The sequence below is a fragment of the Malus domestica genome, chromosome 03 (genome assembly GCF_042453785.1).
Source record: "Malus domestica chromosome 03, GDT2T_hap1".
In the NCBI taxonomy this organism is placed as follows: Eukaryota; Viridiplantae; Streptophyta; class Magnoliopsida; order Rosales; family Rosaceae; genus Malus; species Malus domestica.
In genome coordinates, this window is record NC_091663.1 from 9,365,591 (window position 1) to 9,507,789 (window position 142,199).

General features: G+C 37.9%; 10 protein-coding genes, 2 long non-coding RNA genes and 1 pseudogene across 36 annotated transcripts; 6 read left to right on the forward strand and 7 right to left on the reverse strand.

Moving 5' to 3' along the window:
* LOC103422603 (L-ascorbate peroxidase 1, cytosolic-like) overlaps positions 1-2,819 on the forward strand; it is a 7,042-nt pseudogene extending 4,223 nt beyond the window's left edge.
* A 9,003-nt stretch (positions 2,820-11,822) lies between these two features.
* LOC103421892 (mitogen-activated protein kinase 3-like) lies at positions 11,823-14,616 on the forward strand. Its single transcript, XM_008359942.4, has 6 exons — positions 11,823-12,324; positions 12,413-12,542; positions 12,788-12,925; positions 13,039-13,371; positions 13,740-13,923; positions 14,039-14,616. Exons 1-6 carry the CDS (start codon positions 12,167-12,169, stop codon positions 14,206-14,208), a joined length of 1,113 nt encoding a protein of 370 aa, XP_008358164.1. The 5' UTR covers positions 11,823-12,166; the 3' UTR covers positions 14,209-14,616.
* A 10,786-nt stretch (positions 14,617-25,402) lies between these two features.
* Positions 25,403-25,666, reverse strand: LOC103421903 (large ribosomal subunit protein eL38z/eL38y-like). The gene has a single exon (XM_070818572.1). It carries the CDS (start codon positions 25,628-25,630, stop codon positions 25,421-25,423), a length of 210 nt encoding a protein of 69 aa, XP_070674673.1. The 5' UTR covers positions 25,631-25,666; the 3' UTR covers positions 25,403-25,420.
* A 12,470-nt stretch (positions 25,667-38,136) lies between these two features.
* LOC103421914 (protein NRT1/ PTR FAMILY 2.7-like) lies at positions 38,137-41,629 on the forward strand. Its single transcript, XM_070818910.1, has 4 exons — positions 38,137-38,369; positions 38,734-38,951; positions 39,219-39,760; positions 40,594-41,629. The coding sequence occupies exons 1-4, from the start codon at positions 38,285-38,287 to the stop codon at positions 41,429-41,431; spliced, it is 1,683 nt and encodes a 560-aa protein (XP_070675011.1). The 5' UTR covers positions 38,137-38,284; the 3' UTR covers positions 41,432-41,629.
* A 20,759-nt stretch (positions 41,630-62,388) lies between these two features.
* LOC114824113 (uncharacterized) lies at positions 62,389-64,572 on the reverse strand. Its single transcript, XR_003772357.2, has 5 exons — positions 64,040-64,572; positions 63,818-63,939; positions 63,657-63,741; positions 63,463-63,529; positions 62,389-62,414 (listed from the first exon to the last, which is right to left on the reverse strand). It is a non-coding gene; the product is annotated as an uncharacterized lncRNA (long non-coding RNA).
* A 2,838-nt stretch (positions 64,573-67,410) lies between these two features.
* On the forward strand, positions 67,411-70,827 carry LOC103421935 (protein NRT1/ PTR FAMILY 2.6). The gene is made up of 4 exons (XM_008359979.4): positions 67,411-67,662; positions 68,039-68,256; positions 68,532-69,073; positions 69,792-70,827. Exons 1-4 carry the CDS (start codon positions 67,578-67,580, stop codon positions 70,627-70,629), a joined length of 1,683 nt encoding a protein of 560 aa, XP_008358201.2. The 5' UTR covers positions 67,411-67,577; the 3' UTR covers positions 70,630-70,827.
* Positions 70,828-78,560: 7,733 nt separating this feature from the next.
* Positions 78,561-79,954, reverse strand: LOC103427204 (uncharacterized). Its single transcript, XM_008365275.3, has 2 exons — positions 79,236-79,954; positions 78,561-78,894 (listed from the first exon to the last, which is right to left on the reverse strand). Exons 1-2 carry the CDS (start codon positions 79,952-79,954, stop codon positions 78,561-78,563), a joined length of 1,053 nt encoding a protein of 350 aa, XP_008363497.3.
* A 4,694-nt stretch (positions 79,955-84,648) lies between these two features.
* On the forward strand, positions 84,649-88,301 carry LOC103427181 (protein NRT1/ PTR FAMILY 2.7-like). Its single transcript, XM_070818911.1, has 4 exons — positions 84,649-84,760; positions 85,202-85,419; positions 85,696-86,222; positions 87,239-88,301. Exons 1-4 carry the CDS (start codon positions 84,670-84,672, stop codon positions 88,074-88,076), a joined length of 1,674 nt encoding a protein of 557 aa, XP_070675012.1. The 5' UTR covers positions 84,649-84,669; the 3' UTR covers positions 88,077-88,301.
* A 52-nt stretch (positions 88,302-88,353) lies between these two features.
* Positions 88,354-97,681, reverse strand: LOC103427178 (long chain base biosynthesis protein 1-like). Of its 20 annotated transcripts, XM_070818922.1 has the most exons (16): positions 96,988-97,681; positions 96,721-96,783; positions 96,506-96,590; positions 96,296-96,379; positions 95,516-95,630; positions 95,309-95,404; positions 94,961-95,102; positions 94,634-94,758; positions 94,413-94,539; positions 93,989-94,066; positions 92,025-92,175; positions 90,346-90,397; positions 89,704-89,953; positions 89,358-89,474; positions 88,667-89,087; positions 88,354-88,549 (listed from the first exon to the last, which is right to left on the reverse strand). In XM_070818922.1, exons 5-8 carry the CDS (start codon positions 95,567-95,569, stop codon positions 94,709-94,711), a joined length of 342 nt encoding a protein of 113 aa, XP_070675023.1. In that variant the 5' UTR covers positions 95,570-95,630; positions 96,296-96,379; positions 96,506-96,590; positions 96,721-96,783; positions 96,988-97,681; the 3' UTR covers positions 88,354-88,549; positions 88,667-89,087; positions 89,358-89,474; positions 89,704-89,953; positions 90,346-90,397; positions 92,025-92,175; positions 93,989-94,066; positions 94,413-94,539; positions 94,634-94,708. The 20 variants fall into 20 exon arrangements, with proteins under 20 accessions (XP_070675023.1, XP_070675027.1, XP_070675034.1 ...); XM_070818926.1 differs by lacking the exon at positions 96,296-96,379 and having other exon boundaries at positions 92,036-92,175; XM_070818933.1 differs by lacking the exons at positions 89,704-89,953; positions 96,296-96,379 and having other exon boundaries at positions 88,667-88,714; positions 88,996-89,087.
* A 3,785-nt stretch (positions 97,682-101,466) lies between these two features.
* Positions 101,467-107,770, reverse strand: LOC103427183 (uncharacterized). Of its 3 annotated transcripts, none has more exons than XM_070818935.1 (11): positions 107,425-107,770; positions 106,971-107,180; positions 106,634-106,875; positions 106,444-106,529; positions 106,184-106,347; positions 105,860-105,963; positions 105,296-105,709; positions 102,569-105,195; positions 102,313-102,421; positions 101,822-101,902; positions 101,467-101,733 (listed from the first exon to the last, which is right to left on the reverse strand). In XM_070818935.1, exons 1-11 carry the CDS (start codon positions 107,585-107,587, stop codon positions 101,653-101,655), a joined length of 4,281 nt encoding a protein of 1,426 aa, XP_070675036.1. In that variant the 5' UTR covers positions 107,588-107,770; the 3' UTR covers positions 101,467-101,652. The 3 variants fall into 3 exon arrangements, with proteins under 3 accessions (XP_070675036.1, XP_070675035.1, XP_008363476.3); XM_070818934.1 differs by having other exon boundaries at positions 105,860-105,966; XM_008365254.4 differs by having other exon boundaries at positions 105,860-105,966; positions 106,444-106,491; positions 106,629-106,875.
* A 779-nt stretch (positions 107,771-108,549) lies between these two features.
* Positions 108,550-119,934, reverse strand: LOC103421945 (V-type proton ATPase subunit a1). Its single transcript, XM_008359988.4, has 18 exons — positions 119,567-119,934; positions 117,240-117,284; positions 116,229-116,351; positions 115,973-116,080; positions 115,481-115,594; positions 115,214-115,387; positions 114,943-115,080; positions 114,559-114,666; positions 114,312-114,419; positions 114,054-114,202; positions 112,665-112,818; positions 111,729-111,889; positions 110,783-110,989; positions 110,483-110,666; positions 110,312-110,395; positions 109,850-110,043; positions 109,701-109,760; positions 108,550-109,285 (listed from the first exon to the last, which is right to left on the reverse strand). The coding sequence occupies exons 1-18, from the start codon at positions 119,708-119,710 to the stop codon at positions 109,081-109,083; spliced, it is 2,460 nt and encodes an 819-aa protein (XP_008358210.3). The 5' UTR covers positions 119,711-119,934; the 3' UTR covers positions 108,550-109,080.
* An 8,581-nt stretch (positions 119,935-128,515) lies between these two features.
* Positions 128,516-133,102, reverse strand: LOC103422621 (arogenate dehydratase/prephenate dehydratase 2, chloroplastic-like). 3 transcript variants are annotated; one of them, XM_029099771.2, is made up of 12 exons: positions 132,761-133,102; positions 132,593-132,660; positions 131,706-131,798; positions 130,819-131,019; positions 130,658-130,738; positions 130,362-130,457; positions 130,210-130,287; positions 129,999-130,088; positions 129,834-129,901; positions 129,541-129,622; positions 129,352-129,430; positions 128,516-128,770 (listed from the first exon to the last, which is right to left on the reverse strand). In XM_029099771.2, the coding sequence occupies exons 1-11, from the start codon at positions 133,044-133,046 to the stop codon at positions 129,371-129,373; spliced, it is 1,203 nt and encodes a 400-aa protein (XP_028955604.2). In that variant the 5' UTR covers positions 133,047-133,102; the 3' UTR covers positions 128,516-128,770; positions 129,352-129,370. The 3 variants fall into 3 exon arrangements, with proteins under 3 accessions (XP_028955604.2, XP_028955606.2, XP_028955603.2); XM_029099773.2 differs by lacking the exon at positions 128,516-128,770 and adding an exon at positions 128,842-129,162; XM_029099770.2 differs by lacking the exon at positions 128,516-128,770 and having other exon boundaries at positions 129,169-129,430.
* Positions 133,103-134,109: 1,007 nt separating this feature from the next.
* On the forward strand, positions 134,110-136,204 carry LOC108173006 (uncharacterized). Of its 2 annotated transcripts, none has more exons than XR_011579241.1 (3): positions 134,110-134,586; positions 134,715-134,911; positions 135,852-136,204. It is a non-coding gene; the product is annotated as an uncharacterized lncRNA (long non-coding RNA). The 2 variants fall into 2 exon arrangements; XR_011579242.1 differs by lacking the exon at positions 135,852-136,204 and adding an exon at positions 135,104-135,841 and having other exon boundaries at positions 134,170-134,586.
* The last annotated feature ends 5,995 nt before the right edge of the window (positions 136,205-142,199 follow it).

The window sequence follows — 142,199 nt, forward strand, 5'->3', positions numbered from 1 at the left end:
TGGATATGTCATATATCAAATCTTGCTTTGCATTTGAATTCTTGTTTGTGATATTTAGGCCATCTCCAATCGAATAAGGACCAGAGGGCTAGTTTTATCCTATAGCCTTTCAAGAAATTAATATTTTAATGAACAATGCAGGACCATATTTCTTACCATCTCCAATTGAGGGGCCAGAGGGCCATAGGCCAAATATAGCTCTGCGACAAAAAATCATACTTCAACCGAGGGGTCAAACGGCCATAGGCCAAACATAGCTCTGCGACAAAAAATCATCTCCAACCGAGAGTGCCAAAGCGCCAAAAATAATTTATTATTTAAATTTAAAAACTACAACTTATATATTTCAAATCAAATGTGAGAGGTTTTATTTAGAGTATAAAAACAAAATGGAGGTGAAGAAATGAGCTTTGGAAACAGGCCTATAATAGTGGGTGCGAGAGTACCACATGGCCACGGAAGAGAATTGAGCAAGCAAACATGCTTATAAAAGGAACACTCTAACATTGAACTAACCATACATTTTTGGGCCTATAATTAAATATTTTATAAAAAAATTTGGCCCCAAAAAAAAAAGAAAGAATTCAAATCATTTTAACTAATGTCAGCATGACGTCAGTTAGCCGTTGGTTTCAAATTTATGGCCCAGCCTGGGGCTAGCTGGCTGGCTCCTTTGGGCTAGATGGTTGGTCCTTTGGCCCTTTTTTGTCCCGTGGGGCCCACGAGCCCGTTGGCCTAGCACTTGGTTGGAGACAGTTTTCAGGCTATTTTTGGCTCTCTGGACCATTCAGTTGGAGATTACCTTAGATCTTTGATGTGTTTTTGTTTGGTCACTTGAAAATCTTGTTATCTTTTTGCTTCTGGTGTATTCATTTATTCAAATGTGTTCGAGGTAGAAAGTTGTATTGCATTTGACAGTTATCTCTTTTCAATGATTTCGTTAAAAGAGATTGCAATTTGTCTTCTTAGTCGGATTAATCATGTTTGCCTGAATGCGCCTCCATGATTCAATCGGTCAGTCCAGGTTATCCTCATTTCCAGAAACTGAGCTCATTAATCATTGGTCTCGGGCTTTCCGATGGACATTATGTATTCTGTTTTGCTTATTTGTGAATGTTTTGGATTTTATTTTCTTTTTCAAATTGATGCGTTTGTTTTGTAACTTTTGTTTGTGACATTTTTCAGTTTGTAACTTAAGCATGGACTAGTTGTATTGATATTCTTGTTGTTGTGCCAGGATGCCCCCGAGCCACCACCAGAGGGCCTTCTTCCTGATGCTACCAAGGGTAAATATATATTGTTGAAAACACTGCACAAAAATAAAGGACCAGGAACGAGATTACCAGGAAACTTGAACAACCAAAAGAAACACAGAAATATCTTGGGTTGAGTCGCGGACAATGTCGCTTTCTTTAAGACGTTTCGCGGCTCTGCCCAAGGTGTGCAAGCAGTCTCAAATGCCACGCCGTCCCCAAGATAAAACAGCCCAGAGTCACAACTGAACAGATCTTTCTTTGCACTGAGAAAGATCTAATGCTTTCACCCACTCTACTGCTCAGTGTTCACAAAGTATTTTTTGTTGGTCATCTACTCAAAACTAGAACCCTAGCACTTTAAATACTACTTAGAGATATTAACGTTGAGATAGTTGAGAAAAAAATGCTCACAAAATCCGGCCAAGAAAACAGGGAAACAATATCAGATTGTTGAGATAGACTAGGTCTTCAAAACTTTCTGTTGAGAAAAGATTCTCCTTAAAACTAGGAAACCAACGTTAACCTAATTGACTAATTCCAAGTTTTAAATAAACATGCAAACCCTAACATATATTTTGACATGATCTTATCTCAATTGTTTTAGTTTATGCTTCTCTTGGATTGTAGGCGAGGATGTTTTGTCTAGACTGAGTTAAAAATTACTGTTGAATTGCTGTAGGTAATGACCATTTGAGGGATGTCTTCTGCAAAACCATGGGCCTCAGCGACAAGGATATTGTTGCTCTCTCCGGTGGTCACACCCTGGTACGTTAACTTTTATTCTCTTGATTTCTTTTCTGAAAACTGTGCCAGGTTATGTAGTCGGTCGGAAATCCGTTGTTATTTGGTCAATGACAATACTGATTTCTATTTGTGCAATGGCAATATGGTATGTTGCAGGGAAGGTGCCACAAGGAGCGATCTGGATTTGAAGGACCTTGGACTCCCAACCCCCTTATCTTTGACAACTCCTACTTCAAGTAAGTCCCGTTTCCCTGCTATGTTTACTCAATATGTCTAGTTGCATTGTGAATTTGAGCTACACAAATAATATCTAATGGTATTCGAATATGTAGGGTGCTTCTTGGTGGAGACCAGGAAGGTCTTCTAATGCTTCCAAACTGACAAGGCTCTTCTGGATGACCCTGTCTTCCGCCCTCTTGTGGAAAAATATGCTGCGGTGCGTGTCTTCAGTAGACTTTTTCTTCCGTGTGCTTATTCATCACCTACGTGCAATTACTCATTGTTAAATTTATCCTTTTGTCTTTCAGGATGAAGATGCTTTCTTTGATGACTATGCTGAATCTCACATGAAGCTCTCTGAGCTTGGGTAATTTTTGAATTACAATATTTTTCACGAGCAGTTCTGGTTTCTTCAATGTTGTAGTCAGCGTGGAATTGGTTTTGAATACGATTTGTTGCTCTAAGTTTTTAGGTTTGCTGAGGCCTAAGCAGAGCCGGAGAACTACAAGGGATGATGTCGATGCCTGTGCGCCTTGCTTTTGTATTTTTGGATGCCTCTTAGTTGTTGTTGTGAGGTTTTAGGCAGTTGGTTTTTTTTTTTTTTTTTTTCTATCAAGTTTTGGCGAGAATCAAATCTAAAACTTCATACTTATAAGTGAAAAGAAATATCACTAGATTGTAGTACTAATTGAAACATTGTACCCGGTATTACTACTATGTTTCAATCGACTTTGAAAGAAAGGCACCGGAAGGGCTTTCATAATTTGGAACCAATTAGACCATAACAAGTAAATAGATAGCCTTGTCGAACAGAAAACTCCTAAAATGTTCTCGTGTCAACATATAATTGTAGTGTTATCTTCTCTACTTCATTGAAAGAAAGAAAAAAGTACTGGAAGTTGCATTTTCCACGTACTTTGCCAACTTCTTGGTCTAGTTGATGAGAAAAATTTAGGGTAAATTACATAAAACTACCTCAATTATCGGTGTCATGACACTTTCATACCTCATCTTTTAAAATTGACAATGTCATACCTCATCTTACGAATTTGTGAAAATGTTAGACCTCCGTTAGTTTTTTCTGTTAATTTATGTGTTAAGTGTTGACTTGGCTAGAATAGGGGGCCACTCACTAATACAACTGGATTAAAATATAATTAAATATTCAAAAAATAAAAATAAATTATTATTTTTATATAAAATTGTGGGCTCCACCTCTACAATCCTTCCCCACCCGTCCCCCTAACCTATCTCCACCACTCTCTCCCTCTCTCTCTCGCCTATCTCTCTTCTCTCCCTGCAACCTGCATCCCTAAAATCCAAAAACCCAGAAACCCTTCCCACCCGTCCCCCCTAACCTTCCTCCACCACCCACCCTCTCTTTCTCCTCTCACTCTCTTGCCTTTCTTCTCTTTCTATGGGCAACATGCATCCCCAAAACCCATTACAAATCTAAAAACCCAAAATGTCATCAAACCTCCCAAATCTCGAGAAGGTGGCCTTGTTCGACTTCAACCTCACCTTTCCTATCCAGATGGTGCAGGGATTAAAGAGAGATGAAGTGTCTATGATTTGGGGTTAGGGATTAGAGAGAGAGAAGGAGTTTCTCTAATTTGGGGGTGGGCTCGAGTGGGGAGAAGGGGTGTGTCTGATTTGGGAATGAGCTCAGGTGGGGAAGACGAACTGGGTTTTTTTTTTTTTTTTTTTTTTTTTTTTGTACATGAACAGGGACCAGCTCGAAAAGCTGCGGGGGAAGCCATCATCGGCCTCCTTGCCATCAAAGAGGCTGGGTGGTGGAGGAAGGTTGGGGGGTGGGGACAGGTGGGAATGGTTCCTGGGTTTTGGGATTTTAGGGATGTAGGTTGCAGGGAGAGAAAAGAGATAGAGGTGAGAGAGAGAGAGAAAGAGAGGAGAGAGAGAGAGAGGGTGGTGGAGGTAGGTTGGAGGGGGAACGGATGGGAAAGGATTTGTAGAGGTGGAAGTTGCCGGAGCTCCACACTGGAAGCTGAGTTGGAGTTCGAGAGAGCTCAATCCCTCGACATTAATGGCAAAGCATACGGGGTGCCTCGATGCAACGTGCAATGCCACATGTGAGTTCCCTATGTCCCAAAAGTTCAACATTCAGACTTTTGGAAGTTGGTTCGGTCGAATTAGAGAGGAAATGAGGTGGTTTACTTCTTGGAGCTTGATAGAGAGAGAGTCGAGAGCTTAGAGAGAGAGAAAGGTTGCAGAAAATGAAAGAAGAGAGAGAGAGAGAGTTTTGGAGTGTTCACGGGGGAAAAGGAAAAAAAGAAAGAAAAGGGGAAGAAAAGAGAATGGGCCGGGTTTCAACACAATATACACTTGTCCCACAATTTTATATAAAAAAATAATTTATTTTTAATTTTTGAATATTTAATTATTAAAAATATATTTAATTATATTTTAATCCAGTTGGATTAGTGAGTGGACCCCGCCTCTAACCACGTTAGTACTTAACAGATAAATTAACAGAAAAACTGACGAATGTTTGACATTGGCACAAATTCATAAGATGAGGTATGACATTGTCAATTTTAAAAGATGAGGTATGAAAGTGTCGTGACATCAATAGTTGAGGTAGTGTTTTGTCATTTACCCAAAAATTTATGTAGCACAAGTACATCGCAACGGGGTGTTTCTTGTCAATGAAACAAAAAAATGTCGATAAAAACTACACAAATTACATGTGTTTATTTTGTTGGCACAAGCTGTTATTGTACCATTTTATTTGTGTCATGTAAGTATTTTTCATTCGTTATTGTATTATTGTAGTACTGTTGTACATGTAAGCTCTCTTAGTTGATTAGTGTGGCTTGAACTTCAAGCTTTTTTTTTTGGGTAGCTAGGGGGTGGTTTTCAATGAATTTGAATTCTCACAATGAGGATCTCGGAGATTCGTGAATCATATTCTTTCATCATACATCGTACGATCAGTAATCATTTTAAATATTTTTATTTAAAATTAAATACAAACAGTACCTGATAAAAATTGATCGCATGATGTTCGTTTAGAAATTCAAGAACCTCATCAAAAGATCTGGAGAGGATCGTGTTGGTTTTCAACAATGTCAAGCTGACTGGATAATGATACAGTTAAAAGTAGCTTGAGGCTGCCAAGGTTGACCAATGGACGGTCTCGTACAATCACTACTGCTTCTTGTTGGAGTGAACACTTTCTGGTTTGGGTCGGGCTGTACGTCTTCATACTTTTAATTTGGGCTGCAAAGTCAAACCTTTTCGGCAAGGAAGATCTCAACATCACATGATCGACAGGACTCGGCGGGTTGATAGGCCTTAGCATATGGCCTCGGCAAATCTCGACATTTCCACCATGTGCTTGACAAAATGCCTTATTGACAGACATAGCAGACACTGTATGAACTCGAAAAAATTTTGCACGTTGCCAACATTGTTTTTTTTTTTCAAAGAAAAGTTTTGAACTTTTATACTAAAAACCCATGTTGTATGATTCATGAATCTACCGTCGGAAGAGAAAGTTTGACATAACATTGTATTAATAACTTTAAGCGCCATGGTGACATCTTGAAAAGTGCATGTAAATATTTCCCCTTGTAAATGTTGTGTGACTGCTTCCTGTATCGAGTAGCGTAATACAAAACGCACACAGATTGGTAAGATTAAATCAAACTTATCCGATAGTGTAATGCGGTGACAATTTGGTCAAGGAATTTATTTTCCACATTACTATGGTAAAAGATAGAGAATTAGAATGTAAACCTTATGAATATTAATTAGAATGACAATTTTAAGTATAATTTTATTGATAATTTTTTTTTCAATATGATACATTCCTCATTGAATTTCATCCATAACTAGTAAAGTGTCCACCATCATACTATAATGTTTCCAAGACATGATACTTCACCAAACCATTGTGTTTACATGCACAAAGTATTCATACATATATGATTGGAGGTCACCAATCATAGAAAAGGAATCTCTTAGGATAATAAACAATGACTAATCTATTAATTTAATTAAGAGAACTTTAACAAAAAAACAATATTTTTACATTAAAAAGTCAATCATGATACTATTCACTTTACCCTTTAGTCATTTTCGTTAAAACTCAAAGTTTTCAAGCCATTTTCATTAGTTTTCATTTGAACTCAAGACTTCACTTACAAGTGAAAAGAAATATTACTAAATCGTAGTATTAAGTGATAAAGTTATAGTCTCATTGGTATACCTAAATAGTAAAGTTGGTGAATCAGGGAATATTGAATATATAAGAGAAGAATTAATACATATTCATTCTTGGATATATCAAGGAATTGCATATATTTTTTAGTAATGCTATTTTTATACCACATTTGTACAACCTTTCTAATAAAAGTAGAGTCAACAAACACATGTCAATTTCATTTATATTCGAGGGATGATACAAATACGGTAAGAATAGTATTGTCGTATATTTTGATCTCTTAACACCATTCATAGTAACTAGTAATTATCCTAAAAATTTAACTGTTCAAAAGTCCAGAGTATCCGAACACCATAAAAAGTTGTGTGTGTATGGAGGGGAGTCGCAATCGTTGATCGATACAAACTCCATGCATGCTTGCTTGGATCCATCTCAGAAAATACCTCATCGACTTGCATGCATAAATGTCAAGGTCAACTTTCCCCGTTTTCTGCGTTTATTTCAATCTTGACTGAAGAAAGATTTCTGAGGCTACGTGCCACTTTTAAGCATCGATCTCAACCTAACTAGGAGTCAAATAAAGCCCTAAATTATCCAGAGGATCCTCGTTGGATTCTCTTTGTGAAGATTATGGGGATCCTTCAATCACATCCGTTCATCGTACATTGTGCGGATATAAATTATTGTAAATTTTTTTTTATCTAAAATTGAATATAAACCGTACCTGATAAAAACTGGTAGCACGATATATAATGAACGAATGTGATTAAAGGATCCTCAGAATCCTCACAAAGAGAATCTGGCAAAGATGATCTCTTCTAAATTATAAGAGCAAAACAGTTTCAAGTTTTCTTCATATGTGGTGTAAAACTTTGTTTTCACTCTAGGTAATGGTTACATGAGCATATTGATAATACCATGTGATATGCTGATGTAAAGTTACGAATTCACTTAAATTATTACATACGAAATTGTAATTTAGAGTTCAGGATTCTATATTAGTAATTGTAAATGTACTGTAATTTTAGTTAATTTTAACTCCATGTTAATATACCACGTGATGAAAAATTCTTGTTATGTGGAGCAACCGACATGGCTAGCTGATTCTAGCCTTCAGTTATTTTAGAGTATTGTTTAGATTGATGGACTAACAGGAAGAGAAGCCCAACAAGAACAAAGAAGGAGGTTTTGCCCGAAGCCCATTACCTAAGCCCAAATATTCATTTCAACATTTATGAAGTACTCATCCATTTAATTAATGCAAAGGCTAGTGGCTTGAAAGAAGTGACACTTGATGGAAATCAACATACTCTCAGCCCAAAATCACTTTTTGGATGGCAGAGTATGTAAATTATTGATAAGTCACTACCCCTCAGTTGCTTTCGGGCAGGAACCAAGCTGCAAGCAGTTAGGCTATTTCACCTATAAAAGGAGGAAGAGGGTCCAGAGACAAAGACACTCAATCAATCAAACAAACAAATACACAAACTTTGCTCAAGCTAGATTTGCATACGAAGCTATAGTCAGCCCCCCATCTCAATCATTTTTCAAGATCAGCCCTCACAAAAGCCATATTTTATCTAGTTTAATAGTTCACCTGCTCACCAAGTAGTATCAATTTCTCTTGTAACTTTATTTGTCATCTATTCTCCCTTGAAACCCTCAGACCCTGTAGTGGCCAAGAAAAGAAACTGCGAAAGGTCCAGCCTTACCCGACAAGGTTTAATCTTGCCCGACAAGGTTTAATCTTGCCCGATTCCTTTAATTTTGTTTTCTACTTAATAGATCTAGTGTTGTAATGAATTCCCTAGTATGTATTCAAATCATTTTAGGTCTTTTAATGACTGCCCTCCCACTTCCGATGCCCTCTCATGCCCTCCTGTTTGTATGGTCACAGTTAAGCCACATCAACATTTTATATTAGTATTCATTTTTGTCTTATTATCTTTATAAAAAAAACAATATAAAATGTTGACGTGGCTTAACCATGATCACACAAAACAGAAGGGCACGGGAGGACACCGGAAGTGAGAGGGCAGACAATCTTTGTCCAGAGAATACCATCATTAGACCAAGTCTAGCTAGCTAGCTTGAGTCTTCAATATAGACTATAATTGATTGAGACTTTTTAAATCAAATAGAAGGGAATATCACAATGACCTCTTTGTTCAAATGGTCAAGTTTTTTAAAATGGATTTAGAAAGAGAGTTTGAAAACACTTTGACTTTTATGCTTGGAAAAGTGCCAATGCTTGCCTAATTCCTACCATTTGCCTTATCTAAAGATAGAACCCCAAGGATTTGGATCATCTCTTGAGCCCAAGGAGAGGATCCTCCTGATCAAGGATTGTGGGCTGTTGGATTTTTATCCAACGGCTACAAATAGATTCCTTTAAAGTTATATTAATTATTGGATTTTCATCTAACGGCCCACAGTTCTTGGTCAGGAGGATCTTCTCCTTGGGCTCAGGAGAGGATCCAAATCCAAACCCCAACCCCTAAAAATATAATTAAAGTACCTCTTAGTACTATGGTCTAGTAGTATTTATTTCCACATGTAAGTGAGAGTCTTAGATCTCATAGATGGCGAATTCGATACCAAATTAGGTTGTCCATTGTGGATTTAGCCGAACTCCCCCTCTCTTTAGTGTAAAATATATCGTTGTACTAAAAAAAAATCTAATTAAAGTACAAATCAAGCCAAAGTAAATTACTCACCATGAATTTAAGCATGTAGCTTCATGATCTGCATATCTTCCCCCCAAAAAAAACAAAAAAATAAGAAAAAAAAAATGATGCTACATGCTTGGTATGAATCTGATAATTGATTTTTTTTTTAAATAAAATAAAGGGAAAAGAAAAAATAAATTCATTCCTCCTTTTCCATTCCTTTTTATACCAGATAATATAAAAAAAAAAAAAAACCAAATTACTTTGACCAAATCTGTTTGCTTACACTTCTTCTAACCTAATTTTCTATGTGATTAGTAGTAGTGACATGGGAATATGGGTAAGAAGTTTCCTCATGAAATCAACTTCCTTGAATGAAGAATTCTGCAAACCCTAGTCCAACAAGTTTACCAAAACCAAAATCCTAAAATCTTCCAAGAAAGTCGGTTTTTATAAATGATAAACTTTTAAGTTCAGAATAGTTCACCATCACTATTTCTGTTGTCTAAAAATTAATTAAAATGAGATTTATCATAAAAGGGTACAATAAGCTATCCTCTAATAATAAATCACATACGTCCAATGAGCTATCCTCTAATAATAAATCTCACTTGTGGTACGTGGAATGGAGGGACTTGGATTCTCTGCCCTCCAATTTTGGTACCCTCCCTGTGCCCTCCTGTTTTTGTGGTCACGGTTAAGCCACGTCAACATTTTATATTAATATTTCTTTTTATTTTATTATTTTTATAAAAAAATAATATAAAATATTAACGTGGCTTAACCGTGACCACATAAAACAGGAGGGCACGGGGAGGGCACCGAAATGGGAGGGCAGAGAATCCAAGTCCGGAATGGAGAGGGGGGGGGGCCTTCGGGAATAATTGGCTGAAAAACGTGTTCTTAAAAGTTGACTTTCTTGTGAGAGATTGTTTTCCTTACGCACAACACGCAAATTCTTTCGTTGTCATCTTTCGAATCTTGTCCTTGTGTGGTTACACGTGGCTTGGCTCATTTCAGTAAAACTCTTATCCTGTTCTTGTCAATGCCAATGGACAAGTAAGCAAGTGATTTGTTTATCTTTCTTTCCTCTTCTTAAAAGTTGACTTGTTTTTTTAGGAGATATTATTTTATAAATTAATCAAAATAAAGACAGAAGAAATGCACCAACGTCTTCAATCTCTCTCTCCCAACATACAAAAATTCTTCAAAAACTAAACATTCTTTAAAATAGTTCTAAAACATCAAGCTACACATAAAACGCTGTTGCAGTGAGTCTCGGTAAAAATACTTTTTTAAGAAAAATTACTTGGAGTAGGATAAAAATAACGCCATCTACTAAACTCTTCAAATTTTGAATCTAAATTTAAAGACTGTTGATGCAAAAATTTCCACAAATTAATATATTTTGAGCATCATTGTAGTCCTGTAGATGCCTCAAATTTCCATAAATATATTTTGATAATTCAACGATTTTAATCTAAGTGATTTTTTTTTTTTTTTGTAAAGACTATCTTAATTTGAACGATCATGATCTAAAAGATGATGAATAGTTAGAATTATGAGGTACGTACGTTTGTAGTTGACCCAAATAAGTGGTTAATGCTTGAATGTTGAATGCTAAAAGTTTAAAACCGTGTAAAGGTAATTATTTATACTAATTTTTCTTTACTAGGCTTCTAAATTCTAACTAATTATTATGTTATTTCTAAACTTTAAGTAATGAACCCTAGACCACGCATCTCTATTTTTAAGTTTAAGAAAATTTGTGGTTATCTAACATAATGGAGAGAGTATGTAAAACTTTACTATTAGACATTGTTCTAAAAATTTCCGACTAGCGCCGCCTTTGCCTGCCTAGGCGCTAGGTGACTGGCTACCGTCTTTATGAGTCTCTGGGCATTTGAAAATTTAGATAATGCGCCTAGACCTGCTTAGGTGGACACTAGGTTGTCTCGGCGCCCGCCTAGACCCGCTTAGGTGGACGCTAGCTTGTCTCGGCGCCCGCCTAAACCCGCCTAGGCATCCGTTTAAGTCGCAACCTTCACTTTGGTAGAAAATTGATAACTTTCATAGTGCATTTTATTTTGTCAATAAAATGTAAGAGACTTGTTGAATACTTGGACGAATACTCATTATATGCTTGTTCCCTATGTTTTAACATGTTCTAATACTTTATAATCTATATGTCTTTTTCTTTTGCAATTTATGTATTTAATACAATTATGTGTTTTTTAAAGTATAAATGGACATCCAACATATAATAAATTTATTTAAGTCTGCCTAATCCGCCTAGCTGCCTAGGCACTATCTAGCCGCCTAGCATTAGGTCCTAGCCTGCCAACCGACTAGTGTCTAGCGTTTTTTAGAACCTTGCTATTAAAAAAACATAATCACACATTGGGGTCGTAAGGCTTCACTAAAAGGAACTGAACTATAAAGCCCCCAAGAAAAATTGAGAGTTGAGATTCTATTTCATGCTTTCTACTCATATTAATTGTTCTCTAATTTTTGTTTCTCCATCATACATGTATACTACACAATTCTCGGATTTACTCATGAAAATTTTCTTTTTGAGATCAATTGTGAACCAATTACTTTGTTTGGATCAAAACGGTTAATTAACGTCTTCTTTAACCCATGCATCCTGAGTTCAAACATTTCTTCACTTGACGTAAGCTGTAAAAGAAATAATAACATCTCTTGCATTAAAAAAGAAATTCAAACAACTATTTCTCTGTACTTGAAAAAAAAAACACAAACCCAAATCCACAAACGCAGACGGTCCCTTGAAATACTCCAAAATGATGGCAGTTGAAAACTTTGAACGATTCTCATCCGTCCATCAGAGGCGGCCGAAATCCTAGCCCTCCGATCCTTTCCCCCAAACGCGTCCTCACAATTCTCTCTGGCGCGCATTCACGTCGCCTTCTTCTTCTTCTTCCTTCAACCAGCTTTAAATAGCGCTCCTCTCTCTTCTTCGTCAACTCCTCCACCGCCGAATCAACACATCAGCAGAAAATTTGTAGAGGGAGAAACTGAAGACTGCTGGAGAGAGAAAGTCGTGTCTGGGACTCCCAGAGTATTTCGAAATGGCAGACCTCGTTCCCACTAACGGCGATTTCGCGGCGGTCCCGTCCCACGGCGGCCAGTACATCCAGTACAACATCTTCGGCAATCTCTTCGAGATCACCAACAAGTACCGCCCTCCGATCATGCCGATCGGCCGCGGCGCATACGGCATCCTCTGGTACGTCGTTTTTTCCCGGAATCGATTTCTTCTTCTCGTTTTATTTTTTTTGCGATTTATGTTTTTGATCATCGGAGTTTCTTTCCAGCTCGGTTTTGAATTCGGAGACGAAGGAGATGGTGGCGATCAAGAAAATCGCCAACGCTTTCGACAATCACATGGACGCCAAGCGCACGCTCCGCGAGATTAAGCTGCTTCGCCATTTGGATCACGAAAATGTGAGATTAAATTGCTTTATAATTAATGCTAATTGATTGGATTTACTTCTAATTTCTTGTATTAATAAGAAAGTTGCCTTCTTTAGATTTTTATTATTTCTAGTTTTACATTTGTTGGTTAGAGATTCTAAATAGGGAGAATTACTGTATTTAATTCATTAGCTGAAGTAGAAGGTCTTGTAAAGATTTGGAGAATTTTGTAAGAATTACTTGCTAAAAGTAGAAACTTTACGATTGTCAAACAGGTCATAGCTATCAAGGATGTGATTCCTCCACCTCTAAGGAGAGAATTTTCAGATGTGTACATTGCCATGGAACTCATGGATACCGACCTGCATCAAATTATTCGCTCAAATCAGGGTTTATCGGAGGAGCATTGTCAGGTACTTGCTAGTGTTTACTTTTTGATTTCATCAACCAAGTTCCATTGGTAGTGAGTGAAATAAATGGTTGTATTATTTGAGGACTGATTGGTGTATGCTGGAATGCTTTGCAGTACTTCTTGTATCAGATTCTGCGAGGGCTGAAATACATACACTCGGCGAATGTTATTCACAGAGACTTGAAGCCTAGCAACCTCGTGTTGAATGCCAATTGCGATCTTAAGATATGTGATTTTGGCCTTGCTCGTCCGACTGCAGAAAACGAGTTATTGACAGAGTATGTTGTCACCAGATGGTACAGGGCACCTGAGCTTCTGTTGAGCTCTTCAGACTATACTGCTGCAATCGACGTGTGGTCTGTGGGTTGCATCTTTATGGAGCTTATGAATAGGAAGCCTTTGTTTCCAGGCAAAGATCATGTGCATCAGATGCGCCTATTGACAGAGGTAAGGTGAATTACAGACAATTAGAAATAAAATTTGAATTCGACATGACCCGACTTTGAGTCTTTGACTGCATTATTTAACAATCACAGTTTAGAAGAAATGAAATGTCACTTAAAGTACTCATTCGACATTTGTCACAATGAAGTTTTTAGAGTGGCTGCCGCACGTGCATTAAGTACATAGCAATAAAACCCATGATGTTGCAGTATTGAATGCTTCATTGAAATCATCTACGTATCTATAGTAGTTAGTTGAGTTCTACTTTCCGCTTTCATCCATGTTCGTACATGACTAAATTATTTAGCTATTTTTGGAAAGCAATATCTGCTGGATGAATACTAATACATACTTTTTATTTTCTATTATAGCTTCTTGGAACACCAACTGAGTCTGATCTTGGGTTCGTTCGGAATGAGGATGCTAGAAGATATATAAGGCAGCTCGCCCCGCTTCCCCGTCAGCCATTGGAGAGGCTTTTCCCACATGTTAATCCCATGGCCATTAATCTCATTGACAGAATGTTGACGTTTGATCCTACTAAAAGGATAACTGGTAATTTCTATTCCCATGTCAATGTTTTGGTGGTTCCGACAAAAATATATATAGAATGTTTGCTGCATTGAGGTCCTGAATGTGAGTTTTAATTGTGCAACTTGTGCTTCTGCAGTAGAACAAGCATTAGCCCATCCTTACCTGGAAAGACTACATGACATAGCTGATGAACCAATCTGCACTAAGCCGTTCTCCTTTGATTTCGAGCAACAACCCTTGGGAGAAGAGCAAATGAAAGATATGATTTACAGAGAGGCTATAGCACTCAATCCAGAGTATGCTTGATATGAAAAGCAGCATTAGCAGTTGGTTTATACATCTATAAAGTAGAAAGAGTTGCACTTCCATTGGTCTTTGATAAAAAAGGTTATTGTGACCCAAATGTTGCAATCATCAGTAGGCTGCTGATCAAGTAACCGCGATCGTCCTATTTCGTCCACATCGTTACTAAGGTGGGTTTGCTGTTCAACAATGATCGCACTTCGATTTTAATAGACCTCTATGTTATTTTTGAGGTCAGTTCCTCTTTGTTCTTTTCTTTTTGGCGGTTGAACTTGTATTCTATTTATCTTGTTTGTGTCTTTATTTTTTTGTTTGTTTTTTGCTGTACCAAACATGTATCATGTATAGCACGATTGTATTGATGGACCTAACTACGCTTCAATAAAATACCTTTATTCCTTGTGAGGCTAATTTGGGAGTTATCGATCTTTTCTTTGATGGATCAATTTTATGATTGCGACGTTCTACTGCTATTCAGTTCTTTTCTAGTTTGTTGTTCACCAAAAGGATAATTCTGTATCATTGATTAATATAGAGATTTTATATCACAATCTATGTTGTAACTTGTGGATTAATAATATCACCACGTGAAATTGTGACCGTCACACCCACAATTTACCCTCCCTCAAAATGTAGTAGTTGATCACTCATGGCTCATATCCATGGATTAGAGTTAAGAGTGGAGCAATGAGTTTCATACAAGATATTCTTTTAGAATTTTTTCTTTGATGGAAGATCCTCTCCTTGGTATTAATATGAATAATTAATTAATCAAAACTCATTTCATTTCAGTCATCCTTGCCGGCTTAATTTGTTCATCTTGTCACTACATTATCATTTCCAGCATTATTGTTATACCTACTTCTGCAAACTGTTAGCCAACGATAATAAGCCAATTCTTTCTTATGGGATGTCGTTCTCTTCAGGTAGTGATTTTCGCGCTCTTCTTTTAGCCATATGTACTCTAAATTGTATATCTTAAATTTCCTTCTGCACTCGCACTACATTGCAGGAGGTAGAAATAAAGTGTGATGGTCTAGTAAAATTAATTACATGAACCCTCTCTCTCTCTCTCTCTCTCTCTCTCTCATGCACTTGTGTTGTTGACTTATGACTACAAGGAAGTCAAAAAGAAAACTTCTTTCTTAGCAAACCATGTGATCTTATTTTGTTTTGAGTAGGAACTTTGATGTGCTTGACCCTTGCTGCTGGAGGATGGCAAGCATAGTTGTGATAGTTCTGTGAATCGGTTGATTTAGGGCAATACACTTGCGATTTGCAACAAAAGTTTGGGTTTAATAGGAAAAAAGATGTAGTCTTCATTTTTTTGTAACACATTGGTAGTGATACGTAGCAAAAGAAGATGCAGTATTCTCTGCTTAATGGATGAAGCATCTGAGTCCTTAAATAGTTAGCGCTAGAGACACAGTAGCTTAAAATGTCACATCTAACCAATATTAGGTTTTAAGCTTAAAATGTTCATTGGTTAAGCAGCAACGTTGAATTCCATATAATATATATATATATAGGAATCATTTAACAAGAGGAATCCCCATTTTTCAAAAAAAAAAATGGGGACACATTCTTAACCGTTAGATTTGGCTTTAATGAAATTCTGTGGTTGAGGTTAAATCACAGGCCACACAATCTCAACCACAGAATTTCATTAAAGCCAAATCTGTGGTGAGCCGAGGCGGTTTTTTTTTAATGAAATTAAAAAATAAAATAAAAAATCCTATCTAAGTCTAAGTGGTTTAAAATTGTGAACTTGTTGTACATTTGTCATCTTACAATACTCATCACTATGGTTATATGGCATATATGCTTAATGTGTTTTTAAATTTTGGACTTGTTGGATACTCTTTTTGCATTTTATCATTTTTTTATTATCTTATCCATGGATTTTATACAAGTATAATTTTTTGTAAGTGTCAATATGCACTTATTTACAAGATATACAAGAAAATTATCTAAATCCGCCTAGGCGCCCGCCTAGACCCCGCCTAGCCGCCTAGGCACTAGGCGCCAGCCCGCCGCCTGACTAGTGCCTAGCGTTTTTTAAAACCTTGTGTGTGTGTGTGTGTATTAGATCTGGCATTCGTATCGTGTTTTCCGTGTTCGTGTCATACCCGATATCTTAACGGGTCGTGTCATGTAACACCCGTTAGAATAAACGAGTAAAATGATCCGACCCGAAATTGACCCGATAATATTAATAGGTAATATGACCCAACCTGTTACCCGTTAAGGAAAATATATTTTAAACCAATAAATAATAAAATGAAAAACATAATACTAAATAAGTATATACATACCATACTGTCACATCCAAAACATAAAAACGCAATTTTCTTTTAAGTATATTTTTGCTTACCTAAATTGATCAAATGGTAAATTTGGAAAATATTGGAATAGAGAAGGGGTTTTTTCGTCCAAAAAAGTTCTAATAATATAAGTGAAATAGAATCCAACGGTACATATTTACTCTCATTTATCTTCCGACTGTTATTTAAGTAAAGTCTTTAATAGTTTTTTAATTAATGTAGAAGTGTAAAAAATATATAAACACTCGTAATGACAAGCTTTATAACTTTCATGACGAGCTTAACTTCGAAATTCACTAGTATAATCATATAAATCATAGATCAAAATTTAATCGTTGATTATTGTTTACATTTACGCTTCATTGTTCTCATCAATTTATTTTATTTTTTATTTTATTTTATTTTATTTTTTAGATTTTATTTTTTGAAAACATGATCTATTAGATGATGTAGGAAGATGAACGGTTTGGATCGTTGATATTATATTTAGAGTTTTACGGTTAGTGAAAATATTGCTTGATGTTTATAAAGTTTCTACAAACTATATGACATCGACTCATATTTTAGTTAACGGTAAATATCGAAACATGATATCAAAGATCTGAACCGTTTATCTTCTTACATTCGCCAGATGATCATGTTTTCAAAAAAGAAAATTTAAAAAATGAAATTCAGTAAGAAGAATAAAGCATAAATGACAATCGACGGTTAAATATAAATTTAAGGTTTATGGATTATAGTGTTGGATTTCAAAGCTGACCCCTTCATGAAAGTTATAAAGTTTGTCACTATGAGTGATTGTATATATATATTTTTTTACATTTTTTACACTTCTACAATAATTATTATTAATTTTATTAATTTTGCCCTCAAATAAAAAACATAATTCTTGAGGGTTTGGAGGATTTTAAAAATCTAAACAATAATGTAAGTGTAACCATTATCTACTCGTGGAGGAATAATGATGAATCATGAGTGTTTATATATTCTTTCACATTTTTTATGCTTGTATGTATGTCTTCTTAGTTCTTATACAATTACTATTCTAGTTTATTTTAATTTTGGACAACAACATGTTAAGTAAAATTTATCCTAGTAATGATAATAAGGAACTCTCATAATAAAAACTAGCAGTACTCCCTGCATGCGTTTTCAATCCCTCTACCCTGTTCTTGGATTGTTGTGTGGACCATAATTGGGAGAGGTAGTAATGGGTATCATTCACTCCTAAATTGAGTAAGAAAAGAACCTGAATTGATGGAAAACTTTGTAGAACGTGGCGGTAGTTTTGGATTTGAATCCCACGATCGGCAGTTATCACTTTTTTGCAAAACTCCTTCCCTTTACACGCTTAACCCACATGGCTTTAATCCATTTTATTTAGTCCTTTTAAAAAAAATTGTTTTATTTTTATTTTTTATGATAAAATTACCCATGAGAATTTGGTTCTATTATTTTTCAGCCAGTTTTGGGTTTTTTTGTTTAAGGGGCTTTTTAATCCAATTATTTTTGGTGAAGCCTTGAGACATCAAACTTGATTTCTGGCTTTCTAATATTAGAGATAAATAATGCCATAATGATCACGTGAAGGTTAGTGCTATGCGTGGTCACCTACGAGTCGGAGTCGCCTAATGCGACCTGTACGACAGGGCTAGCACCTACTTGGATCCAAGGCGAGTGTGTGGTGCAAGGTGAACATCACGTGAAGGACTGTATGAGCGAACTATATGAGTATATACATGCCATAATGATGCAATAATTCCCATACTATATGAGTATAAGCATGCCATAATGATGCAATAATTCCCATCAACATAATAAACTTACCTGAACTTACCTATGTATCCCCTAGGATCATCTTGGTATTTCACAACAGTGCAACATTTCTCATAACATAATTTAATCATGGCATGAGTGCATGAATCAATTCAAAAGCATTTGTGGAAACTATCAATCATATATATATATATATATATGCTATAAAAAGGAAAAGACCCACTCACCCTTGTTTTTCGCATTTTCAAGTTTTAGCCGCTGAATGCTTGTATCGACGAGGATTCTTGGTGAATCTTAGTATAGGTGGTTACCTCTGAGGGTATAATCCTTATCCACTATACTGTTCTTTACTTATGCTCTGACATTACGTGTGAAATGGGTTCATTCCTGCTCACCAGCGCACTCCTAAATATATTTAGGCACTTTTAGGTTTAAATGTATTCACATGTTCCACATCACTACACTATATGGCTTCGTCACCTTTCAAGTGTCGGCCATCACAACTCGATTCGGAGTCCTAGTGGACATACCGGGTCGGGATATGTCAGTTTGGTATCAGAGCCACTCCTCAGCCGGAAGTGTGTCAACGAGGGCGTTGAGCCCCTAAGGGGGGTGGATTGTAAGATCCCACATCGCCCGGGGGAGAGGAGGTGATGTGCCTTATATCATGCCCACCTCCTTATAGTGAGACGTGTTTTGAGTGGAAGCCCAAGAACAAATCCATAAGGACGTGACCCAAAGCGAACAATATCTGACTATGCAGACTGGGATGTGACACATATTGAGTGAACTCAATGAAGCACTGCATGGTATGTCAAAATGCCTCTTCACTTGCATCATCCCCTTTTGTAATTACTTGCATTTTTACAGGGAACAACTTATAAATAGTCTTAATTCTGGTATTAAAATAAAGCTAGTAACACGCTTACTAATAATTTTTCTCTCTTTAACTTATCTCTAACAAATTTCTAGTCACTTTTAACAAGTCAGAGTATCCAAAAGGGATGTGCAGTTCACACAATTGCCTCTGAATCTGACTGTTTAAAGTTGTGGCAAACATTTTGAGTGATGTTTTAACAAATATCGGTTTCTTCAGTTGCGTATGAGTCTGCCTTTAGCACTAGAAGGCGTCGACTTGATACATTTAGGAGTTCACTTGTGAAATCCCGTTCCTGAATTTCATTGTTATAATCTACGTATTTGTATTATATGGATAGGGACAGGGAAGCGAACCCAAGATGTACGTGGTTCACCCAGATTGGCTATGTCCACGGAGTAGAGGAGTTTTCATTAATTGTGAAGGGTTTACACAAGTACATAGGTTCAACCTCTCATTTAGTGAGTACTAGTGAATGATTTAGTACAAATGACATTCGGAAATATTGTGAAAGAATGATCTCTATTTATAGAAAAGAGTTTCTAGTTTCATTCTGACATTGACACGTATCGTGTTGTGATTGGCATCTGATGTCGACACATGTCGCGTTATGATTGGCCTCTGATGTTGACATGTGTCGTGTTGTGATTGGCCTCCTGGTTGGAGGGAGACTCTTGTGGGTCCTTGGCGGTATAATGTTGACCGATGCTTAGTAGTTTCGCGGTTGGTCAAGTATGGTATAAACAGTGCTCCCCTAAGTTCCCGAGTGAGGGAAGCTTCTCGGTTGGGGACTTGCAAGATCCAAGCCATTGAGTAATCACGAAATTTCTAAGTACTGAAGTATGGTATCGTTTTTACTTGCCTTATCTGTCTCATAGGTAGATGTGACATCTTCTCTTGAAGTACTTTTCCTCCATCCAGGAATGGTATCTCTAACCGGTGGAGATGCACAAGGTAATGTATCAATTTCACTTGAAGCTTACTTGTAGTTTCGGGCTTGGTTAAGCGCAATACAAACCCTATAGTGGAAGTCCCTCAAGTCTCTGAGTGAGAAGGTCTGCCGCAGAAGGTAACAGACAAGGTAAGCAATTAGACTTCCAAGCAAGCAACCTGGATCGGAGGTTCGACTTCGGCATCCGCTTGATTGTTCTCCTTCTCTTTGTGTCGTAAACAACAACAAGGATAAGGAGAAGCAAATGGGGAAGAAATGATATGAGATACTTTTGCTTTTGAAGAAGCAACTTTCCATAGGCTTATTCTTGAACTGGGCTTGAGGGTTTTCTGGTTTCCTCCAGAGTATAAGGCCGATTCAAGAATTTAAGGGTCAAAATAAGTCCCTCAAATCTAGAGTACGTTCGACCCTAATGATATGGGATACTTTTGTTGTTGACAAAGTAGTAGGTGTGGTATGGCGAGGCTTTGCTCTTTGGCGATGGTGTCAGCGAAAGGTTGTTGAAGCTTCTCGAGTTCTTCGGTAGGGCAGCGATGCTGGGTTTGGATTTAATTTAGACTCATCTGTCTGGGTTGTAGGGTTCTGCAGGAAGGGCATCGTTCTGTAGTGATCTGTTCCAACTCATCATTGATCCTTCTGCTTCAATCTTTTACAACATTTGTCCCTGATGCAGGAGTGGAATGCAACCTTTGCATTTAAATGGTTATTCAGAGCACTACTTCTCAGCGACTCATCCATGCGTGGCAGCTTCAGTGTAAAGCGTCAATATCATATCAACTGTTCTGAGGTATTTGCCGAAGGACTTTATGACCTTAACAACAGTTGAGGATGAGTACTCGAGAGCAATGTTAGGCAAACAACCATGCAAAGATTTCGGGCAATCAGTTCCATATCGAAAGTTTGATTTCAGGTTTCGACTGATTGCATTTTTTCTCCTTGTCCTACAGGTAAGAGCAAGGGCAAAGGAAAAGACAGGGAAAAATCATGATATGGGATACTTTCTCTTTTAACCCTGATGATATGAGATACTCTTGCTCTGGTGTAGCTTGTTTGCATAGGTATTATCGGGAGGGGGGGAGGGAAGAAGCTAAGTATTTCAAGAGACTCTGCTGGGAATGCCTTCTCGGACGTGAATAAAAGTTGAGCATTTTTTTTTTATTTGTAGGTATGCCTGGTTGTGGAGGATGAAGGTCGACATATAGGAATTGTTTCAACAACGGGTAGTAATGCTGTTCCTCTACCCTTCTCGATCATAACAATGTAGTCGGAGCTGTAACATTCACGTGTTTTAACTTTGTCAGAGCACTTTGAAAAAGTGGTTTGTGGTATCTGGAAAGCTGATGTTGCGTGTGAAGATTGCATACAAGCTTTATTCAAGGAAATCTGGCTCTCAAAGTTTAGAAAGCGATGCCTCTTCGATTTTCGAACAAGCAATCCTGTTGGGGATTTGGCTATCAAGATTCGGAGAGCGTTGCCTCTTCGATTTTTGAGAAAGCAATCCTGGTAGGAGTTTGGCTCTCGAGATTCGGAGAGTGGTGCCTCTTCGATTTTGAGAAAGCAATCCTGGTAGGAGTCTGGCTCTCGAGATTCGGAGAGCGGTGTCTCTTCGGTTTTTGAGAAAGCGATCCTGGTGGGAGTCTGGCTCTCGAGATTCAAAGAGTGGTGCCTCTTCAATTTTTGAGCAAGTAATCATGTTAGGAGTGTTTTCTTGATATGAGTAAAGGTTAGGCATTTTTGCCAGTTCTGCCTTGCCACGGAGCACAAAAGCTGACACACATAAGGACTTTCCAGATACCAAGCAGTGGTGCTGTTCCTTTACCCTTGTGGGTAATGGTAGGGTAGCTGAACTTTCAAAATTTATGTGTCTACATTTTGTCAGAGATCTTTGGCAAAGTTATTTGTGGTGCCCGATGAACTGATGTTGCGTGTGGGGATTGTCGACATATTTTACTCAGGAAAATCTACTTCTCGAAATCCAGAGAGTGGTGCCTCTTCGATTTTTGAACCAACGACCCTATTGCCATTTCTTTTATAGGGGCACCAATTATGTGCAAGAAGTACGTTCAGAGAGTTATTGCTTGCAGGAATTTTCCCCTTATTTTTGTACTTCAGAGATTTATTGCACCTCATTTCTTCTTCATAATTTATGAGAATGTCTGGCCAATCATACCGTTGTTTTGACTTGAACTTTGGTGAAGAGGCAGCCATGCATTCTCAAGACAACATATGGCACCCATCCTTCTTATCCCCTATTGGTCCTCTTACCGTTGGAGACTCTGTGATGAAGAATGATATGACCACTGCGGTGGTGGCCATGAACCTTCTCACTCCTAAAGATAACAGACTACTTTCCAAACGGTCTGATGAGTTGGCTGTTAAGGATTCTCTGGCTCTCAGTGTTCAGTGTGCAGGTTTTGTGTCTAATATGGCTCAACGCCTATTTGCTCAAACCCGCCAAGTTGAATCATTGGTGGTTGAAGTGATAAGTCTTAAACATGAGATCAGAGGGCTCAAGCATGAGAATAAACAGCTGCACAGGCTTGCACATGACTATGCTACAAACATGAAGAGGAAGCTCGACCAGCTGCAGGAATCTGATGGTCAGATTTTACTTGATCATTAGAGGTTTGTGGGTTTGTTCCAAAGACATTTATTTCCTTCGTCTTCTGGGGCTGTACCGCGTACTGGAAGCTCTAAATGATCAACCTTTTGTGCCTTCTTCTTCTGGGGTTCTGCCCAGTACTGAGGCTCCGAATGATTACCCTCCGGTGCCTCCTCTTCCTGGGGCTCTGCCGACTGTTGAGACTTCTCCTGAGCAACCTTTGTGAATGCTCCTTCTTGTTTGTTTATTTTGATTCATGTACATGTACATATTTGTAACTTATCAGAGATATTAATAAATAATATTTACTTCATTTCAACGTATTGTGTTAAATATACCAAGGTTTCCTTCACTAAGTTGTTTGAATTTTTTTTCTTTTGTTGAAGCTTGTATTTTGAAGCTTTGTGAGTGAAGCATGTAGGTTGAGGTAATGCTCCCTTAATTTCCCGAGTAAGGAAAACTTCTCAGTTGGAGACTTGAAAAATCCAAGTCACTAAGTGGTCGTGAGACTTCCGAGTATCAAGGTGCAGTAGCATATGGTAAGATTCCCCCAAGTCTTCGGTCGAGGGAGTTGACGAATGAGGTGTCTTGCTAGTAGCCAAGTTTCCAATGTAACAAAACTTCACCATTTTCCTTTCTAAGTGGTAGCCCAAAACTCATCCTTCATATACCTGCATTGAATAATGATTTTTGTTCCTTGGTATGTATAAGGAACAACTCAAGGAGGTCGGGGGACCTTCAATACCCAATTGGAAGGAACATCGTTGTTCCTTTGATGCTTCTGGGAAATGCATTATTGAAAATTCTAGTGCATTTTCAAAGCATGTAGCGGCAGAAGTTAGAGATTGTAGAAATATGCCATTAATGCTTGATTACAAAAAAAGCCAAGTCCAAATATCATTGAAAAAAATATAATTGTCATGCATGTCGGATTACAAAAAAAGCCAAGTCTATCAAAAACTATATTTATTCATAGGTGCTGCACATCAGCTGTGCTTGACCAAAAGTTAAAAGCAACAACATGCTTGAATAATGGTACAACTATCTACAGAAAAGTATACCCCTGTCTCCCATCTTGGAAGGATTTGATTTGTCATGAATCCACTGTACGAGCCTAAGAGAGGACTAATCACTAGTCTTTTGCATGAATTTGGATGCATGTGTGGAACAAAATAATAATAATAATAAAATAAATAAAGATGCATAAAGCTGCACATCAAAACTAAAGGGATAAAAAAATCCCACCATTTTGTACGAAGATATCAGGCAAGCTTCCAAAGCAAAGAGTTTCCACCAAAAGACACCTACAACAAATCAAGAATAAAAAATATACATCGAATGAAGTTGCGGAATGAGCATTCAAAATACAAGCAGAATGAAAAAGTATGAAGCCTTACTAACCGTTCTGTTCTTCTCTCCAAAAAAATAACGAATAGTAAAAGATTGCACGAAGAAGCTCGTGGGGAAAAACTGATCAAAAGAAGTTCAAAAAGGGTTTGGAACTTATCTAAAACCACTAAAATGGGGGAATTCGAATTCTTTTCTCTGTTAGCCACCTAGCATGAGATAAACCCCTAAATAAAAAAATAATAAAATAAAATAAAATAAAGAGAAGTTTGCAACCAACAAACTTCTGAAAAGAAAAGATGCTGCCCACGTAAAGAGTTTAGACTTGGAAATCCAAGTTATACAAGGCATGCATATAATGTCCCCCATCAAATTAAATTCTTTTGCAAACAATTTGCCATGCCAAGACGAGACGACTTCACTTTCGGTCAGAGAGAAGTAACGTGGAACAAGGACTTCCTATTTTTTTTGCAAAACGTGGATGGTTTCCTGCAAGACGTGGGAGGTTACACGGTTAGTGGGAGAAGGTGGCGAAAGTTATGGCCTCTATCTCCCCCAAGTAAAAGCTCATGAGGCTTCCTATGATGCCTATAAATAGGCATCAGTCGCAGTAGAAAAGGGAAAAAAACAAAAGAAAAAGGAGGATGAGATTCTGCAGAAATTAAAAGAGAAATCAAAGGAGTGAAGTGTTGCGGAAGTTCAAGGAGACATTGAGAGAAGAAGACAACGAAGAAAAAAATAGAGAAACGGAACAAAGAAAGCAACAAGCATTCAAAGCACTCAAAGGTATAAAATCATTTGTTTTTTTTTCTGTTATTTTTCTTGGTTGTTCCTCTCCACTTTGCAGAAAAAGGGGAAGCATTGTGCTTCTTCAAATCTCTCCCATTCCCTGAAGCACAAATAGAGGTAGGGGTTCTAAAGAAAGCTAGCCCAAATCCTTTCCCAATCTCCCGCTCTCCTGCAAGAGATTGCCGAACACCATCGCTTCAACAACACCAACGGTCGTAGCAGCCATGCCGTCCTCCAGCCTAGCGTTACAACGTGCTCCATTTTTCTCACCGACGGCGTAAAAAAAAAGGTCATAAACAAAGTCCTCCGCCGTGAGAACAACAGCCACGAGAGCTGCCGAAGTTGAAACAGTTGTTGCTGCCCTGTTTTAGGAGCTCAGTTCGAAGTTAAAATGGTTACTGCTGCAGTGGCGGATCCAGGAAATAATGTTAGGGGGTCAATAAGGATAGCGCGCAGCGCGCAATTTTTTTTTAATAGAAACGGCATGCATATCGTCATTTCATCGAGTCTTGGTAGGATAGCGCAACCAGCTACTCCAAAATCCTTGTTCAAAGGTCCTGAACGTTCAAACCTGGAGGAAGAGATTGCTTCAACTTGTCGGCCTTCTCGAAATCAAACACACAAAGTGTGTAAAGGTACTTGGAGCACCGAACCTTGAACTTGACAGCATCCTTGGTCCTCTTGATTTTGACATTGCGGGCATCATTCCTTTTTGCAGTTAGAAGGAAATCCTTGATCTCATGGATCTGCTTCGGCATTTTGCTTGTTGCTTGGTCAAGACCGAAGGCTGCGAGTTCTCTTTCAAAGTTTGAGGAGGCTATCAACGCGCCAGCAGCCTCCTTCTTCTTTAACCTGCAAGCGAACTCTTTCTTCTTCTTTCAGACATTTCGTCGACCACGTGGTGTGCAGCTCCAAGAGGTCGCACCAGCAGCTCCAAGGTTATTTTCATGGCTTCCAAGGGGTCGTGTGACCCCATTGACCCCACTGTGGATCCACCCCTCATGCTGCTCCGTTTTAGGAGCTTAGTTAGAAGAATTTGGCGGTTGCTGCTGCTCCGTTTTAGGAGCTCATTTCAAAGGATTTAGCATACTGCTTCATTTTAGAAGCTCATTTGGAAAATTCGAATGCTGCTCCATTTTAAGAGCTCATTGGGAAACTTCAAATCAAAAGCAGAGGAATACGACTCGAAGAATTTGGCACAAAGTTAGAAGAAAGTCACACCAAAAAAAGAGAAGGATGCTTCCAGCCAAAAGAAAAACAACAAAGAAACCGTCGCAGCCGTCGAGTGAAGAAGAAAAAAAAGGTTGCTGACGAAAGAAGAAGAAGAAGAATTGCACTAAAGCCTTGCACCAGAAACAAGAAAGAAAGATCTCCAGGTCAGTCGACGGGTCGTGGTCGTCTCCAAAAGCCCCTGGTGTTCTTCCTAGAAATGGAAACGCGAAGAAAGCATAACGGAATGGGCGATGGTTGTCACTAACCAAGTTTCATCCAAATTCTTAAAAATAATCTTTAGCAAGAAAGAAGGATTCGTGACTTTAATTGAAGATTAGTTTGCCCCTGCGAAGACAAATCCATGCAGGATGCAGTAAAACTCAAAAAAAGGGGAAAAAGTACTTGTTTTTTTTAAAAAAAAAAAAAATAGCTTAGTGCATGGCACCTCAAAAATAAACAAGCAACGGCAGTTAAAAAAAAGCTTAGTGCATGGCACCTTATACCTCAAAAATAAACAAGCAACGGCAGTTAAAAAAAGCTTAGTGCATGGCACCTCAAAAATAAACAAGCAACCACAGATGAATATATGTCATTATCTTCAGTCTTCAGTGTACCGTTTATTTGAAATAAGAGTTAAAACTCTCAAAAAAGAGCAGGCTCAAGATGCCTCAGAAGTGTTCAACCAACCAAAAATAAAAGGCTGTCTAAATGCCTTTTTAGTCCATAAGGTATGAATCCCACCTTCTACTCAAGGAAAGGACAAAGTCCTATTTACTTTGTACTGCGCATCCCACGTGGGTTACTACTTGAAGAAAAAAGTGAAGTCCCATTTCACAAAGATCTATTGGATATTACCAAAGGTCATGTATGGGTTTCAAACAAATCCAATTGACTACTCATTTTGCCAAGACTGAACACAATTAGGCAAATCCAAATAAAAAATTACGAACTATGCCGGTTTGATTCCCTTAAGGATACGTAGGCAGTCTGATATTAAATTTTAGACGCAACCAAGAAATCAAGGCGAATCCCTGGTTTATTTAAACTAAATTCACTTCTGCTGCTTTGAACAGAACCCTTGTAGGATAAATCCCGTGAAGGAACAGAGGAAATATTTTTTTATTCCAAGCATGATTCTCTACAAATTTGTTGGAAGAAAGAAGTTGCAAAGGAAAAGTAAAATTAAACATGGAGTAAGAAATGGTACCAAGCTAGAGTCAAATGCCAAAATATTAGTGGGTTTATTAGAAATAAATCCGTTAATTTTACTCTACAGTTAAACGGCACAAAACCACTTTAAATAGGACAAAGCTGTCTCAAATGGCTAAAAGCCGATTCAATGGCATGAAGCCGTATTAAAATCTGATGGCACGAAGCTGCGACAAAACCCAATGGCCCGAAGTCGTATCAAATATCAAATGGCATGAAGCCACAACAAAATCTCAAGTGGCATGAAGCTATGTTAACTGGCACAAAGCCGTATCAAATTTCAGAATGGCATAAAACCATATCAAACTTATAAATCACTCCAATGGGTTAAAGTCCTCACCTGCACGAGTTTAAAATGCACAAGGCATCAATCACTCCAATGGCTTAAAGTCCTTGCCTGTACGAGTTTAAACTGCACAAGGCACAAGTTTAAACTGCACAATGCATCAATCGCTCCAATGGCTTAAAGTCCTCGCCTGCAAGAGCCTAAACTGCACAAGGCATTAAACGCTTCAATGGCGCAAAGTCCTCACCCGCATGAGCTAAAACTGTACAAGGCATCAAATCCAAACAAGTATCAATCATACAAGGAACTACGAGTGACTTGATCCCTCAACAAGGGTACGTAAGCAATCTAGGGTTCTACCTAGATGCAGTCACAAAATCAAATAAACACCCAAATCCTCAAGTTACGATTTATTCATATTAGAATCAAAGGGTATTCCTTTCCCAAAAGAAAGGTTGTAATTAATAGGCGTGTAGCCTAGAATGGGTCGAATTCAAACTAATAAAACCCTCTTCGAAAAAATGAATGAGGGTGAGATTGTGTCGGGGGAATATTTTGTTTACATATTATGTACAATTTTTGCTCAACAACTAGTGATTGGTGAGTGATTGGCGTAAGATCAAAGAAGATGGCAAGGAAGCTTTTTGGAAAAGAATAAAGGTATAAATTTTTTTTGTTACTTGAAGAGTGTAAAATAAGTCAATATTTATAGTAATTGTTAATTTGTTTGAATTTTATGATGAGTGTAGGAAACTATTATTTTTTAAGAAGAAGATATTCCAAAAATGCCAATGATCCGTCATATGACACTTCATATTGCAGAGCATGCACATAAAGAATATAGAAATAAATTAAAAAAAAAATTTATACTGATAAACCAGTTGAGGAGCAACGGAAGACTCCTTCTAATGTGGATCCACAACAATGGGTTGAATTGGTGACACATTGGAATAAGGAAAAAACAAAGGTAAATGTTTTAAAATTTTTTTTCAAGAGATTGCTTCAAAGAATTTGGTGGCACAAAAATTTGTTTAATAAATTTGTTTTTTTTCTTCAGGAGATTGCCTAAAAAAATAAGCATAATCGACGACTGAAAACAATGAATCACACAACGGGTGCAAAATCTTATGCAAGAATACGGGCAGACCTTGTAAGGTTTGTACATTTCGAAGAATTATAGATAATTTTAAATTTAGTATATAATTGGTAGAAATTTATTTTTAATTTGATGGTTGCTGAAAATTGGTTTTTTTTTTTATTGACTTGTAATTATAGCGGAAAAAGCATGGGAGGGAGGTGGATCCTGTTTCGTTTTTTCGTTACTGTCATACTCGAAAGGATAACTCTTGGATTGATAAAACATTTGAGTTTACTGGGGTAATTGTTTTTTTTTTTGTGGCAGTATATTATTGTTATTATCTGTAGTTGAATTTTTATTTTTAAAATTTTAATGCAAGGCAACTATGGAGGAGCATATTCAAACTATGATTGAGTCTGGGCAAGAGAATAATGATGTCCTTAAGACCCGGGTTTATGTAGAGACTATGGGTTTTGATCGTCACAATAGAGTACGAGGGTATGGACATGGTGTGACTCCGGATATGGTGTCGTATGCATCTTATTCAGCTTCTAGTTCTAATTCTTCTAGAAGATCATCCAGGAGTTCAGTGGTAGTGTTGTTGATTGAGAATAATGAATTGAGAAGGAAGGAAGAAGTTAATGCTAAACGAGTGGCAAAGCTAGAGCTTAAGATTGAAGAAACACGCAGCCAGCAACTAGTAAACAATCAGTTGTTTGTGGCGTTTTTGCAAAAATTTCAGCCGCCACCACCCTATAGCCTGGGAACCCATCAGTCAGGCCAAAGTCAGCCTCCTCCATATTCATGCCCACAATGAACCTAACAGTTAGCTCAAAGTCAGCCTCTTGTTGCACCTGTATATCCGTATACATGCTATTATCAGCAACCTCCTTCACATTCGATGTATCTGACATAGCCCATGCCATATATGCAGTAGCCACCCATGCCATACATGCAGCAGCCACCCATGCCATACATGCAGCAGCCGCCATATGAAATGCCTGCATATCGACTTAAGATGCCTTTTTCTGATGATGTTCCAATTGGAGGGTTTTCTGGAATGCTCGCATGTGCTCCTTTAGATGTTGGCATGGGGAGGGTTTTTGGATCATAAGGAGGATCTGAAGAAGGATCCAGGCAAGGAACTGGGTCACATTCGGGCTCTGCTTCTGCTGAGTAGTTTATGTGATTCGCTTTCTTGTCGAATATGTATGACAATTGTGCTAGCATTTGTAGTTTTTTTTTTTTTTTTTTTGTATGTTGAATTTGTAATGTCAGATTTATTGTTTGTTATGACGGATAAGTTTTTGTACGTTATGTGCAATATAAAATATTTTTTATAGTTTTGGTTAATCGTAGCCTTGATTTATAAATGAAATATAGTTGAAATTATTTTCTTATAGTTTGGTGTATTTGTTAATAACTGAAAATTGAGGGAGAGCGGTAATTTTTATTATTTTTAATATATGTGGGTGGTGTCGCTTTATGGACGACAGTACCTAGAGTATTTTATTTATTTACCTTACATAATGTCGGTTTAGACCGACACTAAGTGTGATTTTTAATTATTTATTTATTAGGTAATGTCGGTTTTAACCGACATAATGTTCCATGTTAATGTCGCTTTTAGCGACGCTGCAGTTTATTTTAATTTTATATTACCTGTCTTCTTGGTGGCGGAATAAGGGGGTCTAAGCGACGTCATTACCCTTTTGTGACGGTAGTATTGGTGTCGGTTTCTATATCCAACATTGCACGATTTAATGTCGGATTTTTGCCATATATCCGACATTAACTGGTGTTTCTTGTCAGTTTTAAAGCACCAGTGATGTCCCCTTTTGCAGTAGTGATCGTGCAGTCATAAATCATTGTAAATTTTTTTATTTAAAATTGAATATAAATAGGATCTAACGAAAACTGACCGCACGATGACTGAACGTGATTGGAGAATCCCCAAGATCCTCACAAAGAGGATCCGGAGAGGATCTGGAGAGGATCCTCATTCTTTTATAATAGTCCTACCAAACAAGAATTCAAAGTTTAAGACTAGAAAATTGTTTTTGAGTTTAAAAAGTTGAATTTAAGTTAAATATCAAACAGCCCTAAGTTTTTTTCATAACACCTTTAGATTCAATTTACATCTTTCCATATAGACATATAGAGGATCCCCATTTTTTTTTTAATAGGGATTAGTTGTGGGGCCATCACCACATTGAATTTCAATAATTTGAGCTGTCTATTTTTCAAGTTGCACTTCTTACATCATTCTTGCAAAATATTAACCAAATCGGAAATATTTGAAACATCTAATTGGGTTCACTGAAATTAATGAACACTTTATTCTATAAGAAACAATGAAATTTCAAAGAGATCCTCTCCTGATCTCTCCCACCAAATCCTAGGTATCCAAAGATCTGGGTCCTTGAAATTTGATCCAACGGTTACAAACAGGGGGTCTCTTTAAAAGTTATAATAATTGTAGCCGTTGGATCAAATTTCAAGGGTCCGGATCTCTGGATCCCTAAGATTTGGAGGGAGAGATCATGAGGGATTTCTTCCCAGCTTTTCATTTTTTTGGTCTGAGTACGAGTGAGAGCTTTAGAGAGGAGAAGAAATCTTTTAGTGTTCCTGGAACACGGACACATACGCTATATATTATTATACAATTGGAGAGATACTTGAAAAATAAAATATCTCCACTTATATAATGGCATATGACATACTATCTCGTACTCAAGGCACATTGAAAAATCTCTTGGAGAGGTCATCAATGTAGTCAGTAGGTTCATTCAATAAAATATTTAATATAATTAGGTAGCTAATTACATCGGTATCATAGTTAATGATAAAATTGAATTGTCAATATAATCCGAGATTGATCATGTTGATTGTTAAGCGGATCTATCTATGATGTGAATTGTTACTTCATCATGTGATGTTAAATATGTCAAATATCATAAAACGATACAAATACAACACGATCTGTTAAGATATCGGGTATGTCACAAAAATAACACAAACACTCAAACACGACGTGATCGCCGAGTCTAATTTCGGGCTCATGCTTATTTCCATTGTTAATTACCTACCCAATAGATAGTTTTATTTTCATGGTCAATATTTATTTGGATAGTTTTATTGTCATCAAGAATTCCAAATTTCAAATTCATAAAACAAACATAAACTTAGGAATTTTCAATTAAATTACAAATTTAATCAAAGATAAAATAGTCATGCAAATAAGAAATAAATGCAAATTTAGGGTTTAAATCAAAACCACTTAAATGTTGGATTAAATAAAAAAATAACCATGTTAACTGGGTCCAAATTAAAAGAGTTGGAGCACTTTCCGTCTTTAATTAATTTTAAAATAAACTTTTAAACATCCTTCAAATTATAATACTCCCTCTTTGAACACCTATCTTGCAAAATATGCTTCATCATTTTCTAAACACAATTACGAGATGAGACTTGAGGACTCTTTGAATCTCTATCTTTCCATGAAATAAATAAATCATATTTCCAGTATGTTAGGCATGGCATCCTTTATTTATTTGCAAATTGCATTACTTATTTAAGACTTCATCTTAGTTTAAGCATTTACATTGCGTAGGTTAGGCATTTCATCCTTTATTTATTTGCAAATTGCATTACTTGTTTAAGACTTCATCTTAGTTTAAGCATATACTTACCCTTCTAGTAAAAGATAAGTATATGCATACACCCAAATATATAGGTCCCAAGCCAAAAAGCAAAGAAAACAAGACCAAAAAAGAAAACAAAAAGGTGAGCCGTTAGCATCGCGACCGATAAAATAAACCAATATCAAGGAATATTGCCATCTTCTTTTTATATATAAATATTATTATTAAGGGGTAGAGAGGGTTCGAAATTATCATAATAATTTAAAAGACGGGTAGTTTTGAACGCGAAATACATGGGTGAAAACACTCACTAAAATAATGAACCACATGCAATATTGCCATCTTCTTCCATAGGCAATATTCTTCATGTATGTATAGGCGGAGCCACCTATACATAGCCACCCTCGGCTGACTGGAGGCGGACTCGCCCACTGACATTGGTTCTTAAACAAAAAAGAGTACATGTAGTATCAACTTTCAAGCTAAAACCTCACTTAATAACCACTCTATTGAAATAGAACTTACATTTTGCCAACAACACCCCCACCCATAATTTTATGCCATATACAATAGAAAAGAAGCATAATGGACCTGATTGTAGGCATTGGCTACAATACTTACATGTATTACAATAATCATTTGACAATTAGTATAATTCATGTAATTAAATATATTTAATAGAATCACTATCTGACCAAGGTAGGTGATTTGTATTAAATATATGTAATTATATTGTAATTTTATTATAATCCGGAGTTTTTCGTTCAAATTGATTTATGTTATCATTTTTGTTTACTTGCTCTGTTTGTTGTGTTTCTTCTTCTTGTTTGTGCATATTATTTACTGGATTTTAAAATGATTTTGATTTATGAATGTTGGTTGTTTTTGATAAATAACAGTGATTTCCTCAAACATAAAACGTTATGACTTAACATATAAGTGGTTCGTTTGTATATTTGGTTGAACTTTTTAATTTTACTTTGTTGTTTTAGGATGCCCCTATTACTAAATCAAAAGTTAGTTGGCGAACGAGGAAAATTTGAATTTAAAACATCTTTTAACAATATTCTGTTAGTTTTCTAAAAAGGATACTTCGGATGCAGTCCCTAATTCTTAACATTATTTGACTAAAACCTTAATGGTATTCAAAGTTTGATCAAAGTCCCTTGACTTTGTACACCTCATTATATTACAATTAATATTAATATTTTTATAGTTTTGACATTAATTGTTTGATATTTTATGAGATTTATAATCCTATAAATTTAAAATTGCTCATTATAATACTATTAGAAACGGTTACAATAAAAAAATTCAAACATTTTGGTTGAATAAATGGATAAAAGCTAAGTAAAAATAATAAATAATAAATGGCAAAAGAATGTATCCATAGTGTTAAAAATATTGGTACATTTCACATATAACAAAGTGGTACATTAATAAAGAAGAATGGGTACATTATAAATAAATTAGGGTACATATAAAAGATTAAAAAATTATGAGTACAAATGAATTTTTTTAAAATATAGGCGCTAAAAGAAATTAATACATGGGTACAAAATAAAACTAAAAAGAAAATACTACAAATTTAAAAAAACGTTGCAAATTAAAAGTGGGTACAAACTAAAAATATAAATATATGATACAAAGTTTAGGCATAAAAAATAAATATACCATATCTAATTTTTCTATAATTGATTAAATATACAATGTTACGTGACGGTATACACATTGGTACAAACACAAATAAAACTTTAAAAAATATGGGCACAAAAAGAAACTAATATATGTGTACAAATTAAAAATGAAAAGAAAATTGGTACAAATTAAAAAGAGGTACAAACTAAAAATAAAAATATATGATAAAAACAATTTAGTCATAAATATAAATATTCTAATTTTAACATTTTTAACACTAAAGGAATATATTTAAAAATAAAAATATTTTATTATTCAAATAATTAATGATGTTATTAATACCAAGGACCTTGATCAAAAATAAAAAATGAATATGATTTTAATCAATGGAGTAGCAAAAAGAAAAATGTGAACCTAATTTCTCATTTCTAAAATCTCCATTAACAACAACGGCTTCAATGAAGGGCCTTACTGAGCATCTTTTTGTCGGTGGGGATTAGGGATGGACAAATACCCATTGGTTATGGGTAACCGCGGTTACCCGCCCATTTAAATTAAATGGTTACGGTTATGGGTAACCATTTAGATAAATAAACGGTTATGGGTATAACCGTTTACCCGTGAAATTTAAATGGGCGGTTATGGGTATTAACCGCGGTTACAAACGGGTAACCGTTTACCCATTTATTTTATATATGTAAAACTAACACAAACCATATTCTCGATCCAATAATACTTAGCACCCAATAAATTAGCAAGGAATTCATCGATCCTTCTCTCAATAACACTATTACAGGAATGATGATTCTCATCATCAAGGAATTGGCCAAATTAATTTAAATTCCTTGCGGGTAACTGTGAAATTGAAAGAAATGCTTTGACATAAATGTCTTCTAAACAATTTTTGTAACCCAATAATACTTAGAAAATATTATATTTACCTTCATTGGTAACAGTTAAAAATATCGTCCGTAAACTATTATTTCAATTATTGGAATGGTATAAGGACTTAAAAAATTAAAATATGGAAATGTATGATGAATGTACCTATAACTGTGTTTAATTGTCAAAAAAAAAATTATGACAATTTTTTTTTTAATTTTCAAGTTGTTAAAAAACATGTAGACGGGTGAAAAAGGGTAATGGTAAAAAAAAAAAAGATAAACGGGTTAAAAAGGATAAATGGGTAAAAAGATATTAAATAGTTACGGTTAAATGGGTATGCGGTTATGGGTATGGTTAACCGTTTATAAACGGTCATGGGTATGGGTATAACCGTTTAGGCAATTACCCAACGGGTAAACGGTTATGCGGGTATGAGCATAAACGGTTATGGGTAAATTAACCGAGGTTACCCACCCACCATAACCATTGCCCATCCCTAGTGGGGATGATGGCCTCTAACATTGATTTGAAACTAACTTGAATGAAATGAATCATAGACTTGCAAATAAAAATGATTTAGAAGTAAAGAATATGAAACTGTTTCAGTCCCAGCTGAATTTTAGAGAAAAGACAGAGTTTTGCAATTCACATAACTATTTTTTTACTTCTCACACATTTTTTATTTATTTTTGACCTCCGAATCAAATGAATTGAAGAAGATCAATGACTAAAAATTAACAAGAGTATGTGAATAGCACTATCCAAAAACAAAAGATATTGGGTTGTTTTTCCGCTATTTCTTGATAGTGGAGCAGATTGCCAAAGGATTTGCAAACTTATCTACATTATATCTCTATTAATTAATGAAACCCTCTTTGTCAACCAAAAGAGGGTGAAAAGACTACTTAGTCTTCTATCACACACAAAAAATGATGGGCAATAATGTAATTTCACAAGTCTAAATTTTACTGTTTTTTATTGAAGCCTCACCTATAGGTGATGTTAAAATACCTCCAATATTAACAAAAAAAAAAAAAAACCAAAAACCAAAAACAAAAACCTCACTCCCCCCATGTTCTGTCTCTCCTCTCTCCCTCTCTCCTTCTCATTTTCTAAAAAAATGTGTTCATACACACAAAGTGTGTATGCAAATGCTAGTACTATTATTAAGAAAACCCTCATTGTTAACTTTTTTTTCTATTTTACCCTCAATTTTGATACAAACTATTGACAAAGGGAGGGCAAAATAGTAATTTTGTACATTTTGACAAAATGACAATCATATCCCTATTTTTCCTATTTTACCCTCTTTTTTATATTTATTTTTTCAATTTTACCCTCACTTTTGATACACAATATTTACATAAGGAGGACAAAACAGTAATAATGTAATATTATATATGCACTTATTAAGAGAAATTGTTCACACACACAAAGTGTATGCTCTCTGCTAGTTTTTTATTATGCACATGTGGAAAAAATCTTGAATCTGCCACTAATTTCTAATGTTGATATTAATTAACTTTCAACTTATCATAGAATAGGCTTCTCCGCTTATCAAATGACCAAGTTTTAAGATTCATTTAAACGTTTAGAAGAGATCTCAACTTCAAATCTTTCGTACCCCTATGGTGTTTGACAATAGTAAATCCATTAGGCTAGAAATTATATTGCTAGTGTTACACAGTAGTAAATCCTTTAAGCTGAAAGTAATAGAGAATTAGCATGCAAATATTTCAGATAAAAATGCTACAAGAAGTAAATGCTTTTCAAGTTTTGGACAAAATGAAGTGGAAGTAGGGCTGGGTTTGGTTGGTAAATCGTGCCAAATTCCTTATGCCACATACCAACCACATATACATAATTACCGAAAATCAGTTACCGCTAGCCAACTGTCTTCTTGCGGTTGCCAAAAATCGGTTGAACCAAAATTATTGGCTGGTTCGGTTGGTAAATGGTACAACCGATGGTTTGCAAATAAGCTACAAAAACAACAGCTCAAGACCATGCACCAACCTGTAAACAACAAACCAGAAAAGAGAAAAAGAAGTTGCTGCTGCAATTTTTCAATTGATGATAAGTCAACATAATCATGACTTAACAAATTAAAATGAAAATCAAATCAAAACTTAATAAGCCAATAACAATGTCAGCAAACATAATCCAAATAGTTATAAGTTCACAAACTCAAAAGTCTAACTAATATAATTGTCTAAGTTCAATTGTAGCAACTAATGCATAAACAAAAAATTCAAAACTTAAAAGTATGGTTATGGTTATAAGATCCCCTTCTTATAATCCCAAAACAAATAACTTGTTGTTTTGATAATGCAACATCACCGAATTAGCATCAACCAATGCATGCGAAATGTTCCATGAATCAATTCTTCGAAGCACTTGGAATTGATGTTCTTGCTTGAGATGTAGAACCATCAACTATTTCAATTCAAATGTTACATAAAAAAAAGTATAATTAGAATAAGAAGTAATACTGAATAATAAATTAAAAATATCAATAAATATTGGATTGAAGTACTATAATTAGAATTAGAAAAAAAATAAAGCAATACCTACATTTTTCCAGTTCTTCACATGTCAAGCATGTAAAAAATACCTAAAATATCTAAATAGAATATATATATATATATATATATATATTGGTAGGTATGGCATACTGCCGGTTTACAAAATCCGATACCAAAGCCATACCATTAATTGTTAGTTCGGTATAATGCCAACCGATTATGAAAAAATGCCAAAACTATACCATACCAGTATGAACCAACATATATGATTCGGTTGGTAAATTGGTTTATGGCAAAATTTCCCACCCCTAAATGGAAGTATTTTAGTTAACAAAAGTAAATAAGATGAAAAGCAAGGTCCAAATACGAACAAATAAATTTATTAGCCACATCAGTTGGTGTCTAAAAATCTAGGATTTGTTTTGATGCTTATGATATTTACTCAATATTTTATACCAGTCCCTAACACAAGCACATTGTTTTCATTTGCAACGATCTTTTTTCCTTCAAGGGGGGTTAGTGCCTCGCATGCGACTGTTAAAGAAGAGCTAATCTTGTCTAATCATTCTCTGAAAAAAAAAAAAAAAAGCATCTAAAGTTTAAGGGGAAAAAATGGATGAAGACATGGATAATATTGAACTGTTTGTGACATATTAGAAGACAATAATTGAGTGGGTAGTAAGTACCTGTTTTAATGGAAAAAAAAAAGTGTTAACTGACAAAAATGTCTTAATCAATGAAAGTATGATAATATGTATAAGAGTATATGTTCAAATACAAAAATACTAATTAAAATTTCTCCACTAATGGAGAATTGAAGAATGGCAAACGTGCGTGCTTTGTGGTGGCATTGGATTGAAGGATTATATTAACCGATGCAGTGGCTTCATGTTGAATATCACACTTTGAGCTAGCTTGGTACTTGACCCACCGCCATGGATGAGTCCCTCTCCCACGCCGATATCTCATCAGATTCTGGTAGAAGACGCGGTGGTTGGATCACTTTCCCGTTCATCATTGGTCTCTCTCTCTCTCTCTCTCTCATGTCCTATTCACTAATCAATTAATTTGTATGGTCCATTTGCTATAGTATTGGCTACAAATTTCTCATTCTTTACGTGCAGGGATGAGACAGCACATATATAGAAATAAGACAGGTTGTTTGTGATTATTTTTAGAATAACGAAAAGTTAGTTTAACAGTGTTTGACAGAAATTTTGAGAAACGTTTTCTAGAGAAGTACCTGTTCAGATAACACTCAAAAGTGACACTTGAATTTTAATCAAAATTTTAACTTTTTCTAATATAACTGTTTCTAGGAAAAACACTTCTTAGTAATTGCTCCCTTCATAAAGCAGTCTCAAATAGTCGGTTTATTGAGCAGGGGCTTTGGGAGGCTTGACACTTGCAGCTGGGGGATGGATCTCAAATTTGATTGTGTTTCTGATTGAAGAGTTCAATGTAAACAGCATTGATGCTGCCCAGATCTCAAACGTAGTTTACGGTTCTGTCTGTTTTTTCCCCATCATTGGAGCAATCATAGCTGACTCATTCTTTGGCTCATTCTACGTTATCTCAATATCCTCATGCATTTCCTTGCTGGTAACAAAAAATTCAATTTCTTTACTACATGCTTTCACCACATGATTTCTGTGGTTATGGATAATACAATTTCTTGTCAATTTGATCTGAGATCATGTAGATTGTTCATCCTCATCCACTGACATCTGAACTGTCATTTCAATATTAGATTGGCAATCCAACATTATAACATGCAAGCTGATATAAGATATACGAATGTGTACTAGATAATCTCCATAAATATATGAACTAGGGTAGCATTCTAAATAATTGATAAATTCGTTGCAGGGCATCGTTCTCCTAGTTTTAACCGCAACGCTAAATTCGTTGAAGCCTCAACCTTGTGCTACCGGCTCAAAGTTATGCCAACCGACCTCGGCATTACAGTATGCAGTCTTCTACACCGGCATAACTCTCGCATCTCTTGGCTTGGGAGGTACCCGCTATACCTTGGCAACACTTGGGGCCAATCAATTTGACAAGCCTAAGCATCAAGCAAGTTTCTTCAACTGGTTCTTCTTTACTCTGTACTCTAGTATAGTGGTAGCCCTAACAGTCATTGTCTACGTTGAAGATAACCTCAGTTTTAAATGGGGGTTTGGTCTATGTGTCATCGCCAACCTAATCGGCATGGCCATTTTCTTCTCTGGAAGCCGTTTCTATAAATTCGATAAACCACAAGGGAGTCCATTTGTTGGTTTCGGTCGTGTTATTGTTGCCTCTGTTCGGAAAACAAGTCTCCAGCTATCAACTGAAAGAAAGAATTATTATTATGGACATGATGGAGTGACAAACAAGGTGGCTGCAGCAACACTTAGCAAGAGTTTCAGGTACAAACAGTATGGGTTAATTATATACGCAAGGTAGAGATAGAGAAATTAATATGCTCGACTTTAAAACCAAATTATATACGTTAGGTAGTGTTTTCTTGTCAAACAATTAGTTATGAGCATATACCTCTATGCAAGGAGAAATTTTGGGTTCCAACAACTGAATCATGTGTCCGCACGGACCTAGACACAACACCACGTACCTCAACCATCTTGATTCGTTCCTCAAAAAGGAAAAAAAAAAAAAAAAAGCTCCGCCTTTGTCAATATGGTATGATAGTAGAGATGTCATTGAAATACACGTTGAATATAATGTGATGTTTTCTACCACCAATATCTATTGATTTCAAATTAAATGTTCAAATTCAATCTTGTTCATATAGTCAAGCTATCCATGTGTCAAACCAAACGGACACATGTTAGGGACTTACATGTGAAGGGTGTGATGAGATTATTATGTCACGCTATAGAGATGAAGTCTAACTTAGTATATGTGATAATGAGTCTCTCTACCCACTTCCAGTTCGTTTAGAGGTTGGAATGTTCAATCAAATTTTACGAAATTTGACATTTTTTCAACCTATTTTTGGTTCAATTTGGTAATTATTTTTTCTGCTATTTGCTTCCTTTCTAAAGTAAAATTGAATTCTGGAAGAGACTAGTTGAGTAGGCTAAAACCATTTACCAATGAACTTGATGTTCTTATTACCATTCCCCTTCCCTCACCATCGCTATGATACAAAAAAATAAAATAAAGTACAAAAAATAAAATAAAAAAGTAAAGTTGAGTTCTATTTAAAAACGACATTAAAAGACTTCATATTTTCATGCAGATTCCTTAACCGTGCAGCACAGAAAATTGAAGGAGACGTGAAATCAGATGGCTCAATTGCGAAACCATGGAGCTTATGCACAACGCAACAAGTGGAAGATTTCAAGACCGTTCTAAGAATTTTTCCACTATGGTCTACAGCTTTATTCTTAGCTACCCCAATAGCAATCCAATCCAGCATGTCAGTCCTGCAGGCTCTAACCATGGACCGTCACATTGGCCCCCATTTTAAATTGCCATCTAGTTCTGTTATAGTCATTGTTCTATTCTCAACATCCATGTTTCTAACCCTAATTGATAGATTCTTATGCCCCATGTGGCAGAAGATCACTGGTGAGTTACCGTCTCCCCTCCAGCGTGTAGGAGTAGGACACGTGTTAACCATTCTCAGCATGGCTGTTTCAGCAGTGATGGAGTCCAAAAGGCTCAAAATAGTGCAAGAACACCACCTCCAAGACCAGCCTGGTACTATTGTTCCAATGTCGATCTTTTGGCTTTTCCCACAGTTAGTTTTGGTAGGCATTGGAGATGCATTTCATTTTCCAGGACAGGTTGCATTGTTTTATCAAGAATTTCCCATGTCACTGCGAAGCACATCGACGGCCATGATCTCATTGATTATTGGGTTTGCATATTATGTAAGCACAGGTGTGGTTAATATGGTCCAAAGGGTTACTGGATGGTTACCAAACAATCTAAATAATGGGAAGCTGGACAATGTTTATTGGATGCTAGCTGTGCTGGGGGTGATAAACTTCGGCTATTATTTGTTGTGTGCTAAGTTGTACAGGTATCAAAATGTAAAGGGTGCAGATGGTAGTCCTGACCCAGATAGCTAGTGATAAGTGATTAGTGTTGGTTGGTGATTAAAGAAATTATCTGGGTCATAAGACTTGGCACAAACCAAGAACAGTGGCGTTGTCAACCCCACTTAATTAGTAGAATAAGATTTTGTTGTTGTTGTTATTGTATAAGTTGTCTCATATGTCCCAGCTTTTACAAATATTCATAATGCAATAAACATAATTTGAACCAAAGAGTGTCTTATATGCATTTAGACTAGAAATTTTTAAAACAACTGAAGTCAAAAGATTTTAAAACATCTAGTGCGTCTTTTGTTTCATGTGTGGGTAGCTGTCATAGACAGAAAGAGTGGCTGGCTATGTCGTTTGAAGTTGATGTAAACAATTTGAATCCAAATGTTCTATCATTTGGAGGAAAAAAAAATCAAAGAGTGTCTTATATGCGATTAAACTAAATCGTTGTATTAAAAAAAGTCACATTACATATAAATCTGATAGTATACACTATTTACCAAAAAAAAAAATAATAATAATAAGACATATACAACCAACCTGCCTTTGTTTGTCTAACCAAAAACTTCATCTAGTCTATACAACAAGCTAATTTTGACCGTGGATGCGTGATGAATTGTGATCTATTTTTCTTCAGATTAAAACAATAAAAGTAATTTTTTTCTCTCATAAAATTGCTCTCTGTAATTTTTTTCGCCCATGAGCGATAGGTCTCGAGTTCGAGACTTGGGAGCAACCTTTCCATAAATGGGGATAAGGCTAGCCGACATTCACCTCTCCCAGACCCTGCGTAAAGCGGGAGCCTTGTGCACTGGGGACGACCTTTATAAAATTGCTCTCTGTACTGGGCAAATCTTGTGTGCAATTGCTCTATCTTGTCTAGCCGTTCCGGGCTGTTTTGTAGGGTGGCTGCTAGAGCCGTTTGAGTCTTGTGACTGGTTCCGTCCCTGCTTATTCTGACATGGCTTATAACGCTTGGCTTTAACATCTTTCCCATTAACTGAGAATTTGCCTTTGCTCTCATGGTCTGGTTTATCAAGAATTCTTGTAGCGTCTGACGCAGACTTAGCAACAACTTGAGCAAACAGTGATTTGTCATTTGGATGAACAGGCTTCTTCATAAAGACTGACTATACAATCTCCAAATTTCCTGCATATACATGATGAGTTAAAACAGTTAATCCAGATATTGTTGAAGCTGATAATAATAGGTCTATATAAATATATAAATATATATGTATATATATTACACTTTACCAGCTTAGATTTGAGGTCTATTGCAATCTCATACAACATTTTTTAAAAATTTCACTCTCATACTCATGTACTATTTTATTTCAATATAATATATCCGTTACATTTTTCATTCATTAGTCCATTAAGAGCTGACGTGACTGCTATATTTATGCTAACGTGGCTACAAAATTTGTGCCACATGGCAAAAAATAATAATTTTTTATGCATTTAAAATATTATAATAATTTGCCCTATTAAAATATTCCGGCGTGAGGGATGGCACGACCAGCTGCATATTCGTTTGATGGCGGAGCTCATCGAGATCGGAGGGAACAGAGGGAAAGGGGGAACTGTACAAGATGTTAGGTGGAAGAGTAGGCTGAAGTCTGTAATTGAAGATTTGCAATTACAGATCTACCTTTTGCTTTTTACATATTTTTCTTTCATTTTCAAACTTTTAATTTGGTTTATTGATTATTTCCAGTATTGAAAACTGGAAACGAGAGAGCTCTGCGGTTGTGATGGGGAGGGGGTGGCTAGGTAGGAAGATATGGGTTTTCTTTTTTCTTTTTTCTTTTCTTTAGTTAATTGTGGTGGGTAGGAAGTTTGTGGTGCGTTTTTTGGATGGGATGGGAGGTGAGCAGCTGGGTTTTTAGGGGTTTTGGGTGGGGTGGGGGGTTGCGGGGGAGGTGGGGTGGGGTGGGATAAGAGGTTTGGGTTGCAGAGAAGGGGAAGGGGTTGGGGAAGGAAGATGGTTTTTTTTTTTTTTTTTCTTTCTAAGGGTAAATTATTATATTTTAATTGCATAAAAAAGTATTTTATTTTTTTGCCATGTGGTACAAATTTGGCAGTCACATCAGCACAAATATGGATCCAATATTTGTCACGTCACCACCTACAAAAGTAGAGATAAAAACACTAAAAAAATACTTGCAAGAGAACAAGGTAGTTGTAGTATAACGACTCACGCAAAGTCATTTTCCGTAGGGATTGTTTGAATAATTTGTGCAAAACCAAAATCTTAGTTAATTATTTAAAAACAAGAATTGGAAAAAGTTGATTTTGAATTTAAAAATAATAAAAACGAATTTAATTAAAATGATTAAGGAAATTAGCAAAGTAAAGAAAACAAAAGAAAACATTTTGTAAACCAAATTGTAAAAGTCTAGGGTTCCGCTGTCCCCTTAACAATCCTATGTAGATTTACTAATTACTTATGAATTACCCATGCAACTTTGAAGGTTAGGTTTTCCTAATGCATATTCTACTTGTGGTATTCAAGCTAGAACGTATATCAAACATGCAATCTGTCTATGGTATTCAGATCAAATATAAACATGCATGACTCATTACACTTTGTGAAAACCCTTCAAAAAAACCATGCAACCCCTAAGACGTGGTATTCATCCTAGGTGAAATTACAACTATCAATCACAACAAGCAATACTCAATTCCCCGTTGGTATTCCGACCGAATTGCATCCAATTACTTATCTAAACATCCTAATGATAGCTAAGCATTAAGATATAGAGACAGTTTAAGCACAGTGATTAATAATTCAAAGTATGCATGCATAATATCATAAGCAATTAAATAAAGACTACATATTCATGCTAAGGCTCAAGGCATCGCCCTAGCAAACTGAAATTAGTTACGAACAACCATAAAACAAAAGAAATTTTATTGAAATAGAAAAAGGATAGAAAACACCTTGAAATACAAATCGTCAAAGCCTAACTAAGTTCTCCAAATTGATCCCTCCCTTCTCTAATGGCTAAAACACCTTGAAAACACCATGATTTCCGAGGTTATGGATAATACAATTTCTTGTCAATTTGATCTGAGATCATGTAGATTGTTCATCCACTGATCATGTGAACTTTCATTTCAATATTAGATTGGCAATCCAACAATATAACATGCAAGCTTATATAACATGTACGAATGTGTACTAGATAATATTGAATAAGTATATAGGTTGTGTCATTACCACTACACGTGCAAAACATGTGCACATATGGCTTACTGGATAGAATAGTATAAATAGCTTTTCCTTTCCTTTATTTTGGTAATCGATTGTAATACCTGAAACAGTTAGAGAAATACATTGTGATATTCTTTTGGCTTCTCCTCTAAGCTTTCTTCTTCAATGTATTTCTTGATTTCTACGGAATTCATCCCTACTACTAAGATGGTATCAAGAGCCAATCTTGCTTGCGCAATGGTACTAGTTCATCATTTCCGCTGCTTCGACTTGTAATAAGGTGATATTGCTTATGTGGTTTGTCTCTGGAAATTTGTTCTTTGCGTCGAAAACCCTAAAGAATTTAGTGTTCTTCTTCTGAAATTTTGTTTGAATTGAAGTGTAATTGAAGGCCGATGCCATAGTTTCTAGTTAATTGAATAGTTATATGTTGATTTGATGAAAGGCCGATGCCAAAATTTGTTGTGATTTTTTCAATTTCCTGAAGTGATTAAATTGATTGAAGGCCGATGCTATAGTTTTCTGGTTAATTGAAGAGTTATATGTTGGTTTGATGAAAGGATGATGCCAATTTGTTGCGAATTTTAGTTTCTTGAAGTAATTGAATTGATTCAAGGCCGATTGCCATTGTTGAAGTTTATTTGTGATTCTTACTTCTTTGCGATTATATAGTGATTGTATTCGTAGTTAGAAATCAGATATGCAATTCTTTTTCATCTGGAGTTATCCACCGACTCATCTTGCTTCTGGGTTTTTCTGGGTATTTTCACACCGACATAGTTTTGATTGTTTCTCTTTGTTTTTCATATCATGGAAAATCAAGTGAGGATTGAAAGTTTGTTGGGTATGCTCACTATTAAACTGAATGATGATAATTTCATTAAATGGAGTTACCAATTTGGCTCGGTTCTTCGTGGCTATGATTTCTTTGATCATTTTACTGGTGATTCTGTTTGCCCTCCCAAGTTTGTTATCACTTTTGAATTAGGGGTTACCAATGAGATAAATGCAGCTTATAAAGAATGGGTTAAGATTGATATGGCGTTGTTAAGCTTGTTAATTGCTACACTCAGTGATGATGCTATAGAACATATAGTAGGATGTAAGACCTCTCATGAGGTATGGACTGCTTTACAGGATAGATATATGTATGTGTCTAAAGCTAGTGTCAATCATCTCAAAGCAAAACTACATACTATGCAGAAAGGGGGGGACATTATTGATAAATATCTACTGAGGTTAAAGACTATTAAAGATCAATTATAGGCTGCTGGATAGAAAGTATTAGACAATGATCTCATCATTGCTGCACTAAATGGCTTACCTTTTAATTACGATTTGATTCAAACCGTTATATTGGCTAGAGAGTCACTGATTACACTTAAAGAATTTCAGGCTCAATTAATTGGTGCAGAGAAGACAATTGAAACTAGAATGCAGTCTTTGGTTCAGAGTATGTCTGCCATGTATGTCAATGCTAATGCTTCCAATGATCATACTGGGAAATCTTCCTCTCAGTTCCCTGCATCTTCAGGTTCATCAGGCAATTCTTCTAATGCACAGTTTTCTCCGACTGTTGGTTCTGGATTTTCTAAAAGTTCATCATCTGTTACAAGTTATCCTGGTAATTAATTTCAGTCCAATGGCTACTCAGGAAATAATATGACTGGCAGATCATTCAATGGAAGTAGTTCACAAACACCACGTCGTCCCCAGGATAAAACAGCCCAGAACCTTCTTCTGATAAGATTCTTCCTTTGCACACCGGAAGAACCTTCGAACTTACACATTTCCGATATGTTGCTTTTTAAATCAATATATGTAAAACTTTTTTTCCTGCTTTCACTTTCTGCAATTCGCCTAACTAATATGTGTGTGTGTGTGTCTATATATATATATATATATATATATATAGACATTGGAAGGTGTGAAACCGTAAGAAATCAAGGAAGTTTATGGGGATGCAAAACCGTAGGAAATCAAGAGAGTTTATGGGGGTGTAAAACGGTCTGCAATCAAAAAAGTTATTAGTGGTGCAATGTTGTAGGAAATCAAAACAAACAAAAGATAAAAACCACAACGGGACAATCAAAACGTAATTCAAATTCAAACCGGAAATAAAAACAAAACTGTTTGATTGCATAACTCCTTAAGTCAAAATCAATTGACTTTTAATATTGATAATAAAGCAAAACGTTATGTATATAATATTGGTAGTAAAACATAAATATATTTAAATAAAACATATTTACTCCAACAATCCCCCACTTGTTTTTGTTTAAAGCTATATATCAAGCAACATATCATAAAGCTATGCATAAGTAAAGGTGTTTCTCAACTTAAACCTGCACATTGTGTTAGTGATCCAGATTATACTAGAGTAACTTATAGTTTTGAACTCTATCTCTGACAACACCACACACATAACTTTATTAAGGTGAAGTTCAAAAAGTCAGCACATTATGACCATGTGCTTGTATCCCAATATAGTGAACGTTCTAGAAACTTGCCCAAGATTTCATAGGAAGCGGCCTCACTTCCTCATTCACATAAGTAAGGCTATCAAGGATATTCCTAAAGCTAGATATCCCACTCAACATAGAGTATAGACCTTACTAAGAGAAAATTAAAAACTTAACCTAAAAATGCTTCAGGATGTCATGCTTCTTAGGGATGGACATGGAATAATATTCCAAATTAAAATTAGCAAGACTTCACTTATATCATTTGTGACTTGTTATTACCCCTTGAACCTACTTCTTAGGATCTCCAGTCTATAGGTTGGGTTGCTATCACAAATGATTCAATTTTCTAAGGGCTTTAGTCCCATCCCTTTCGAGGTTTTCCAAACCTTTTCTCGCGCTAGTCGTTTCGTCAAAAGATCAGCCAAGTTCTCCTCATACCGTATATGATTCACTCCTATAGCTCCATTAGAGAGATAATCTCTTACAGTGCTATGCTTACAACGTATTTGTCTCATTTTCCCGTTATAATAACATTTTTGTACTTTAGCTATTGTCGATGTGCTATCACAATGAATCAAAACTGCTGGAATCGGTTTCTCCCATAAAGGGGTATCTGACAATAGGTTTCTCAACCATCTTGCTCCTTGCTTGCCGTAGCTAGCACTATTAATGTTGACTCCATAGTAGACTGAGCCCAGATAGTCTGTTTCTTCGACTTCCACACAGCACTGCCACCAATACTAAAAATATATCCACTAGTGGCTTTAGAGTCATCTGACAAGGTATTCCAATTAACATCGCTGTAACCTTCTAGGACAACGGGAAACTTCTCATTGTGTAATCTGAAATTCATCGTCCTTTTAAGGTATCTCATAAGCCTCTCTTTAGCATGCCAATGCTCCAAACTAGGTCTGCTAGTGAACATGCATAAAACTCGTACGGCATAAGATATATCAAGCCTAGTGCAATCAGTAGCATAACGAAGACTACCAATAATGCTCGCATACTTAGATTGTTTAACACTGTCACCAATGTTCTTGAACAATTTTACACTAGGATCATAAGGAGTACATGTTGGTTTACAATCAAAATAATTATACTTTCTTAAAAAAATTTCTATGCAGTGGGATTGATCTAAAGAAAACCCATTTTCGGACCTAGTTATTTTCAAACCAAATATTACACTAGCTTCACCCAAGTCTTTCATATCAAAATTAGCACATAATAAAGTTTTGACATTATTCACAACATGAATATTCGAAACAAAAATAAGCAAATCATCCACATATAGGCATATTATAGTGCATATATTACTTTCAGACTTATAATAGATGCATTTATCACTTTCATTTATTTTAAAACCATTCGAAGTAACCAAACTATCAAATTTTGCATGCCATTATTTAGGAGCACGTTTCAATCCATAAAGTGACTTATCTAACTTGCAAACTTTATTTTCTTGTCCTGGAATGATAAAACCCTCTGGTTGATCCATATATATTTCTTCCTCTAATTCACCATTTAAGATAGTTGTTTTAACATCCATTTGGTGCACAACAAGATCATCAATAGAAGCTAAAGCAAACAATACACGAATAGATGTTATTCTAGTCACAGGTGAATAAGTATCAAAGAAATCTATATTTTCTCTTTGTCTATAGCCTTTGGCAACAAGTCGGGCTTTAAATTTTTCAACTGAACCGTCAGGTTTTAATTTTCTTTTAAGAATCCATTTGCAACCTATTGTTTTGCAACCAGGTGGAAGATCCACTAAGTGCCAAGTTTGATTTGACTTCAGGGAGTCCATTTCATCATTTATAGCTTCTTGCCACAAATTTGCATCTAAAGAAGTTAAAGCTTCTTGAATTGTATTAGGATCTTCTTGTAAGTTATATAAATGAAAATCAGGCCCAAAATTTTTAGCTATTCGAGCTCTTTTACTTTTCCTAGGTTCTAATGCAGATTGACTATGTTCTACAATAGTAGGTTCATAAATTTTACAAGAATTAGAACCCCCACTATTTCGAAGATTAAAAGGAAATTTATTCTCATAAAAATCAGCATCAAGTGACTCAATTATGACATGGTTTTTCAAATCATAAAATCTATATGCTTTGCTATTACATGCATAACCAATAAAAACACATTCATATGCTCTACTAGCCAATTTCGATCTTTTTGGATCAGGTTTACGAACATAAGCTAAACAACCCCAAGTTCTGAAATACAACACATTTGGTTTCTTATTTTTCCAAATTTCATGAGGAGAAATATTTGTTTTTGAGTTAGGGATTCTATTTAACACATAACAAACAGTCAACACAATTTCACCCCACCAATAGGAAGTAGCTCCAAAACTAAGTAAAGTAGCAACAGTCAAATCACAAATAGTTCTTTTTTCTTTTTGCTTTACCATTCATTTCAGGAGAATAAGGAGTAGTAGTTTCATGAATAATTCCATGAGACTTAAACAAATTAACAAATTCAGTAGATTCATATTCTTGTCCTCTATCACTACAAAATCTTTTAATCTTACGATTAAATTGATTTTCAACTTCAGTCAAGAAAGTTTTGAACATGTCAATAGCTTCACTTTTATTTTTCATAAGATAGACAAAATAATAATTCGAACAATCATCAATAAAGGTAATAAATTAACGTTTTCCATTTCTAGTTAACACTCTATCAAATTCACATATATCAGAATGAATTAAGTCAAGTGGTTCAGATTCTCTATTGACAGATTTATGCGAAGTTCTAGTGATTTTAGCTTGACTGCAATATTCACATTTTTCAAAATCATTCAATGATAAGTTAGGTAAAAAGCCTAAGTTACTCATGTTCTTAACCAAGTGTTTGTTAACATGACAAAGTCTAGCATGCCAAGTATTAAACGAAGACAACATGTAAGCAGAAGTAGTCATTTTATCAATATTCAATTTAAACATTCCATCAGTAGCATATCCCTTTCCCACAAAAACCCCATTTTTAGTAAGAGTATACATATCTTATCCAAATATTTGAGTGAATCAAGCCTTGTTGAGAAGAAAGCTCGAGACAAGATTCTTCCTTATCGTCCGAGCGTGCATCATATCTTTCAGTGTCATGGTTTTTCCAGATGTGAACTTCAACTCCACATCTCCAGTACCATTAACATCAATTAAGTGTGAATCACCCAACAAGACCTTCCTTCCCTCAACCACAAAATAGGTCTTGAAAAGGGAACGATCATATATAGCAAACATGGCGAGAAGCGCCAGTGTCCACCCACCACCCATTTCTGATATCATTGCAATTAGTTGCCCTTCAACAAGATTTGCCTGAGAAGCAGAGTTTTCCTTATAATGCATGGCAGATTGAATTCGTCTTAAATTGTTGAAATCTGAAATAGAAAGGAATGAAGTTACCCGAAAAATGTAGGGATGAGTCGCGAACTAAGTCGCGAACTAAGTCGCTCTCTTTAAGACGTTTTGCGGCTCTACTCAAAATGTGCAAGCAGTTCACAAACACCACGTCGTCCCCATGATAAAACAGCCCAGAACCTTCTTCTGATAAGATTCTTCCTTTGCACACCAGAAGAACCTTCGAACTTACACCTTTCCGATATGTTGCTTTTTAAATCAATATACGTAAAACTTTTTTTTTCCTTCATACACTTTTTGCAATTCACCTAACTAATATATATATAGACGTTGGAAGGTGTGAAACCGTAAGAAATCAAGGAAGTTTATATATATATATATATATATCAAGAGAGTTTATATATATATATCAAGAGCGTTTATGGGGGTGTAAAACGGTCCGCAATCAAAAGAGTTATTAGTGGTGCAATGTTGTAGGAAATCAAAACAAAAAAGAGATAAAAACCACAACGAGACAATCAAAACGTAATTCAAATTCAAACCAGAAATAAAAACAAAACGGTTTGATTGTAAAACTCCTTAAGTCAAAATCAATTGACTTTTAATATTGATAATAAAGCAAAACGTTATGTATATAATATTGGTAGTAAAACATAAATATATTTAAATAAAAACATATTTACTCCAACAAGTCTTGTGATTGGTTCTGTCGTCCTTGCTTATTCTGAAATGACTTTGTTGATGCACAAAACCGGAGAGGTCTTGGAACAACGTAAATCCGACCGTGAATCTGCAGAAATGTTAATAACACAAGATGTATCGTGGTTCACCCCAATGTTTGCATTACGTCCACACTGATTATTGTATTTCTCTGAGATGTTGAAGGGGGAGAGAAGGAGAGAGAGCTTCCTTATGTGAGGATGAGCTTCTTTGAATATGAGAGGGGATGTGAGGCCTCTCTAATTATGAGGGTGAGAGGTCCTTTTATAGAATAAGGGCTCCTCACTTATTACATATTTGCCCCTTCTTTTATTACATAATTACATTTAAGTCCCCTGAGTATTTATACGAGGTCTAAATACGGAGGCCCTAAGTATGGTATAAATAGTAGTCCCCCAAGTCTTCAGTCAAGAGAGTCTTTTGGCTAGAGACTTGAAATTCAGTCCATGTGTGGGCCGAAGTAACTAGATGTCGTCTAGAACTGATACTCGATATGAGGCGGTGCCCAATCTGAAATGATGCTCAACTAGAAGTAGCACATGTTGCGAGGTTGCTCTGCTTGTTGCTTATGTTGCCTTGGTTGGCTCGGCTTGTGGTGTTTAAAGGTGAAGGAGTCCCTTTTATAGAATAAGGGCTCGCTCCTCGATACATAAATATGGGCTAGAGTTGATGCTTGCGGCGAGACGGTTTCTCAGTAGGCAGTGATGCTCTCTAATGATGGTGAGGGAATCTCTTTTATAGAATAGGGCTCGCTCCTCAATACATGAATAATGGGCTAGAGTTGATGCTCTCTAATGATGGTGAGGGAGTCCTTTATATAAAATAAAGGCTCGCTCCTCAATACATAAATGATGGGTTATGAGTGATGCTCGCAGCGAGGTGGTTGCTCAGCTGGCGGTGATGCTCTCTAATAAAGGTGAGGGAGTCCCTTTTATAAAATAAGGGCTCGCTCCTCAGTACATGAATAGTGGGCTAAGTCCCCCAAGTATTTTTTTTATAAGGCCCAATATATGGTACATAGTGTAGTCCCCCAAGTTTTCAGTCAATAGGGTCTGTTGGCTGGAGACTTCAAATTGAATCCATGTATGGGCCAAAATGGCGGTTGTTCGGAGGCGATATTTGTATACCCTGCACTGAAGTTTTGTAGGTGAAGCTTTGCAAGTGAAGCTTTGAAGCTGGAGCTCTGTAAATGAAGCTTTTGAAGCTAGAGCTTTTGTAAATGAAGCTTTTGAAGCTGGAGCTCTGTAAATGAAGCTTTTAAAGCTAGAGCTTTTGTAAATGAAGCTTTTGAACTGATTGACATGAGTGATGCTCATGAATGTTTATGTTGATTTGACATGAGTGATGCTCATGGATGTTAACATGAGTGATGCTCATGAATGTTTATGTATGATTGACATGAGTAATGCTCATGTATAATTTGAAGTACTGGGCGTACTTTTGATCACCTGGTTGGTGGTGATAGCGGCAGGTTGCCGAATAATTTTGGAGTACTGAGCGTACTTTTGATCACCTGGTGGGTGCTATTTTGGGCTTATGGGCCTTCGCCCTCCACACAACATTCCAGCCCATTTATTTTGGGCTTTTCCGTTTTTTTTTTAATTATTACCCTCTGATGGGGTTTATACAAATATCTCCGAAAGATACGAAAAATAAATTACACCATTCAACAATAAGGAAAGTAAACCACATCACTCTGGTGGGGTGTTTATTCCTTGCTTTTGCAATGTGGGTGTTTATTCCTTGCTTTTGCTTGTGTTTTTTTTGCTGCACTCTCTCTGTCTCTTCATCTGGCAAACAAAAGGAATCATAATAATAGGAAGATCTTTTGCTTTTCTTATTTTCTCTCCACTGCGTCTCTGTCTTTTGCTTTTGTGCCGTAGCTCACTTGATTGTTTTTCTTTCTGCTTTCTTCTTTTGCTTTTCTTTCACTTTTCTCTTTTGGCATGGCAGACAACACCAAAGTGGAATAATAATGGTATTGTTGTAAGACAGCTTATCTATATCTCTACTTTCATCATTGGCAGCGGACTGTGATCTTAGCTTTTGCTTTTCTTGGTATCTCCATCAGCATCTGTTGAAGGTTTAGAGGAGGAAAAAGGTCGGCGGAAAAAAACCGGCTGGGGGTGGAAGTGGCGCTCTTGCTCCGCGACGGGGATGACTTCTTGAGGTAATGGGCAGGGCTGGGATTGTAGAAGGAGTAGGAGACTTCGGATTGGGCAGAGCAGATTGAGGAGAGAGCACGACCCCGGCTGCATGTACCATAGCCGCATTTCTCAGGTGGCCACCAATCAAGAGTTGCACAAATAAAATCGTCGTCGATTTTGGTAATGGCGTCTCTGCCATTGATGCGGACTATACCTTCCACACTTCCTCCTCCAAACCCCACCTTTGAATTTACAGTATAAACCAAGAAACTAAAAGAAAACCCAGAAAATGAATCTCATTTACAAGATATCAGAACTCATCTGCAACAAGATCTCTGTCTCTGTCTCTATGTTTTTCTTTCTCTCTCCCTCTCTCAAATTCTCGAACCCAATTTCCGATTCCAAGAAACTGACTTGCTTCTCACACCTGCCCCATTGACTAAATCAATTTTAGAGGAAAAACAACCCCAAATGTCCTGTTGAACTGATGGATTCATATCTACCTCTCTGACAGGTTACCAATTTGACAAGGGCTGTTTGTTTTCTCCACCTTTAATTTTCAAATAGGACCACTTATCGGCAAGTTCACGACTTTGAGAGGGGAAAACGAAGGTGTTCCAGCCTCTCTAGACGGCGACCGTCATGACATGCTTGCTCTCCGTCCACACCCACATCCTCTTCAACTTGCTGTACGTCCCTGAAGACGACGTCATGGAAGACCCGATAGCAGCGGCGAAGGAAGAGTTCTGGGAAACCATTGAGTGTCTATGCAATGAAATCAATCTGTAAATGTTCCATTTATCTGTGGTGAGGCAAATATATTACTGTTTTGTGGATTGACCTTTGAGGGATATTTCTGGGTTGAGAGATAGAGAGATAGAAAGAGTAATTAAAAAAAAGAAGGTGATTTGTAGAGAGAGAGATAGAGTTCAAAATTTGAGGATTACTGAGCACCGCCTGACGGAGGGCGTTGCAGTGGCCATAGTGCATCATGTCGAAGCAGCCGTCCATGTAAACCCGAACGGGTCTGTTCTTCTTCCTCCGCCATGGAAGTCCCAAAGGCAGTTGTGGTCCGCCGCGTTCTTCTGAGCCCAGAAGAGAAATCCCGACCCCGACCCCCGCTGCCACCGCCACCCTGCCGACGAGACAAGTGGCTACAAACCTCGCCCAGCTCCGCGCGTTCTCTGAGTTCCCATCTTCCAAAACCATCTCGAAGCTTCTGAAATTTTCCAAATCAAATCAAAACGAAAGCGATTTCCTCTTCCTTTGATTCAACCCAACATTTTCTTCGGCGTATCAAATCGAAAAATTGAAGAAAGTCGGTAACTTTTTTATTTGCAATTGTTGGGTTCTAGTCAGCGGTTCCCCTCACTTTTCTGATGACAGTAGCGAGGAAGAAGGAGAATGAGGGAGACCAGAGTGGGCAATGATGAGATTTGGGGAAATGTTTGGGGGCAAAGTAAGGAAAAGAAGGAGGGCGTTTAAGGAGAGGGTGGACTGAGCGAGAGAGGATGACGCAAGTTGTCATGAGCACGTTGAGTACAAGAAGAGAAACCAATAAGACTCTGTTTCATAAGAGAAGGTTGTGTCGTCTTCCGTAGGCTCTCTTTCTGCTCTGATCCTTGTTGTTCCTTTACTTTAGCATGGAAGGTTGTGGCCTCTCCTGTGAAGCTAAAAATTATGATCTCTCTAAAAATCCTTGTTCTGATCTCTCTAAAAATCCTTGTTCTGATCTCTCTAAAAGATGTGGGTGATGGCAGGCGAGAAGGATGGCGAGGGCTGAAGAATAGGTGATGCTCTCTGATGGCCGAGAGAGTTTCGGTTGTCTTTTGGGTTTTGCAGATCCACGGCGGAGGTGAAAAATTGAAAGAGAACCGACATAACTTTTCGTGTCGATTCCCACAGACGGCGCCAAATATTGATGCACAAAACCGGATGGGTCTTGGAACAACATAAATCCGACCATGAATCTGCAGAAATGTAAATAACATAAGATGTATGACGGTTCACCCCAATGTTTGCGCTACGTCCACACTGATTATTGTATTTTTCTGAGATGTTGAAGGGGGAGAAAGGGAGAGAGAGCTTCCTTATGTGAGGATGAGCTTCTCTGAATATGAGAGGGGATGTGAGGCCTCTTTAATTGTGAGGGTGAGGGGTCCTTTTATAGAATAAGGGCTCTTCACTTATTACATATTTGCCCCTTCATTTATTACATAATTACATTTAAGTCCCTCGAGTAATTATACGAGGTCTAAATACGGAGGCCCTAAGTATGGTATAAACAGACTTATATCGCCTAGCTTTAACATCATTCCCATTAACTGAGAATTTGACTTTGCCCTCGTTGTCCGATTTATGAAGAATTCTTGTAGCGTCTGGTGCAGACTTAACAACTTGAGCAAACAGTGATTGATCATTCGGATGAACAGGCTTCTTCATAAAGATTGACTCTATACAACAACAACAAAGCCTTTTCCCACTAAGTGGGGTCGGCTATATGAATCCTAGAACGCCATTGCGCTCGGTTTTGTGTCATGTCCTCCGTTAGATCCAAGTACTCTAAGTCTTTTCTTAGAGTCTCTTCCAAAGTTGTCCTAGGTCTTCCTCTACCCCTTCGGCCCTGAACCTCTGTCCCGTAGTCACATCTTCGAACCGGAGCGTCAGTCGGCCTTCTTTGCACATGTTCAAAATCACCGGAGCCGATTTTCTCTCATATTTCCTACAATTTCGGCTACTCCTACTTTACCTCGGATATCCTCATTCCCAATCTTATCCTTTCTCGTGTGCCCACACATCCCACGAAGCATCCTCATCTCCGCTACACCCATTTTGTGTACGTGTTGATGCTTCACCACCCAACATTCTGTGCCATACAACATCGCTAGCCTTATTGCCGTCCTATAAAATTTTCCCTTGAGCTTCAGTGGCCTACGACGGTCACACAACACGCCGGATGCACTCTTTCCATCCAGCTCGTATTCTATGGTTGAGATCTCCATCTAATTCTCCGTTCTCTTACAAGATAGATCCTAGGTAGCGAAAACGATCGCTTTTTGTGATCTTCGCTAGATTGCTCCGGTCATTAGTGTGGATAAGTATATAAATGGATAGAGATAGGAAAGCAAACACAAGATGTACGTGGTTCACCCAGATTGGCTACGTCCACGGAATAGAAGAGTTCTCATTAATTGTGAAGGGTTTACACAAGTACATAGGTTCAAGCTCTCATTTAGTGAGTACAAGTGAATGATTTAGTACAAATGACATTAGGAAATATTGTGGGAGAATGATCTCGTAATCACGAAACTTCTAAGTATCGGAGTGTGGTGTCGTCTTGACTTGCCTTATCTGTCTCATAGGTAGATGTGGCATCTTCTCTGGAAGTACTCTTCCTCCATCCAGGGGTGGTATCTTTAACTGGTGGAGATGCACAAGGTAATGTATCAATTTCACTTGAAGCTTACTTGTAGTTTCAGGCTTGGTCAAGCGCGATACAAACCATGTAGTAGGAGTCCCCCAAGTCGCCGAGCTAGGGGGTCTGCTGAAAGAGGTGACAGACAAGGTAAGCAATCAGAGCTCCGACTGATTGTTCACCTTCTCCCCATCTTGCAGCAGCATGAAGGATAAAGAGAAGCAAAATGAGAAGAGATGATATGAGATACTTTTGCTTTTGAAGAAGTAACTTTCCACAGGCTTATTCTTGAACTGAGCTGGAGGGTTTTCTGGTTTCCTCCAGAGTATAAGGCCGACTGAAGAATTTGAGGGTCAAAACAAGTCCATCAAATCTAGAGTACGTTCCACCCTGCTGATATGGGATACTTTTGCTTTTGACAGAGTAATGAATGTATCGGCACGTGTGCTGTTACGCTTGTCTCCACATGCTTCCTTGTATCCTTCGCACTTGCCCTATCTGTTCCTCAAGCAGATGCGGAATCTTCCCTGGAAACATAAGATGTTGAAGATGAGTACTCGAGAGCAATGCCAGGTAAGTAATCAGGTAAGGGGTTCCAGGCAGTCAGTTCCTGGCTGGAAGCTTGATTCCAAGTGCTGACTGATTGCTCTCTTTCTCCTTGTCTTGCAGGTAAAAACAAGGCCAAAAGAAAAGACAGGGAAAAAGCATGATATGGGATACTCTTGCTTTTAACCCTGATGATATGAGATATTCTTGCTCTAGTATAGCTTGTTTGCAGAGGTATTATCGGGGGGAAAGAAAGCTGAATATTTCGAAAGGCTTCGTTGGGAGTGCCCTCTCAGATATGATGAAGGGTTGAGCATTTTTGCAGGTATGCCTGTCCGTTGGGGATGGAGGTCGACATATATAGGAGTCTCCCTAACAACAAGTAGTAATGCTATTCCTTTACCCTGCTTGGTCATAGCACGGTAGTGGGAGCTGCCAGTTTCACATGTTTTAACTATGTCAGAGCACTTTGAAAAAGTGGTCTGTGGTATCTGGCTCTCGAGATTCGGAGAACGATGCCTCTTCGATTTTTGAGAAAGTAATCATGCTGGGGGTATGACTCTCGAGATTCGGAGAGCAGTGTCTCTTCGATTTTTGAGGAAGTAATCATGTTGGGAGTCTGGCTCTCGAGATTCGGAGGGCGGTGCCTCTTCGATTTTGGAGCAAGCAATCTTGTTGGGAGTGTTGTCTCGAATGTGAGTAAAGGTTGGGCATGTTTGCTAGTCTACCTTGCCACGAAGCACAAAGGTTGACACACAGGGACTTTCCAATTATCCAGCAATGGTACTGTTCCTTTACCCTCTCTTCGATTTTGAGAAAGTAGTCATGTTGGGAGTCTGGCTCTCGAGATTCGGAGGACGGTGCCTCTTCGATTTTGGAGCAAGCAATCTTATTGGGAGTGTTTTCTCGAATGTGAGTAAAGGTTGGGCATGTTTGCTAGTCTACCTTGCCACGAAGCACAGAGGTTGACACACAGGGACTTTCCAATTATCCAGCAGTGGTACTGTTCCTTTACAGTTGTGGGTAATAATATGGTAGCTAGACCTTCAAAATTTATGTGTCTAAACTTTTGTTAGTGCTGTTTCTTTGCTATTCTTTTACCTTTCTTGGTCAGAGCGATGTAGTGGGAGCTGCAAGCTTCACGTGCTCAACTTTGGCAGAGAACTTTGGCAAAGTTATTTGTGGTACCCATGAGCTATTGTTGCGTGTGGGAAGTGGGTGATTGAACAGTAAGATTCATGTGCTTTCTACTTCACCAGAAGTCTTCGACAGAATGCCCATAATTTCTGCAAAGCTGAGTGTGCGTGTGGCAGGTGCGGACAAGGCTAGAAAAGTAGGTGCCTCTTCGATTTCTGAGATCGGCCCTCGTGGTCTCTGAGCAGCCCAGCTTTTGAGAAAGCGAGCGCCTCTTCGATTGATTCGGAGAACGATGCCTCATCGATTTTTGAGAAAGCAATCATGCTGGGGGTCTGGCTCTCGAGATTCGGGGAGCAGTGTCTCTTCGATTTTTTAGAAAGTAATCATGTTGGGAGTCTGGCTCTCGAGATTCGGAGGGCGGTGCCTCTTCGATTTTGAAGCAAGCAATCTTATTGGGAGTGTTTTCTCGAATGTGAGTAAAGGTTGGGCATGTTTGCTAGTCTACCTTGCCACGAAGCACAGAGGTTGACACACAGGGACTTTCCAATTATCCAGCAATGGTACTGTTCCTTTACCCTCTCTTCGATTTTTAAGAAAGTAGTCATGTTGGGAGTCTGGCTCTCGAGATTCGGAGGACGGTGCCTCTTCGATTTTGGAGCAAGCAATCTTATTAGGAGTGTTTTCTCGAATGTGAGTAAAGGTTGGGCATGTTTGCTAGTCTACCTTGCCACGAAGCACAGAGGTTGACACACAGGGACTTTCCAATTATCCAGCAGTGGTACTGTTCCTTTACCATTGTGGGTAATAATATGGTAGCTAGACCTTCAAAATTTATGGGTCTAAACTTTGTTAGTGCTGTTTCTTTGCTATTCTTTTACCCTTCTTGGTTAGAGCGATGTAGTGGGAGCTGCAAGCTTCACGTGCTCAACTTTGGCAGAGAACTTTGGCAAAGTTATCTGTGGTACCCATGAGCTATTGTTGCGTGTGGGAAGTGGGTGATTGAACAGTAAGATTCATGTGTTTTCTACTTCCCCAGAAGTCTTTGACAGAATGCCCATAATTTCCGCAAAACTGAGTGTGCGTGTGACAGGTGCTGACAAGGCTGGAAAAGGCTGGAAAAGTAGGTGCCTCTTCGATTTCTGAGATCGGCCCTCGTGGTCTCTGGGGAGCCCAGCTTTTGAGAAAGCGAGCGCCTCTTCGATTTTTGAGATCGGCCTTCGTGGTCTTTGAGCAGCCCAACTTTTGAGAAAGCAAACGCCTCTTCGATTTCTGAGATCAACCCTCGTGATCTCTAAGCAGCCCAGCTTTTGAGAAAGCAAACGCCTCTTCGATTTCTGAGCAGGCGCCTCTTCGATTTCTGAAGCTTCGTCGAGTGCAGATTTTTATAGGGGCTGGCATTAAGTTCCAAAGCACACTTGAATCTCCACCAGTAGAAGCTTCATTCTTGCACTTCTAAGATCTTGATTTGTCCGACCTCTTCTCTCTTCAACACCTTTGAAAATGTCTGGCCCCTCCGACCGTCGTTTTGACTTGAACCTTGTTGAAGAGGCAGCCCCGCCTTCTCCAGACAACATATGGCGCCCATCCTTCGTCTCCCCTACTGGTCCTCTTACCGTTGGGGATTCCGTGATGAAGAATGATATGATCGCTGCGGTGGTGGCCAGGAACCTTCTCACTCCCAAAGATAACAGACTACTTTCCAAACGGTCTGATGAGTTAGCTGTTAAGGATTCGCTGGCTCTCAGTGTTCAGTGTGCAGGTTCTGTGTCTAATATGGCCCAACGCCTATTTGCTCGAACCCGCCAAGTTGAATCATTGGCGGCTGAAGTGATGAGTCTCAAACAGGAGATTAGAGGGCTCAAGCATGAGAATAAACAGTTGCACCGGCTCGCACATGACTATGCTACAAACATGAAGAGGAAGCTTGACCAGATGAAGGAAACTGATGGTCAGGTTTTACTTGATCATCAGAGATTTGTGGGTTTGTTCCAAAGGCATTTATTGCCTTCGTCTTCTGGGGCTGTACCGCGTAATGAAGCTCCAAATGATCAACCTCTGATGCCTCCTCCTTCTAGGGTTCTGTCCAGTACTGAGGCTCCAAATGATCCCCCTCCGGTGCCTTCTCTTTCTGGGGCTCTACCGACTGCTGAGACTTCTCCTAAGCAACCTTTGTGAAGGCTCCCTCTTGTGTGCTTATTTTGACTCATGTATATGTACATATTTGTAGCTTATCGGGGATATCAATAAATAAGCTTTCCTTCATTTCAACGTATTGTGTTAAATACACCAAAGCCTTCTTCGCTAAGTTCTTTGAATTTTCTTTTGTTAAAGCTTGTATGTTGAAGCTTTCTGAGTGGAGCATGTAGGTTGGGGTAGTGTTCCCTTAATTTCCCGAGTGAGGAAAACTTCTCGGTTTGAGACTTGGAAAATCCAAGTCACTGAGTGGGATCGGCTATATGAATCTTAGAACGCCATTGTGCTCGATCCTGTGTCATGTCCTTCGTTAGATCTAAGTACTCTAAGTCTTTTCTTAGAGTCTCTTCCAAAGTTTTCCTAGGTCTTCCTCTACCCCTTCGGCCCTGAACCTCTGTCCCATAGTCGCATCTTCTAATCGGAACGTCAGTAGGCCTTCTTTTCACATGTCCAAACCACCGTAACCGATTTTCTCTCATCTTTCCTTCAATTTCGGCTACTCCTACTTTACCCCGGATATCCTCATTCCTAATCTTATCCTTTCTCGTGTGCCCACACATCCAACGAAGCATCCTCATCTCCGCTACACCCATTTTGTGTACGTGTTGATGTTTCACCGCCCAACATTTTGTGCCATACAGCATCGCCGGCCTTATTGCCGTCCTATAAAATTTTCCCTTGAGCTTCAGTGGCATACGGCGGTCACACAACACGCCGGATGCACTCTTCCACTTCATCCATCCAGCTTGTATTCTATGGTTGAGATCTCCATCTAATTCTCCGTTCTTTTGCAAGATAGATCCTAGGTAACGAAAACGGTCGCTCTTTGGTATTTCTTGATCTCCGATCCTCACCCCTAACTCGTTTTGGCCTCCATTTGCACTGAACTTGCACTCCATATATTCTGTCTTTGATCGGCTTATGCGAAGACCTTTAGATTCCAACAATTCTCTCCAAAGGTTAAGCTTTGCCTTTACCCCTTCCTGAGTTTCATCTATCAACACTATATCGTCTGCGAAAAGCATACACCAAGGAATATCATCTTGAATATGTCCTGTTAACTCATCCATTACCAACGCAAAAAGGTAAGGACTTAAGGATGAGCCTTGATGTAATCCTACAGTTATGGGAAAGCTTTCGGTTTGTCCTTCATGAGTTATTACGGCAGTCTTTGCTCCTTCATACATATCCTTTATAGCTTGGATATATGCTACTCGTACTCCTTTCTTCTCTAAAATCCTCCAAAGAATGTCTCTTGGGACCCTATCATACGCTTTTTCCAAATCTATAAAGACCATGTGTAAATCCTTTTTCCCATCTCTATATCTTTCCATCAATCTTCGTAAGAGATAGATTGCCTCCATGGTTGAGCGCCCTGGCATGAACCCGAATTGGTTGTCCGAAACCCGTGTCTCTTGCCTCAATCTATGCTCAATGACTCTCTCCCAGAGCTTCATTGTATGACTCATTAGCTTAATACCCCTATAGTTCATGCAATTTTGTACGTCGCCCTTATTCTTGTAGATAGGCACCAAAGTGCTCATTCGCCACTCATTTGGCATCTTCTTCGTTTTCAAAATCCTATTGAAAAGGTCAGTGAGCCATGTTATACCTGTCTCTCCCAAAAGTTTCCACACTTCGATTGGTATATCGTCTGGGCCTATTGCTTTTTTATGCTTCATCTTCTTCAAAGCTACAACCACTTCTTCCTTCCGGATTCGACGATAAAAAGAGTAGTTTCTACACTCTTCTGAGTTACTCAACTCCCCTAAACCCTTGACTCTATACAATCTCCAAATTTCCTGCATATACATGATGAGTCAAATTGTTGAAGATGATGATAATGAATCAATAGTAGAGCCATACATATCTTGACACATAAAACTGATCATATGTCATACCATCTCAACTAATCATATGTTGTTCCATCTATGAATTAAAGATTCGACAAGTTATGATCGGTTAAGATGGTACAAACTATTTATATTTCAACATCTGGTCAACAGTCAACTACTAACCACACTGATATTGCCTCAACTTAACTACATGCACATCTCGGCAGTTGCTGAATTTCTATCACAAAAACCCCTGGTGCAATTAGATGTGTAACCATTCAATAAAAGTTGAGTAATCAATGAAAAAAAAAGAGTAAAGTCTTCTTCTTAAATAGCTTTTGAACAACTTTTGACTACCTGTTTAAATAGCTTTTGAGTTCTTCTTTTGAAATAGGATGACCCTTTGAGAATGTCAATAATAAAGTTCTATCATTGTTGTCAACATTAGGTTGGTGCACATCATCATATGCTTCACGAGTCGGAGTCGCCTAATGCGACATGTACGACAAGACTGGGTGTAATCATAATATATGCTCTAGTGCTACGATCATGCGAAGACTAGCAATAATCGCGGTCACCTACGAGTCGGAATCACCTAATACGACATGTATGACAAGTTTGCTCCTACTTGGATCCAAGGCGAGTATGTGGTGTGGAGGTGAACATCACGTGAAGGACTGACCCTAGCCCGGGGCGAGCACTAACACTAGAGGTGCAACAATGATGAGCAGACTACATGAATATATGCATGCCATAATGATTCAAATCAACATAATTAACTTACCTGAACTTACCTGCGCAATGTCGTAGGATTATTTTAGCATTTCACAACAGTGCAACATTGATGAGTAGGTAAAATGTATATGAAAATGCCATGACAATATGTATAAATCCCAACCACATAACAACATTTTTAAAATTAAATAAATCATGGCACGATATGCACAAATCAATTTAAAAGCATTTGTGAAAACTATAAAGTTTATATATACACGAAAACAAAATGCCCACTCACTGATATGTCGATGGATCGTAGGCCCCAAGCCTCGCTTGTCCTCATACGTCATCAGGATAAATTTCCCCTATATGCAAAACAACTAATAATAATTAATTAATTAACACATACACTAAAAGCTAGGAAAAGCCCCTTATAGTTTGCTTAAACGGAAGGTTTGAATATACGAAAACGTTCTACTCGATGTCACGGACCCGTACGTGTCAACCATTCACCGGCCAGCGACCGGACGCGCCCTTACGCGCCGCCAGCTTGCGGCCACACGCGTAGGCCACGTGTCTGATAGAAGCTAATAGATGTCAGGAGTATTCTGTCAGACTTGACGAAATATTCTATTAAATAGTAACGGCGTTACCTGGCGTCGTTAGAATATTCCGTCAACTTTGACGAAATATTCTTTGTCTTCTCTTGTGATCCTCGTCATCTGCCGGCGCCGCTGTCTGGTTTTGCCTGAAACTGGAAATCTTTGCCGATTTTCTGGAAAATTTTCAAATTTGCATAACTTATTCATTTCTCAACCATTTCCAATGAAATTTATATGGAATTGAAGCCCATGATGAGGAGAAAAAGATCGTACCTCTTGAGAATCCAAAAATGGACGGAAAATGGCCTGAAAAATCCTCGAAAGATTTGGCCTAGTTTTCGACTCTTCGAAACTGTGTGTTTTGACATTGTCTCCACTCCAAACTTAGCCTAGTGACTCCAAGGAGTTGTGTGGATGCCTCCGCAACCTTCAAAACTTTGTAACTCTACCGAGATCACATCGGAGCTAACTTGTCCGAGTCAGAGCTTCAGAGTTGGCGAGTCAAAACTCAACCACTTCAAGATCGGTTTGTACAGTTGGGTTCGTGAGGATAAGAGGATCACGATGGTGGTATTTTTAAGTTCAATATGTGAGTGTTTGATGAAGGTCCTTGTAGTTGCAGAGAAGAGGGAGGTACAGGTGAGAGAGAGAGAGAGAGAGAGAGAAAGAGAGAAAGAGAGAGAGAGAGAGGAAGAAGATGAGAGAGAGGGAATGCCAACTTTTCTGATTGGTGGAAAAGTGAGGGAAGTTGTCTGGTTGGTTGAGAGAATTGAGGAGTGAAATTGATTAGTGGTGAGGGATTTGAGGGCACGGGTCCAATTTTAAAGAAAACAGATAGGGTTTGTACAATATTAATCAAACGAAATCTAACGTACCTTATCTGAAACAGTAGTTTCCAGTACTAAATTATTAACGCACACATGTACAACTATACCTCGTTGCTAACGTACTTTAATGTAACGTAACATTTTCGTTACAAATCCGATACGAGTCTAGTTCGTGCTCACGCGATAGTAACAACGAGTACAATTTAATTACGATAGTGAGGAAAATAATTTAAAACTGCATAATCACGTCCACGTCACCTTGCCAACAAAGGCATAAATGTCAATTTACACACCCGGGAAGAAATTACATAGAAAATTAGGGTTGGGTCGTCACAATGAGACTCATGTATGAGGACTCTTTGAATCTCTATCTTTCCATGAAATAAATAAATCATATTTCCAGTATGTTAGGCATGGCATCCTTTATTTATTTGCAAATTGCATTACTTATTTAAGACTTCATCTTAGTTTAAGCATTTACATTCCGTATGTTAGGCATGTCATCCTTTATTTATTTGCAAATTGCATTATTTGTTTACGACTTCATCTTAGTTTAAGCATATACATTGCTTACCTTTCTAGTAAAAGATAAGTATATGCATACACCCAAAACATAAAGGTCCCAAGCCAAAAAGCAAAGAAAACAGAAAGGTGAGCCGTTAGCATCGCGACCGATAAAATAAATCAATATCAAGCAACATTGCCATCTTCTTTTTTTATATATAAATATTATTATTAATGGGTAAAGAGGGTTCAAAATTATCACAATAATTTAAGAGATGGATAGTTGTGAACACGAGATATATGGATGAAAACCCAACAACTTACTCACTAAAATAATGAACCACATGTAATATTGTCATCTTCTTCCATAGGCAATATTCTTCATGTATGCATAGACGGAGCCACCCTAGGCCTACTGGAGGCGGACGCCCCCACTCACATTGGTTCTTAAACAAAAAACGGTACATGTAGTATCAACTTTCAAGCTAAAACCTCACTTAATAACCACTCTATTGAAATAGAACTTACATTTTGCCAACAACTCCCCCATCCATTATTTTATGCCATATACAATAGAGAAGAAGCATAATGGACATGATTGTAGGCATTGGCTACAATACTTACATGTATTTAATACAATAACCATCTGACAATCAATATAATTCATGTAATTAAATGCATTTAATATAATCACTATCTGACCGTCAAGGTGGGTGATTTGTATTAAATATATATAAGTATTATAATTTTATTATAATTCAGAGTTTTTCGCTCAAATTGATTTATGTTATCATTTTTGTTTACTTGCTCTATTTGTTTTGTTTCTTCCTGTTTGTGTATATTGGGTTGAACTGTTTAATTTTACTTTATTATTTTAGGATGTTCCCAATCAAAAAAGTATCTAGCTCCATCCCTGCATGTATGTATGGGACTTAGCTTTAAACCAAGTTTAACAGTCAATTAGTGTTTTTTTAATCAATGACGATAGATATTCAAAGTTTAGACTTATGTAGTACAAGAGAAACATTAATAAATCAAAAGTTAGTTGGCGAACGAGGAAGATTTGAACTTGAAACATCTTTTTAACAATATTCTGTTAGTTTTCTAAAATCTCCATTAACAACGACGGCTTCAATCAAGGGCCCTACTGAGCATCTTTGTGTCGGTGGGGATGACGGCCTCTAACATTGATTTGAAACCAACTTGAATGAAATGAATCATAGACTTGCAAATAAAAATGATTTAGAAGTAAAGAATGGGAAACTGTTTCACAGTCCCAGCTGAATTTTAGAGAAAAGACAAGAGTTCTGCAATTCACATAACTATTTTTTTACTTCTCAAACATTCTTTTTAATTTTTCGACCATCGAATAGAATAAATTGAAGAAGATCAATAGCTAAAAATTAACAAGAGTATGTGAGAAATAAAAATTGAGTGTGTGAACATCACTATCCAAAAGCAAAAGATATTGGGTTTTTTTCCCGCTATTTCTCACTAGTGGAGCAGATTGCCAAGGGATTTGCAAACTTATCTATATTATTTTTTATTATGCACACGTAGACAAAATCTTGAATCCGCAACTAATTTCTAATGTTGTATTTGATATTAATTAACTTTCAACTTATCATAAAATAGGCTTCTCGGCTTATCCAATGACCAAATTTTACGATTCATTTAAACGTTCAGAAGAGATCTCGACGTAAAATCTTTCGTAGCCCTATGGTGTTTGAAAATGCCTTTCATCCATTAGGCTAGAAATTATATTGCTAGTGCTATACACTAGTAAATCCTTCAAGCTGGAAGCACTAGAGAATTAGCATGCAAATATTTCAGATAGAAATGCTACAAGAACTAAATGCTTTTCAAGTTTTGGACAAAATGACATGAAAGTATTTTAGCTAATAAAAGTAAATAAGATGAAAAGCAAGGTCGAAATATGAACAAATAAATTTATTAGCCACATCAGTTGGTGGTGTCTAAAAATCTGGGATTTGTTTTGATGCTTGTGGTATTTACTCAATATTTTACACCAGTCCCTACCACAAGCACATTGTTTTCATTTGCAACGATCTTTTTTTCTTTGAGGAAGGGTTGGTGTCTCGCACGCGACTATTGAAGAAGAGCTAATCTCGCCTAATCATTCTCTGGAAAAAAAAAAAAAATCTAAAGTTTAAGGGTTAGAAGACAATAATTGAGTGGGTAGTAAGCACCTGTTTTAATGGAAAAAAAATGTGTTAATTGACAAAAATGTCTTAATCAATGAAAGTATGATAATATGTTAGAAGACAATAATTGAGTGGGTAGTAAGCACCTGTTCAAATACAAAAATACTAATTAAAATTTCTCCACTAATGGAGAATTGAAGAATGGCAAACGTGCGTGCTTTGTGGTGGCGTTGGATTGAAGGATTTTATTAACCGATGCAGTGGCTTCATGTTGAATATCACACTTTGAGCTAGCTTGGTACTTGCCACACCGCCATGGATGAGTCCCTCTCCCACGCCGATATCTCATCAGATTCTGGTAGAAGAAGCGGTGGTTGGATCACTTTCCCGTTCATCATTGGTCTCTCTCTCTCTCTCTCTCTCTCTCTCTCTCTCTCACAAGTCCTAATCACTATTCAATTCATTTGTGTGGTCCATTTGCAATTGTATTGGCTACAAATGTCTCATTCTTTACGTGCAGGGATGAGACTGCTCACAGAAATAAGACAGGTTGTTTGTGATTACTTTTAGAATAGCGAAAAGTTAGTTTAACAGTGTTTGACAGAAAACTTGAGAAACGTTTTCTAGAGAAGTACCTGTTCAGATAACACTCAAAAGTGACACTTGAATTTTAATCAAAATTTTAACTTTTTCTAATATAACTGTTTCTAGGAAAAACACTTCCGAGTAATTGCTCCCTTCATAAAGCAGTCTCAAATAGTCGGTTTATTGAGCAGGGGCTTTGGGAGGCTTGACACTTGCAGCTGGGGGATGGATCTCAAATTTGATTGTGTTTCTGATTGAAGAGTTCAATGTAAACAGCATTGATGCTGCCCAGATCTCAAATGTAGTTTACGGTTCTTTCAGTTTTTTCCCAATCATTGGAGCAATCATAGCTGACTCTTTCTTTGGCTCATTCTACGTTATCTCAATATCCTCTTGCATTTCCTTGCTGGTAATGAAAAAGTCAACTTCTTTACTACATGCTTTCACCCTATATAAAACATACATGATTTCTGTGGTTATGGATAATACAATTTCTTGTCAATTTGATCTGAGATCATGTAGATTGTTCATCCACTGATCATCTGAACTGTCATTTCAATATTAGATTGGCAATCCAACAATATAACATGCAAGCTGATATAACATGTACGAATGTGTACTAGACATTCTCCATAAATATATGAACTAGGGTAGCATTCTAAATAATTGATAAATTCGTTGCAGGGCATCGTTCTCTTAGTTTTAACCGCAACGCTGAATTCTTTGAAGCCTCAACCTTGTGCTACCGGCTCAAAGTTATGCCAACCGACCTCGGCATTACAGTATGCAGTCTTGTACACAGGCATAACTCTCGCATCTCTAGGCTTGGGAGGTACCCGCTATACCTTGGCAACACTTGGAGCCAATCAATTTGACAAGCCTAAGCATCAAGCAAGTTTCTTCAACTGGTTCTTCTTCACTCTGTACTCTAGTACAGTGGTAGCCTTTACAGTCATTGTCTACGTTGAAGATAACGTCAGTTTTAAATGGGGCTTTGGCCTATGTGTCATCGCCAACCTAATCGGAATGGCCATTTTCTTCTCTGGAAGCCGTTTCTATAAATTCGATAAACCACAAGGGAGTCCATTTGTTGGTTTCGGTCGTGTTATTGTTGCCTCTGTTCGGAAAACTAGTCTCAAGCCATCAACTGAAAGAAAGGATTATTATTATGGACATGATGGAATGACAAACAATGTGGCTGCAGCAACACTTAGCAAGAGTTTCAGGTACAAACAATTAGTTATGAGCATATAACTCTGCGCAAGGAGAAATTTTGGATTTCAACAACCAAACCATGTGTCCGTGCGGACCAGACACAACACCACATACCTCAATTATCCTGATTTGTTCCTCAAAAAGAAAAAAAAAAAAAAAAAAAGATCCGCCTTTGTCAATATGGTATGATAGTAGCTAGAGATTTCATTGAAGTACACGTTGACTATAATGTGATGGTTTTTACCACCAATATCTATTGATTTCAAATTATATGCTCAAATTCAATCTTGGTCATAGAGTCAAGCTATCCATGTGTCAAACCAAACAGACACATGTTAGGGACTTACATGTGAACGGTGTGGTGAGATTATCATGTCACGTTATAGAGATGAAGCCTAACTTAGTATATGTGATAATGAGTCTCTCTACCCACTTCCAGTTCGTTTAGAGGTTAGAATGTTCGATCAAATTTTACGAAATTTGACATTCTTTTCAACCTATTTTTGGTTCAATTTGGTAATTATTTTTTCTGCTCTTGCTAGCTTACTAAAGTAAAATTGAATTCTGGAAGCGACTAGCTAAGTAGGCTAAAACCACTTACCAATGAACTTGATGTTCTTAGTGCCATTCCCTCTCCCTCACCATCGCTATAGTACAAAAATTAAAATAAAAAAGTAAAGTTGAGTTCTATTTAAATACGACATTAAAAGACTTCATATTTTCATTCAGGTTCCTTAACCGTGCAGCACAGAAAATTGAAGGAGACGTGAAATCAGATGGCTCAATTGCGAAACCATGGAGCTTATGCACAACGCAACAGGTGGAAGATTTCAAGACCGTTCTAAGAATTTTTCCACTATGGTCTACAGCTTTATTCTTAACTACCCCAACAGCAATCCAATCCAGCATGTCAGTCTTGCAGGCTCTAACCATGGACCGTCACATTGGCCCCCATTTTAAAATGCCATCTGGTTCTGTTATAGTCATTGTTCTATTCTCCACGTCCATCTTTCTAACCCTAATTGATAGATTCTTATGCCCTATGTGGCAGAAGTTCACTGGTCAGTTTCCGTCGCCCCTCCAGCGTGTAGGAGTAGGACACGTGTTAACCATTCTCAGCATGGCTGTTTCAGCAGTGATGGAGTCCAAAAGGCTCAAAATAGTGCAAGAACACCACCTCCAAGACCAGCCTGGTACTATTGTTCCAATGTCGATCTTTTGGCTTTTCCCACAGTTAGTTTTGATAGGCATTGGAGAAGCATTTCATTTTCCAGGACAAGTTGCATTGTATTATCAAGAATTTCCCATGTCACTGCGAAGCACATCGACGGCCATGATCTCATTGATTATTGGGATTGCATATTATGTAAGCACAGGTGTGGTTAATATGGTCCAAAGGGTTACTGGATGGTTACCAAACAATCTAAACAATGGGAAGCTGGACAATGTTTATTGGATGCTAGCTGTGCTGGGGGTGATAAACTTTGGCTATTATTTGGTGTGTGCTAAGTTGTACAAGTATCAAAATGTAAAGGGTGCAGAAGGTAGTCCTGATCCAGATAGCTAGTGATAAGTGATTAGAGTTGGTTGGTGATTAAAGAAATTATCTGGGTCATAAGACTTGGCGCAAACCGAGAACAGTGGCGTTGCCAACCCCACTTAATTAGTGAAATAAGGCTTTGTTGTTGTTGTTATTGTATAAGTTGTCTCATATGTCCCAGCTTTTACAAGTATTGAGATCGCAATAAACATAATTTGAACCAAAGAGTGTCTTATATGCAAAACACATAGTGAGAACTTCTCTCCTTCCATGAGAGCCCTTCTCTCCTTCTATGAGAGTTTCCTCCCTTCCTTTTGGTGAGGGTCTTCATCTTGCCCACCTTCTCAGGCGCCGACTCTGGCTTTGGCTGGAGTCGGTTGCCACTCTTCTCTTCCTCCTCATGTTTTCTCCTCTCCGCCCCTTCTCTGTCTTGTCCTCTTTCTTCTTCTTCTTCTTTTTCTTCTTCTTCTTCTTCTTCTTCTTCTTTTCCCTGATCTCCTTTCCTATCTGGCCATTTTTCCTACCCCCAGCGGCGTTTCTCATTGCTCCCCTCTGCTCCGATTTGTAGCCGCTTCAAAACGCGTATTATTGCGGTTCTTCGAGATGGTGTGTAGAGTTCGGGTGTTCAACACCACCACGTTCTCATTGTCTCTACCTTTATCGGCAGTGTTGTTCGTGGGTTGCCACAAACTTCATCTTGATAGTTGGCTTCTTCTGATCACTTGTTGTCTACCCTTTCTTTGTGGTTGTGGTCGGGGCATTAATTCGATGTGAGATGTTGCAATTGATCTGGCGCTACTTGGCTGTGGACGAGGACTTGGTCGGATCGAGAACAACGGCGACTATAGTAGAATTGTCTGGTGTCTGTAACCTCTTTTGTGCGTTTTGGGCTTCACCTACTGGTTGGCCTTTTGTAGTTTGTCTTTTTTGGTCCGTGTTTTACTTGCTTATGTGTGTTGTTTGGGCCTTGGGTTTCCTTTTGTGTATCTTTTCGTTGTAATAAATGTGAAGAAGCCTTTTTCCAAAAAAAATAATAAAAGAGTGTCTTATATGCATTTAGACTAAAAATTTTTAAAACAACTGAGGTCAAAAGATTTTATTTTTGCTTTTCCAAAATGTAATAGGGCAGTACATTTAGTGCGTCTTTTGTTTCACGTGTGGATAACCGTCATAGATGGGAAGAGAGGCTGGCTATGGCGTTTGAAGCTAATGTAAACAATTTGAATTCATATGAAAAGTGTCTTATATGCAATTAAACTAAATCGTTGTATTAAAAAAAAGTCAAATAACATATAAATCTGATAGTATACACTATTTACCAAAAAAGAAAAAAATAAGACATATACAACCAACCTGCCTTTGTTTGTCTAACAAAAAACTTATGAAATTGAGATTCTACCATAAAACTAATTGGCAATATAGGGAGTAACCCAAGATCATATAAGCACATAGCAAACTTTGTCCCTCACTAATATGGGACAACTCTCAACACGCCCCCACACGTGTGGCAGATTTTCAAGCCTACACGTGGACAACACCTGGGTGAAGTGGAGCGCGTGTGGCCGTTAGACTTCACACGTACTTGGCTCTGATACCATGATGAAATTGAGGTTCCACCATAAAACCAATTGGCAATATGGGGAGTAGCTCAAGATCATATAAGCAGATAGCAAACATTATCCCTCACCGATGTGGGACAACTCTCAACAAAAACTTCATCTAGTCTATACAACAAGCTAATTTTGACCCTGGATGCTTGATGAATTGTTATCTATTTTTCTTCAGACTAGAACAACAACAACAACAAAGCCTTTTCCCACTAAGTGGGGTCGGCTATATGAATCCTAGAACGCCATTGCGCTCGGTTTTGTGTCATGTCCTCCGTTAGATCCAAGTGCTCTAAGTCTTTTCTTAAGGTCTCTTCCAAAGTTTTCCTAGGTCTTCCTCTACCCCTTCGGCCCTGAACCTCTGTCCCGTGGTCACATCTTCGAACCGGAGCGTCAGTAGGCCTTCTTTGCACATATCCAAACCACCGTAACCGATTTTCTCTCCTCTTTCCTTCAATTTCGGCTACTCCTACATTACCTCGGGTATCCTCATTCCTAATCTTATCCTTTCTCGTGTGCCCACACATCCAACGAAGCATCCTCATCTCCATTACACCTACGTGTTGATGCTTCACCGCCCAACATTTTATGCCATACAGCATTGTCGGCCTTATTGTCGTCCTATAAAATTTTCTCTTGAGCTTCAGTGGCCTACGACGGTCACACAACACGCCGGATTCACTCTTCCACTTCATCCATCCAGCTTGTATTCTATGGGTGAGATCTCCATCAAATTCTCCGTTCTTTTGCAAGATAGATCCTAGGTAGCGAAAACGGTGGCTCTTTGGTATTTCCTGATCTCCGATCCTCACCCCTAACTCATTTTGGCCTCCGTTTGTGCTGAACTTGCACTCCATATATTCTGTCTTTGATCGGCTTAGGCGAAGACCTTTAGATTCCAACACTTCTCTCCAAAGGTTAAGCTTCACGTTTACCCCTTCCTGCGTTTCATCTATCAACACTATATCGTTTGCGAAAAGCATACACCAAAGAATATCATCTTAAATATTAAGTTTGTGATCTTCGCTAGATTGCTCCGGTCATTAGTGTGGATAAGTATGTAAATGGATAGAGACAGGAAGCAAACACAAGATGTACGTGGTTCATCCAGATTGGCTACGTCCACGGAGTAAAGGAGTTCTCATTAATTGTGAAGGATTTACACAGTATATAGGTTCAAGCTCTCCTTTAGTGAGTACAAGTGAATGATTTAGTACAAATGACATTAGGAAATATTGTGGAAGAATGATCTCGTAATCATGAAACTTTTAAGTACCAAAGTGTGGTATCGTCTTCACTTGCCTTATCTGTCTCATAGGTAGATGTGGCATCTTCTTTGGAAGTACTCTTCCTCCCTCCAGGGGTGGTATCTTTAACTGGTGGAGATGCACAAGGTAATGTATCAATTTCACTTGACGCTTACTTGTAGTTTCAGGCTTGGTCAAGCGCGATACAAACCATGTAGTAGGAGTCCCCCAAGTCGCCGAGCTAGGGGATCTGCTGAAAGAAGTGACAGACAAGGTAAGTAATCAGAGCTCCAAGCAATCAGTCCCAGATCAGAAGTTTGATTTCGAGTTCCGGCTGATTGTTATCCTTCTCCTTATCTTGCAGGTAGCATAAAGGATAAAGAGAAGAAAATGAGAAAATGTGATATGAGATACTTTTGCTTTTGAAGAAGTAACTTTCCACAGGCTTATTCTTGAACTGGGCTAGAGGGTTTTCTTGTTTCCGCCAGAGTATAAAGCCGACTGAAGAATTTGAGGGTCAAAACAAGTCATCAAATTTAGAGTACGTTCGACCCTGCTGATATGGGATACTTTTTCTGTTGACAAAGTAGTGGATGTATCGGCACGTGTTCTATTGCGCTTGTCTCCACATGCTTCCTTGTATCCTTCTCACTTGCCCTATTTGTTCCTCAGGCAGATGTGGTATCTTCTCGGGAAGCATAAGATGTTGAAGATGAGTACTCGAGAGCAATGGGGTTCTAGGCAGTCAGTTCCGGACTGGAAGCTTGATTCCAAGTGCTGACTGATTGCTCTCTTTCTCCTTGTCTTGCAGGTAAGAACAAGGCCAAAGGAAAAGACAGGGAAAAAGCATGATATGGGATACTCTTGCTTTTAACCCTGATGATATGAGATATTCTTGCTCTGGTGTAGCTTGTTTGCAGAGGTATTCTCGGGGGGAAAGAAAGCTGAGTATTTCGAGAAGCGTCGTTGGGAGTGCCCTCTCAGATATGAGGAAGGGTTGAGCATTTTTGCAGGTCTGCCTGTCCGTTGAGGATGGAGGTCGACATATATAGGAGTCTCCCTAACAAGAAGGAGTAATACTATTCTTTTACCCTGCTTGGTCATAACACGGTAGTGGGAGCTGCCAGCTTCACGTGTTTTAACTCTGTCAGAACACTTTGAAAAAGTGGTCTGTGGTATCTGGAAAGCTGATGTTACGTGTGAAGATTACAGACAAGCTTTATCCAAGGAGATCTGGCTCTCGAAGTTGAGAAAGCGATGTAAGGATTACAGACAAGCTTTATCTAAAGGGCTCTCGAAGTTGAGAAAGCGGTGCCTCTTCGGTTTTCGAACAAGCAATCCTGTCGGGGATTTGTCTCTCGAGATTCGGAGAACGGTGCATCTTCGATTTTTGAGAAAGCAATCCTGCTAGGAGTCTGGCTCTCAAGATTCGGAGAACGGTGTCTCGTCGCTTTTTGAGAAAGTAATCATGTTGGGAGTCTGGCTCTCGAGATTCGGAGGACGGTGCCTCTTCGATCTTGAAGCAAGCAATCTTGTTGGGAGTGTTTTCTCGAATGTGAGTAAAGGTTAGGCCTGTTTGCTAGTCTACCTTGCCACGGAGCACAGAGGTTGACACACAGGGACTTTCCAATTATCCAGCAGTGGTCATGTTCCTTGACCCTTGTGGGTAATAATATGGTAGCTAGACGCCTCTTCGATTTTTGAGAAAGCAATCCTGCTAGGAGTCTGGCTCTCAAGATTCGGAGAGCGGTGTCTCGTCTCTTTTTTAGAAAGTAATCATGTTGGGAGTCTGGCTCTCGAGATTCAGAGGACGGTGCCTCTTCGATCTTGAAGCAAGCAATCTTATTGGGAGTGTTTTCTCGAATGTGAGTAAAGGTTAGGCCTGTTTGCTAGTCTACCTTGCCACGGAGCACAGAGGTTGACACACAGGGACTTTCCAATTATCCAGCAGTGGTCATGTTCCTTTACCCTTGTGGGTAATAATATGGTAGCTAGACGCCTCTTCGATTTTTGAGAAAGCAATCCTGCTAGGAGTCTGGCTCTCGAGATTCGGAGAGCGGTGTCTCGTCGGTTTTTGAGAAAGTAATCATGTTGAGAGTCTAGCTCTCGAGATTCGGAGGACGGTGCCTCTTCGATCTTGAAGCAAACAATCTTGTTGGGAGTGTTTTCTCGAATGTGAGTAAAGGTTAGGCTTGTTTGCTAGTCTACCTTGCCACGGAGCACAGATGTTGACACACAGGGACTTTCCAATTATCCAGCAGTGGTCCTGTTCCTTTACCCTTGTGGGTAATAATATGGTAGCTAGACCTTCAAAATTTATGTGTCTAAACTTTGTTAGTGATGTTTCTTTGCTATTCTTTTACCCTTCTTGGTCATAGCGATGTAATGGGAGCTGCAAGCTTCACGTGTCTAAACTTTGTCAGAGATTTTTGGCAAAGTTATCTGTGGTACCCGTGAGTTGATGTTGCGTGTGGAAAGTGGATGATTGAACAGTAACATTCACGTGCTTTCTACTTCACCAGAAATCTTCGACAGAATGCCTGTAATTTCCGCAAAGTTGAGTGTGCATGTGACAGGTGCTGACAAGGCTGAAAAAGCAGGTGCCTCTTCGATTTCTGAGATCGGCCCTCGTGGTCTTTGAGCAGCTTAGCTTTTGAGAAAGCAAGCGCCTGTTCGATTTCTGCGATCGACCTTCGTGGTCTTTGAGCAGCCCAGTTTTTGAGAAAGCAAACGCCTTTTCGATTTCTGAGATCGGCCCTCGTGGTCTCTGAGCAGCCCAGCTTTTTAGAAAGCAAACGACTTTTCGATTTCTGAGCAGACGCCTCTTCGATTTCTGAAGCTTCATTGAGTGCAGATTTTTATAAAGGCTGGTATTAAGTTCCAAAGCACACTTGAATCTCCACCAGTAGAAGCTCCCTTCTTGCATTTCTAAGATCTTGATTTGTCCGACCTCTTTTCTCTTCAACACCTTTGAAAATGTCTGGCCCCTCCGACCGTCGTTTTGACTTGAACCTTGTTGAAGAGGCAGCCACACCTTCTCCAGACAACATATGGTGCCCATCCTTCTTATCCCCTACTGGTCCTCTTACCGTTGGGGATTCCGTGATGAAGAATGATATGACCGCTGCGGTGGTGGCCAGGAACCTTCTCACACCCAAAGATAACAGACTACTTTCCAAACGGTCTGATGAGTTGGCTGTTAAGGATTCTCTGGCTCTCAGTGTTCAGTGTGCAGGTTCTGTGTCTAATATGGCCCAACGCCTATTTGCTCGAACCCGCCAAGTTGAATCATTGGCGGATGAAGTGATGAGTCTCAAACAGGAGATTAGAGGGCTCAAGCATGAGAATAAACAGTTGCACCGGCTCGCACATGACTATGCTACAAACATGAAGAGGAAGCTTGACCAGATGAAGGAATCTGATGGTCAGATTTTACATGATCATCAGAGGTTTGTGGGTTTGTTCCAAAGGCATTTATTGCCTTCATCTTCTGGGGCTATACCGCGTAATGAAGCTCCAAATGATCAACCTCTGATGCCTCATCCTTCTAGGGTGCTGTCCAGTACTGAGGCTCCGAATGATCCCCCTCCGGTGCCTTATCTTTCTGGGGCTCTGCCTACTGCTGAGACTTCTCCTAAGCAACCTTTGTGAAGGCTCCCTCTTGTTTGTTTATTTTGACTCGTGTATATGTACATATTTGTAACTTCTTAGAGATATCAATAAATAAGCTTTGTTTCATTTCAACGTATTGTGTTAAATACACCAAAGCTTTCTTCACTAAGTTCTTTGAATTTTTCTTTTGTTGAAGCTTGTATGTTGAAGCTTGTATGTTAAAGCTTTGTGAGTGGAGCATGTAGGTTGAGGTAGTGTTCCCTTAATTTCCCGAGTGGGGAAAACTTCTCGATTGGAGACTTGAAAAATCCAAGTCACTGAGTCAGGTCGGCTATATGAATCTTAGAACGCCATTATGCTCGATCATGTGTCATGTCCTCTGTTAGATCCAAGTACTCTAAGTCTTTTCTTAGAGTCTCTTCCAAAGTTTTCCTAGGTCTTCCTCTACCCATTCGGCCCTGAACCTCTATCCCGTAGTCGCATCTTCTAACCGGAGCGTCAGTAGGCCTTCTTTGCACATGTCCAAACCACCGTAACCGATTTTCTCTCAATTTTCCTTCAATTTTGGCTACTCCTACTTTACCTCGAATATCCTCCTTCCTAATCTTATCCTTTCTCGTGTGCCCACACATCCAACGAAGCATCCTCATCTCCGCTACGCCCATTTTGTGTACGTGTTGATGCTTCACCGCCCAACATTCTGTGCCATACAGCATCGCCGGCCTTATTGCCGTCTTATAAAATTTTCCCTTAAGCTTCAGTGGCATACGACGATCACACAACACGCCGGATGCACTCTTCCACTTCATCCATCCAGCTTGTATTCTATGGTTGAGATCTCCATCTAATTCTCCGTTCTTTTGCAAGATAGATCCTAGGTAGCGAAAACGGTGGCTCTTTGGTATTTCCTGATCTCCGATCCTCACCCCTAACTCATTTTGGCCTCCATTTGCACTGAACTTGCACTCCATATATTCTGTCTTTGATCGGCTTAGGCGAAGACCTTTAGATTCCAACACTTCTCTCCAAAGGTTAAGCTTCGCATTTACCCCTTCCTGAGTTTCATCTATCAACACTATATCGTCTGCGAAAAGCATACACCAAGGAATATCATCTTGAATATGTCCTGTTAACTCATCCATTACCAACGCAAAAAGGTAAGGACTTAAGGATGAGCCTTGATGTAATCCTACAGTTATGGGGAAGCTTTCGGTTTGTCCTTCATGAGTTCTTACGGCAGTCTTTGCTCCTTCATACATATCCTTTATAGCTTGGATATATGCTACTCGTACTCCTTTCTTCTCTAAAATCCTCTAAAGAATGTCTCTTGGGACCCTATCATACGCTTTTTCCAAATCTATAAAGACCATGTGTAAATCCTTTTTCCCATCTCTATATCTTTCCATCAATCTTCGTAAGAGATAGATTGCCTCCATGGTTGAGCGCCCTGGCATGAATCTTGTGTACTGGGCAAATCTTGTGTGCAACCGCTTTATCTTGTCCATAGCCGTTCCGGGTTGTTTTGTTGGGGTTGGCTGCTAGAGCCGTTCGAGTCTTGTGACTGGTTCCGTCCCTGCTTATTCTGACATGGCTTATATCGCCTGGCTTTAACATCTTTCCCATTAACTGAGAATTTGACTTTGCCTTCATGGTCCGGTTTATCAAGAAGTCTTGTAGCGTCTGACGCAGACTTAACAACAACTTGAGCAAACAGTGATTGGTCAATTGGATGAACAGGCTTCTTCATAAAGACTGACTCTATACAATCTCCAAATTTCGTGCATATACGTGATGAGTTAAAACAGTTAATCCAGATATTGTTGAAGCTGATAATAATAAGTCAATATATAGTAAAGCTATATATATATCTAGACACGTAAAACTGATCATAAGTCATACCACCGCAACTAATTATATGTTGTGCCATCTCTAAATTAATTAGCGATTCGACAATTTATGGTTAGTTAAAATGGTACAAACTATTTAGATTTCACAATCGGGCAACAATCCACTACTAATCACATGATATTATCTCAACTTAACTGTTTAAATCGGATCAGAGCCCAGCAAGTGTTGGGTTTTATCGCAAATGACCTTGGTGCAATTAGACGTGTAACCAAGCAATATAAGTTGTAATCAATGAAAAAAAGAAACTAGACAGAAATACCTGTTTAAATAGCTTTTGAGTTCTTCTTTTGAAACAGGATGACCCTTTGAGAATGTCAAGGATAAAGTTCTATCATTGTTGTCAACATTAGGTTGATACTGATCAGGCACATCATCATATGCTTCTTGGGGTGGTAATAGAGGAGGTTGAGCCTCAAAAATATTATGACCCTGCTGATGAAGTAAATAATTATGCTGAAACCCTTGTTGTAATATTGGAGTCATTGGACCATTCAACAAATTGGTTTGCTGGAAACCACTGGGTATATGACCCAAATATGGATATGATGGGACTATAATTATATCCCAAAAAGCTCTGTCGAAGACATGGTCGATAAATCTCCTCATCTCTTCCCGGGCCTTCTCCTTGTTCTCAAACACAAACTCGAGTGGAATATTTTTGGTAAGTAGAAGAAGACACAGTGTTCGAAACTGACTATCAATTTCCTCCGACGCCAGAGGATCAGTGTAATTTGAGCGCAGATAGTGTAAGCACATAATCGACTCGCATGCTAAAGCATACAGGTCCGAGTCATGTAAGGCTAACGTGGCCGCCATAAACTTGTAGTGAGTTTGTGTGTCCAGAAAATACCAAAAGGCTATGACAAGCTTAGATTGGTTAGGATCAAAACGTAAACCCAGCAGTCGAACGTATATTGTGCGATCGATTGAATGGAATAGCTTTAGCTCTTCAAAGGCTCTGTAAGATGGCAAGTCCATGATGATGTAAGTGCCAGTAACTCTTGGAGCGTTTGCTTTTGAAGGGAAACTCTATTATGTGACCCAATTAAATTCTCCACGTGCTAAAGGGTTTTGCACTTTTACTATTGTGTTAGGGTGTCAATACCCTTTTTATCCAAATATCGACAGGTAATTCCCAATCCTTTTTATTTTGGTTTTTGTATTCCTTAGTTGTTTGGATATTTACCAAGTTTGCATTTAGCCTTGAGGGTGGCGAAAATCCTTATGCTTCTTTCTTATTCATTCACACAATTAACACAAGCTCCAATTGTCATGGTTTTTTTATATGTTTGGAACTGCGAGACATGGTGCTCTTCGAGAAACTAGCTGGAAAGATGTAAACCGGCGTTACTATTTTGTCCTTTTTATTTTGATTTTGTGTAAGAATTACAAGAAGCTCGCTAGGAGTTTGTTGGTTTTGGATTCTCTCATTCTCTCTTTAGGAGAGTTCTTTTATTTTAGTTTTCTTCTCAGTCTGCTAGATCTCTTTTAGATCTATATGTGAAGAGGTAAGGTTGTTTGATTAGCTAGATCTACTTCATTTGGTATACTAGGTTCATGGTGGTGATGAGGTAGTCAGGTTGCGGAAAGAGGCCTAATCGTGGGCCCAGCGCTTAGGGGCTTAGATAGGAGCCTAGACGGGTTTTTTAGTTTAATAACATTTACTATATAATATATAAATAAGCATTAAATAATACTTATGTCATGAACATAAAATAAAGGTAAATTAAGAAAATTCTACAAGCAATAATTATATGGAGTCCTTACAACCTTTTCTGAAGTCTCTGGATAGAGGTCACAACTGCAGCAACACCAGTACGGATTGAAAGACTGGCTTAATGAGCAAGAGTCTATGGTTAAGGAGCCTTGCGTACGTGCACTCAAGAAAAGAGAAGACTAGCAGTATCAGGAGAAAATTAGGGATAATTCTCCCACAAAGAAGACAACCATACCATCCACACACAATTTATACATACATTCTTCCCAATTGCTTAGAGAGCTACTGCCCAAACACCTTGCGTTTCGCAAGTGATCAATCAAGTTCAACCTGGATTGCTTGTTTTCAGTTTGACTAATCTATTCTACATCGACATTCAATAATCGTTCTAAGAATTTTGGCGGTTATATGGAGCTTCACATCTTAAAATCACATTAGGTAGTTTTTGCCAAACACTTATAGAGGGGTAAAGTCGAATTTGTTCAAGTTCGACACGTCATTGCAATGGAGGAAACAAGATTGTAGTTAGTCTTATGAAAAGTAAAGATCCACAGACATAGAGCTTGTTTGGGTGTGTTTTTGAAATGATTGAAAGCGCTTTTGGTGAAAATGTTTTTGGAACCAATCTTTAGTAAAAATGCAAGTCAATCATGGAAAAACATTTAAAGTGCTTCCGGGAAGAAGCACATAACTGGTGCTTCTTGCAGAAAGCATTTCAAGTGCTTTTGGAATCTAAAACAATTTTCTCTAAAAGCACTTTCAGTCATTTTAAAAACACATCCAAACGAGCCTATAAAGAAGAACATTCGAGTTCTACATATATGTTTTGGTTTAATTTTCATGAAAAACTTCGGATTTCATGGGTATATGTTTTGTATGAAAACTTCGGGTTTCAAAGACACTAAATTTGAAACTACATATTCGATTTTAGATGAACTTCAAGTTCATAAAAGGGTACCTACAAGAACACATAATACAATATACAATCCTAGTATAGTAAATTTGTAGTTGCTTCGAAAACCTAGTATGAGTAGCTTTGAAACAACGAAAGGTGTCAACGCTTCAAATATAAATAATAATGAATTTAATCGTTAATTTACACACTTGAGATGCTTGAGATGCTAGCCAGGATTTTTTTTTTTTTTTTTTTTTTTTTTTTTTTTTTTTTTTTGCGCCAATAGATTGAGAGACAAAACAGGATACTGTCGTGGAAGCATGAAAATATAGACATTCAGGTCATATTGGTTTTGGATGGCTGCGGGCCGAACAATTGATAAATAGTGCCCAAAAATGGGCTTAGTCGTGGGCACCTCAACATGGTTGGGTGCGGGGTGGAAACAAAACATGCCAAAAATTTGGCTTGGGCAGAGGAAAGGGACAGGCCAGCAGCATCGGGCTGAAAAAAAAAGGAAGGTGGCCCATAAGACAGGGCGGTCCGAGAAGCAGGAGCCCAGCATGGCAGTTGCAGGCTGCTGGGAGAAGCCCAAGAAGTTGGGTTTGGGCTCAGCTGAGGCAACAAGCCCAAACATGGGGATGCAGGTCGAAACACCAAACGGTGTCGTTTTGGAGCAGTGGTCAGAGCTGCAGGCTCGGCTTCAGGCCAAGCCAGGTCCGGCGGCACAGCACCAGGCCACAACTCATCATATTGGTTAAATCGAAACAACATAAATGTTGGGTTAAATAAAAGAAATAATCCTGTTGACTGTGAGCTTAAATTAAAAGAGTTGGCGCACTTCTCATCTTACCAGTTAATTTTAAAACAAACTTTAAAATACCCTTCAAATTATAATACTCCCTCATTGAATCCCTGTCTTGCAAAACATGCTTAATCATTTTCTAAACACAATGACGAGGTGGGACTAATGTCTGAGGACTCTTTGAGTCTCTATCTTTCCATGAAATAAATAATATTTCCGGTATGTTAGGCATGGCATCCTTTAATTATTTGCAAATTGCAATACATGTTTAAGACTTCATCTTAGTATATCAAGGAATATTGCCACCTTCTTTCGCGGGCAATATTCTTCATGCATGGTATGTAGCTTTAAACTAAGTTTAACAATCAATTGGTGTGTTTTTAATCAATGACAAGAGATGTTCGAACTTTAGACTTCTCTAGCACGATAAAAAAAAAACATTACTAAATCAATAGTAGTCGACAAATTTTGACTTGAAACATCTTTTTAAGTTTGTTCTTTATAATTTCTATTAACAATGACGGCTCCACTGAAGGGACCTACTGAGCAACTTTTTGTCGGTGGGGATGATGGCCTCTACTGAGCAATGTTTTGTCACGTACTCTTCCTAACGTAGATTTGAAACCAACTTAGAATGAAATGAATTATACGCTTTACAAATAAAAAAGATTTAAGTAAAAGAGATGTTGAGTTTTTCTTCCCTCTATTTCTTATTAGTGGAGCTTGCAAACTTATCTACATTATATTTTTTTTATGTACACAAACAAAATCTTGAATCCGCCAATAATTTCTAATGTTGTATTTGATATTGATTCATAAAATAGGCTTATCAGCTTATCTAATGACCAAGTTTTAGAATTCATTTAAACCTTTAGAACATGTGTTTGAAAATTCCTTTCATCCATTTGGCTAGAAATTATATTGCTAGTGTTATACAGTAGTAAATACTTTAAGCTGAAAGTAGTGGTAAATTAGCATGCAAATATTTCACATAAAAATGCTACAAGAAGCAAATTGTCACATCCCGGCCCGGGGCGGACCACTTTTCGGGCCCGCTCCACCACCGTAGCACGATATTGTCTGCTTTGGGCCCAAACCACGCCCTCACGGTTTTGTTTATGGGAATTCACACGCAACTTCCCAGTGGGTCACCCATCTTGGGAGTGCTTCGGCCTCCTTCTCGCTTAACTTCGGAGTTCCAACGGAACCCGAAGCCAGTGAGCTCCCAAAATGCATCGTGCTAGATAGGGATGTGAATATACATTTAAGGATCACTCCCTTGGGCGATGTGGGATGTCATCCACCCCCCTTAGGGGCCCGACGTCCTCGTCGGCACACCACGACCAGAGTTAGGCTCTGATACCAAATTGTCACATCCCGGCCTGGGGCGGACCATTTCCCGAGCCCGCTCCACCACCGTAGCACGATATTGTTCGCTTTGGGCCCCGACCAAGCCCTCACGGTTTTGTTTATGGGAACTCACAAGCAACTTCCCAGTGGGTCACCCATCTTGGGAGTGCTTCGGCCTCCTCGCTTAACTTTGGAGTTCCAACGGAACCCGAAGCCAGTGAGCTCCCAAAAGGCCTCGTGCTAGGTAGGGATGGGAATATACATTTAAGGATCACTCCCTTGGGCGATGTGGGATGTCACACAAATGCATGCTTTTCAAGTTTTGGACAAAATGACGTGAGAGTGTTTTAATTATTACGTAAAAGTAAATAAGATGAAAAGCAAGGTCCAAATATGAACAAATAAATTCATTCGCCACATCAGTTGGTGTCTAAAAATCTAGATTTTTTTTTTTAATAAGGACAACTGGTGGAAAGCCATGGTTACTCACCACTTTCGGGAATCTAGAGTCTGTTTTGATGCTTATAATATTTACTCAATATTTTGTACAAGTCCCTTCCACGAGCACATTGTTTTCATTTTCATAAGAAGCATCTAAAGTTTAAGGGGGAAAATGGATGAAGACATGGATAATATTGAATTGTTTGTGACATATTAACGGGAAAAAAAATTGTCAAGTGATGAAGTTCTTAATCAATGAAAAAAGTATGATAACATGTATGAGAGTATATGTTCACATACAAAAATAATAATTTAAATTTCTTCACTAATGGAGGATGGCAGACGCACGTGGTTTGTGGTCGCGTAGAATTGAAGGATTATATTTCGACCAAAAAAAAAAAGAATTGAAGGATTATATAAACCGATGCAGTGAGTTCATGTTGAATATCACACTTTGAGCTAGCTTAATTAGTACTTGACCCTCCACCATGGATGAGTCCCTCTCCCACACTGATGCACATATCCCATCAGATTCTGGTAAAAGACGCGGTGGTTGGGTCACTTTCCCGTTCATCATTGGTCTCTCTCTCTCTCTCTCTCTCTCTCTCTCTCTCTCTCACACACACACACACACACACACACACACACAACACACACATATCCTAACTAATCAATTAATCTGTATGGTCGATTTTCAATTGCATTGCCTACATGTGTCTCATTCTTTACGTGCAGGATGAGAATGGACACAGAAATAAGACAGGTCATATATTTATGGGCTTCTTTGCGACTACTTTTGTAAAATAGTGATAAACGCTTTTAACAGTGTTTGATAGAAATTTTGAGACACGTTTTATAGAGAATACTTGCTAGATGTTTCTTCAGATAACACTTACAAGTGACAATTGAAATTTTAATTAAAATTTCAACTTTTTTCTAAAAAAAGTGTTTCTAGAAAAAACACTTACGAGTAATTACTCCCTACATAAAGCAGTCTCAAATAGTTGGTTTATTGAGCAGGGGCTTTGGGAGGCTTGACACTTGCAGCTGGGGGATGGATCTCAAATTTGATTGTGTTTCTAATTAAAGAGTTCAATATAAACAGCATTGATGCAGCCCAGATCGCAAACGTGGTTAACGGTTCTTTCAGTTTTTTCCCAATCATTGGAGCAATCATAGCTGACTCTTTCTTTGGCTCATTCTCCGTTATCTCAATATCCTCATGCATTTCCTTGCTGGTAATAAGATGTCAATTTCTTTAGTACATGCTTTCACCCTATTTAAAACATAGATGATTTATGTGGTTATGGATAATACAATTTCTTGTCAATTTGATCTGAGATCATGAAGATTGTTCATCCACTGATTATGTGTAACTGTCGTTTCAGTATTAAATTCGCAAGCCAACAATATATCATGCAAGCTGATATATCATATACGAATGTTTACTAGATAATCTCCCATACATATATGATCTAGGGTAGCATTCTAAATAATTGATAAATTCGTTGCAGGGCATCGTTCTCTTAGTTTTAACCGCAACGCTGAATTCGTTGAAGCCTCAACCGACCTCGGCATTACAGTATGCAGTCTTGTACACCGGCATAACTGTCGCATCTCTTGGCTTGGGAGGTACCCGCTATACCTTGGCAACACTGGGAGCCAATCAATTTGATAAGCCTAAGCATCAAGCAAGTTTCTTCAACTGGTTCTTCTTCACTCTATACTCTATTACAGTGGTAGCCCTAACAGTCATTGTCTACATTGAAGACAACGTCGGTTTTAAATGGGGGTTTGGCCTTTGTGTCATCGCCAACCTAATCGGAATGGCCATTTTCTTCTCTGGAAACCGTTTCTATAAATTTGATAAGCCACACGGGAGTCCATTTGTTGGTTTAGGTCGTGTTATTGTTGCCTCTGTTCGGAAAACTAGTCTCCAGCTATCATCTGAAAGAAAGGATTATTATTATGGACATGATGGAGTGACACATGACGGAGTGACAAACAAGGTGGCTGCAGCAACACTTAGCAAGAGTTTCAGGTACAAACAGTATAGGTTAATATATACGCAATTTAGAGATAGAGAGAAATATGCACAATTTCAAAATCAAATTATATATGCTAGATAGTGTTTTCTTGTCAAGCAATTACTTATGAGCATTTACCTCTAGGCAAGGAGAAAGTTTGGGATCCGACAATCGAACCACGTATCCTTGTGCACCCAAACACAACACCACATACCTCAACCATCCTAATTTGTCATGCTAATCTTATCCCAATTTAGTCCCACCCTCTCCCTCACACCAACCCCAATTTGGTTTCCTAACCAAGAACCTCTCCTGCACAAGAATCAATATAATCAATATAGTAGATTAGTATAACAAAAGTGCATTTCTTATCATATGTATTTTAATATTATTTTTAGTTTGTTGATCTTTCTTTAAATTTAGTTTTTCGTTCCTCAAACAGAAAAAAGAAAAACTTCGCCTTTGTCAATATGGTACAATAGTAGAGATTTCATTGAAATACAGGTTAAATATAATATGATGGTTTTTACCACCGATATCTATTGCTTTCTAATTATATGTTCAAATTCAATCTCGGTCATAGAGTCAAGTTATCCATGTGTGAGACCAAACGGACACATGTTAGGCATAGAAGACTTACATGTGAAAGGTGTGTTGAGATTATTGTGTCACACTATAGGAGATGAAAGAGCCTAACTTAGTATATGTGATAATGAGTCTCTCTACCCACTTCCAGTTTCATTAGAGGTTAGAATGTTCGATCAAATTTTATGAAATTTGACATTCTTTTCAACCTATTTTTGGTTCAATTTGGTAATTATTTTTTCTGCTCTTTGCTTGCTTACCGAAGTAAAATTGAATTCTGGAAGCGACTAGCTGAGTTGGCTAAAACCATTTACCAATGAACTTGATGTTCCTAGTACCACCCTCTCCCTCACCATCGCTATAGTACAAAAAATAAAATAAAATAAAATAAAGTAAAGTTGAGTTCTATTTAAACGACATTAAAAGACTTACTATTTGCATGCAGATTCCTTAACCGTGCAGCACAGAAAATTGAAGGAGACATGAAATCAGATGGCTCAATTGCGAAACCATGGAGCTTATGCACAACGCAACAGGTGGAAGATTTCAAGACCGTTATAAGAATTTTTCCACTATGGTCTACAGCTTTATTCTTAGCTACCCCAATAGCAATCCAATCCAGCATGTCAGTCCTGCAGGCTCTAACCATGGACCGTCACATTGGCCCCCATTTTACATTGCCATCTAGTTCTGTTATAGTCGTTGTTTTATTCTCCACATCCATTTTTCTAACCCTAATTGATAGGTTCTTATGCCCCATGTGGCAGAAGTTCACTGGTCAGTCTCTATCGCCCCTCCAGCGTGTAGGAGTAGGACACATCTTAACCATTCTCAGCATGGCTGTTTCAGCAGTGATGGAGTCCAAAAGGCTCAAAATAGTGCAAGAACACCACCTCCAAGACCAGCCCGGTACTATTGTTCCAATGTCGATCTTTTGGCTTTTCCCACAGTTAGTTTTGGTAGGCATTGGAGAAGCATTTCATTTTCCAGGACAAGTTGCATTGTATTATCAAGAATTTCCCATGTCGCTGCGAAGCACATCGACGGCCATGATCTCATTGATTATTGGGATTGCATATTATGTAAGCACAGGTGTGGTTAATGTGGTCCAAAGGGTTACTGGATGGTTACCAAACAATCTAAACAATGGGAAGCTGGACAATGTTTATTGGATGCTAGCTGTGCTGGGGGTGATAAACTTTGGCTATTATTTGGTGTGTACTAAGTTGTACAAGTATCAAAATGTAAAGGGTGCAGAAGGTAGTCCTGACCCAGATAGCTAGTGATAAGTGATTAGTGTTTGTTGGTGATTAAAGAAATTATCTGGGTCATAAGACTTGGCTCAAACCGAGAACAGTGGCGTTGCCAACCCCACTTAATTATTTGGTGTGTGCTAAGTTGTACAAGTATCAAAATGTAAAGGGTGCAAATGGTAGTCTTGACCCTAATAGCTAGTGATAAGTGATTAGTGTTCGTTGGTGAGTAAAGAAACTTTATCTTGGTTATAAGTCGTCTGATATGTCCCATATTTTACTAGTATTAAGACAGTAATAAACATAATTTGAACCAAAGAGTTTAATATTTAAGCTAGAATTTTTTAAAAACAACTGAGGTCAAAAGATTTTATTTTTCTCTTCCAGAATATAATAGGGCAGCACATCTAGTGACGTATTTTGTTTCACACTAGCAAAAATGCCCGCGCGTTGCTGCGGGACTTGAATGCACCAGCCTTAACCACATGAATAAGACATTTAATCTGCAAAAAAATTCATCATAATCAGGAACAAACAAAAGGGATAGATGAGTGAAAGATGTTGGTAAGATGAGAGTTGAATCAAAGGAATCAGTAGTGTAAAACTGACAAAATGCTTACAAATTCAACTCCAATTGTGCTGATGTAGCTATCCAAGTATGAATTATCCTATTCAACGATTCCGAAGCTCAGACAAAAATTGCATGAGAAAAATTGAGATTATATGCAATTGTATGTCAAATAATCTGAAAAATACCTTATATCCAATTTAAGTGCATACACCTATAAACTAATCTTCATATATACTTTAAAATAAAACAGATCAATGTAATCTAAAACATTGGAAACATTATCATACAATTAAAGAATCACGATGCAGAAAATGTTCTTTCCATTATTTTCAAATAACTTTTCACCCCACAACACTGAGACAGAGAGCATACCCATACCAATGGAGGAAGGGAAACACAAAATACACTACTTGATCGCTTGTGGCTTATAGCTTTTATTGCTCAACCTGTCTTTATCTTCGTGTATCTCTCTGATTGAAATATTATTCATATAAAATTTCATTACAGTATAAAGTATATTTATATATAACATAATAACCTTTTAAAAGCAATATCTTATAAAAACATTCCATCAATCTAAGAAAACTGATGACAATCGTAAGCTAAACAATGAAATACCAAATAAAAACTATAAGCAGCAGTAATCTTCAAATCCGAACCTCAAATTCAAACTTTTCTTGTAATTCAAAAATTAAAAAAAGGAGGAAATGAAATATTAAAAAAAAATAAAAATCATAAACCTGCTTTGGAGTTTGCGGGAGGTTTGGAGTAGTGATCTGGAACGACATCGGTGCATTTTTTGTAGAAGCAGAATCGCTGGCTTCCACGATCATCAAGCAGAATCGTACCATTTTAATCTAGAAGTATAAAATAAAAAACCCTACACTCATCAAAGTAAACTAACGGCATGGGAAGAAATAGTAAGAGAATTCTACCAAAAACCAATTAAATACCAGCTCAAGAATGAATCGAAAGCATATATCTTATTTCATAGGTTTATGACAATTTAGGGTCAATAATCTTTGCACCTAATTAGCTCCATATGGGCTCCAGATACAAATCTAATCCATAAATGTGATATTATACCTGGTCTAAAGAACACAGAGAGCCCAAAATCTATTGTCTTAAGTGGTGCATCCTCTTTCTGGTTGACAAATAGAAAATTCTCTGGCTTTAAGTCCCAATGCATGACACCCAAAGAATGGCATGCTTCGAGGACACCAGTGATAACCCATGCAAGCTTTAGCTGCCTTTCTCTATGTAATGCCCAGACCACTTGAAAGGAGTCATTTGTAAGTCCCATGCCTACGCTTTGTAATGATGCAATTTTTTGACCCTGCAATTTTTTAAATTTTTTATTTGAATTTTGTTAAATTAAGTAATTTCGGGGAGGCCTACGCTTTCAAACTATAATCGACAACCGACATAAATAATTTGCACAGAAAGATGAACTAAAAAGGCGGCAAGAATGAAATCACACCCTTAAATGCACCAATGCAAATAAACACATTTTACAAGAATAAATCCAACAAAATCACAAATCAACAAAGGCATCTCTTAAGAATTTAAATAACCAAGATTTGGATGAACTGATTGTGAGTATTTGTGCATAGATGTGTAACTATTTACATAAAACATGTGAAGGACAATCAGTTTAGAGTTTCAAAATATATAATATTACAATTTCCATAAAAGATCAAGTATTGGGAAACAAAATTGGCATCTCACCTTCCACAATAGGTCGACAAATCCTTTGATTATGCTTTAGCTTCTTGTTTACCTGAAAACACAAATTCACTGTTTAGAATATCATAATTTCATGAAATGGTTCACCCTTGAATCAAGAAGAACTCCTTTGTTTTATGTATGGTACCGATAATCAACTCATAATATTGGATCTCAATTTATTTCAAACTTTTATGCATTTTTGACTATTCTAGGATCCATTTAGGCAATCTCTTAGACCATTAGTTTGTTCCCTTTGACTAAAATAAAAAACAGCACATCCGCTTGCTGCTTAGTGACTTGATAAGTCAGTCACAAAGATAACATGTAGAATGCAAATATGGATCACGAAAAACAACAGCTATAGAATTGATTATATAGAAGAAGAATACAAACTTATTGTGAGGTTATCCCAGCTATCCACTATGACCCAGTATATATAGCAAGTAAAAACTACAGAAGCAAAGATCTCATTCAATGACAGTTTGTTTCTTATCCAGAAAAATAAAATGAACAGGTTAATGACAATCTCAAAGTTGGTTTATGTTCAAATTAGTGAATTACCATAATCTTTGCTGGTTGGTTTTCAATCTGTATCTTAATTAGTAAACATGCTTACCAATCCAATGCCAACCTTCTTTTTAAGAATTAAAATGACACTATTTTTGTCCCTCATGGAGTTTGATAAATTTGCTCGATCGTTTATACGTGTACTCCTGGGAGTTCTTAAATCATCGTTCTACTACTCAACAGACATCAATCTGAAACATATGGCTTGTTCAGGTACGCTCTCTGGTTTGAAATTTGTCTCTCTTTTTATGCTGTTTGGTATGGTTAGTTAGTTTTCCCATATCCTTAGATCTCTCAGTCCAAGTTCAATTCAATATTGATTATTTGCTACAATATCTTCTCCTATTGTTGCGAGAGAATTCATATCAAGATTAACTTCATTATTTAATTCGAATGGAATCCAAAAGCGGTATAAATATGAAGGATAAAAAAGTAATAACAAAAGTCACATTTCAGCAGCAATTAATAGCAGAAATCAGAAAATAATTTCAGTAAAATAGAAAGCAAAGATTAGAACTCAACCCACTTCTACATTAGTAAGAATAAGAATGATTACGCTTAATCTAGAGAGAGAAACACAAAGATCAAAACATCAGGCATTTATTTTTGAAATACAGAGATCAAAATTTTAGGCATTTATTTCTGAAACAAAATAAATGAACAAAACCATCAACATCAAGGATGATTACAATTGATGGGTGCAATATGGAATATAAGTTTCTGGAGAGAGAAACAACCAAACTTCACACTGGATCATATTTTTTATAGAAAGAGAGAGTTGGAAGTACTTTTCAACAGCAGAGGTCAATCTTGGGCATAAAAAGAAAACATAGAAGCTTCACAGCACAATAATTAACCACAATCCTTTGTTTTTCTAAGTGCAAATAGAAAAACAGAATCAAAGTTTTGAACACAAAATCTTCACATTAGCCCAAGAATTATATTGTTTCTAGAGCTTTCCAAATTGCCAGCACGGAACGACAAACATAAAAGCACTAAAATATATAATTGGAAATATAAAAATAACAATTCCAAGAAACTAAATGGGAAGTTGGGCAGATCTGCACAGTAACACAAACTCATTACTCAAAATTAAGAGCATTGCGGCTCACCCTGAAAGCACCTCTTTTCCGATAAGGGAGAGAAAGGCCGTTGTTCTGGCTACTGAGTGCTGCTGGCTCCAAAGCAGTTTATGTTCCAGAACTTTATAAGAGCAAGTCACCCATTCAAAACCACCATAAATCGCGAGTTTACATCATTTTGCTACAAAAAAAAAAAGCAAACAAAAAAAAGGAAAAAAATAGAAAGTATAAGATTCAAACATGTTTACAATTACAAACACTTTACAATGCGTGTAAAAATTAAACGTTCTCAAGCACCCATGTCTCCAATTCGAGGCTAAAACCCAATTCCACAAAAGAAATCAACAATTTTGATCAAAACAGAAAAGCCAACAGACTCAAAAGGCCAGAATACAATTATACATATCCTTAGCTGCTATGGAAATCAACAGTTCCATATAAGTATACAAAAGATTTTCTTACACCTAATTTCGCAGCTTAGAGAGCAATAGTTATACTAAAACAACAATTAATTGAAACGATTGAAGGGGAAAAAAGCAAAAGTGGAAAAAAAGAATTCAACAAAGATTGTGTTCCCAATCTAAATACATTATATACTCCAGCACAAAATAAAACCCAGGTGTCCTTTAGCACCGAAGCTCTGTTCATGTGGATTTTGGGAAAAAAAACCGTTGAAAACTTAACAATCCAGATTAGGGGAAACAATTACGGAAAATTAACAACAACTAAACAAATTAAAGAACTGAAAACCCACAAAAAAAGCCCAAAAAAAAAAAACCAACTGACCTTAAAACAAAGAACATACTGAACAGAAAGGGAATCCCCAAAATTAGAGAAAATGAAACAAATAAGGGAATAAAGAGAGAGATGAATCCGCCAAAACCGGACCTAATGTACTAAAAAATTTGAAAATCTAATCTAACGTTAAAGAATCCAATTTAAAAAATGAACTTATCTTAGGAAATGATCACAAAATCCGGCACACATCATCCTCAGTAGCCTCTGCTCATGACCCCTACCCCTCTCCCTGAAATCCTGAATACCCCATATGGTTCTCTCTCTCCCTCTCTCTCTCTCTCTCTCTCCCCAAAATGGGAAGTGGAAAGTTTGGTCATGCAAGACTTAAGACATTAATTATTTAAAGGACCTAATGGATGGCAGAAAATGGTTGGGGGAGACGGGTTAGGATAGTAGGAAATGGACCAGTTTTTTTAATTCCTTGAGTCCATAATTTTGTAAGTGGTTTGCCAACTCCTTAATTTAATAAAATTAGTTTAGGACTTTGTGAGCATGGGCGCTGCATGTTTACAACAAAACAATTTTAAAGTTGAAAAACCTAACCCACTTATGAAATGTATTAAACCTTAAAGAGAGCTCAACCTCTAATAATAATCTTATTAAATTAAACCATAACCAAATTAAATAATGCAGACACAAAAGCACAACTATTGTCACACGAAGGAATTCACGATTAATACAATGTATATCTGTCGATAAAAAGATCTGTAGTAGCAAGCAATTCATCACACTATATAATCTGTCATATCTACCGTGCACTGCACTGCTTGGTCTGAAGTAGAGAAAAGAAACTAAGTATATCGTATAAAACCTCAGGGCAAACAAATAACTATAGAAGACAACGCATCTAATTGCAAATCACATGTACATCAAGGTTATGATCATCCATGTCTAGGTTTAAGACAATTTTAAGTAAAATTGCCACTATATATACACGGAGGGTGTCAAAGGAATTATATACTTTAATTAGTAAAATCAACGGCATATAAAATCCAAAAAGGGAATTCAAATTGGAACAGACGGAAAATAGATAAAAGATTTACCAGAAGCAAAACAATCACACAGTATTATCTCCACAATGAAGAAATTGTATCGCCAAAATGGAGATACATAAGTCTCAGACGGTTTATAGATGAAGGGAGATAGCAAAAATAAAAAGCGTAATCAGACAGATGAACAATGAAAATTAAACATACCAGGTGAGCAATACCAGACATTCCTGCCTTCAAGCAATCGGTTATTGTCTCCATGTTCAACTAAACCTCTATAGAAAACTGCAAAAAAACAGATGAGAATCACTTAGAAACGGGGAAAAAGTTTTCCATTAGCATTTTTCCAAAAGAAGGCAATCAATTGCTTTCACATTTAAAAAATAAAGTTTGAAAATTAAAAATGAAGCAAGTTGAGGAGAAGAAGCAGGTGACGGTAGACGATACATAAGTTTTTAGAGAATATCAAAATATATAATCTAGAAAAACAAATAAAGCAGCCAATCCGAAGTTAAATAAACAGAAAGAAAAAGACAACTTGAATTGAAAAAAATTCTTTTCTAAACACTTCATTTTCTATATTCTATTGGGTTCAATTTTTCACCAATTCTGCTTGGTTAAAAAGACATACCGCCTTCAGAAAATGACAATCTGCTTGGTTATATAATCTAGCACCAATTCTGCAACACCTTTCATGGATGCAGCTGCCTTGAACAGATCGGATTACATATGGCCAGCGGAGACGAACAATCTAATTCCTAATGGAAGATGACATTTATCAAGCGATGACTTTTTGGAGGCAACCACAAAGATGGAATGCTCTTTCAACAACTGCATAACCACAACCATTACAATTAAAAGTAGAGAGGCAGAAAAGGACAGAAAAGGATTCACAGAATCTGCTTTCTGTAGTCTGAGGAAGACAATTCAGGATTCTGGACTGCTAGCGAATGAGAGGCCCTGTATAGCTGACAATCCTGCACACCACATCACATCACGTCACATTTCTCAATCAAGAGCATCATAATGCAAGGCAGATAGTAAGTGATCTCACAAAGCAAAGGGGATGCCAAGGAAATTGATCAAGTGATGAGTACACACCACGGCGCTGACAACTGTCCAGATACAGAATAAAGAACATCAAACTACATGCAAGTGAATAAGAGATCAAGAACATACCTTTCCATAATATGGCAATATTTTTCTTCAGCTTTGTTATCAGACCAGGGTTTTCCTCGAGGATATCAATGGCAGTAATGGCAGCACTCGCAAAATATGGGGGCAAAGAAGCAGAAAAGACGTACCCAGAGCTACTCAATCGCTGCCAAATACCATATCCCAAAATTTTATCATTTAGAAACTTTTGACGCTTTTTGTTTAATATATGCATGCACATAAGTGATTGTGAGCACATAATTAAGCATTCACTAAAATAGAAAGATAAGAAAGTCATTTGCTTGTTAAAAATTTCATCTATCAACAGAGACATCATATAAATGGTTAATAGTGTGTATTCGGTAAACATACTTGGTGATTGGTGACTCTAGCACTTCCAGTGCAAAATCCTCCTTCTGTGGCTAATGCGTGTCCCATTGCACCAGTAATAATATCTATTTTTTCAACCTGCAAAATCACACCACCAGAAATCACAAACAGGTAATGGATCAATAGTTCTGAGAGATACAAAAAAAGACGGGTTTCTAAAAATACCGGAATCCTACAGTATTCAGTTACCTCTTCCAGATTTTCCAAGCACACCAAATGAGTTACTCTCATCCAATAACACATGAAACTTATATTTCTCCTTCAATTCAACTATCTTGTCTAAAGGGGCTATTTGGCCAGAATTCTGCAATTTTTATTAAAAGGAAACAAAATTCAAATAAAATCAACCTACATCTAATTGCATTCAGCTATTGAAGTTCTCAGAAAAGCTGAAGACAATTTGTCAAGATGCAAATGACAACGTTGAATGCTGAAAAGACAGTTTGTTTTTCTATTTGCCAGTGATTCACGTAGAGATGGAAGCTTTCCTCAAAATGTAACATGACACCAAGACTTTAAGAAAAACCTTAAAAAATTGTGTCCACTGAAGTATGAGCAACCTATTTTGTGAAAGTGGATGATGCTGGATTGAATCAAAAAACAGCTCACAACATATAAAAAATGAATAAATAAAATTTGATATACAGGAAAGCAACATACAGGAAAATAACCAAAAATACCAACGAAAAAAAGGGAAAACAATATACAGGAAAATACATTATCTTCATAAGTAAGAAGCAGATTGGAACAATGGAATTAGCAAAAAGCAAAAAAGCCCCAGCTCAAAACCCAATTTTTTTTCTAAATCTAATCCTAGATATGAACATTTCAGCGAAACCTAAACCCTGGACAGGCACAAATATTCAACTCTTCATAGAAAATTTAAAAGAATGACAACCCCAGCAAAAACCAAAAAAAAAATAAAAAAATAATCCAAACATATCCAAAATTAGCAAGAGAAACACAAACCCAAAAGCAAATCAGCCTCTCACACTAAGCAAACACAGTAGCAGCCATGCACGTCCATGGCTCTTTCATCTCAGGAGGCCATGACTGACGACGGAATAAACAAAAATACCAAAGAAAGATCAGATTCCAAAAAAAACCCAAATCGAAATGAACCCTAGAAATTGAAATTCAGAATTGAAAATTCAAATTGGGGGAGCTCTGATATTTTACCTAAATAGCAACTTAGGAGTTGCCGCTGCACCACTAATTCACAACTAAGCCGTAGCCATATCCATTCCTCAACAATCTTTGAATTCTAATTAAAACACAAAAAATATTGGAAAATGGTTAAAGATAAGTTATATAACCGCAGGCAAATCCATTCCTCAGCAATCTTTCAATTTTAATTATAAAAAAAAAAAAATTGTTAATGATAGGTTACACACCTGACCCAGAAAGCGTTTGCAAACTCCCAAAACAAAACCCTAAAATTAGAAGATAAACGTTTCCTGCAACCAAAAATGAAATCAAACAAAAAATCCACACACAAATCAGCAAAAAATAAAGAAAGCATTTAGCAAGAATCGAATTTTACAACAATCAATTAAAAAAATCTCTCCAGATGAAATGTTCTATTTGTCCTAATAATATTAGGTTATATATATATATATATATATATGATTAAAAAGTGAGAGAGAGAGAGAGAGACGAACCTTCATATGGAGGCTAGCGATCCGGAGCTCGAGAAATCTGTGGAAGCAAATGAAAAAGCCCTGATTTTCCATATTTCTTCTGTTCTAGGATGAGAGAAACGGAAGAGATGGAGCTGTGGCTGCTATGGTTTGAGGAGGACAGAAACAGGAAGAGTGAGAGATGAGAGGGCTCGCGTAGGAGAGAGAGGAAGAGTGAGAGATGAGAGCTGGTTGGGTTCTACTCCTGAGACTCGTGTCCCGTTAACTACAGGCCCCCATACTTTTCTCTGACTGTCCCCCCTCTCCCACTCATGAAATCGAGGATCTGCAGCAATGGCGCTGAGATCCCCACACCTCTCTCTCGCTCTGTCTCTCTCTCTCCCTCTCTATCGGAGGCATGGCCTCCCATCCCCGAAACCCTCACTGAATGACAGCAAACCCAAACCCACCCCAATCCGTCTCAAATGCACAGGACAAACTTACCCTCCTAACTTTTAATAACTACGTTCCAACCCAGCCCCATATCCCACGGTTTTGTTGTAAATAAAGCAAAATCGAGGGGGGAGGAATTGACCTCAAAAGACAAAATCACCCTCTGAATTTTTGAGAATTACCCCCCAACCCAGCCACATTCGGCTGGCATTGTTGTAAATAAAGCAAAATCAAAACAAAGGTGAATAGCGCCTGCCCTCCCCCCTACTTTAGAATAAGTAATGTGGGTGGCTTTCATAGATGGGAAGAGTCAAGAGTGGCTGGCTATGGTGTTGAAAGCTTATGTAAACAATTTGATTCTAAATTAATGAAATATTATATAATTTGGAAAACAAACAATGAGTGTCGTAAATGCAATAAACTAAATCGTTGTATTAAAAAAAGTTACATAACATATAAATCTGATAGTATACATTTTACCAAAAAGAAAATAAATAATAATAAGACATACAACCAACCTGCCTTTGTTTGTCTAAACCAAAAACTTCATCTAGTCTATATATACAACAAACTAATTTTGACCGTTGATACTTGATCAATTGCAGAACTGCCATCTATTACTTCTATTTTTCTTCGGACTAAAACCAAAAAGTTATTTTTCTCTCCAAAAGTTTCTCTATGTTCTGGACAAAATCTCAAGTCCAATTGCTTTATCTTGTCTATAGCCGTTCCGGGTTGCTTTGTTGGGTTTGACCGCTAAAGCCCTTCCAGTCTTGTGAGTACTTGTGACTGATTCCGTCGTCCTTTGCTTATTCTGACATGACTTATATCGCTTGGCCTTAAATCTTCCCCATTAACTGAGAATTTGACTTTACCCTCGTTGTCCGGTTTATCAAGAATTCTTGTAGCGTCTGACGCAGACTTAACAACAACTTGAGCAAAGAGTGATTGCTCTTTAGGATGAACAGGCTTCTTCATAAAGATTGACTACTATCTCCAAATTTCCTGCATATACATGATGAGTTAAATATTATTGAAGATGATGATAATAAATCAATAGTAAAGCCATACATATCTTGACACACAAAACTGATCATATGTTGTACCATCTCAACTAACCATATGCTGTGCCATCTTTGATTCAACAAGTTATTATGGTCGGTTTAGATGGTACAAACTGTTAAATTTCAACATCTGGTCAACAGTCAGCTACTAATTACCGCACCGATATTGCCCCAACTTAACTACATGCACATCTCGGCAGTTGCTGAATTTCTATCACAAAAAACCTTGGTGCAAAATGTGTAACCATTCAATAAAAGTTGAGTAATCAATGAAAAAAAGAGACTAGACTAAAGTCCTCTTCTTAAATAGCTTTTGAAACAGCTTTGACGACCTGTTTAAATAGCTTTTGAGTTCTTCATTTGAAACAGGATGACCCTTTGAGAAAGTCAAGAATAAAGTTCTATCATTGTTGTCAACACTAGGTTGATGCACATCATCATATGCTTCTTGGGGTGGCAATAGACGAGGTTGAGCCTCAACAATATCATCACCCTGCTGGTTAAGTGAATAATTATGCTGAAACCCTTGTTGTACTATTGGACCATTCAACAAATTGGTTTGCTGGAAAGCACTGGGTATATGATCCAAATATGGATATGATGGGACTATAATTATATCCCAAAAAGCTCTATCGAAGACATTGTCAATAAATCTCCTCACCTCTTCCCTGGCCTTCTTGTTCTCAAACACAAACTCAAGTGGAATATTTTTGGTAAGAAGAAGAAGACAAAATGTTCGGAACTGGCTATCAATTTCCTCCAACGCCAGAGGAGCTTAATTTGAATGCAGATAGTGTAAGTGCATGATCGACTCGCACGCTAAAGCATACAGGTCCGAGTCATATAAATCTGACGTGCCCGCCATAAAATTGTAGTGAGTTTCTGTGTCCAGAAAATACCAAAAGGCTATGACAAGCTTATATTGGTTAGGATCAAAACGTAAACCCAGCAGTCGAACATATATTGTGCGATCGATTGAATGGAATAGCTTTAGCTCTTCAAAAGCTCTGTAAGACGATAAGTGCATGATGATGTAAGTGCCAGTGCTCTTGGAGTGTTTGGTTTTCAAAGGGCTGGTTACGGTTTCAAAGGCTTTCGATGTTGGTCCTTCGGCCAAAAGGTTGTGTTCTTTTTTTAAGTTTCAGTGATAAGCATGGTTTTCCCTCTCAGCGCACCTTGTTATATAATAATTCTAATTAGTTACCAAAAAGGGTAACTGTAATTTCTGACCCAATTAAATTCTCCACGTTCTGAAGTGTTTTGCACTTTTACTATTGTATTAGGGTGTCAATGCCCTTATTATCCAAATATCAAGTAGTTCCCAGTCCTTTTCATTTTTGGTTTTTGTATTCCTTAGTTGTTTGGATATATACTGCTATAATCCCCAAATTGTTAACTAAATTTTTGGTTCCCAAACAATATCTAAACTAACACCAAGGTTTAATCACTAAAGACCAAAAAAAAAAAAAAACAAAAAAAAACTAGACGTCTGAAGAGGAAACAAAGAAAATTATTCTGCAGTCGGCCCTACATTTAGCCTTGAGGTTGCGAAAATCCTTATGCATCTCTCTTCCTTCTCTCCCTGTCTTTTGGCCCACGCTCACAACTAACACAAAGGATTTAGCTCCAATTGTCACGGTTTTTAATGGATTTTGAACTGTGAGACGTGGCGCTTTTCGAGAAACTAGCCGGGAAGACGTGGAGCGGCATCACTATTTTGCCATTTTTATTTTGATTTCGTTCAATAATTACAAGAAATTCACTCAGAATTTGTTGATTTTAGATTCTCTCTTTAGGAGAGTTCTTTCATTTTAGTTTTCATCTTGCTTACCACTTTATTAATTATTGTTAGATGTTGATCACCTTATTAATTACTGTTAGATTAGTTTAAATTTCGAGATTTGTGCAGTTGATAAATTAAATCAAACTCATCAAATGGTAATCAATAGGGTGGTGAGCAAAAATATACCCAAAACAAAAGGTTAGCAAAGAGGAAGATGGTGGAGTCCATTTACAGAGGATAAAGAGATACAAAACGATAAGTATGAGAGAGGAACAACATCGTCTAGGTTTAGTCATACCAAGGGCAAATCATCATCTTCTTAGCGAGTCTGCCACCGACTTTGCAACTAAAATTTTTTCAGATTCAATTCTCGACATAAGCCCACCTAATGCTTATGGCAAAATCGCGACGGTAAACCACCGTCTAGTGCCTAGGGTGATTTTTCGAACACTGATCACAATATGACTTGAGTGTTATTATTCTCACATGAACATGAAATTTAACGATTCCAATAATCATTATACTTTTTTCTAATGAGCTTGGCTTTCAACAAAGTACTTAAAATTTGCTTAATATTGCTTTATTGTAATTTTATAGATCGAGTTTTGTGAAGACCCTTTTTGGTGCTAATCTTCCCTTAAACTTAATGGATTTTCTGTTTTGCAATTTGACGTTTTTACCCTTGAAAATTAGGTCCACTTCAGCAGTTACGAATGACAAAGGTGTGTTGGGTAAGTCCACCTAGTAATGTCTGGGGTTATATCGTTGTTTTCATATTACGGATTCTTGCAATTAGTTCACTAGTACGGTAATTCTTGTAAGTAAAAGCCAAGTTTGTGCTGAAAGGATTTGTTTCTCACATGTTGTTTGAACAGTGTAAGATATATCGGATAACGGGAGACATCGAAAGGGGACAAATGTTGTAAAATGAATTGGCAAATTCAACTCAAGGTGACCTCTCAATCTCTAAATTTTACTTTAAGGTTAAGAATCTGTGTTCGGAGATTTCCTTGTTAGATCTAGCTCAATCAGTGTTTAAAGCTCAAATAAGGCGGCACATTATCCGTGGCATTAAAAAGTACTCTCTTTGTTACTTGTGTACACAGATAGATCGGCAACCTCTCTCGGAAGAGGTTCAAAATTGAACTCCATGTTTACGAGAGTAACATGACTGTACAACTAACATTATATCAATAAAATGAAGGCAAAACCATAGCGGTATAAGGTAAGAAATGAAACAATTTCTAGATTTTGAATGTTTTCAGAACAAGAAAATGTGGAAAATGTCTGTATAGATAGTTAGCTAGTCACTACAACAAAAGGAGAGGATCAAAGAAAAAGAATGGTGCGAAATAGTTAGTGTGGCATGGAATGATTAGGCGGATGGAATCCTCTTACGCTCGAAGGTTATTGAGAAGTAGAGGGGACGTTGTTGGTATGTTTTGTACAATCGAATGGTCCGATTACTTGATTAGCTTTTCGCTTCACCTGAAATTCAAAAACAGTGTCAGCGCATCAGCTCATTGGTACATCTGTAAACAATGAATAGATGACCGTCTAGGAAGCAAAACCATACCGGAGACCATGGACCCAGTTGAGGTTGAGATTTGTTGGGGGGTGAATTTTGTACAGCGCCACTTTTCTTTGTCAAAATTTCCTGTAGAAACACTCGGTATAAGATAACTACTATCATGCTAGAGACTACAAAATGTGTCTTGTATCAAAACCGAGAACTAGAGAATAATCAAAATGTTTGGTCAGAATAAAATAGAGGCATCCAAACGCCACAGGCATTGGATCAACCGGAAGTTCAGAACTACTTGCTATGGTTTGTTTTCGTCTTCATAAATGTGGTTAGTAGTGTGTAATCTTATTGGTTTGAAGAAAAAGCAATAATTACATTATTACGTACATTTGAAGATCCAAACCAAATTAAGTAGTTGTAGTCCCAGGAGACAATTGGTATGTCAAAACAAAAAGTTATAAAATGCTGACATGGATAACAAAAGCAGTTTGCGTGTTATAAGTTATAGTGTGCAGATGAAAGACTAGTAGTACAAGTATTACCTCTCCGGCTGCTTCAAGTGCAGCTAACCATTCGTCAGAGAATGGAACAGCATCTGATGGAGGCTTTATTACAAGGCCCTCTGGCTTCCTATCACTCCCAGATTTCTTACTGCAAAAAGAGACAGGGATAACTGAATTTCGCATGGAAATTTCAATCTATAAAGGATGTGCACCAAATGGCTTAAAGGAACACAAGGACAACACACTGACACAAATATAAGCAGATAAAACTGATCTATGTTTTTTTGGAACTTACAGCTCGTTTGTAGCCTCCTTATCTTCTGCGGGGTGCAAGGAATCTTCTAATTCATGCTGCAGTTCACTGTTAAAAGTATGATTATTGAAATCAATTTCGGATTCCTCTGCTAAATTGCCTTTCAGTGCATTAACTTCATTATCCTGCAGAATACTTCCACTTGATGATGTTCGATCAGAAATGACAGATGAGCATAATTCTCCTCCCCAGGCATTTAATGCCAAAGTTGACACTGAAGTTTCACCAGTGGTGGTTGTTGCAAACGAATCAGCCTCCAGAGAAGCAGCTTGGCTGCTTAGCTTATAGTCATGACTGAAACCCTCTGCAACTTCCATCTGTAAGAAGTCAGCCTTTTCTTCCAAATCAGGTGTGCAGTCATGCATTGCTGGTCCTACTATGGAACTCTTTGTTTCGCTTCCACAAGCATTATAGTCATTAAAAACAACCTCGTGTACAGTTTCCACAAAATCCTTACGGGAACTGTTGTTTGCAAGCAAAGTACCATTCAAACAAGACCCAGGGTAAATATCCTGGGACACTCGTATAACATCAATATTTGGATGATGAAGCTCAGGACATCCAGCTACTTCTTCATATACATTATTAACAACTGCTGAGCATGCATAGTTTGAGACTGAGGTATGTTCTCGCAGATCTCCAAGAGCTAGTTCCTTCATTATGTCACTACCTTCATCAACTTGTTTATTTTCTTCATCCAAGATTTTATGCTTAGATAAACCATGGGTACTTTGCGACCCACTTCCACCTAAATCGTTCACTTGTGAGCTGATATCTGCACAATTCCCAGTGTTATCCATAAGGGGCTCTTCAAAAGATTCTCTACCTTCAAGTGAACTCACATGAACCTCTGGACTCTGATTCAGTATTCTATCTTCTGCATTTAAGCAACTTGCATTCATCACACTAATTTCCTCTCCACTGAAATTGATTTTATCACCCATCAAATTATTCGGCTCTACCGAAGTATCTTGAAATAGCACTTTCAGGTTTAGCTGGGACGTGAAATCTCTACTTTTCCAGAAACTGGCATCCATAGCAGTCACTTCACCTATGGCTTGAACTTCATCCACACTCTCCAACTTCAAACAACAGTCTTGACAATTAAGCTGAGAGTCATTCCTAGGGTCAAGGTTGTAACTCTCAACCATTGCTTTGTCTTCCAACACTGAAGCAAAATTGTCCTGGGACTCAACTATTGCTGCCCCATTGGACCTGCAATCTGGCATAGCAGGTGGCATTAGAGAAAGGGTTTTAGAAACTTCTGATTCATTTCTGCAGGCACCAGTTCCGTGTGTTTCTTTTAAATCAACACATTGAAGAGCAATTTTCTGCCGGGATTCTTCAGGGATAGTACTGAATCTATCCAATACACAATCATCTAAGCGCAATATATTTTCCTGGAAAACCTGTTCTCCGATATAGCAGGAATTTGAAAGGTCTAGCTGTTCAGGCTTTTTGTTTCCACAATCAGTTTTCACCAATTGACAATTATCTGAAGCAGAAGTCCTCCGGTCAGCGTCATCCATTTCATCTGTTAATCTTCCACTTAGAGTCAGCATTTGTGCATCTTCCTCCTGTGGGTTCTCACTCATTTTGTCAAATGTACCACCATTATTTGAGCGGTCACCAAATCCAGAGTCACACAAAGCATCAGAGTCAGTTGCACTAGAATTTTGGACTTTTGGACTGACATCTGCAACCTTCACACAACTGTAGGTCTGCATCTCTTCAGAAGTTTGACATTCCTTGGTGAAACTACCACTATTTTCCCATACCATTTGATCTCCTTCACAGGTCAAAGGTTTAGACAGATCACCTTGTTCCCCATGCAATTTATTGTCACGATCACCGCTAGACTGATCAACATATGATACTGAAGTACTATTGACAGAACTTGCATCTTCAGACTTGGACTTTGAAAAAACACAGCAATTCTTCTGGGGAGAAACAATGGGTTTGTCTTCAAGAAGTTGATGGTCGGTTATGACTCTGCCAAAAACACCAGGAAATTTCACCGTGGAACTAAGGTGGGATGTAACCTGCGATTTATCAGTATCTTTAATTTTTGGAGGAAGTACAAAAGCAACATTCATGCTATTATCATCTTCATCCAATTGTTCACAGGTTCCCCTCTGTGAAAGAAGTTTATCCTCATTCCTCTTAAATTTTTCCATGTGAACAACCTTTTCGGTAATATATGGTTCTGCTTGTCCCATAGATATTTGGTCTTCATGAACAGGAATCATATCGAACTTCTGCTTATTATCTGTCATATCACAATTACTTGGGCTAGACCTAACCTTCAGATCTGCCTTCTGCATATCTGTTACTAGCGAGAATGATTCCACCATCTTATTTGTGGCAGGGTTCACAATAGATAAAACGGAGCAATCCAAACTTGAGCAATGGACATCATTCTTTCCTGTTATTGTGACATCATTATATCCCGTTATTGTGCCATCCATGGTCACATTTTGCTTTTCCCCAACTGAAGAGGACAGCTGAAATTCATGAATTGGATCTACAGGGCCTGCTTGCCTCAAATTAGGAATAACGCATGATTGAGAGCTTGTCTTCAAAGGACTAGGCAAAGAAGAAGGTTTTGGCTGCAAACAAATAATCAAAATTGCAGCAATAAAAATCAGACATTGAAATTTGAAAGTATCATAATTCTTTTATGCAGCAATAGAGTAGTTAGAAAAATACCTGATGAAAGAAACCCAGCGATGGTGATGGCATCCGCAAACCTGATGGCTTTGATGTTGGGGGTCGAGGATGTTCCACACCAGAAAGAGGGAGAGGAACTACAGTTTTTCTGGATCTGTCATCACAGCAATATGATGCATGCTTGGTCGAAGGAAGTGCTTGTTTTGAGTTCACCTCAGGAACTGCAGGTTTTCTGGATCTGTCATTACGGCCACGTGATGCATGAGCGGTAGAAGGAAGGGCTTGCATTGGAATCCTATGTGGAACTGCAGTTTTTCTGGATCTGTCAACAAGGCCATATGCTGCATGACCATTTGAAGGAACTGCTTGTTTTGATATCCCCTCTAAGCCCTTATTTGCTTCAAAAGTCGGTGGACAGGATATTTTGGTTGGAGAACCCTTCACCAAGCTGGCCTGCAAAATTATGGAAATTCACAACACAGGAAGCATATGAATCCTTATAAATAACAAACAGCACAACATAGTAAGGAAATGTCAGCCAGTTATAGTCCCAAATATATCTAGTAGTTAATTTACAGAGACTACTAAGTTACAAGTTCTCACCACATTCCTTCTGGCCTGTCGAACAGAACTTTTGGAAGTTAAAAAATTTCCATTAGGAGTGACTTTCGCATTATTTGGCCCACTTTTGGTGTCGTTCAATTTCACTGCTGTATGAGAAAGTAGTAGTTAACAGAATATAAACAAATAATTTACTTCTGATTCAAACGTGGAAATTTAATTTCTTTAACTTTTAAGAAAGTAGAAACATATTAGACAACAAAGCCCTCTAGAAGTAGTCAAATATACAAATCTTCTTCAGTTATCTCACGACAGCAAAATATTTTTCGTAACGCATTGCAGTAACAATGTCTATAAAAATGTTACCAGGATGAGCAATCTGATTCCGCTTTAAATCATTTGCACCAACTGTAACATTCTTGGAAGTCCTAGAAAGCAGACAGGAATCTGGTCTTGGAACCGGTATTTTAGAAACTTTTGGTTCTTTAATTGGTGATTTCATGGTATTCACATTCGCAGGCCTTTTAACAGTTCCCATTAGTCAAGGCCAACTTTCCCAAAAACTCATCTTAGTAACAAAAGATTCAACAAAACTCCTACAAAAAGAAAATTAATCAAAAGGATATGAAGAAGAGGCCACAGGTCGAGGGCAACCACTGCGTTTTGAGCCACTTCTATTAATATCCCGGGCTGAAAGCACCTTCCGCTTGGCCTAAAATTTTGAAACACTCAGGAAGTTAGTTTCACACAACTCCAATCAAACAACCTTCACTTAAAAGAAAACTTTGCCATCCTATAAGAGATTTGAGAACTAACCGCGGAACCTGGTGCTACTTTATCTTTAGCTGACGAGTCATGCTTTGGTAATGGACTGCCACCAACAGTCCTATCCTTCTTATTTGAAGGACTTTCCGGCAAAACCTTGAATAAATTTTCTTCAATAACATGTAGATCTGCTGAATCAGTAATGCTATTTGTGTCTTCCTCAATAACTGACAACAACCCATTAGAATTTGCATTCCCGCTAATCATGGATAGTTCCTCGGAATTTAGTACACCTGACAGAATACCAAAATGGGAAAGAAAAAATCCAATCTTTAATTTTCTTTTCTATCAAAAATTATTTCTCAAACTCATAAACCAAAATATAAACCTTCATCGGTAAAGAAGGCTCGATCCCAAGCAAGGCTTTTGCGCAAATTGTATCCACCCCCTTTCTTCTTCCTCTTCATTTGCTGCGGCAGGAGGCTGAGTTTTTGCTCTTCTAATTTATTTGCAACCGTATTCTCTTTATTTGCATTCGCATTCTCTCTACAAAGCGTAGAACTCGGCTTTTTGGAATTCTCACTCACCACCACACCTTCTGCAATACAATTCAATGATTTTTCATTATATGTCATGCAATGTAGGTCCAATTACGTAAATATACATATAAACATGTAAATGTCGATCAATTAGCAGACAGATTTCGCCCTACTGAGCTAATCAGAGGTCAAATTGAGTCCACATTATTCAAATTGAAAGGGGAAAAAAAAACCCTAGACAGCCAAAACAAAGTACAAGAGACGAAGCATAGATTCAACGAAAGTATAAGAGAAAACCCTAACCGAGTGGCTTGGATCTGCGGGTTTGGAGAGGCGAGCAGAAGAAAAAGGCGTCGTCTTTGGAGATTTTGCTGGTGCTGCTGCTTGAAACGGTGTCACCGTGGGTCAATTGAAGCAGCGAGTCGTCTTCTCCTGCGATTTCGATGAGTGGGACGTCGGACTCCATCTCTCTCTCTCTCTCTCTCTCTCTCTCTCTGGATATCTAGAAAAATCGAATGATCGGAGGAAGTTGTTACGGGTGGAAGAAATGGTCGAATCAAATGGGTGTGCAGAGTAGAGTAATGGAGTGTGCAAAGTGTTTGTTTATTTGTTTGTGGATCTTCAATTTTTCAAAGGGTCGACGAGCGGCAAAAGGCTGAACGGGGGGGGTGGGGACAAATAGACCGTGCGAGCACGTGACTACCGAGAGGAAATGACGAAAGCACCATTGTGGTCAACTTTGAGTCGAGGACGATTAATCTGGGCATAAGGGTGATTTCACCTCCAACATGGACGTATGGATCGTTAGATCAATGATACGATCGGGTCATTTCTCTTATTCCAACGTGGTGACATGATCCGTTTTCTTAATGGATTTGCACAACCATTACCCGTTAAGCTAACAAACTCGACATACAAGTTAACCTGTGGAATGGCACAATCTGTTTCACCTGTTAAGAATTATGAATTTCGTAAATTTTTAGATTTAGAGTATAAAGGAAAAGAAGAAAGAGATGAGCTTTGCAATCACAAGTCGTGACTTGATGGTTGATGGAGGCATCGGATGACTTCAAATTCCTTTTCATTTTAAATGAGTTGGTTAAAACTAGAGGGTCAACAACTTTTCTTTTAATATAAGCGATATTATTGCTTTAAGCTCTACTAAACGAAGAGATACCCATAACACTAGATTGAAAGTGAATGTCAACTATATAGTTGGGTGCCAATAAATACGCTTCGGTCCAAATACAAAACTCATTGGTTATAACTAGCATAACTAGCATGCATGACTTCTCATGAAACTTACAAGTTTGGAAGGAACATCTATTATACGCAGTTTTATCCTTGTTTTGCAAAGAGTATTTCCACAACTTGAACCCGTAACCCTTTGTTCACTACTAAGAACGGACAAATACAATAAGCTATCAATTTTCAGGTGCAAAAGGATTTATTTGAGATTGGAATTATCCAAATTATATATTTCCTTACAAAAACCAATGCCTTTGAATCTGTGATTTTCATGAACTTATACATGTCACAACTGTAAAGGGTCCAGGACCAATTCCCAGCAAAATCCGCACTTACTGTGCGTGTGTGTGTCAGCTAAAGTAACTAAAGTCCCGTAAAAGCTACACTGTAAGACGATTCCCCGGCTCCTCTTTACAATCGGTGAATCTAATTTCCCTCCTCGATTAAATATAAACGAAATACAAAACAAAGTAACTACATCTATGAAGGGAACTAACCGCGACTCTTATCTGGAACCTTTTGTACCAACATTACACCGAAGAATATGAGCCACGACTCTACATTTCTAGGTCAAAATCGAGCATCTTCCTCCTCTATGCCGCCTGAAATATGGCTCTCTCAAATTCCATTTCAGGCTGGAGATAGAGCTCTGCCCTTCTTTGCGCTAATACCTTTCCTTCCGAAGAACAAGAAAACCGACATACAAGTGGACTAATCTTCATCCTCGGTTATGGAGGCAAAGGAAAAAGGTTTGAACTTGTAGCCATCTCCGTGGTAGAATTTGTTTTGATATTCTACCCAATGAAGACGCAGGGCATGGAGAAAAGCACTTAGTGTCTCCATCATGAGTAGTATGAATGCAGTTGCAAAGGCGAAAACTGATAACCCAATTAACCGGATAATGAAGCTGTCATACCTGTTATAAATTTTCAGAATTACGTTAACAATTGACCAATATGTGCAGCATCAAATGCAATATAGTCTGTCACACTGGGGAATGGCTAGCCAAATTAGAATTAAAATATGTTAACAGTGCCAGATGGAAAAAAAGGATCTTGAGTAAGCCTATAAGACGGTGAGACAAATAACATGCTTACTAAGAAACTGAGGAAAATGCAATAGTAAGATTAGGGCTAGTATGTAGTTAAGGCCCGGGGAGAGGATTTTGGGGTGGGAATCAAACTCTGGAGCTCCATAATGTGAGACCCTTCAAATATCGCAGTAGATCTAGACTACAACCTGGATTCGATTAAGCAGGAAAAAAAATGAGGAGAACTACCATTCATATGCACATGTATGCAATGATAAAGAATTAGAGGGTTGGAACTCACCCCCAAGCAAGGAGGAGAACTTTCTCATAGAAAACGGTCGACAATTCTGAGTGCGCCAAGCTGTAATAGCAGTAACAGGTATGAAACAAAAGCTACCCCATAGATGAAAGAAAACCACGGAAAAAGAAGAAAAATAAATATAGGTATACCTCAAAGCCCATAGTCGTAGATATGAAGCCGTATTTGAAACAGCACCCAGAACAAACTCTATGGAGTGTATCATCTGGTGTACAAATACCTCACTGAAATTAAATTCTTCATGATGTTGCCTCGCAGAATCAGGTTCCACCTCAAGATCCATCTCTGAGGTGCCAAGCATCCCATACGCACGACCTTGAAACCTCTGGAAACAAACATTAAATAACATTACGCATCATATCCTCTCAAGCTCCTTACATCTTGCCTCAAATACCTATGTGAGTCGAAGACAAGTATACCTCTCATAAGTTAACCGAGTCCCCATTACCAGTTGATGATACTAATCACTAGTTAATCAAATTTTAAAAATACTTACAAATGCAGAAACATCGAAGAGAATTTTACTAGTAATTTTATCCCACTACCATCTTAAAACTCAAGAACAGATGCCTAAGCAAGTTACTCCACAGTACCTCCGTATGAAGCTTCTTCAAAATAAAAGGTTTTGGAAAGAGCATCCATGGAACTGCAATTAAAGCCAAAAGCAACAAAATGATCTGCAAAACCAGAGGTTTGTTAACCACAATACGAACTTAAGAAGTTGCACAGACGAAGTAACTAAAAAAGAGGAGCAGAATTCATGCCTGAAGTGGTCTTTGGCCCCAGAATAATTGATTTTCACCAAGATCGTCGGTTGGACTTAAAAACATGTAAATCATTACATGATAGAGGTCTGCCTGAGATCCCGTGCACCACTTGATGACAACAAGAAGTGAAAGATATCCAAAAAGACTGTTAAGAAAGATCATCTGTGGGACAAACTGGTACCTAACAAGATGGAGAATAAGTCAAACTTGTGTACACCTCATTTCGAAGTCAAACACGTGGCAAACTGAAAAAAATAAAAATAAAAAAATAAAAACATTTGAAGAGCAGAGAAGCACCATATATCAAGCGAGCTGCTGAAAAACCTTGCATTGAAGTAACTTAGTAGTATTCCCAAGTTCATTTGCACAACACCCAACAAAATTGACATTTTCATTTTGAGAGAATTCAGAAAAGGCAGTTCAGAACGACTTCCACGCCAACTGGGATCCACACCAAATGGGTATGGATCTCGGTACTTGATTAAGCCAATAGTGTGCACCTCACTGCTCAAAAGAAGACAAGTTGATGATAAGTATACAGTTTTCTTAGGAAAGACATGTATTTATCTATCATAAAAGATGGGATAGTTTTCAAGAGTTACACATAAAAGTGAGAGAGAAAATGTCAAACAAACAGAACGCTAGAAATGCCTAACAAAGAACAGTTATAATTAAGTATATCAAAAGTCAGTAATAGATTTGAACAGAAGTGCAGGGGTGTAAAAGGGGAGAAAGGAGTGCAAGTGCCACAATGATGCACATTAACAAGTTGGACATTCTGTAGGACACAGCAATAGTGCACCATGGCCCAGACAAAAACTCCAAAAGAATACACCAAACTCCATCAATCAAGGTGGAGAGAACCCCCATGGATCAAACAAGGGATGACCCCTTTCATCCTTAGAAATGACCCCTGGAGGAGGCAATGAAACCCCAAATCCAACCAAAACAATGGCGTAGCATAACTTTAGATTAATGAATTAATTTTTGTGAATATTTTGATAGTTTCAGATTAAGTGGAAAATATTGTAAATTCTATAAGCATTGATCTGTAATTAAGCCAATGCAAGCAGTGCAACAGCAGACAGGTATAAGCACATAGATTCCAGAAACCTCAATTCTCTAAAAGAATAGAACCGAGCGGTACAATGTGAAACATACAACCCAGTTGAAGGTGACTTTAATACAAGATACAACATATTAAGGCAATTGTAGAGTAGAAGACTTAAAATAGAGAGACTACCTGCAAGCAGTATCTCTACATTTGTAAGCAGACCCGCCAAATATGTGAAAAGGAACAGAAAAGAACTCATTGTAAATCAACCCACAGTAGATTGAGAATAGGGACATCAAGAGAAGTACATATCGCCCACCAAATAACATCTCCATAAAGCTCCCAAGTTTCTGGTAGGAAGTAATATGAAAATTTTCGTTAATAAACGTTTGAAAGACACAATTTTATATTTCTATTTCACATGTTAAATGCATGTTTTTTCCTTGCATTTGAGACACCAGAATATTTTCGTTAAGACGAAAATTGAAACATCAAAATCATGTGTTCAAAGATCACAGCATTATCATCAAGTCCTTGTCCTTTTAGGGTCATTCCTCTCAAACATTAGCTACTAGGATTAGAAATAATTTCAGCAATTCACTTGATAAGAAATGAAAGCTTATCCTACTTGCTCCTTTAGAAAATATATTATTACTACTGCTGCTGTTACTGCTTTTATTATTCTGCTGTATCATCGGTACCTCTATAAGAATAGCCAAGACGTGGGATATGCAAATCTAGGTCAAGATATCATATTGGTGGTAGGTTGCTAACTAAACCATGGCTGCAGTGTTCCCTTGGACCCCAATAAATGCAGGCTCTGTTATATTGACAGTGGCTATCACTGTTTCTGTTGCTGAATAGTGTAGACACAGTAACATTGACAGCCATGAAAAAGCTCAGGGCGATAGTGAAAGTGGTTAGGATTACAACATATCATTCGACCGCTTCTGGAGAGTGCAAAAGATGTACTTTTAAATTTTTAATAGAAGCTAATAGTCAACATTTGTGAACTGGAAAATGGTACATGATTGAAGCACCTAGAAGAATAATATTTTTTTATTAACCATAGCAATAATGATTCATTACAATCAAATAAAATGTCTTTGGATAGTAAGGACACACCTGTGCACTGAGTTTACTTTCACGAGCTATAAGAACTAATGCTCCAAGCAATAAGCATATTCCATGACCCCAGTCCCCAAACATCACAGCAAAAAGAAACGGAAATGTAATAACAGTGTAAACTGCAGGGTTGGCTTCTTGATATCTTGCAACACTGCCAAATTCATTAGACAAATATCAGTTCTATTGCTAGACCACAATTCCAGTATTGCTGGTCAGCTAAACAACTATTGGGTTTTTTGACAAGCCATGGCGGAAAACAACTATTGGGTTGATTTATTTAAATTGATTCACTTACAATTTTCATAAGGTTATGAAAAATGCTAACAGAACTGCTACTAAAGAGGGGAATTGTTGCCTAATCATAGTTTCTTTAACAACTTGCTGCAAAATCACCACCTCCCCCTCCCTCCCATCCCATACCTAAACAAAACCCTAACAATCAAAGCTCCACCCTTTAGTAGGTTGTACAACAGATATTTTCTACTTTTTAGTTCAAATGTCAACTGAAAATAACTATGATGTGTGTACTAAATCACTTGTACCAGCACATTGGCTTCCTGCCAAATGTGTCGACCATTACAGCAGATATTTTCTACTTTTTAGTTCAAATGTCAACTGAAAATAACTATGATGTGTGTACTAAATCACTTGTACCAGCACATTGGCTTCCTTCCAAATGTGTCGACCATAAAACACCTACCAGTTGTCAACCATGCAATGTTTTAAAAGGCTCACCTCAGGGCGCGCCTAGGCATCCTCTGAGGGCGTGAGGGTTGCCGCCTCTGTTTTGAGGGAGTGGGCAGAAGGCTTCGCCGGAGCCGCCTAGGAGCGCCTTAGGGTTTTTTTTTTTTTTTTTTTTTTTTCAAACTCCCAAACCCAAATTTTGGGTAGGGTTTTAACTGCCTCATACCTCTTCCTTCCACTATCGTGCCTTTTTTTTCTGATTTTTATTTTTTTATATAATGGATGTGTGTGCTGTCTGTGGGCATTGTTATGTGTGCTCATTGTGCTTTTCTTCCTCTATTTTATAAATGTATATATATATATATCAAATATAATATATGTGTGTATATATATTTATAATATATGTGTGTGCTCAAGGTATTATTGATTAATAATTTCTTCTTTTTTAATATAATATGTGTACGCTCAGTGTATATATAAAAAAAATTAGGTCCCGTGAGGCTTCGCCTCATGCCTAGGCTGGGCTATCCCTCGAACACCTCGCCCACGCCTCACGCTTTTAATACATTGGAACCATGTAAGAACAGAATGTAATTCTTAATCCCGAATACCAATCATTTACAAGGAAAATGAAGCATCAATTTAAAGCCAATGTCCTTTCAAAAAATAGAAGAAAGTGGTGAGCAGCATATTTTAACTTACCCGTATGCATCAACAATTTCCTGAAATGCACTTGTGAAGCGGTTGGTTCTGAAATATGTAGGAGGTGAATCTATTGCATCCATCCCATGAAATATTACTCCCACTTGCGAATTGCTATCAAATGTAGCACGTTGCAGTGCCTCCTGAATCTGTTGAACCATAAAACATATACGTTACCTCAGTTTTTGCAAATAAAGAATTGATATATTATACCCGCTTTATAACAAAAAGTTTGATGAAGAAGGCAACACAAGTTACCTTAGGTTTCGCAAATATAGGACACCAGCCCTCTCCAACAAGACATTTTTTTGTAACATCAAAGTTTAGCATGTTCAATGTATCATAAACAGCTTTCTCCCTTCTTACCTGGGAGAGAGGGTAGAAAACATAACAAAGTTGTCAGGATAAAACTAAATCACCCATGCAGCCGTTAGTCATATATTAGCAAAATATTTTTTTGTCAGAAATAACAGTTAACCAGAGACAAGCTGCAGAAATTTCTTACCATGTTCATCCATTTTGCTAGGTGAAACCCTACAGATGCAAGGGCCTTATTTCTGTGACGAATCCCTGCATCCAAGGTTGTTTCCAATTCAGCAAGACGTGATGAAACCTGCAACACAAAACCTGAACTTTCAGCAAAACAGAATAGAGCTTCTGTCGTTACAATTAGCACGGCCTGCAAGTAGTATAGGCTATATAACACCACAAAAAATATTAAAGGGAGTAGTTGCTAATGATGCCATCAAACACACATCAAATACAAAAAAACATTGAAACATAAAGTTTTGTAAACATGTTCAAAAGAAATGGATTCCCTCTTAAAGCTTGAAACTTGTCTCCAATATAAAAATAAATGAACTTCCAACATTCTACACAGAATACATACTTCTCTAGTTATTTGCCTCTGCCTAGTTGTATCTTCAGGAACAGGATAGCAATTTGCACCAAAGGCCTCACAAATTTTCAAAATCTTTGTTTTTGCCTGCATCCCAGAGAAGAACACTACAAAAACTGTTTTCTCAACCTGCACAACTTTGAGGAATTAGTAAATAAGTGCATAGACATTCTCATTCTACAAATAAAAAAAACTAAGAGAAACCACATGAAAAAATAAATAGAATAAAATAAAAGATCCTTTTATAGAGGCAGAAAAAAACCATTTCAGTAGATAAAGGGTCCATCATCAGTTCATCTGCTGGGGCATGGTTGAAAAGCATGTTGCCCCTTGTAGCACGAAACAACATCCTCTCAAATCTGAGAGCCTTGGACTTACAAATAATTCCACTAACAAATCTCAAACCAGACTGGTCAGATGGTCCAGGTCTAATATCCTGTAAAATACAAAATCAATTATAAATGAAACCACAGTAAAAGGTTTTGCACCAAAAGCACATCGAAGCTAGTAAGGCATAATCAACAAGTACCTGCTCAAGTAATGAAACTTCATCACCATAATGATCATTTGAGTAAATATTCTCATCTAGTTCTCTCTCCTCCGAAGCCGCATGGCTATTACTTGAAACAAGAAAGCCACTTGCCTGAAAATGTCCATATAAATTTATATAAGAAGGCGCCTAAAAAATGCATATGAAATTAGAATTAGGAAGTAAGGGTTCATGAGATTCGTTTCTAAAATTGGTGGCTTCAACATATAGGAAGGCACAGAAAAAGCATTGAAACTAGAATAAGGGAGTAAGATTTTATAATTAAGTCTTTTCTAAAAATAATAAATTCAAAATACAGGAGATTCATGAACGAAATGGTGTTGGAGAAAACCTGACCACAGGCCAAGCTTCAAACAACACAACACATGCATGCACAAGAGGCACCTAATGAAATATACTAAAAGAAAGGGAAGTTGATAAAAGGCTGCTAATACATCACAAATACTGAAGGGAGAAGATAAAGCCAGTTACCTTTTGCAATACCATCTTGTACTCGAGGAGTTCATTGTATGAATGTTGAATTCTATCACTATTAGAGTTCAACTCAATAAGCTCATGCTCATGCTCGGCTAATTGTATCTGGAAATTATTCATGCAACGTACAATTCAGACTATCAAGTTTACAGAATCAAATGCTCCCTAAACAAGGGCACAATTGGTCGGTGCAATTTTGGACTTTAATTTTCAGATTACAAACAAATGCACGAGCGCTGATGTAGAAACAGACCTCTAATTCCTCTAAGTCAATATCTGGTTGTAAAACAGGATGTACAGATGAAAGTAGACCAGCTTTACTAATTTGATCTCTGAAAAACCGCAGCTTTCTTGACATCTCCGCACATCGCTTTACCTGCAGAACTCCTCAAGAGGATATACGACAAAAATTAATGACAATTGATTACCATGATCCACCACTATCAACTATAGAATTATAAGAATAAAACTATAATCACCAGTTTCTAAGAATTTCAATTCCAACTTCCAAATTTGGTCACTTTGAGAATATATAGAGGTCAACTATACAGGGTAATTTGCACAGATTCTAGGCAGAGAATAGGATTAACGTAGAATACTATTCTAGTATAATATCCATACCTTTCTATCTTCTGGTAAATAACAAGTAAAGGGGGCATGCACAATCGAGTCTTAATGTTGAATAATGAAGTTATGAAAACATGTCATACACAATACACTGAGAAGTGGAAAGACCAGGCATTTAAATTTATAATGATACGGTAAAAATTTACTTATGCCCTTCAACTTTGGAATCTATCCTGCTTTATTCCCTAAAAAGACATTGACTCAATTACCCAGTATATTATGAATTTTCTGCAATGTAGATCTTCCGTCCAACCCCGCCCAAGATTCTGTCAGCGCCCTTGCATTAAACTTCCACATTTTTTAAAGAATTTTGGATGAGATTGCACAAAAGCCCACATTGCAACAAATTCATAAAACAGAGGGCAAATGAAAGAATCATTTTCTCAGGGAACAAATTGGAACAGAACTCAAAGTTGAGGGGGGCATAGGTTCTATTTTCCCAGGATTTAAGAATATGCACATTGCACACTAAAAACTGAAAGCATAAAGGCTCTAAAACATCAGAAATTTAAGGATTTATACACTAAAATATTAAATTAGCAAAATCTTCCACCACAATTCAAGAAAGATAGATGCTGCAGTCCTAAACATTCAGATTGCAATGCAATTGTAGTTCTAATCAAATCCGAGTATATACCTGATTAACAAATGTTCGTTGGAAAGGACTTTTATCAGCATTTAACTGTAAAAACATAAAAGAGAGGAAAAGAAATATGACAATCAGTAGATACCAAAATTAGAAAAAAAATGACTAGATTGCATATTCATTAGAAGAACTTATATGTATGTGCAGAGACCAGAAAATAAATAACGAATAATTTCAATGCTATCATAACATTGCTTATATCCAATACACAATCCAGGTGTTTCACCAATAAATAGTAAAAACAGAGCAGAGCAGAGCAGAAACTGGGAACACACCATATAGTGCTGAAAACTACATTATATGCTCTCTTTGTTGCTGTCACAGGAAAGTATGAATAGCTAAACACTACTTCATAAGCTAAACTTAAAACAGTTTGGCATCATTAATGATTGTGGTTCGAATTTTCTTAAACATAACCAGTTAAGGAGACGGAGGAAAGTTTTAAGTACTATTCCATCCATTTCACACTCCCATTTTCTCCTTCTGCACTCCTCTCCTTCTTATGTCAGTTGATTCTTCATTGTTCTATTCAATCCTAAGGCTAGGAAAAGAGGGAGGGCTGCACAAGGAGAAAACGGGAGTGTGAAAATCATCTCTTCCTTATGGGCATTGGGTTCTTTAAAACTTAGAATTCATATCCTCTTTCTCCTATTACATTGCAAGCTGCTGTGGTTTTGAATTATTCAGTTTCAAGCCTTGAAAACAGAGGTCAAACTAGACAAATTTCACTAACTATTTCTAAGTCTTCAAATAGTCTGGTACATTCTTTGATTTCAAAGAGATATATCAAAAAGATTCTCAAGCCACTCACCATTTAGACCACATGTGGTTTGAAGCTTTATCAACAAAAGAAATCTCAAACCACTTATAATTTAGACATCATACGATTTAAAGCTTTTAGTTTCAGGATTTTGCTTTTTCTTTTCCCGCCAAGTGCTATTAAAATCGAAAAACATACCACAACACTCACAAGAATCGAGAATTGGTTCCCTGGAATGACTAAGATAGATTTTGACAATGTCCAATCTGAAGTCTTGGAATAGTTAGGTGCTACAGAAAGCCCAATACATCTCTAAAGAAAAAGACAAATAAACTCTTAAACCACTTCTTAGTTACGACTATGAGCATAATATACTTCTAAAATATTAACCACCAACCATGTACATCCTCAATTTTCCTATAACATTTGGAACTATGACGTGTATAGCTAATTGTTCAAATTATCCACAAAATTAATTGCATAATATATGGGGACCCAAATAACTCTAATTACATGATCGATAGAGAAAAACCTAGATACAAAAAGATTATAATTCAAATTAGTTCCACAAATACTTGTGGATATGCAGGGAACCATCTACATGACAGGATAAAACCTTTGGGAAATCTAGGCTTGTAAAAAAAAATCAATTCCGAAAATCGGTAAAACTTGGCAACTTGGAAATGTGAATCCATAGCAATTGAGCCCATGGCAAAGGAGGTGTGGTATTCACAAAACCCATAGCAATTGAGCCAAAGCCACAAAGGTTCCAATGTTTCACAGACCCAAAAGCACTTTACTACTTTTGTCAATCACATGAAGTTAGCTAACCTGATCTATATAATAATAGGATAAAGCATAAAGGACAAAGGTCAACTCAAATGGAATAAAGATATAAAATTATAATCCCTCAAATCTAACTGTAAGTAGAGTAAGCTGGTATAGAAACTTAATATTGACAAATGACAAGTACACAAACTTAAACTTAAAAGGAAATTAATCCAAGTAAGAAAAACATGCGGCTGTATATCGTACACAACGATCTTCTATCCTTACGGAAACGGTCTCTTAATCAATAACTTAGCACAAAACTGAACATTTCTCAACCTACACAGAAAATCACCACTCGGGATGTAGGGGTTGTTTTTCTTCTTAATATCAAGCAGAAATGGCATCCATGGAAACCCCTCAGTGAAATTCATGCAACACACCGAGATCTAAAGTACTACCAGCATAAGAAAATGTAAACGAAAAGCGATCAAATACAATGTGTGTGTGTTCCGATTAAGATCAATCTAAATCCGCAATCTTTCCCCCCGAAAAATCAGACTTTCAGATGAATTCAACTAAATAAATCATAAATTCTAAAATTAAGTTCCCTAATTACTAATTCCCGCTACCCACTCAACTACTTAGAACACACCTCCGTACAAGCTGAAGTAAAAATCATCATCAATCCTAAGCCAATCAATCAACCCCAACTTCCGGTTACTGAACAATGCCAAATCAAACGGAATTCACGAAAGACCGAGTCGGATCTGAGTTTCGGAAAACTTACGTCTCGGAATTGGAGGAGGCCGAGTTCGCCGAGGTAAGAAATGGCGCGGTGGGCGGACTCGACGGGGATGATGAGCTGGACGAAGGTCATCTTCTCGGAGCGCATCAGATCCATGGCGGGTAAGTTGTCGATGAACTTCTCCATTTTCTCGGCTCGTTTCCCTTTGCCTCCGGATCCGAAACTCTTCGTTCAGATCTGAAACTGCCTCTATCTGAGAGAGTGTGCGCGTTTTGGAAGTGCGTTATTCGGAGACTTTCATTTCCGGGTTTTCGCTTTGTTTTTGGCAACTGCCAATGGAATCGGGAGGACTCGCATCACATCCATGCCCCGATGTGGACTTAAATATATTCTTTAGGGAAACTTTGTATGTATGGATCAAATTTTACATTCAAACCATGTTGGTTTAAATATTTTAATTAATAGACAAAATATTAAATTTCAGTATTAATTAAAAAATGTTACAGTCTTAATTTACTTAAGAATGTGATTGTGTAAATCCGATTAAATTTTTATGGGATTCTATAATATCTTTTAGATAATTTGCTGATTGTAATGTATTCATCATTCTTTACGACTATAATAAAGTATGAAAAATCACACTACAGAATCCACCTGATTCTCTACTTTTAAAACACATAATTGATATTTTATCAACCTCCGATTGTATAAAAACATCATAAATCTCAATCTATTATTATATAGTTTTACTATTATATGTATATATATTGTATATTGCATATATTTTTCAAGGGGATGAAGTATCGTTTTATTCATCGTAACTCTCTCTCTCTCTCTCTCGGACATTAGTAAAGGGCCAGGGCAAGAAAGGTAACAACACTGGAGCTATCCAATTGCTTAAGAAGATGGAAGGAGGAGGTTGCAACCCTAACGTGGTTGTCTATAGCACTATCATTGACGGTCTTTGTAAAGATACTCTAGTTGTGGATGCATTGAAACTCTTCTCGAAAATGACGAGTAAAGGTATTGCTCTCGACGTCATTGCCTATACTTCTTTGCTTCATGGAGTATGCAAATTAGGCCGAAGCCCTTAAACTCAACAAATCAATCTTGATTTAGCTGGTATTTTGTATCCGGCGATTCAACACATTTACCTTGCTTCTCGTGGGAGCAAAGGGACTGGAAAAGCGGAACCTCAGAGTTTCTTTCACCACTGATTTCAAGTGGTCCATTTTTTGCTTTTCTTTCCTTCAACTAATTGTCGCACTTCAGCTTGGGCCGTCTCCATGATTTTTGGGGTTTTCATCAACTCGGTCATTGCCTATTCTACGGCAGTAGCTCAAGTCATGCTTCCCGCAAAGAAGATGTCCCGCACATAACATAACATTTGACTCAGCAAAGAAGATTGCCTATTCTACGGCACATGTCACTTAAATTGAAGGCAACTCCCTTGTGAGCAAGGTATTAAATATCGGTAATATCGGAAATATCGGTAATCCGAAAACACGAAAATATCGATGGAAATATCGGGATAATATCGATATCGATAAAAATTACATGAAAACCACGGAAATTGTAAGAAAAACTTGGAAATTTTTATTGAAACTTTGCAGGATGTTTATTTAGTCAATTATCTATTAGTTTATCACAAAAAATTGGAAGGAAATGCATTGCATGATGGATTTAACATTATCAAGTTGATTATATAGCGATCTGACAAACATTCTGAGTGTAGAAAATATGTAGTAATTAATGAAAGAAGTTTAAACACACCATAATCATTTATATATAATGAATTAGTACAATATTTTACACTTTAGTACCACATAGAGTTCCTATGAGGTTCAAATTTTTCACTATCTTCATCATCTCTATGTGTAGAATGAGTGTATTGTGAAGAGTAGTTATCAAATGATAAATCCCCAAAATAGTTTTGCATGTAATTGTTAACATGCCACCCATATGGATCCGAGATTGGTTGAGGTTGTCCATAAGAAAAATCATTTGAAGATTGAGGCTGGGATTGTTTCCATGAGTCGCTCGATTCCATCCCAACAGGAATGGGATATGAAGGGTAGGGATATGAAGGGTAGGGAAATGGTTGGTTATGAGTATAACCATAGTTACTACTTCCCAATCCAACAGTCTGAAGTTCTAGATAACGAGTCATCCTCTTAACTTGACAAAATCCCCTTGCCTCTTTCTCTGCGAGTATAGTCCTTCCCTATGGCACCAATTCCTGGTCCTGCCCGCCTACTGCCATGGTCATCATCCTGTGTTGCATGCGTGAAGTTTGCCTCACCAGTGAAGGGGCTCATATATCCGGGAGGTGGTGGTCCATAATAATTTCCATATCCACCACCACTACCTCCAGCTCCACTACCTCCAGCTCCACTACGTCCTTCATCATTCCCACCTCCGGTGGTAGGTGAGTCTCCTGATCTTGTACTAGAGCTATCATTAGTATCAGCACGATGTTGTGGTTGTGTAGGATTGGAAGAATGTGGAATTCCAGTGTTTCTTGGTCTTGGGCGGAAAAGTTCATCCAAAGAGTCAGCGCTGCTAGATCCCACCTCCTCCTCTAATACTCTTTCTACATTTATCCCTTCATTACGTGCTTCTTCAGCAACTCTGGGAGCTGGGTTGCCTTCATCATCATCTAAATGAAGAGGTCTAATCCATTGAAAAAGTTGGTTACCCTCCGTATCATCATCTTCACCAACAATATCAAACACATCTAGTGGGTCACCACGGTCGACATGATCTATTTCTGCTTCCTTATCTCGAATTTGAAGCTTCATGTTGTAGTAGCAATAAACTAATTTTTCCAACCTACTATGTGCCAACCTATTTCTTTGCTTTGTGTGTATCAGTGCAAATGTGCTCCAATTTCTTTCACAAGCAGATGAGGAAGTTGTTTGTGATAATACTTTGATTGCTAACTTTCTCAGAGTTGGTGCATCGGTCCCATACATGATCCACCATTCAGCTACAATGAAAAACAATGTTGATAAGCCTAATAACTCGAACAAATTCTATTATAAACTTATAGTGAAATATGTTTACACTCATTAGGAGACATTGTTGTTCGAGCAGCAATTGATGTTGGTTCTCCAAAAGTTCTTCTTGCATCTTTAAACCATGTTAGCTGAATTCAATAAATCGTGTTAGTTTAATCCAACAAAGTAATTATTAATATTATAATTTAAGTAATTGTATACCTCATTTCCAAATTGGCCAACTGCTGGTGAAGCAGGGTCTAATTTAGAGTATACATTATGTACAGCATGTATAAGGGTACCATCATCTCCAACACCGGGTCTGTATTGGTATCGAGGATTCAAATAATATGCTGTTCAAAGAAACACATACTCTAATAAGAGAAATAAAACTTATGCAACTAAAGAAATGAATTGCAAATTATGACATAATTTATACCTGCTGCATGCAAATCGTGGTATAATGTTTTATACCATCGATCTTCAATTATCTTTATAACCCACCTTGCACCATGTTTTCTTTCCAATTCATCCTTCACTACACACATCAACTCATATACTGCCCCCATAGTAGGATACACTTCTGTGTCAACGATCCGTAAAACTTTGTAAAGAGGTTCAAACAGTTGGCACACATGTTCTGATTGAGTCCAGAAAGCATGATCAAGCACTATACTTTCCACCATACGACCTGTATTTGAGCGGCTGAAATTGTGGTTGGCCCAATCGTCACTAGTGAATAGTTGCTTCAACCCTGCTTTCTTCTTCAGTAGGCTGTCTAATGCAATATAGTTGGTGGCGAATCAGTGGTAGCTGGACGAATGATTTCTCCTTTGCAAAATTCACGCATCTTTGCCAATAACCAACCGTGATTGTAAATATAATTTGTGATCGTTCTAGCTTTTTTGACCACAGTAGCAACATTCTTTCTCTTCCCCATTGCCTCAAACATGAGATCAATACAATGTGTTGCACATGATGTCCAAAACACATTATGATGCTTCATTAACTTTTTTCCAGCTTTGACAAATGCAGAACCGTTGTCGGTCACGACTTGGACAACATTATGCTCTCCCACCTCCATGATTACATCCCTCAATAATTTGTAAATATACTTGTAGTTCTTTATATGGTCTGAAGCATCAACAGACTTCAAAAAAATTGTCTTTCCCTTGGAGTATACCATGAAGTTTATGATAGACAATCTGGTCGGCCCAGTCCATCCCTCACACATGATTGTGCAACCATTAGTTTCCCACTTTGACCTCAACTTGTTAACATACTCGCCAATGTCTTTATACTCCATATCCAAATATTTGTTTCTTATCTCATAGGGAGTGGGAGGTTGTACTCCAACACCGGCATGTTGACATCCCACTACCATATTTTTGAAATGATGTGATGATGCTTTCTCAGCAGGGACATTTTCATAGATAAAGAACTTGCTAATTAGACGCCCCATTCCCTCCTTCACATTACCTCCCTTGAAATAACTCCAAACACTCTTTTGACGTGCGTTGGATGACTTATATAAACTTGGGGCTATTGGTGGTGTTGGTTGTGATTCTCTAAGACTGCCTCCCCGTCTCATTTGTGCACCACCACTTGTCCCGGAACCTTGTCCCCTATTAGGAATTTTATGAAGGTGTTCTCTTTCCCATGCTGACTATTTGGAGGCACGTAATGCTTATTTCAAACTGCGTCGTTCTTCAGGTCCCATGTCATCATCACATTCGTCCTCATCGTCATCATCATCACTGTCAACCGCTTGCCCAATGACTTCTCCTCGTAGCCCAGCTCGAATATTTTCCATTCCATGTGTTATCTTTTCCTTCTGCTGTTTTTTATTTTTTAATAATGTGCTGATGAATGCCTTCACTTCTGGGGTGACATTATCGCATCGTTGGACATTTTTTGCTGGATCTAATCCACTAAGATGGTACTTTAGTCGTGTCACTTCGCCACTCTTCATTACCCGACCACAATATTTGCAAATTGTGCCATGTTTGTTTCCGTCTATTGGGTCTCCATGTTCCCAAGCTGGATCACGTTTAGTAACTCCACTTGACATCTTAAATGTACCTATATTTATTTTTCATGAAAATTAGACAATTATTTTTTGATAAAATAAGAGAACCTAAATAATAAAGTTATTCTACAGAAGAATTAAATACGAAGTAATGAAAATGATTGTAAAAATTTAAGTAATTATACAAATAATATGGAATAATAAAACCTAATATTACTGAATAATAATCCAATTTGATAATAATCCAATTTAATGAATAATCCAATTTAATGAAGAATAATCCAATTTGATAATAAAACCCAATATTAATGAATAATAATCCAATTTGATAATTAAAAAAACCTAATATTAATGAATAATAATCCAATTTGATAAAAAAATAATCCTAATATAAAACATGGTGATGAATAATAATCCAATTTGATAATAATCCGATTTAATGAAGAATAATCAAATTTGATAATAAAACCTAATATTAATGAATAATAATCCAATTTGATAATTAAAAAAAACCTAATATTAATGAATAATAATCCAATTTGATAAAAAAATAATCCTAATATAAAACATGGTGATGAATAATAATACAATTTGATAATAATCCAATTTGATAATAATCCAATTTAATGAAGAATAATCAAATTTGATAATAAAACCTAATATTAATGAATAATAATCCAATTTGATAATTAAAAAAAACCTAATATTAATGAATAATAATCCAATTTGATAAAAAAATAATCCTAATATAAAACATGGTGATGAATAATAATACAATTTGATAATAATCCAATTTAATGAATAATCCAATTTAATGAAGAATAATCAAATTTGATAATAAAACCTAATATTAATGAATAATAATTCAATTTGATAATAAAAAAAACCTATTATTAATGAATAATAATCCAATTTGATAATAAAACCTAATATTAATAAAATAATAAATAACATTAAACATATTAAAATTATCCTAGGGAATAATTATACAACATTACTTAATTACTTAAAAAAATTAACATGTAATTGTTAACATTACTTAATTACTTAAAAAAATTAACATGCAGGTATTAATTACTTAAAAAAATTAACATACGAGTCCACACAAATTTATTTGTTGTTGTATAAATTACAATAATATAAATTTAAGTTTGTAAACTTACCTTAAATATGGAACCGTTTGTGTTCAAGCTTTGGAATGGATCTGGAATAGCTTTGAAAATGGTAAGGGAAATAAAATAATAAATAACATTAAACATATTAAAATTATCCTAGGGAATAATTATACAACATTACTTAATTACTTAAAAAAATTAACATGTAATTGTTAACATTACTTAATTACTTAAAAAAATTAACATGCAAGTATTAATTACTTAAAAAAATTAACATATGAGTCCACACAAATTTATTTGTTGTTGTATAAATTACAATAATATAAATTTAAGTTTGTAAACTTACCTTAAATATGGAACCGTTTGTGTTCAAGCTTTGGAATGGATCTGTAATAGCTTTGAAAATGGTAAGGGAAATAAAATAATAAATAACATTAAACATATTAAAATTATCTTAGGGAATAATTATACAACATTACTTAATTACTTAAAAAAATTAACATGTAATTGTTAACATTACTTAATTACTTACAAAAATTAACATGCAAGTATTAATTACTTAAAAAAATTAACATACGAGTCCATACAAATTTATTTGTTGTTGTATAAATTACAATAATATAAATTTAAGTTTGTAAACTTACCTTAAATATAGAACCGTTTGTTTTCAAGCTTTGGAATGGATCTGGAATAGCTTTGAAAATGGTAAGGGAAGAAGAAGAAACGAAAATGCTGAATGCATCTGATACTATCACTCCACCTCTGATAAGGCGTGCCGCGTGAAAGAATATAATAGACAATGACACACTGTTCTGCATGTGAAAGAATATCACAGACTCACGCACACAGACACGGTTTCATTATAAAAGCAGTATTATTTGATGTCCATGGTCTGAAACTGCAAAAAGTTATGGACATATTGTAAAATCAGTCAGGCATCTCAGATGAGATGACCCAACCACATCAAAGGGCCACATAAATTTTTTGCAAGTACTGCTAGAATCTAAAACCAAAAAGTAAGAATATTATTGGTGTTACAGCTTTACAGGTTACGAATGCATTATATAATATTTATATGTCTATATACACAAGTCCACAGTCACCTCACACGACACCACACACACACACCGACACCACACACGCACACAACCCACGCACACTCACCTCTCACACGCATACGGTCTTCTCTCAGACTCTCTCGAACCTTCTCCCTTCTCTTCTCTGAGTCCCTTCTCCCCCTTCTCCGTTCTCCGCCACACAACCAACAACAAACACAGATCTCCCAATCCCACCCACGTACGTCTCTCGATCCTTCTCCCCCACACACACACTCACGCACAGAGACCCAAGGTCTCTCGATCCTTCTCCCACTCCCACACACACGCACAGAGACCCACATTGTCGCCGCCACCATCGTCTTTCGTTCTAGCTCTCTGCGCCGATGGTCCAAGACCCACATACACACATGCACACCCATCATCATCACCATCGTCTTTCTCCCACTCCCACACACACGCACAGAGACCCACATCGGCAGATCGGCTTCTGCTTCTCCCTCGTCGTCGCCGCCGTCGTCTCTCTCCTTTCTCTCTGCGCCGATGGTCCAAGACCCACATACACACATGCACACCCATCATCATCAGCATCGTCTTTCTCCCTCTCCTTCTCATCTCTGTAACTCGGCGAACTCCGGCGAGGCCGTGCGTGTCGACTCAATTTCCGAACACCTCCGATGGTTTCACGGCAAATTTCATATATACAAATGTTCATCTCGTCTTGTTTTTCATTTTCATACCTAGATCGGAGTCTAGGGTCCTGTTTTACAGTCGGCCGGAGCTTCTACAGCTCCGGCGTTCTTCTCCGAGAAGTCAGCCACCGATATTATCGATAAATTCGATAATATCGCGATATTATCGATCCCGAAAACCAGTTGGATATAGAAAAAAAAATCGGTACTCCTCAAAACCGATAATATCGGCGATATATCGCCGATATTATTGGCATTTCGGACCATGCTTGTGAGTTATTGATTCAATGGACTCAGCAAGATTCCGCGCATCTCAGTAGCTCGAAAAAACAAAGCTTTCCCGGCTTCCACCAGAAATGGCCATAAGAGCAAAGAAAATACTCCATTGACCCAAAGGACATATCATCTGTTGCCAAAACCAGAGGCCCTTGAGTCAATGTAAGCTCATGCATTTTCAACACCTCCCGGAGGCGGTGACCGATGAAATGACCACAGCATCTAACTGACCCAGTTTAAGGTTCATAACGGGTCCATGCTTCTTGGCTACACGACTCAGTGTGCGGTGTGGCAGCGCACCCACCATATGATGTATCTTCCGGTAATTGGCAGCATCCATGGCCCCAGGTGAACCGACTTCCGGCCCGCCTCTGACTTTGGATCACTTCCAGAAAATGACCAGGATACAAGGTGAGAAATGAAAAATGGAAAATATGGCACACCATAAGGCTCGTTTGAAAGTAATTTTAAAACGAATGAAAGAGTTTTTAGAGAAAATATTTTTATGTTCCCAAAAGTGCTTCCCACAACAGACACGTAACTTGCATTTGTATTAAGGACTAGTTCCAAAACATTTTTACTAAAAACGTTTTGTCATTTTAAAAGTACTTCATAACAAGCCCTATGATTGGGGCATTTTACTTGCAACTCAAGTAGAAATTACCACACGGATTTTGATCGGGATTCAACTCGCCGTACGTTTCAATAAAACTGTTGACGTCAGAAGTAGAAATTACAGAAGTCGTACCGACGGCATTCACCATAACGAAAACTGAGAAGAAAATGCTGGGGTGGGAGATAACTGAATTTTCAAGAACGGGAAAATTAGACAAGCTACATTCTATGCTAAATTTAATGAAAAGAAAGCCTAGGTAGTTCTTAAGGTAGTTCCACTAAGTAAAATAAAAAAAATGTATGAGAATACAAGATATTTCCCAACTTCTGTACTTGCAGGGACGCATAACAGCGAGTAAAACCTTTAGAAATTTTGTGCTGTTATTTGGTAATTTTTCATCAAATTTGACAATAATTGAAGATAAAACTGCGCAACGAAAATCAACCTTTTCGAAAATATAAACCCTGTACAGCAACACCAGCGATCAATAGAGAAAAAAATAGTATCAGAATGAAAGAACATCAGACGGTCGCTATTAAGAAGAAAAAATGTACTTGCTGCTTTCTTTTACAGACAGTCTCTGTCGTAAATATTTATATAGAGTAATTACATCAAGCTACATCCAGGTTTAGGAAAATTATTAGGAACTTCTTACCGTTTCCAAAATCTACACGAACTTTTTATGTCAACGTAGATTTTAATAGTTACAATAACAGACTTAAAACATTGATGCATACGATCAATTATTTGAACTTGGACATCTATGGAATATAAAAACAAAGAAGAAAGATGGCAGTGACAAAATTTCAACTAACATGTATTGTAATTTGTACCACTTGCACCGAGAAGAAAAACACTGAAATTGGAGGAAGTTTCTTATAATTTCCGGTAACACTTTGAAATGATAAGTATCAAAACGAAATGTGAAGACTATACAGTTTTGATTTTGCTTTTATTGTGTGACTTTGTGGTGCTACTAGTACTAAAGCTTGATGGGATTCAAACTTTGTGTATAATATGTATGATAGATTCACAAGTTTCTTACCACAATGTAGGTCAGTCAGTCATGTCATGCTTGTATCCATTGGGTAACTCCCTAGCACCCGCAAGAATGTGGCAAACTCCTGCAAGGAAATGTATAGTGTAAGATTTATTTCCTTCGTGGTTTAAAGAAATTGTTCAACTAAAGCTAAAACTGCCCTAAACATAAGATAAGAAAAACAAAAACAAAAACCTTCAGATGCCGAAGGGCATTTTGTGCACTCTGATCAGCCATTGATGCTTCAAAATCCACATAAAAAAGATAGTCAAAGTATCTGTAAGAAAATATGGGACATGATCAGGAAAAGATATAAAAGGTGAAACTAGACAACTCTTAAATAGATCAAAACAGTTATGTATTGGTGCCAAAATCAAATTGGGTAGGGAATTGAGGCATGTCAATAATATTCATGCCATAGACTCTGTGTGAGTGTGTATTTCATTAACATGGACGTATAATTCAGTTGATATGGTTACTGTATTTACTTTGATAATCCACCATTACTATCATCAGATGCTCGCAGGGGCTGCATACGCAAAGGACGGCTTTCAATCTGGTTAACAAAACAAATTCAGCAATTGTTAGGTGCACTACACTAGCAAAACAAACTATAGGAAGGGCACAGGGAAAGCAAAAGCCCCGGGACCTACCTTCGTAAGATTGATTTGACGCAAAGCAAAAACAGCAAGTGCCTTGAAAAGGACCCCAGGACCTTCCTCTAGGGAGAAGACTATACTTGTCTAAAATCCAATAACCATGTTATTAACAAAAAAAAAACAAAAAAACAAAAAAAAAATCAATTTACAAAAAGGAGGTAAACAATACAACAGCCAAAACTTGTTAATCTTGAAAGGGCTTAACCTTGAATGGCTTATCTGTGCCAGGAATAATTGGTTCTCTTGCAAGCATTAGGAACCGAGTAACATTGTCAGAATCATCCTGTACATTTCAAATAAGTAACCACAAGAGTGCGGCATAAGTCATGAAAACACCAAATGCTCTCCGAGACAAACCTGAATATCCTGCGCAAGTATTTGCAGACCATATATGACTGCAGCAGTAGAGCTGGCAACAGCTCCTGTATCTTTCAATTTGTGGAAAGCAACATGCTACAATTTATAAAATGCATGGTCAGCTAGATTAATAAAAAAGTCAAGATAGTTAGAATTTATATATGTAAGTCCACATTCTTCAGGGAGTCGTGACCAAAAGCAAATACTACATGCATATCCTGACTCGTGAGGTATACTTGGCATCAGGACTTACCGAGAAGAAAATCAGTTGTCCAACTATCTGATCAAGGGCTTACCTTTGCTGCACCAGCAGTATCATCCACTGCTTCTCTGACCAATCCCAACTTTGTTAACGTGTTCTCACACTGAGCAAGAGCCTGAAATATGACTAGTTACAGAGGAGAACCATGATAAAATACAAGATGGCCAGAGAATCTAGGAGAAATGCTTTATACACCTGTGGATGGCTAAGAACCCTTTTCAGGTCTTCAATTTCAACACCATGGTTGGCCAGTAAGCAATGCCGAACGGCAAGTTTCACTTCCCCTACTATATGCAACCTGTGCCTGAGTAAAAGATCATAGTTTCTGTGGATGCTTCCACCTAATGAATTCTCAATTGGTAAGACTGCTCTGTCCACAAGCCAGCGTTCAACAGCCTGCATTGAGTTGAATTGAAAAAGAATTAAGAAGCAAAAGATTCGACATTCCAGACTGAAAATACATAGACAGTTTAACAGTTTTTCTATCAGAGACGAAACTACTAACCATACTCCTTGTGCCATCAAAATATGCACAAGTAAAAAACAACACAAAAAAGGGAAGAAATATAGAGCATAGAAATAATGTTGTCAAAGCTCCTTCCCTACTTTAACAATTAACGTAAAATCTTAATCATTTTGAATACACAATGGTCCCATATTTCAAATAATCTAAGGCTTCTAGCCAACATTTACGGCAGAATTGGAAATTCTTGTAATTTAAAGAAAAGAATAAGCAAATTTTCACTATTCTTTAAAATCACGATATCGATTACTTCTCACAAAATCATGCCCCTAAAGAAAACCATTTTGCCTGCAGCCCAACTTAGCTAGGTCCTATGGCTTCAGGTTCATGAAATATGTGCATTACGAGAACCACATCCATAAAATTTTACAAATGTAGTTTCTCTTAATAATAAATAACTGAGAGCCTGGTGATCATTTTATTTCCATAATCCAAGTCCGTCTTATTCATCAACAAATATTGCAAACATAAATAAATGTAATGCTGCTGAAATTAATTGCACAATTTAATCCAACAATAAGAAAAAGATGGTGATGATGAAAAATGAGTAGGTATTCACCTCAAAAGCAGTATCGAATTGTTCACAAGGCACTGCTTCGCAATTTGGATACGCTTTCTCTGCAGCTGATTCACTGTATGCTCCACGAACCCCCTGAAATTTAAACATTCAACTATGTCAAAACAATTGTCAGAATTTCATTCTAATACCAATTTCAAACTCATATTACTAAGGCCAAAAATTAGCATTATTCAAATTAATTACACATACATACACACATAAAGACGATCCACTGAGAACCTAAACTGAAGACTCTCAACTTCGGGCCAATAAATTAATGATGACCCTAGTGGTCTATATCAACCGTTCAGATAACAAAAGCCTCAAGTAAAGTCAGCATTTAGATCAAATCTAGATAGTTAATAACTTAAGAAACACAATAGGTGAGACTTCACCTGTCCATATTTGTTCCAATGAACGAGAAGCAAGTTTTAAGTCAAATTGGATACCGCTACCAATCTAACTTTACCTATCTATATAACAAAAAAAATGTTACTAAACAACAATGTCATACACATTTAGGTAAGACAGCTCCTCATCTGAAAAAAAAAAACATTATCGATATAAGAAGAATGTTCAACCAAAGCTTGGTTTCTAATAAAACCAACAACATAAAAGTTACTGATATAAATATAAAGTCAGCTACTTTTACACCAGGTGCACTTTGTAATTTTAATCAAAATAAAATACACAACACACACACAAATATCAAAATCCTTTCGTGTTCATCCGATCTTTAATTGTTTTTCTTTTTATAACAAACCCAATTTCAGAATTTGAATATCAGTTGTTCTAAATAACTAACTTAACTAACTTTCAGGTAGGAAAAAAAAAAGTTGGCTAATTTCAGTGTGAATTGAATACTTGTTGCAGCTACATAGTAGTACCTGATACGCAACGCGAAGGCGGGAGCCATCAGAGACCGGATTGGAGAGGTGGGTCGAAGACAAAGGTCCTGAACCAAGCAACAAACGAAATATAAAAATGACACCCGATTTCCACAAAATTACAGAGCAAGGACAACGATGGCAGGTCGCGAGGGGCAGAAATGGTACTCGGCAGAGCGTGGAGGTCTTTCGACACTACGTCATAGGGAAAGTCCTCCAACGCGCTCTTTAATTCGCTAGCACCTCCAACCAGATTTCTGTGACCGCCGCCGTCGATTTTTCCGGTGTTGTCGTCTGACCGAACAGAGGCCAGGGCCAGGACGATACGACGGCGTCCGGAGCGAGATTCGAAACTTAAAGTCGTTTTGGGGAGGTGATCGGCGTGAGAGGGTTTCGATACGACGTGTCGCGGGAGTGGGGTTGTGGCGGATCGTGCAACCGAAGATGCCGCCATGGCGCGCCGGTTGGGAAGGTTCAGACGGCGCCTGAGATACTTTCTGAGATATTTTAAAGACTGTTAAATGCTTTAGCTTAAAATATATATTTCCGAGATCAAACGATTAACTAAACTATTGGGCTTGAACTGTTATGGGCTTCGGGTTCCTAAAGCCCAAACAAATCAAACGGACTTTGTGCACATAGCAAATTTAGGTCCAATATTCGCCTTCATTGACCGTATTCCTTGAATCAAACCGCACTGATGATGGTTTTGTCGTAATATTACGGTCTAATGGTATTTAATTTGTTAAATTTATCTTGGATTTTAATGTTATACATTTCAATAGTTGTTTATCTCCAATGGCTTCCTAAATGAGCTCTTAATTAGTATTTAGGAAGCATTGTGAAAAAAAATCAACTTCAATCATGCTCCATATCCACCTCCTAAGATAACAAGGAGCTCTTAGTGGCTCTTTATAATTAAAGGTATTAGTGTTATTTTAAATAAATTAGCAATCGTCACACACGCTCCACGTGTGCAATTAAATTTGTTTTTTATTTTACTACGACTTACCCTAAATGAGCATATGGGTGACAACTAAAAAAAGAAAAGGACAAATAAAAAAAAAGGAAGAGAAAATGTAGGAGAACGTGGGGAATGTAGAGAGAGGAAAAGGAGGAGAAAAGTGGGGTTTATTAATTTAATTTTTTATTTTTAAATATGATATGTTAAGTGACATTTCATTCCGAAATTTATAGTATTTCATTCTTAGAAGTAATGAAATTATCAAAATACCCCTGAGATGCCATGTAGGCCATCCACGTGGACCTCAATTTTCCTTTCACTTTTTCACTCTCATTTTACCATTTTTGAATAGTACTTATTTTTATGAACATGTGGCTGCAAACGAACTCAATTCAGAGTTATAACAAAGAAGTTATGTTCAAAACGGTGTAAATTTACCTGAGATAAATTCAAATTTTAAAAACTGATCTCGTGCAATGTGCATCACTGCTTGGTTCGGCTTGGGGGGGGGGGGGGAACAACATTAAAAGAGGCTTAATGCTGAGGGATGACCATGCAAGTTGCATTAAACAAATAATTATTTTGGGTTTTAGAAACCTACACTTGTTCTATCACGCCACACTTGTTCTATCACGCACACTACTTCATCATTTTCTTTCATTTGACCAGTTCCCTCACATCTTTCTAGCTCTCTCACCCCTCACACCCTCTCTTTTCCCCATTTCCAACCGACTCTCTCTCTAACAATTCACTCAACCTCACAATTCTCAACTATCTCCCACCCATCTTAGACTCTCTCTCCTTCGCTCTCCCTCTCAGTAACACGCCAAAACACCACCATAACCACCTCCAAAAATTCTCAAAACATCACCATCTCATCCAAGCTTCCTCCAAAGCCACCCAAAAACTCTCAAAACACTAAGGACGCCCTGCAACTCATCCAAAATCTTGTTACCGTTTTAAAGGAAAAATATGAAGTTTTCGTTTCGTGTCTCGAAGGAACCTAACGAAGAAAACCATCTCCGACTTGGTAAGCTTTGATTTCTTCATTTTCTGAGCATTCCTCAAGTTGTTCAAACGTTTCCTTGAAAAGCATGTGGCTTTTGGACGTATCGTTTAGCTTTTTCCTTATGCACCATGTTTTTCGGCGTGTTGAAGGATTTTTCCAAGCTAAACCCATCCAAACCTTGTCGAGTTGATCGAGTTTGAAGGTGTTGGACGACTTCCCAAAACCCCTAGACCATGGATTTAAGTTTGCATGCTCGAAACCCGCTATATCTAGAAAGTCCCGAATATGGTAGTGGCTTTTAAGCCAATTTCCAGTCACCTCCGCCAAGTTTTGTTCCCCCAATGAGGTACAAAAATGTTCATGTCGTCCTAAGCTTCATTTTGATACCTTTTGTGCGAAAAATGGTTGAGAAATGACTATGTTATGTTATTTTAGAAATTTTCAACGAAAATATTGTTCTTGTGCAAACTAGGGGAAATTAAGTTTATTACTTTAGTTATTATTACTTTAATGATTAGTGTAATAATTTCCCATTTAGGAGAAGACTATCCTAAGGTGTATCGCGAGCAGAATAGTTAGACGGTTACGACATGCATGTACCTGTGAACGGGTCTTTTCGTTTTTATGTATATATATGTATATGTGATTTTTCCCAAAAACTGCTTTTATATATTATGATGTGACGTGTCATGTTTCGCTTTACAAATATACTTTTCGTGCACTTTATGTTTTTAATATTATTTGTGAGCATAAACTTGTGGCATGACATCCTTACGTTTTAGCTGCTCATCATTACATGTTTGCACGGTGTCTCTTAGTTATTTGTACTGTCCTAGGCCAAGGACTAGCTTCACATGTAGTTCACATGCACCGTTTACATTCGCTTTGGATCCAGAGTTAGGTGTCAGCATGTCCTTTTGTGTGATGTGTTGAACTCATATGTGATGCTACTAGCGCAGCTCACGTGATGTAGTACTATAATGTAAAACCTACACCCAGCCTGTTCCATTGTCTGAATATCTCTGCAATGGACTTGTGTGCCTACATAAATTAATGAGCGTTGATTTCTTGTAATAATGATTTGAGATTTAATGTTGAGATACCTTGTTGTTGTACCCAACATCTTTTAACTCACTTCTGCTGCAAGGTATCATATTACATACTAGTATTATGATATTTTCGGAAAACTTTATATTTGTTTTACAGCGAGGGGTTACGCATTTTTTAAAATGGTTTACAAAACTTTATTTTTCAGACCCACTCACCTTTGTTTTTCACCCCTTCAGGTTTTAGTGGCAGAGCTCATGTTGTCGATGACTTTTAATGGCAAACATGTAGGAGAATCCCTCATTTCAGTATAAATGTCCTTACTCTTCTTTTGCTGCATTTTATCTATGCTATGACATTACTTGTGTGATATGGGTTCAATCTCGCTCAAATTTTCACTCTAATTAGTCACTTTTAGGTTTTAATTTATTCACATTTTCCACATCACTACACTTTATGGCTTCGTCACCTTCTAGGTGTTGGCCAACACATCACAATTTGGGTGTCTACGTGGACATTCCGGATCGGAGTGTGTCATGCTATATTTACGTGGCTGGGATGTTAGTATAAAAAACAGTAAAATTTGTGTCAATACTAAATTGTCCACATTTTTAATTTTTGTTCAGTTCTGGTGACAAGGTTAAAATGGTAATTTGCTAGAGTTTTAATTAACTAGCATATGTAGTTTAGATAATTAATTCTTATTGGCTAAATATTGACTCATAATCATTATAACTCTCTAAAGTAAGAAGTAGGAAGCATGGCTGAAGTGCAATATTTTAGAGAGCTCATAAAATAATTTTTTGATAATTTAGGTAAAACTTTGCTAAAATCGAATTCATGCCACATCCTATAATACTCTTTTATTTTCATGTGAGTACCTTATCTGTAACCTGTTTTTGGATCAATAATAATTCATTTATGCAAAAGCAATTACATCAAGAAAGGCCACCTCCAAAAGTAGAAGAACATCAAATGAAAAATTACAATAGGAATTATGCAAGGCTAACCAAGTACTTTATCCCTACAACAACAAATACGGCTACGCATACGTAAGATATATAAAGTCAATTGAATAATAAGTTAGTCAAGAATTAATGGTCGGTGGTACTCACAATAACTTTAACACCACCAAGAGCCTCACTAGCCAGAACAAAAATTATATCGAATAGCAGGGCAATCTATCATTTTAGAGAGGGTCGCGGTCTCTCAACCAAAATTGAGGTTCCACGATTACTAGAATAAGTGCATATCCCACTTACCAAGAGTCCATCAAGACATCTCACCTAGTAGTGTTATTAGAATGACTTTATTATTAGTATGCAAGATTTTTCTTAACAACAATATCCATGGTCTGCAAATGTCAATGCTTTTTTATTTTATTATGTCCGAATATGGTTGTGAATTATGGTGTGATTATTAGCAAGATTTCAGTTTAGAACGATAAAACACATAACAAATGAATCTAGCCAAATACAACTGGTTTTTGCTCATCGTTAAACGCTTAATAATTAGTTACCTCCAATGCCTCATACACAAATACTTTTAAATCCGGAATTTTCATTTTACCTACAAAAAAAATATAGAAACTGATAGCATCATGAAAAATGAAGAATGATACAATTCATCCTCCCTTGTATTTCTTTTATGCCTTTTGACTGTTTATTTAGCAGTGTATATATTAATTTGTGGAAAGTGCACATTCTGTGACAAGTTTCAACAAAACTGGTGTGATGATTTTATTTCCCTCAACCCAATATTCGTGAAGTCTATCCTATATGAGATCATCTATTTATCCATGCGTTATCCATGCTTTCACGTTCTGAATTAAATAAATAAATTTTTTTATGCGTTTGGAAAAAAACGCATAAGAAAATTTATTTACTTAATTCAACAAAATGAGAAAATATATGTGAGTTAATATTATTCACACATTCATTTTTATCTCTACCATACTTTTGTTAAATTTTTGTCATTGATTTTTTTCAATTAATTTGATCCGACAGCTATAGTATATGAGAAGTCAAAATAAATGTATGGATAAAACTACCTTATATATGTTGTGCAGTTGACTTTAATTTAGATTACTTTTTATTGACATGCTTATATATGTTGTAGTCTTCACCTTCTTTATGAAGTCGTCTAAAGACCTATATTTAATCACGTGAAATTTTCTTTAAAACTTGATGGGACAATTTTAATACTTAAAAAATGAAAGGGAAAATAATAAGAAGGAATTTGAGAGACTTGGAGTAGACGGAAAAAAAATTGGGATTCTGTTGACCCTAGAAATTACAAAGCCTACGTGGCGCGCAGGCCGAATATATTCTAAGCTAACTACGTCCTTCGGTGATTGCGGGGCGTGCCAACTCGTCGGCCGAGCTCGGCCGAGGAGTAAATTTGTTGATGTTGCGTTGGGTCGCGCTACTGACTTCTGCGTCTTGCGATTGCGGCCGAGAAAGGAACACGTCTCGGCCTCTTGGGCTCTCGAACCTGAAGACAAGGTTACTATTCTTACGAAGTTCAATATCAAATTCGGCTTTCAATGTGCCGAATGTAATAACTGTAACACCTCACTTCGCCGAGAAGGCTGATGAGATGACCTCGACCAATAAGGATTTAGAAACCCTTCTCGACCGAGACTTGGATAGGTAATCAATCGTTCTCGCCGCAGTGCTGTTGATGCCAACGGAAGATACTGCGAGACCGACTGACTCTACGGTGACAGAGCTATCTATGCCGACTTAAGATATCACCGGTTGCTTCCACAGTGCTGTTGATGCCAACGGAAGATGTGTCAGCGAAAAAAGGAAAAAAGAAAAATCACAAGTTGTGAGAGTTTGCGCAGGGCAATTTTGTATTGATTTTGTGGGGGCTTTTCCATTGCTGAATGTCTTGTATTTATAGTAGCAGAACACCGAGCCCGAGTTCCAATCCTACTTGAACTAGGTTTCCCTCTCCGGATTACCTCGATCAGTCCTATCTCTACTAGGACTCGAATCTAGTCCTTAACTGAGCCGGATTCGCCTTCTAGTTTTACAGATCTCGTCAAGGGTCCCTATTGTATTAGGACTCGACTTGCATTCTGATTTAACCGACCTAGGCTTGGAAGCCCATGAGCTGAACGTCCTACGACCCTCTCGCCGTACGTCTTCCCGGGCCAAAAGTGATTCCTCCCTCGGCCCAAACTGTTATTTTGGGCCCAAACATTGCCCCCTCGCTTCTGAGGTCCTCGGCCTGAAACCTTCGGCCGAGTTTCGGCCTTGAAGAAGCGAATCTACCACTCAGGATCCCAATACCCGAGTTCCAAGGCGCATTTATTGAACATGATCGCACGATCTTGATCCTGCTAAACCACTCGCCAAGTGGCATCCTCTAACATGGCCAATCCCCGATAATGACGTCTGAAGCGTGCGCCTACCCGAACCGTCTTGCCATTATGACCACTATCTCAATCCGCGAGCCAGTACATCAGTCCGTGAGCCCACCTGTCATCGTGCAGGCGTCGAATCGTCTTTCGTCATTAACTTCGCCGTCACACGCAATCGTGCGCCCCCAAAACCTAAAACCGTCGGTCTTCTCAACCGCACTTCCCAAATATTCATTATGATCAACGATTCCTCCGGTCGATTTTGCCCTTTGTTTTGAATTTCGAACGATTGCTCTTCCCCCCCCATAACTCTATAAATACCGAAATCCCCTCATTTGTACTTTTACGCTCTCAAACTTCCTGAAATCCTCTGCCATTGATTTCTAGTGCATTTCTCCTATTCCAAGTCTTCCGTCTTTAAATCCCCAACCCAGACAACCATTTTACTCCGTGTCTCTTTCTTGCAATGGCGTCCTTCATCTCCAAGCTTTCCAGGGAATGTGACCAACATCAAAAGATTGTTGATCGGAGCTCGATCAAGACCATCCGGTTTGAAAACGACATGAGCACCCAGTACCAAATCCTGGGTCCTCTCTTCAAGGCTACAATTCCGCCGACTATCATCGGCCTTCTTTAGGAGCACTGCCTAACACCCTTGCTTCAAGGGTTTGAATGGTCGCGATGGGATGCGGCTAAACCCCAGGGCTCCTGGCCCTCGACGACCACATCCTGGGCAGCCTGGGTTGTTCGAATGGAACGACTCTTCGGCAAGCAATGGAAGGCCCTTGGCATCTACAACGCCATTCTCCTTTCGTCTATGGAAATCGTCCCCGACAAGGAGCTTCTCCAAGCCGCTCTGTGCTTCTGGTGCTCGGCCACTAACACAATGGTCCTTCCTCTGGGTCCCATTGGTCCCACCGTCCTGGATATCACTGCCATTCTGGGGACTTCGGCGACCGGGATCCCTGTCGACCCGACTCTCTCTGGGCATCCGTCGAATATCGACCTGAAAACGCTCTTCGACCGTCGGGCCTTCGAGACCTTGAACCGTGACGGTCATATCCCGTCGAAGGAAGATATTCAGAAGCTCCACAAGAACTTCTGCAATTACAACACCCTCTATCTTCACTTCGCCGGCCGAGGAGAAGAGGACCTGCGAGAGGGAGAGCACGAAGCCTTCCTCTTCTACTGGTACAACAAATACGTTTGTTGTACCAAGTCAAACAAGTGCTTGGTCGAGAACATGCCGGTAGCCGAAGCCCTGTCTAGTGGTCACGTCTTGGCACTGAGTTCCAATATTCTCGCCCAACTTTTCCGCTGCCTGGCCGAGGCGACCCTCCACAAGGTGGATCCACACCAGAATGGTCCTCTCTGGGTCTTCCAGCTCTGGTTGCAGGTATACTTCGCCTCCCTTCGGCCGGCCATAGCTGAATTCTCACCAACAGAGGCGCTTGGACCTCAACTGGCCTCTCGACCGACACCTCCCCATCAAGCCGAAGAGGTATTTCGGTACCTCTTTGCTCTCGACGACTTCTCCAACGACGAGTTCCTAATATGTCGTCGTCGAGACTATCCTTCCTCCATCAGGCTGCCTACCTCCCCATGGAGCGCGGAAGAGGACGCCGATCTTCGTCAGACCTGGGGGTCATTTGTGCTTGCTCGCGACCTCCGTCTCGGCTGTGATGGGAAACGGTCAGGTTGGGAAGTATATCATCCGAACTTCCTTGCCCGACAGCTCGGCTACCTTCAGGGCTGCCCTATCCCCCTTCTCTCCTCCCGATCGGTCCTAAGCCGTGGACGCGAACCTCGTTCCTCTGAGAAGGAATGTAGAACCGCCGTGAGGGAATTCCAAGAGCACTGCCAAAAATTCCGGCTTCGACCAGCCACCCCAGAAACTCATTGCACCGACACCTTCGGTGAGTGGTGGGAAAATTACACCCAAGAGTTCTTTAGTGCGCCGGTCGAAGATGTGGTGAGCAGACTCTTCGGCGACCGACCTAAGAAGGCATCGGCCCCTCATACTCAAGGTACCTGTTCCATTTTCCTCCTTTCCATCAACCTTGCATATTGATTTGCCTCACTGACTTGTCTTTATCCTTTTAGGTAATCGGCCTTTGAGAAAGACGGAGGCAGTTGCCGCTGCTACGGCCGGGAAAAAATCGGTCGTGGCCCAAAAGGACAAACCCGCTGGTAGGGCCGTGCTAATCAAACGGCCTCGCCAAGAGGCCGGGCCTGCTATCGAGCCTTCCCCGCCTGCCAAGCGGGTCAAACAACTGGCGAAGAAAGGTGCACGGGAAATCCACGTTATCTCCAGCCACACGACGACTCCCAGTGCTTCCCCTTCTCCCGCCGCCGGCCATTCTGGGGTCAAGAAACAGCCGGCTTCGGCCATAGAGACGGCCCCAGCGCGGCCTACCTCTATGGCCGGCGAATCAGTTGTACCTCCCTCTGTCGAGAAGGCACCTGTCTCACAACAGGCGGTTTCTACGACCGAGGGAGTCTCTCCCAAGAATCCAAAGCCCACGGTCTTCGTGTTGGAAGAGAGTGAGGGGAGCGACGAGGTCTCGCTGGCGCGTCGTCCTCATACCCGTCAACCACCTCCTCCAGTATCCGAGATGGTGGTTCAAACCGGCCCCTCCTCGGCTAATCGTGGCAAGCACACGGTCGAGGAACCGACCCCGGTGGCCGATCCTCTCGTTCCTTCTCAGGACCAGGACGTCCCTGCCTCCACTGAAGCAGCTGCGCCAGTCAGCCCATCGGCAGCCGACCGTGGCAAACGGCTGCTCGAGGAACCCGAGGCCACGGCGGAATCGCCGGTCCATCCTCAAGACCAAGGCTTCCACATTCCTCCACAGGAGGTTACCTCGGCTTTTGTAAGTACCTTCAATTTTCCTCCTGATTGCTTTTCTGCTTTAGAATTCTAAACAAGGAAAAACTAAATGTCAGGTGCCTGTACATTCTTTTCACCGTCAATTCTATGCGCCGAAGGGCGTTATCTATATTTCCTGGCCGCCTCAGTGGCCATCAAACATAGATAACCTCCATCGGCCGCTTGAAGTGAGAAGCAATCTGAGACACTGGGCTCGGCCATTGAGTTCTTTAGGTTCGAGCAACGACCCTGGGGACATGGCCGAGGTCTCCTCTCGGCAGGTTAAAAACGACACCTTCTTGCTATTCTTGTCATGACTTCCTTTAAGCTTTAACCTTGTCTATTCGT

What these genes read in the sequence shown, in the direction of transcription:
- LOC103421945 (XM_008359988.4), bottom strand. Translation starts at nt 119,710, where the DNA reads ATGGAGAAGTTCATCGACAACTTACCCGCCATGGATCTGATGCGCTCC. An exon ending in AGCAGCTCGCTTGATATATG is followed by an intron (nt 110,667 to 110,782) that starts GTGCTTCTCTGC and finishes CCATCTTGTTAG; the next exon opens with GTACCAGTTTGTCCCACAGA. An exon ending in GTTCTCCTCCTTGCTTGGGG is followed by an intron (nt 109,286 to 109,700) that starts GTGAGTTCCAAC and finishes AATTTATAACAG; the next exon opens with GTATGACAGCTTCATTATCC.
- LOC103427178 (XM_070818913.1), bottom strand. Translation starts at nt 95,569, where the DNA reads ATGTGTTATTGGATGAGAGTAACTCATTTGGTGTGCTTGGAAAATCTG. An exon ending in CTAGAGTCACCAATCACCAA is followed by an intron (nt 95,103 to 95,308) that starts GTATGTTTACCG and finishes GGTATTTGGCAG; the next exon opens with CGATTGAGTAGCTCTGGGTA. An exon ending in TATTGCCATATTATGGAAAG is followed by an intron (nt 94,759 to 94,960) that starts GTATGTTCTTGA and finishes TGTGGTGTGCAG; the next exon opens with GATTGTCAGCTATACAGGGC.
- LOC103422621 (XM_029099771.2), bottom strand. Translation starts at nt 133,046, where the DNA reads ATGGCGGCATCTTCGGTTGCACGATCCGCCACAACCCCACTCCCGCGA. An exon ending in GCCTTCGCGTTGCGTATCAG is followed by an intron (nt 131,799 to 132,592) that starts GTACTACTATGT and finishes TTTAAATTTCAG; the next exon opens with GGGGTTCGTGGAGCATACAG. An exon ending in GGGTTCTTAGCCATCCACAG is followed by an intron (nt 130,739 to 130,818) that starts GTGTATAAAGCA and finishes GTCATATTTCAG; the next exon opens with GCTCTTGCTCAGTGTGAGAA.
- LOC103421903 (XM_070818572.1), bottom strand. Translation starts at nt 25,630, where the DNA reads ATGCCGAAGCAGATCCATGAGATCAAGGATTTCCTTCTAACTGCAAAA.
- LOC103421892 (XM_008359942.4), top strand. Translation starts at nt 12,167, where the DNA reads ATGGCAGACCTCGTTCCCACTAACGGCGATTTCGCGGCGGTCCCGTCC. An exon ending in GCCATTTGGATCACGAAAAT is followed by an intron (nt 12,543 to 12,787) that starts GTGAGATTAAAT and finishes ATTGTCAAACAG; the next exon opens with GTCATAGCTATCAAGGATGT. An exon ending in AGATGCGCCTATTGACAGAG is followed by an intron (nt 13,372 to 13,739) that starts GTAAGGTGAATT and finishes TTTCTATTATAG; the next exon opens with CTTCTTGGAACACCAACTGA.
- LOC103427183 (XM_070818934.1), bottom strand. Translation starts at nt 107,587, where the DNA reads ATGGAGTCCGACGTCCCACTCATCGAAATCGCAGGAGAAGACGACTCG. An exon ending in CGACCTGTGGCCTCTTCTTC is followed by an intron (nt 106,348 to 106,443) that starts ATATCCTTTTGA and finishes ACTAATGGGAAC; the next exon opens with TGTTAAAAGGCCTGCGAATG. An exon ending in AAGGAGGCTACAAACGAGCT is followed by an intron (nt 102,422 to 102,568) that starts GTAAGTTCCAAA and finishes CTCTTTTTGCAG; the next exon opens with TAAGAAATCTGGGAGTGATA.
- LOC103427204 (XM_008365275.3), bottom strand. Translation starts at nt 79,954, where the DNA reads ATGGACTTGCCATCTTACAGAGCCTTTGAAGAGCTAAAGCTATTCCAT. An exon ending in CTCAAAAGCTATTTAAACAG is followed by an intron (nt 78,895 to 79,235) that starts GTATTTCTGTCT and finishes TATTATTATCAG; the next exon opens with CTTCAACAATATCTGGATTA.
- LOC103427181 (XM_070818911.1), top strand. Translation starts at nt 84,670, where the DNA reads ATGGATGAGTCCCTCTCCCACACTGATGCACATATCCCATCAGATTCT. An exon ending in CACTTTCCCGTTCATCATTG is followed by an intron (nt 84,761 to 85,201) that starts GTCTCTCTCTCT and finishes TTTATTGAGCAG; the next exon opens with GGGCTTTGGGAGGCTTGACA. An exon ending in CCTCATGCATTTCCTTGCTG is followed by an intron (nt 85,420 to 85,695) that starts GTAATAAGATGT and finishes AATTCGTTGCAG; the next exon opens with GGCATCGTTCTCTTAGTTTT.
- LOC103421914 (XM_070818910.1), top strand. Translation starts at nt 38,285, where the DNA reads ATGGATGAGTCCCTCTCCCACGCCGATATCTCATCAGATTCTGGTAGA. An exon ending in CACTTTCCCGTTCATCATTG is followed by an intron (nt 38,370 to 38,733) that starts GTCTCTCTCTCT and finishes TTTATTGAGCAG; the next exon opens with GGGCTTTGGGAGGCTTGACA. An exon ending in CCTCATGCATTTCCTTGCTG is followed by an intron (nt 38,952 to 39,218) that starts GTAACAAAAAAT and finishes AATTCGTTGCAG; the next exon opens with GGCATCGTTCTCCTAGTTTT.
- LOC103421935 (XM_008359979.4), top strand. Translation starts at nt 67,578, where the DNA reads ATGGATGAGTCCCTCTCCCACGCCGATATCTCATCAGATTCTGGTAGA. An exon ending in CCTCTTGCATTTCCTTGCTG is followed by an intron (nt 68,257 to 68,531) that starts GTAATGAAAAAG and finishes AATTCGTTGCAG; the next exon opens with GGCATCGTTCTCTTAGTTTT. An exon ending in ACACTTAGCAAGAGTTTCAG is followed by an intron (nt 69,074 to 69,791) that starts GTACAAACAATT and finishes ATTTTCATTCAG; the next exon opens with GTTCCTTAACCGTGCAGCAC.